The sequence below is a fragment of the Canis lupus genome, chromosome 21, assembly GCF_048164855.1.
Source record: "Canis lupus baileyi chromosome 21, mCanLup2.hap1, whole genome shotgun sequence".
NCBI lineage: Eukaryota > Metazoa > Chordata > Mammalia > Carnivora > Canidae > Canis > Canis lupus.
In genome coordinates this window covers 12,502,550-12,644,387 of record NC_132858.1, presented here as the reverse complement: position 1 = coordinate 12,644,387, position 141,838 = coordinate 12,502,550, and the positions used below count along the sequence as shown (strand labels likewise).

The window sequence follows — 141,838 nt, the reverse complement described above, 5'->3', positions numbered from 1 at the left end:
TTTCTTACTGTGGTTTTGAATTGCATTCCTCCATGGCAAGTGATATTTTCTTTTTATGTACCTATTTACGTACCACTCACATTCCATTTTTGGTGTCTGTTCTCATGTTTTGCTCATTTTTTAATTGGTTGCTTTGCATTACTGTGTTGTGAGAGTTCTTTATATTTCTGGATAAAAATCCCTTATCAGATATGTACATAACAAGTGTTTCCTCCGCATCTTAGACTTGTCTTTACATTCTCTTAAATTTGATGGTCCAACTGATTTTTTCTTTTGTGATTTGTGCTTTTGTATCCCATTAAATGTTTTTTTTTTTTTTGCCTTCTCCAAAATCACATGTATTCCGTCCCACGTTTTCTTTTAGAAGTTTCATGATTTAAAGTTTTCCATTTAGATCTATGACCCATTTTGACTTAATTTTGTATATGCGATGAGGTGTGAGTCAAGGTTCTTTTGGGTTTTTCTGTTTTCTGTTTTTTACATAGGTATGTTGAAATGTTTTAGTATCATTTATTGAAAATACATTCTTCTTTGAATTACATGTTTGTTGAAAATCAACTGACCATGTAAATGTGTGTGTATTTCTGAACTCTCTTCTGTTCCATTGATCTACATATCTATCCTTCCACCACAAATAATAATAATGTAATTATATTTATAATAAGTAATGTAAAGTTGATTTCTGTAGCTTTATATTAAATCTTGAAGTCAGGTACTGTGAACTTTCCAATTTTGTCTTTCTTTTAAATGATGCTTGACTAGCCTACATCCTTTATTTTCTCATATAAATTTTAGAATCAGCTTGCCAATTTTTATTAAAAAAATTTGCTGGGGCTCTATTCAGATTGTATTCAATACATAGATCAATTTGGGGTGAATTAACATCTTAACAGTTCTAAGTCTTTTAATCTACGAACATTCATATATCTTTTCATTTATTTACGTCTTGGTCTTATCAGTGTTTTATAGTTTTTAGCATAGAAGCCTTGCACATGTTTTGTTAAATTTATCTCTGATTGTTTCAGGTTTTCTGTTATTATTGTAAATGATACTTTAAAAAACTCCATTTTTGCTCATTTATTTCTATATATAGAATACAATTGATTTTTATGTATTGATCTTGTATTCTGCAACCTTGCTTAACTCCCTTATAAGTTTTAATAGCTTTTAAAAAAAGCTTTATTGAGATATAAATCACACACTATAACATTTACCTACTTAGAGAGTACAATTCAATGGTTTTTAATATATTCACAAAGTTGTGCAACTATCACCATGATCATTTTCAATGATTTTCATCACCCCAGCAAGAGCCCCTCACATCCCTTAACAGTCACTTCACATTTCCCCCAACCCCCTCAATCCTAAGTAGATAATAATCTACTTTCTGTCTGTATAGACTTGCTTATTCTGGGCATTTCATATAAATGGATTCATACACTATGTGGTCTTTTGTGATCGGCTCCCTTTATTGAACATAATGTTTTCAAAGTTTATTCAAGTTGTAGCATGTATCAGTACTTCATTTTCATTTTTTTATGGCTGTGTATTAGTCAGAGTTCTCCAGAGAAACAGAACCAATAGGATATATATATATGGAAGGAAACTTATTATGGGGAATTGGTTCATTGTGGAAGCTGAGAAGTCCCATGATTTGCCATCTGCAAGCTGGAGACCCAGGAAAACTGGTGGTGTAATTCAGTCTGAATGTGAAGGCCTGAGAATCAGAGAAGTTGATGGTGTAAATCCCAGTCTGAGGGCAGAAGATGACTGTGGAAATGTACAGTATGGAGGTTCCTCAAAAAATTAAAAATAAAAATACCATAAAATTCAGTAATTCTACTACTGGGTGTTTACCCAAAGAAAACAAAAATGCTAACAAAAAGATGTATGCACCCTTATGTTCAATGCAGCATTATTTACAGTAGCCAAGATACAGAAGCAACCTGGGTTTTCATCATAAATGGATGGATAAAAAAGATTTCTCACAGGGGAACATTACTTAGCCATAAAAAGTAATGAGATCTCTCCATTTATGACAATATGGATGGACCTAGAGGGTATTGTGCTAAGTGAAATAAGTCAGACAGAGAAAGACAGGTGTCATATGATTTTACCTATATGTGGAATTGAAAAAAACAAAACAAATGAACAAACAAACCAACAAACCAACAGATTCATAAATACAAAGAACAAGCTGGTGGTTGTCAGAGGTGGGCGTGGAGGGATGGGCAAAATAGATGAAGGGAATTACGATTATATATAAAATTATTAAGATTATATATAACTTCTAGTTATATAATAAATAAGTCAGAGACAGGAAAGTACAGCATAGAAACTATAGTCAATAATATTGTAATAATGTTATGGTGATGGATTACACTTTTCATAGCAAGTATTACATTATATATAGAATTTTCCAGTGACTATGTTGTGCAACTAGTAGAACAATTGTATGACACTATGCTTTAGTAACAAAAATTTTAAAAGGGGGACAAAGTCCTCCTTTCTCTATCTTTTGTTATATGCCCTCAATGGATTAGATGATGCCCATCCACACTGGAGAGAGCGATCTACTTTACTGAGTCTGCCAATTCAAATGCTAATCTCATTTGGAAACACCTTCAGAAACACACCTAGAAATAATGTCTAATTTGAACACCTTGTGGTTGGTCAAATTCATGTAGTTGGCCATCAGAAGCTGAATAATATTTCGATGTGTAGATATATCACATTTTATTTGTCCACTTACCAGTGAATGCACTTTGTATCGTTTCCACTTCTTGATATTATAAATAAGGTTGCTATGAATGTTTGTGTTCAAATTTTTGTGTGGACATATGCTTCAATTTCTGCAGTTGTTGGATAGAGTGTTCTACATAATTTGGTTTATATCTAGTTGGTATACAGTGTTGGGTAAGTATTGATTTCCTTATTGGCCTCTGTCCAGTTGCTCTATCCATTTTTGATAGTGGGATATTGAAGTCTTCAACTATTATTCTACATATTTAAAAAATATTTTATATATTTATTCATGAGAGACACAGAGAGAGAGAGGCAGAGACATAGGCAGAGGGAGAAGCAGGCTCCATGGAGGGAGCCCGATGTGGGGCTCCATCTTGGGACTCTGGAATCATGCCCTGAGCAGAAGGCAGACCCTCAACCACTGAGCCACCCAGGCATCCCCATCAACTACTATTCTAAAACTGATATTATGGACTGAATGTTTGTGTCCTCCCCACCAAATCCATATTTTGAAGTCCTCCACAGTATGAGTATATTTGAAGATGGGACACCAAAAGAAGTAATATAGGTTAAAGAAGGTGATAAGGTAGGGCTCTGATCTGGTAGGATTAGCGTCCTTTTAAGAAGGGACACCAGAGAGCTCTCTCTCTCTCTCTGAATGTACACAAATCATGGGAACGTATAATGAGAGCCTATGAGCCACAAGAAGAAGCCTCAGAATGAAACCTACTTTGCTGGCACCTTGATCTTAGACTTTCCAGCCTCCATTATTGTGAGAAATAAATTTCTGTGGTTTAAATCATGCAATCTGGGGCATTTTGTTCTAGTGGCCTCTGCGGACTTATACAAATGTTTCTCCCTTTAATCCACTAGGTTTTGCTTCATATATCTGGGGCCCTGTTGTTAGACACATATATGTTTATAATCACCATATCTTCATGATAGATTGACTCTTTTATCAACATATAAAGTCCTTCTCTGTCACTTGTAACAGTTTTTGTCTTAAAGTCTATTTTGTATAATAATATAGCCTCCTGAGTTGAATTTTAGTTACTATTTGCATGAGATTTCTTTTTCCAAATATTTTTTCCAATCTATTTGTGTCTTTGGATCCAAAGTGTCTTCTCTTAAATATAGGAAGGAAACTGAGGGTTGCTGGAGGTGAGGGGGGTGGAGGGATGGAGTAATTGGGGGGTGGGCATTAAGGAATACACTTGATGTAATGAGCACTACTATGCAACTAATGAATCACTAAATTCTATCCCTGAAACTAATAATACAGTATATGTTAACTAAATAGAATTTAAAAAAAATTTTTAAAAAGATTTTATTTATTCATTCATGACAGAGAGAGAGAGAGAAAGAGAGAGAGAGGGAAAGACACAGGCAGAGGGAGAAGCAGGCTCTGTGCAGGGAGCCTGATGTGGGACTCGATCCCAGGTCTTCAGGATCATATCCTGGGCTGAAGGCAGCGCCAAACTGCTGGGCCATCGGGGCTGCCCAACTAAATAGAATTTAAATAAAAAATGTAAAGTGAGTCTCTCACAGTCAGAATATAGTTGGATATTGTGTGTGTGTGTGTGCACGTGCACATCTGTTTTGCCAGTAGATTTCCATTTGATTTTCAATTGGAGAACTTAATCTATTTACGTTAAAGTTATTACTGGAAGGAAAGAATTGTCTCATTTTGCTGTTTTTTTTATATGTTTTATGTCATTTTTGTTTTTCAATTCTTCTACTATTGCCATCTTTTGTAATTAGTTTTTTGTTGTAGTGTGCTATTTTGCTTCCCTTCTCTTTTCTTTTTCTGTATATATTTTAGTTTTTTTCTTTAGTGATTACCCTCAGGATTACAATTAAAATTGTATTAAAGCTACACTAAATCTAAACATCTAAACTAAATACCAATTTGGTTTCAACAGTATAAAAAATTCTGCTCCTCTGTAGATCCATCCCCTTCTCTTTATGTTGTTATTGTCACTAGTTATATCTTTATATATTGAGTGCCCATTAATATAATTTATACTTATTGTTTTATCCATTTGTCTTTTGAATCTTTAGGAAAAGAGAAATTATGAATGAAAAATGGAGAAATACTGGCTTTCATATTTACTTTTGTAGCTATTTTTACTGTTGTTTTAAAGTTTCTTCAGACAGTGTTAAGTCTGATATCCTTTCATTTTAGCCTGAGTGACTTCCTTTAGCGTTTATTTCAGGACAGGCCTACTAGTGATTAACTGAAAAAACAAAAACGGAAAAGTTTTTGTTTATCTGGGAGTGCCTTAATTTCTTCTTCATTTTTTTGAGGGATAGGTTGGCTGGATAAAGAATTCTTGGTTGACACTTTTTTCTTTCAGCACTTCAAATGTCATCCTACTGCCTTCTGGCCATCATAGTTTCTCAAGAAAAACCAGCTGCTAATTTTATTGCAAATCCTTGTATGTAATGAGTCACTTCTCTTTTGCTGCTTTCAAGAGTCTCTTTGTCTTTGTTTTTTGACAACTTGACTATGGTGTATCTTGATGTGGATGTCTTTGATTTTTTGCTTGGAATTCATTGAGATTCTAGGGTTTGTAGATTCATGTACTTCATCAAATTTGGAAAGTTATCAGCCATTATTTCTTCAAATATTATCTCGGCTCCTTTCTGTCTCTCTTTTTCTTAGGACTTCCATTATGCATATATTGATATGCTTGATGGAGTCCCAAATGTCTTAGACTGTTCATTTCTCTTGATTCTTTTCTTTTTCTGCTTCTCAGACTGAATAGTTTCAATTGACCTATCTTCAAGCTCATTGATTCTCTTCTTCTGCCTTTTCAAATCTACTCTTGAATCTCTCTAATGGGTTCTTCATCTTAGTTATTGTATTTTTTCAGCCTCTCAATTGCTATTTGATTCCTTTTGTAATTTCTGCCTCTTTATTGGTATTATCTCTTTGGTGATGCATGATTCTGGTTTCCTTTTGTTCTTTGTCTATGGTTTCCATTAGCTGTTTGAGGATTTTTTAAAAGATTTTATTTATTTATTCATGAAAGACACACACACAGAGAGAGAGAGAGAGAGAGAGAGAGAGGCAGAGACACAGGCAGAGAGAGAAGCAGGCTCCATGCAGGGAGCCCGATGTGGGACTCAATCCCAGGACTCCAGGATCATGCCCTGGGACAAAGGCAGGCGCTAAACTACTGAGCCACCCAGGGTCCTATCTGAGGATGTTTAAGACAATTGATTGAAAGTCTTTTTCTATTGGTTGGATTTTCTCAGGAATAGTTTCTATTAATTTCTTAGTTTCCTATGAATGGGTCATAGTTTCTTGTTTCTCTGCATGTTTCACACTTTTTTTTTGTTGTTGTTGAAAGTAGATATTTTGAATAGTATATAATGTGGCAACTCTGGATGTCACATTCTTGCTCTCCCTGGAGTTCATTGTTTCTGCTTGTTGTAATTGTGGTATCTCATTGTTGTTTCAATTTGCAGTTCCCTAATGACATATGATGCTGAGTATTTTTTTTTCATATGCTTAGTTGCCATCTGTCTTTGGTGGAGTATCTGTTTAAATGTTTTACTCATTTTTAGGTTGGGTTGCTTGTTCTTTATTGACTTTTAATAATTCTTTGTATATTTTGGGCAGAAGTCTTTTATCAGATGGGTGTTTTGCAAATATTTCCTTACAGTCTACGGCTTATCATTTTATTCTCTTAACATCTATTTGGCAGAGCAGAAGTTTTAAGTTTCAGTGAAGTTCAAGTTATCAATCTTTCTTTCATGGGTTGTGCTTTTGGATATTCTGGTTTTGGTGAGCAGGGATTACTGTCCACATTTGATTGTTGAAAAAAAAAAAAAAACAGGTTTCAGGTACCTGCACAGGATCAGTCAGTGCCTGTGCAGGAGCCAAACTCCACCCCAGTTTCCTCATTCATGGCATTCTTCACACCAGAGATGGCAGGAGTGGTGCACACATGCATGTGTGTGCTTGCAAATATACAGGTGTGCACATATTTGTGGGCTGTTGGATAGACAGCAATTTAGTTGAACAATGATCTACAACTTCTTACCTCTCAGAATAATAAAAATTAAAAAGCTGACACTAGGAAATGTTTACCAGAAGGGGGAGCAATTGAGATTCTTATACACTGCTGGGAGAAAGTAAAATGACACAATTACTTTGGAAAATAGTTTGGAAATTTCTTATATAGTTAAACATACATTTCTCACATGATCCAGGAATTCATTGTTAGGTATTTACTTGAGAGAAATTAATAATTACATTTAGACTAAGACCTATGCAAAAATCTTCATAGAAGCTTTATTTGTAATAGCAAAAGATTGGAGATAGTCCAAATATCCATCAAGAGATGAATGATTGGGCGGCCCAGGTGGCTCTGTGGTTTAATGCCACCTTCAGCCCAGGGCGTGATCCTGGAGACCCAGGATCGAGTCCCACATCGGGCTCCCTGCATGGAGCCTGATTCTCCCTCTGCTTGTGTCTCTGCCTCTCTTTCTCTCTCTCTTTGTATCTCTCATGAATAAATAAATAAAATCTTTTTAAAAAAGAGAGATGAATGTATAAACACAGTGTGATAGTTTCATACAATGGAATACTATTCAGTAAAAATGAAAAAACTACTTACTTCAAGCAACAAAGTGGGTAACTCTCAAAAACATTTCACTGAGTGAAAGAAGATAGACACAGCAGGGTACATACCATAGAGTGCATTTATATGAAATTCCAGAATAGACACATATAAAACTCTGATTATAGAGAGCAGATCATTGGTTGACTGGGGGTGGGTGGATTGGTTATAAAGAGGCACAAGGGAACTTTCCAGGGTGATGGTATGTTCAGTCTCTTATCAATGTCAATATCAATCAATGCCTTGATTGTATGGTTGTTAAATGGGAATATATATTTGTCAGAACTTAAACTCTTGCACTTAAAAAACTTGTGCATTTTATTTTAAAAAAAAAATTAAAAATATTTTATTTATTTATTTGACACAGAGAGATAGATAGTGAGAGACAGCACAAGTAGGGAGGAGAGGGAGAGACCTAGCAGAGAGCTTGATGCAGGGCTCCATCCCAGGACCCTTGGATCATGATCTGAGCCAAACGCAGATGCTTAACCGACTGAGCCACCCTGGTGCCCCAAACTGTGCATTCTATTGTATGCAATTACACTTCAATAAAGCTGATACAAAAAAGGTTGGTTGAAACAGTATTATTTCAGGTCTGTTTTTTAGGTATTAATTTGTATGCACCATGGGGTGGCCCTGAAATTTTAAAAGTGTTTTTTGGCTTTTACTCATATCTCTTCATGCTCCATCTCCACCTCCAGACTTTTGGGCTTTTAATTTCTAAATAATTTTCCAGCTATTATGCATTTGTCTGACAAAGTTATAACAAATTGTAAAGTTTTCTCCCTAGGTTCGAGTGAATCAACTGAAAGGAATTTGGTTGGAAATGAATGTTTACAGCCATTAGATCATGTCTTGATAAGTTCGTTGCACCCTGGAGAGATTTTGCAATTTTCATATGCATTTTGAAAGCAATTCTATCTGCTTTCTAGGTTGTTTCGTTCAAAAAATTTATTTCCAGTCATCCATGTCCACTTTACCTATTTAGCTATGTTTTCCCAAATTCCACAGAATATTTCTCCTCTCTTTGAGAGGCAGACAGAATTGACAGTTCATAGAAACATTGCCAAACAAGCAGAGCAGTCATAATGAAGTGAAAGGAGATTAGGACATTAAATTAACAAACAAAAATCCAAGGTCTGAAAGAGAACTATAAAAAAATGTGAGAATATTGTGACACAAATGCATAAAAGATAATTTCATAAATTTCCCAAATTCTGTCCCTAGCTTGCTTTGTGACCTTGAGCAAGTTCAAACTCTTTCAGCTTCCTCTCCTAGCCTGAAGAGTGGAGGCCAATAATAGAGCCCGCCTCATGGGGATGCCTGGGTGGCTCAGTGGTTGAGCGTCTGCCTTCAGCTCAGGGCATGATCCCGGGGTCCTGGGATCGAGTTCCACACTGGGCTTCCTGCATGGAGCCTGCTTCTCCCTCTGCCTGTGTCTCTGCCTCTCTCTCTGTGTCTCTCATGAATAAATGAATAAAATCTAAAAAAGAAAAAAAAGAACCCATCTCATGGATTGTCACGAGGATAAAATGAGATCGTTTGTGGGAAAGCCTGGAGCCCAGTACCAGACAGAAGAGTCATTTAATAAGTATTTGCAATTATTATTATTGTTATTACCTCCATGGTGTCTGATTACATTGGGGGACAAAAGTGAGTGGACATATTATTAATCTTTTTTGTTTTTTCACCCAGGGTCATGCTGAGGGTGTGGCTGGCTGGCTGGTGGTGGCTTAGAAGGTGATTTTGTTACTGGCCTCATGAAGGAAGAGGAAAGGCAGTTGCAGCACAGAGGGAGTCAGAGGCTTAATGCTGAGAGTCATTTAGTCACTCAACAAATACACTGATTCCTGAGTGTCCCACAAATATAGGTCTGGGGTCTTGCTCATAGGCCAGCGAGGAGATGACACTCAGGGTGAGTTAGTGTTGTTGGCCTCTAAGCTCCTCTCCACCCCTCAAGTGAAGAGGAGGTCCCAAAGCTGAAAGTCACTTGAGAGACACTTGAGCAAAAGCAGGCTGGGAGCTGCCACTGACCCCAGGCTGACCCATGCCTCCCGTGATCGGAGTAGCTCACGGTAGAAAGTACTCAGGACAGTTCTGATAGGGAACAGACACTTTCACTGGGGAAGCAGTGACATTGAGACTTGGCAGTGATAGACAGGGAGCATTTGGACACATAGGAAGGAAGGACTTTTCAGCTGGCAGAGTACAGAGGCAGGAGAACAAAAGATGTATCTGGGAAACATCCAGTACTGTTTCTTGCATCATGGGACTTAACCACTCCCAGCCCAGAAGGGCTTCCTGCAGGAGGAGACATTTGGGGGCTGACACCAGGATCTGGGTTTAAGGAAATGACCACACTGCATCGTCACAGTCATCCCGCCTAGAAGTGGGTGATATTATTATTACTTTTTTAAAGATTTATTTATTTATTTATTTATTTATTTATTTATTTATTTATTTATTTATTTATGATAGACATAGAGAGAGAGAGAGGCAGAGACACAGGAGGAGGGAGAAGCAGGCTCCATGCTGGGAACCTGACATGGGACTCGATTCCGGGACTCCAGGATCGCGCCCTGGGCCAAAGGCAGGAGCTAAACAGCTGAGCCACCCAGGGATCCCTATTATTACTTTTTTAAAAAAAGATTTATTTATTTTGGAGTGAAGGGTGGAGGAGGGGCAGAGGGAAAAGGAGAGAGAGAATCTCAAGCCAACCCCATGTTGACGAATCCCTTGCAGGGCTTGATCCCATGACCCTGAGATCACAATCTGGTTGAAACCAAGAGTCTGACGGTCAACCAACTCTGCCACCCAGGAGCCTTGGGAGTGGGCAGTATTATCCCCAATGCAGAAAGTCTGACTGTCTTACAAATGCTTGAAACCGAGAACCAGCTCTTCTTTACCTCCCACCTAACAATGGATCTAAACCCCTTTAGGCTCCATGTAGGGGAGAGGTAGCTGGGCCAGAATGATGAACAACTTGGACCAAATGCTGATGGAAAGAGGGAGCAGGAGGAGACAGGAGGACTCCTCCGAGGGAACTCCCCCCTTTTCCAGACTTCAGGAGAAGTGGACACAGTGGGTGGGTGGGTGGGGGCACCCAACCAGGCCTCTGCTGTGGCTGCCTCCAAAGGGTCCCCACCTGCAGTGGCTGGAATTCTCCGAAGTCCACATCTGTGGATGGTTGGGTGGGGTCATTCATTTCCACCCTTCTGGGGTTCAGGACTTAGCCAGGGAGATCACGGAGGGTGAGGTCACAGTTATGAGGATTTTCACTATGTGGCTTGGGAGACATGCAACATAAAAATGCTAATACATGTTTGTGCAGTGAATTGGGAATCATGCGAAGCCCCTTTAAAACAGATTGTCAGAATTGCACCGTTTCCCGGAGTTGGAGGAGCTAAGTGAGTTGTTAAGTGGAAACTGTAAACCTGCCACACGGCAATGTTGGCTTTGGCTATGAAATGGAATCTATATGCATGCACTTTTGTTTGCATGCATCCGAATTTCTTCCACTTTCTGGCGGGGATTCTGGAGACAACCGTGCATTTCCCCAACATTCACAGTTATTACAACTTTAAATCTTTTATCTGTATCCTGTAACAATGTCACCCAAGCGTTCTTTAAGTGGTGGTGCTGAAAAATGCACCTGAGAATCAATAGCATTGGAGAGGAAGTGAGATGTGATAAAACGTTATGAAGAAGGCCAAACCACCGGCAGGAAATGCTGCGCTGTTAATTTAGCAGAGAGCGCTCTGTGAAATATTAGAGATAATGCCGGGAAAATAAAAAGCAGCATTAAAGCAAAAATATGCCACAATGGGGGTAGATTTATGCAACGCATCCTTTCTTACTTTGCATTCATTTCCACGGCAAAATTAGTCTGGAAAATATGCATGTTTTGAATTATGCAGGGTCTTCAGGAACACATGCTTTTGCACAAGGTAAAACCGCCCTGCTGCTTATCAGTGGGTGGTGTAATGGGCCAGTCGCTCTAGGGCTGTCTTAGGCCAGGCAGTCTTATCTTCCGGTCCTGGCTTGTGCCTCAGTGACTGCATCTTTAAAATGGAACAGTCGGACTGGCTTATCTGGCTCCATGAGGTGTGGTAGAGACAGACACCACCGTATGTCTGTCCTGGAGGTGTCTTTTCCAGGATGGAGTCCGCAGTCCACCCTGAGCTCATCTCTATTAATTACGAGGCTGGCTGGAGCCGAGCTCGCTTTACCTCCACTCCCCAGAGTTCAAAGACAGGGGTCCTGGTGAGGACGGGTGGAAGGGGGGAAGGCTCAGGGTCCTGGTGAGGATGGGTGGAAGGGGTGAAGGCTCAAGGCTCCTGGTGAGGACAGGTGGAAGGGGGGAAGGTTCAAGGGTCCTGGTGAGGACAGGTGGAAGGGGGGAAGGCTCAGGGTCCTGGGGAGGACGGGCGGAAGGGGGGAAGGCTCAGGGGCGAGCAGGAGCAAGCCGGGTGCGATGGGGACCAGCGCCACCGGAGGGCAGCACCAGCACACAGCTGAGGCCGACTCTTCCCCACTTGGTGTCCCGAGGGGATCGCCCCACTCGCTCGGTGCAGCCCGCCAGGTGCCAGGCTCCTTGCCGGGTGCCGGGTACGGGGGTGGGGGTTGGGGAACAGGACACCCCGGGTCCCTGTCTCTTCCTCCTCTTCGGAGGAGACCTAATGAACCCTTAACGCACAGTAATAAAGGAGGCAGTTTTAGGCAGCGATAGCAGCGGGGTCGTGGTGCAGACAACCCAGTGAGCGGCGGGCACCAGCGGGGAGGCCTGCTTGGGGAAGGGGCAGGTGGCAGGAGATCTGGATGGGCAGCAAGGGCAGAGACCTCGAGGTCTAGTGCAGGCGGGTACAGGAAGGGTCTGTCTGGGGTCTCCAGAGGGACTGGCGAAGCGTGGGTCCGGGAAGCAGCTTTCTCACCGAGGAGAAAAAGGAAGGACAGGGCGGCCAAGGCGCTTATTTGGGGGTCACAGAACACGAAGGACAGTGTCTGACAAAAGCGGGAGAGAACTTGCCTTCAACATCCCTAATTTTCCCGGACCCTTCCTCTCCAATCAGCTTGGTGACAACAGGTACCCCCCCATCCCCCCATTCCTGACCGTCCTCCCCACATCGCGACCGGGCAGGGCTCGTCGGCTGTGAGCGGCACAGGTCCTCTCCCACCCCGGCCTCCGCTCTCTCAGAAAATGCAGGGAGGGCAGCCCGGGGGCTAAGGTTTAGCACCGCCTTCGGCCCAGGGTGCGATCCTGGAGACCTGGGATCGAGTCCCACGTCGGGCTCCTGCGTGGAACCTGCTTCTCCCTCCGCCTGTGTCTCTGCTTCTCTCTCTCTCTCTCTGTGTGTGTGTCTCTCATGAATAAATAAATAAAATCTAAAAAAAAAAAAAGGAAAGAAAGAAAATGCAGGGTCGCTCAAAGCTCTGGATTCTAGGCAGCCTCCTGCCCGGGACGCCTGCAGTCTGGCTCCCGAGCGCCCTCCTGTGGACAGCCTTGGAAGCACTGCTCCGCCGGAGCGGGCGGTGGGGAACCCGTCAGGGCCAATTTCCCCCCAGGCGGGTGGATTCTAAGATACGGAGTCGCTGCGTGAGGCTGCGGAGGCCCGGGTCTTTCTACGTGTGTGCTGTGTTTGTGTGTGCACGCGCGCACGCATCTGTGCTCGCGTCTGTGTGTGCCGGTCGCGGAGGGTGTATATTTCACCAGCGGGGACCCAACGGGATGATGTGGAAAGTCCTCGGCCTTTCCCAGAAGCCCTAACCACTGTCCCTGCAGCCAGCTGCCTCCTCCCCCTGCTGCTGTCGGTCCCACCATCTGACTTCTCCGCTCTGGGCTCTTGGTCTCTCCTCCCGCACGTCCCCCCTGCACCATTTCAGTAAACGTCTTTGACCGGTTTTCTCTCCTTTGAGTCGCTTGAGGCTCATTTGACTGTCGCAGATCGCGGCTCAAGGACTGATCCTTCTCTGTCCTACCCGCTCGGAGCAGCAGATCTGCACCCCTTGAGTGGGGTCGGTCACCCACTGCCCCGTGGTGGGGTAGCAGACACGCGGGGACTTGTACACGGTGATGCCCCGGAGGGTTGAGCAGGAAGCCTGGGGCGTGCTGGCGAAGACACGGTGGCCTGTTAACAAAATGCTTTGGATTTCCGCACACGTGCATCATCTCATCTGAGTTCTAGGAGGATCCTCCAAGTCTAGGCCAGGCGGGACTTATCCCCATTTTACAGGATGTTGCGACCCAGACGCGGAGGTGATACAGAGAGCCCTGGAGTAACTCTCCAAGCAATAGGCAAACTCTTATCCGGTGTTCATCACCCTCTAGGAGGTGCTTATTACCAATTCCCTCCTTAGCGGGCAGGGAAATTGAGGCTCTATTTAGCATTAGCTGGGTGCCTGGCGGGAAGGCGGGTGGGTAGCAGAGGCAGGATGTGAACACCACCTGGAGGTTAAAGTCCAACCACTCAAGCACCAAGACCCTGGGGAGGCAGGGCGTCCCCCCAGTCCCTGGGCTCAAACTCTTTCCCCTGCACACTGTCCCCTCCCCATGCCTCCCTGGCTTCTTTTCTAAGAACCTTCTCTGGGGGGAGGGGGGGCCCAGGTGGGGGCAGCCTCTGTCTGGCCTCCCTCTGGCCTCCCTCCGTCCTCCCCCCCTCCTCCCCAGTGGAGGTAGGAGAGTTGGCTTACCTGCATTGCTTTCTGAAGCTGCTGGAGGGGGGCTGAGCATTAATTATGCACTAACCTCTCTGTGGTGTGCCTAATTGCCTGATAACCATAATTGAATCTTATGGATTACACCAACATTATTGCAGGAGGCTGTTAAGGCAGTTAATGGGAAGCTGTACCTGCATTGTGATATTTGCTTCTTATCTCCCAGCTGGCCCTATCGTGAGCCCTTTCATGGGGGCTGGGGGAAGCCTGGGGGTGAAAGGGCCATCAGAGGGTGAGAAATTGTGCAAATATCACATCTCCTTACTCCCAGAGGGCACCGTGTTCTTAGCCAAGAGAACTGGGCATGGCAGGTGGAATTGTCATTTTATCAATGAGGAGGCAGGCGTAGGGAGGTTGAGATTTTCCATTTCATTCTTGACATTACTACTGGGCCTTTCCAGCATCACCTGGAACCTTTTAGAAAGGTGAGCTCTCAGACCCCACCCTAGACCTCCCAAATCAGGATCCACATTTTAATAAGATTCCCAGGTGATTCATATGCACGTCCTAGTTTGGGAACAACCCAGGGTTGGTTTGTTTACTTATTTATTTCTTCTGCCTACAGGGGATCCATAGCTCCTTATTGTGGTAACAGTACCTTGATTTCTCTTCAGGAAAGAAGCACCACCCCCCTCCCCAGGCCACAGTAGTCGCTTCAGGGGAGTGCAGAGACCCCAAACCAGGCCAGTGAGTCAGTTCCAAGCTTTTTGAGACACTGTTGGGGAAGATATATCCAACCATCTTTCTTCCCTTCCTATGGCTCGCTGTGGGGGAGTTTCTTCCTATCCAGGGGATGGTGACCTCGGCCATCTGACTTGCTTTGGTTGATGGATGATGAGTAGAAGTGACGATGAAGCTACCTTGAAGAGGTAGCTCATGTTTCCAGTCGTTGCTCTTGAGCATCTGACCCTTCACCATGAGAAGACTTGACCTTCATCTGGAGTGCCATGGGGGAGAACGTGGAGCAAATGGAACCCAACCTGAGGACTTGAGTCCAGCCTAACCCGGCTGATACGAGCGACTTCCCTCCACCCCCCGGCCAACTAACCTATAGACTCGCCGGTTCGAAATGAATGATTGCTACTGTAAGCAATTGCGATTTTCAGGGCTGCTTGTTAGCATCATTGCAGCAGATGCTTGACTCATAGAAAGGAGATGCTTTCTTTCCAGAGTTGCTGAGCTGAATCTGGACCAGGAGGGCACAGCCTGACTGAGGGTGAAACCAGCACAGGGGGAAACAAAGCTAAACCAGAAAGAGAATCCTGATGGCGATGACTGTTTTTGTGGCTCTGGTCTTACTTGAGTTAGTCAAGACTTTTTAGTCTACTGGTCTAAACCAGAAAGGGAATTAGTGGCTCACATAACACAAAAGTTCAGATATGCTAGTTTCAGGTGAGGCTTGATCCAGTAGTCCACAGATGGACCCGTGCCTTTGTCTCTCCATTCTGCTTCCTGTTGTATTCCTTTCATCTGGATGCTGGTTCCCCTTGTTATGTAGCATGATGGCTTCCTCATTCAGGCCTAATAGGAGAGAGGGTTCCTTCTGGAAGCCAGGAAGCTTCTTTCCTAGAGACTGGACGCAAAGGTCTCCTCCAGTCTCCCCGCCTCACATTGGGTCACACACTCAACCCCTCAACTATTCTTAGAGGCTGGGGAGCCATATGCTCATGGGCCTGAGCCAACTGGGATGGGAACAAGTCAGCTTTATAGAACCACATGGATCCTTGAAAGAATGAAGACTTTTGGACCGCGGAGCAGGCGGGGAACACCAGTTAGGAAGAGGCATTAGTTTCCTAGGCTGCCGTTAAAAAATAACCACAAATGTGGGGGCTTAAAGCAACAGATATTTATTCCATCACAGTTTGGGAGTTTGGAAGTCTGAAATCAAGATGTCAGCAAGGTTGGTTTCTTCTGGAGCTTCTGAGGGACAATCTGTTGTATGCTTCTCTCTTAGCTTCTGGTGGTGGCTGGAAACGGCATGGCTCGTGGATGCATTAGTCCAATTGCTGCCCCTAGTCATCCCAGCGTCCACCTTGTGGTCCCTGCAGGGCCTTCTTATAAAGACGCTAACCTGTCACCGGACATTAACCACCCTAACTAATCCAGGACGCCCTCACTTAACTAACCACATTTGCAAAGAACCTATTTCCAAAGTCCCCTTCTGAGGTTCCAGATGGATATGAATTTTTGAGGAACACTATTCAGCTCAGTACAGAAGACAATCGGCAAATGCTCACAAGATTATAATTCTTTTATACAAAAATAGGATTTATAGGATCCATTCTGTTAAATTTTTTTTATTTTGAAATAATTATAGACTTACAGAAAAGTTGCAAAAATAGTACAGAGTATCCTTAATATCGTTTGCTTCGCTTTCCTTCATGTTAACATCTTGCATAACCGTAATGCAATTATCAAAACTAAGAAAGTAACATTGGTATAATACTATTAGGTAACCCATACTCTGGATTCAGATTTCACCGGTTTTTCTATTAATAACCTTTTTTTTTTTTTTTTTTCTGTTCCGGGACCCAATCCAGGTTTCACACCACATTTAGTCGTCAGGTATCCTTAGACTCCTCTGGTTGGTCTGGCAAGGTGTATCCTTAACACCTTTGAAGAGTACCCATCACTTGTTTTCTAGAACATTCCTCCATTTGGTTTTGTCTGCTGTTTTTTTTTTTTTCATGACAAGATCGAGATTGTGCCTTTTAGGCAAAAATAGAAATAATGTGGCCCTTCCGCAGGGTGGGGGTGGGGGACACGATATCCATGGGTTGTATCCCAGGTGTTGTTAACCTTGGTCACTTGGTTTCAGTGGCATCTGGTGGGTTTCTCTCCTGTGAACTTACTATCTTCCACTTTGTAATTAGTAAACAGCTTGGCAGTGGTTGGAATTCTTCTGTCATAAAAAAAGCTGTGTTTTCTCTTCCATTCATGCTGTTTTTACAACTTTATCCCCCCTTAATACTAACTCTTTGATCGCCTACATTTGCCCAGAATTCCATGTACGACTTTATCATGATTATTACTGAATCATTTCTCAATTGCTAGGCATTATTTACTCATTTTCTCTCAATTATTGTGAATAATGTTGCGGTGGATAAACTTGTATTTATTGTGCCCCCCCCTTCTGGGAGGATTTTTCGGAGGGGTCTCAAACCCCAAAATAGGAAGTATGAGGTCAGGGGTATGAGCATTTTTAGTTTTTAATAAATATTGCCAAATTGCCCCTCAAAGAGACTGTACCAGGTAATAATACCAGTCACAGTGTATGAACATCATTCATTCAATCAAGGGGCTTGCCACTGCTCAGACTCCCAGAAGGCACACAGCAGGTCCCTGAAGCCCCTCGGCAACTCCCAGACCTGTTACAATCTTAGCTCCCTCTTCTTGGGCTCTTTATTCCCTTTCCTGTCTCATCTTCTTTGGCATGAATAAATTCCATGTGTACAATGCTTAAGAAGAACATTTTTTTTTGAGATGGAAAGCATACAAAATTCACTCTTTTAAAGAGTACAGTTTAGCGTTTTTTTTGCTGTATTTACGAGGTTATGCAACCATCACCACTATTTAGTTCCAGAACATTTTCCCACTACCCAAAAAAGAAACACCATCCCCATTAGTAGTTACTCCCCATGACATCCTGCTTTGAGCCCATGGCCAACACTAAACTATTTTCTGCCTCTATGAATTTGCCTGTTCTCAACATGTAAATGGAGTCACAGAATATGTGGTTTCTTTTCATTTAGCAGAATATTTGGCAGGTTCACTCAGATTATAGCATGAATCAGAATCTCCTTCCTTTTAACGATAATATTCCCCGTCATGGCTATCCCACATTTTGTTTATCTCTTCATCAGTTGATGGGCATTGGATTATTTACACCTTTTGGCTGTTGTGAATAATGCTGCTATGAACATTCACATGTAAATGTCGCACAAAATGGTATTTTAAAAAAGTGTAGCTTTCTCCACTTCTAGACAACTAGGACTTCATATATTTTAATGTCTCATGGGTATACATACCGTGGAGAAAAAGTGCTGGGTCTTATGGTAATTTTGTTTAACTTTTTGAGGAACTGCCAAACTGTTTCCAAAGTGGCTGCACCATTTTCTTTTCCTTAAAAAAAAAAAAAAAAAAAAAAAAAAAAAAAAAAAAAAAAGACTTATTTATTTATTTGAGAGAGAGGTGGGGGTAGGACTGAGGGAGAGTCTTTTAAGAGAGTCTCCTAAGCAGACTTGGTGCTGAGGGCAGAGCCCGACGCAGGGCTCTATCTCCCTACCCTGAGAGACCCTGAGACCACGACCTGAGCAGAAACCAAGAGTCAGACGCCCCACTACCTGCACCACCCAGGAGCCCCTTGTTGTTTGCCTTTTTGATTATAGCCATCCTAGGGGGTGAGAAGTGATAGCTCACTGCGTTTTGATGTGCATTTCCCTGATGATGTTGAGCATCTTTTCATACGCTTGCTGGCCATTTGAATATCTTCTCTGGAGAAATGTCTGTACGAGACCTCTGCCCATTTTTAAATCGGGCTTTTTATTGTTGGGTTGTAACAACAGTTCCTTATATATTCGGGAAACTGGACTGTTGTCAGATGTAAGATTTGCAAATATTTTCTCCAGTTCTGGGGCTTGCCTTTTCACTTTCTTAATAATGCCCTTTGAAGCACAAATGTTTTAAAACTCGATGGAGTCCAGTTTATCTATTTTTTCTTTTGTTGCCTCTGCTTTCAGCGTCATAGCTAAGAAAATATTGCCTTATGCAAGGTCATGAAGATTTACAACTCTATCTAGAGCAGTGTACTTTCTTTTTAAAGTTTTTATTTAAATTCCAGTGTAGGGATCCCTGGGTGGCGCAGCGGTTTGGCGCCTGCCTTTGGCCCAGGGCCGATCCTGGAGACCCGGGATCGAATCCCACGTCGGGCTCCCGGTGCATGGAGCCTGCTTCTCCCTCTGCCTATGTCTTTGCCTCTCTCTCTCTCTCTCTGTGTGACTATCATAAATAAATAAAAATTAAAAAAAAAATTCCGGTGTGGTTAACATACAATGTAATGTTAGTTTCAGGTGTACGATGTAGTGATTCAACACTTGCATACAACACCTGGTGCTCATCACGACAGGTGCATTCCTTAATCCTCGTCACTTATTTCACCCATCCCCCTGCCCACCTCCTCTCTGGTCACCATCAGCGTGTTCTCTATAGTTAAGAGTCTGTTTCCTGGTTTGCCTCTTAGAGCAGTGTACTTTTTAATACAACTTTTTTTGACCACTACATATAGGAAGAAAACAGCATGTATTTTGATCCGAAATTCCCATAAGTGGATATATTCCCATACATGTATCTATATTTCATGTTTTATAAAAATTTCATAAAACAGTATTCTTCCTATTTTCTATCCCATTCTCTTTTGTTAAAAATAATACTGGTCAAGACCCACTAAATTGATCTTGCGACCCATTTATTAGCTGAGACCTGAAGTTTGAAACCCTACTGTTCAATAAGAGTTTACAAAGTGCTCTTGTGTACCTGACTTCATTTTCTCCTCAAGGCAGATGGATGAGGCGGGCGATATTGTGTCTGTTTTACAGATGAGGAAACTGAGGCTCGGAGGGGTTAAGTTCCTTCCAATCATGTCGCTGATCCAGGGCAGAGCTAGAATTCTAATGCATGCTTGCTCATGTCCATCTTTGCACTCAGTCTCCCCGGGCGGGGGTGGGGGTGAGGTTGCCACACATGAGTGTGCTTCAGAGTTCCCTGGGCTAAAAATGCAGATTGTTAAAAAATGCAGATTTCCAACTTCTAACACACAGAGATTCTGACTGTGTCTCCTGGAACAGAAGACGATGACCATAACTGGGAGTTTGTGGAAGGGACACTGAACTAGGACCCAGGACACCTGGTGCTCCCCTTGCTGGCACCGGTTTGGGTTTCCATGAATGTTCCCTACCACTGATTGAGCACTTCCTGTGCTGGCCTGGGGAGATGGCAAGGGACAAGAATGCAGCCAGTCCTGGAGCTCAGGAGCTCACACGCCAGTGAGCACATTTATGAGGCGATGGGATTGGATTTTTAGAGGTTGCTGACTACGGTCAGTGGGCTAGAGCCAAGAAGCAGTGATGTTTTGTTTGCCTGAATAGTGTTTGTTCATTCTCTTGAAAGTCGAGCCAACGTATACAAATAGGAAAATTTCCTGCGATCACTTGATTTCTGGCATTTCTTTGGAAAGTCAGATGATCCGGTGAGCCTGGACGGGTGCTGCTGCTTGCCCATGATGGGCCAGGGGAGCTGGGTCCACGGCTGTGCGGTCATCACGGGGGCCCCCCTCCACTGCCTACTGTTTCTTCCCCCCAACAACTTCATGGGCCCCTCCCTCCTCGGGGCATGTCCCTGAGTGCGGTTCCTGACCTGCACAGCGACCCTCCCTGCTCTCGCCCCGAGACAGTAGATTTTCTCCAGTTGCACTTGACCCACATTTGGACACCCTTCAGCTTTTCCTCTGTTCTCCTCCCCATGCTCGTTCTCCCTCTCTCTCTCCGTTCCCCTTTCCCTCAGCTGTGTGCTTTTCTCAAAGAGATGACTGTGGTGATGTAGAAAACCCACAGCCTCTGGCATCAGACAGCCCTGGGTTTCAGTGCCAACCCCACTGTTTCCTCATCAATTGACCTTGGGCGAGTCACAAAACCTCTCCGTTGAGTAACCTCTGTTTTCACATCTGTAAAATGGGGAGGACACTTCCTACCCACTCCTGATGTTTCTTTCCTTCCGTGTAGAGAAAGCATCCATTAGGGCAACATCCTGGGCTCCTCCCACCCCACCCCAGTCCTTCCCAGGAAGGAGGGGTGACATGTAATGGGTGCACTGGGGACCAAGTTGCTGCTGCGTGTAGCACCTCCTTCTCTCTTTGGGGGTCTGCCCATCTGCAGAAAAGCATGCTTTTTCTGTGCCTCAAGTATTATAGGGCTCTGTCCCCGCTAGGGGGAGGCTGGGTGGTGGGGTGTCCACAGTCCAGGAATGAGTATATTTATCTAATCCTTGAGTTCAGAATTAGGAAACCATAGACCTAAGACATATTATCCCAGATCAGCTTTGCTGGATAGTCAAGAGGCTGTTTGAAATTCATCTGCCTCTGTCCATCTTTTTGTTGGTTCTGAACACGGTCTGGGAAAGGGGGGGTCCTCTTCACTGAGTCCCCTCAGACCCCCTCACATAGTAGTTTCTGTGGAAGTTACTGGGAGGAGCCGGGCAGGGCACATAGAAGGTGCTCAGTAAATGGCAATTGTCATTTTAAAAAATATTAGTCATCCTGCTTTAGTCCCTACATTCAGAAATCGGAAAGCAGGGCCAGTGCCTGGGGGTGGGTTCAAAGGCAAGGGAAGAAACAGAGATAAGGAGAGGAAAGCTGGCTTGCTAATACCTCACTTGAAAACTGCCTTCCAGGTCCTTATAAGTGTATGCAAATTGCATGCAAATCGCACGCATATTTATTAGCAGTCCTCCTGGGGAAGTCTGACTGGATGTAGCTTTGGGGGAAATTTGGGTGGAGGTCACTGAATTCCAGGGAGTTTGTGGTCAGAGCCTGGGGAGCAGTTGCCTGGGAATGGTGTGGGAGGAGGGCAGGGGGGGAAGGGAAGGATGAGGAGGGTGGTGTGGGGAGCTCTGGAGTGGGGTGGGGGTGGAGGTGGGGGGCATGGGAAGAGGCCACTCACGATGGGGACAGAATCCTGTGGGAGGAGGAGACCTGAGTGAAGGCACCAGCCACTGCTGGTGGGGGCCTTGCAGTCTCGGATCCTGCACCCTCCATCGGCCAGCAGCGGTGGGACTACTCCTGGGTCCCAGGGCCCCTCCTTCGCTGTTTTCCTGAAGCTTGGAAAGACAGTGTGGGATACTGGGACAGCCCCGGAGCTGGCGTGGGACAAACCTGGTTTACTGCTGCGTGTCACTTCCAGCTGTGCGACGGTGGGCCAGTCACCCAGCCTCAGTTTCCTCTTCTGTAAGATGGGTTCCTAACAGTGTCTCCCAGAGAGCACTCACTCACAGGGGTTGCGTAAGATGAGGAGCAGTGAGGCCTGGGAGGGAAGGTAAGCAGCAAGCGCACCTCCTTACAGTTGCTCTAGAACCTTCACAGCTCAGCTTGGGAATCCATGCTTTGCCTGCTCTCTCCCCATTTCACCCCATGAACTCCCTGCAGGCAGACACCGCAGTGCTCCCATTGTACAGATGAGGGTGCCAGCGTCCTGTGAGGTTGAGAGCAAGGGCAGAGTCAGCTCTGCTCTCTCACAATGCTCTGTTGCCTCCTCCCCCAGGGCCAGATCTGGGGGGCATCGGAGTCGGGCAATGAAGAGATGTCAGCCCAGCCTGACAGTGTGGGGGGGCTCTGGTTCCTCTTCTCTGAGCACAAGAGGACTGGGGCACATGTTGTGGCACCAGGTACATGCGTGGATGCTGGGTGCCTCCGGGACCACAGTCTTGTCTCTCTGGGGAGTAGGGGGAGGGCAGATTGTGGGTCCTAATGGCCCAGCTGGGGGGCCCGGTGGAGGGCAGCTGGGAGCTTTTGGGGGCTTTCCACTCAACTTTCTCTTCCTCTCCCCCTGGGTCTCTCTGCCCCCACTCATCAGCTGTCCCTTCCCCTTTCCCAGCTCTGTGGCTGTCAGTGTTTGGGGGAGATTATGCAGTGTTGACATTGGAATATGAATTAGGCGGGAACGGCAGCCAAATATTGGAATTAGGGAAAGCAGGAGCCCAGGCTGGGATCCAAGAGTGGCTGGAACATCTGTGTCTTGGCTGTTCCAGATGCCTGACCCTGCCGCCCACCTAAAAACGGCTGGTCCCAGAGCTACAGACAAGCTCTGCTGCAGCCAAGGTTTGTCCCTCCAGTTACCAGCCAGGAGTCCCACAGACCTTGGCCTCATCAGCATTCTCTGTTCTGAGGCCCCGGAGGAGGCAGATGCTTCTGTTGTGGTTTGAGGGACAGACGGAAGCCTGCCCAAGGAAGTATCCTTCATTTAGGTGTCTGAAATCTCACCTTTAGCGTTATTTCTATTGGTCGGGTCAGTATTTGTCAAAGTGTGTTCCACGGACCCCAAGTTCTGCAGACTGTTAATAAGTTTTCCGTAAAAGGGGGTTTCATGGCCACGTTTAGGGAACTCTATATTAAACAGAATTACTGCAGGACTTCTCAGGGCCTTTGATAATTTAGGAAGCATTGTGATCTTTCAAAAAGAGGATAGAGTTTGTAGTATTTCCCAGACTTGTCTGACGTAACCCTTTCCTCATGCAGAAATGTCTGGGCTAGTGCTAAGAGATCTTACTCTAGCCCACAGCTGCTGGTACCACTATCCAGGGGCTGGTAGGAGGTAGGCGCTCAACGCATATGGGTTGAATTAGAATGTCTCTGAGGCTGTTCCTTGCATCTGTAAAATGGAATAGCTGCACCTGCCCTGGGTGTTTATTTTTTTTAGGTCAAGTGAGAGGACATCATGTGTAGAAGTGCGTTTTGAACTGCATACTTACACACATTTCAGGCAACGATCAAACAATGATCAGCACTGTTTCTTCTTTTAACTAATCTAATAAATGTAGACACACTGACAGTTTGGTGATAATCCTTCCCTGGGGGCTTCCACTTGCGTCTCCAGGAAGAGGGCCACGTTTAACGCAGCAGTTGTCAGTGTGAGTTCTGTGCCTGCATTAGCCTTCTCACATGGTTCAGTTCCACGATGGGCTCCAGCCAGCTTGCCGAGCGAGCGGCAGGACAGGAAGGCACTAGATTCCAGGGCTTGACTCTTGAGTCCAGAGCCCTGTTGGAGCCACTGTGATGATGCCTGGCTGCTGGAAGGGGGCAGGATGCCAGAGAGCCAGGTGACAGAGGCACTTCCTGGACCAGCTCTTGGGGTCACCATGCCCACTAACGACCCACCCTCCCCAGTGCCCCAGCACTGCCTAGGCCCCCCTGCAGGCCATCCATGCTTGAGTCTGTTGCCCTGAACACTCCCACTAAGGAGGCCCAGGTCTCTGAGGGTGACCCTTGCGGCCCAGAGATCAAAGGGGGTTGTCTTCTTCCTCCCTCTCTTCTTGCCCATCCCCCTCAATGGGTAGTATCTGAATCAGAAGCTAAAAAAAGGCCACCTTCTAGAAGGACTGAGCCATGTCATCCAAGAGGCTCAGAGGATACTCAAAGTCATAAAACCAGTGGCCTGGAATCCCTCATTTAGCCTATCCAGGCCTCAGTTTCCCCATCTGTAAATTGAGGAGTCCCATCTAGCTCTGACAGGATGTAGGTCTATGGATTGATAAACATCATAACCTCCTGCCCTCCTTACTTATGAAATGTCTCCTGTCATTCCCTTTCCTCCCGTCTGCCCTCTGCTGGGTCCTCATCATCTCTCCCCTGTGGGATTCCAGCAGCCTCACTGGGGTGTCTCCCTGCCTCTGGTGCTGGTCCACCCACCACGCTGGAGCCAGAGAGATCTGTCTGGGTGCTGTTCTCCTCATGTCCTTCTCCTGCTTTCAATATTGGGATGACTTCCTAGGGCCCCAGGGAAAAGTGGGTTGCCCCAACTCGTCTCTGCCACTTCTGCACGGAGACCACTCGGGATTACTCCAAGCCACCTGAACTCCCACACTTCCCAGGCTTTGCTCTGTCTGTCCCTTCTGCACCAGCTGCCTTCTTCCTTCCTTGCGATGAAATTGTAGGCGACCTCCAAGACCTCACTTCTTCCCACCCTCTTTTCCTTTCTCCATCTCCCTAGTACTCCTGCTGTAAATGCCTCTCTGGTGTGGTTGCACCATATTCTAACCAGCCACGTACATGCTTTTCTTTTTTCTTTCTTTTCTTTTTAATTTTTATTTATTTATGATAGTCACAGAGAGAGAGAGAGAGAGGCAGAGACACAGGCAGATGGAGAAGCAGGCTCCATGCACCGGGAGCCCGATGTGGGATTCGATCCTGGGTCTCCAGGATCGTGCCCTGGGCCAAAGGCAGGCGCCAAACCGCTGCGCCACCCAGGGATCCCAATGTACATGCTTTTCAACTCCATAAATCTCATTACAGAGGCAGCCATCCTATATAGTCCCCAGTAGTTAGAGGTTTTTTTTTTTTTTTTAAGTTATAAAGATAATACACGCTCATGGAACATACGCCAATGGTTCAGAAGCAAAAGTGACATTTCCCCCCTTTCTGTTCCTGTTGGTCAATCCTGCCACTATTGCCAACATTTCTTGTGGTTATTCCCCACACCTTCGTGTGTGTATTCAGCATATATGGATGCACCCAAATCTATTCAACTGCTACAAATATCACTGCAATGACCATCTTCAGATGCAAATATTTCTGAAGGAATAGTCTTAAAAATGAGATTGCTGGATCACAGAGTATGAATACTTGGAATTGTAATAGGTACTGCCAACTGTCTTCAGAACAGGTTGAGCTATTTACCCCTCCTGGCAACAGTCTTGCACTGATATTTCAATGTCTGTTTCCTTCACTTGAGAACAAAGCCTGGGTCTTATTTATTACAGTGTCCCTGGCACGTAGTAGGCCCAGTAAATTCTTGAGTCAGTTGATGGGTTGCCAAGCCCTGGCCCTCTTTTCAAAGAAAGGTGGATGCCCATCTATCTCTAAAAAGTCTATGAAGTCAACTGTTGGACCAGGAGACCTTGACCATTTCATACGGCTCTCTGGATGGCAAAGAATCCTAAGGAGTCCCGGGTACTTCTACCAAAGTGTGGAATGTGTGGTTTTTGTCTTCATAGCTGGCCTCAAGGATCTGGGTTGCTATGGCAACTCTGGAGCAGGGCCCCCTTTTCCTTTCCCTCCATCTTGGGAGCCCTGGTTGCCATAACAACCACTGGTTCAATCCTCTTCCCCCAACCCTGCCACAGGGCCTCCCTCTACCCTGTGTGGTTGCCACTGTTCATAGGTCTGGAGCAACCTCGAGGCCACTTGACCCATGCACATTGGGGCCTACTTGAGAGGAGATCTGAGGGGGATTCCTCCTTGGGGGGAGGGTGGCAGGCAGAAAGTAGCATGGCCACTGTGGAGGGGAGAGGGCCCAGGTGAGGCAAGAGTGAGGATCTTGCTCCTCCCAAGCCCAGTAGGGTCACTGTTGCCTGGTGACCAGAAGATGGGGTTCAGGGGTGATTTCAGGTATCAGCAAACTATAGGGGCTGTGCGGCTATATGTGGCAGAGCAGACAGAGTGATGCCACCAACTGGTCCCTCGGGAGGTCAGTCCTTAGCCTTGAAGGAAGCAGGAGGCCTGGGGCTTGGGGCCACTCACAGGCCCTGCCAAGAGCACCTTGCAGTTTTTTGGGGTCCTTTTTCGAATGCTTGGAATAGAGGCCTGAGGAAGTGAAATGTGGTGTATTTATTAACACGATGGAATACTTGACGTCCAAATTAAAGGACTTTTGAGGATTTCGTTGACACTTGGAAAGTACTGCTAAGAGAAGAAAAAGCAGGACCCAAATTGCTATGTGGATAGTGACTGCAACTACATAATACCAGTGTGGACTTCTCAGAGACTGGAATTTGTAGGAATGCAATATAAATGCAAATATAGTTTCCCCACACCTGCTTCTCCTCTAGCATTCCTCCCTGTCTGTGAACAGTCTTGCCACCTGCTCTTTGACCAAACTAGAAACTTGGGATTCAAACTAGGCTCCTCCCACTGCGCTCATGCCCAATTTCTGTTAGTCACAAGTCCTGGTGATTTTCTCTCTTTGCGTAGTTTTCATGTTTATTCCCCCTTACCTGGCAAATGCCTTGAGCTTACATCCTTGCCATTTCTCATGTGGAAACCATTGTCCTATTCCCCAGTGGGTCTCTCTCCTCTCAGATATGCCTGCCCTCTGGTCTCTCAGCACACCTACTTTGCTGCTCCGTGAATGGCAGATCTGGTCATGTGACTCCTCTCCCTTATGCTTCCCATTTGCTCCAGGATCAAAGACAAAATTCTTGGCACACAAGGCCCTTCACTTCCTTAGTGCCCACTGAGCCTCTTCTCCCCTGAACCTTGCTTCCAGCCAGCAATACTGTAGGCAGATCTCTTTATTCTTCTAGCCTGTGAACACACAATTCTCTCTGCCAGGAATACTTTTCCCTGCCTCATGTGCCTGGTCAGCTCCGACCCACTTTTGAGATTTAGCTCAAGACTTTTTCAAGATAATGCAACTAAGGTGTTTTCACTCCGTGTTCCTCCTAAAAACTACAGAAACCATCAGGAAAATAGGAACAGAAGGCTGAAATCTGTCTTTGATGGAACTATACTCCCAAATCTCAATACATGGAGGGGAAAAGCTGCTAGGGGAGGGATAAGTGACTAAGCAGAGAGGCAGAAGGTCAGACCTCTGGGTTTATGGGTAGGAAAAGCAAGTTGATTTCTTCTACAGTAACCCAAGAGGTCCAGAGATTAGAGGTACCAGGTACCACAGGAAGTGGAATAAAGGTATGGGCTGACCAACAGGGGGGCAGTTTGAAAGTCTGTTAAATCTTTTTTTTTTTTTTAAGTCTGTTAAGTCTTATAAAAAATATTTATAAGGCGAAGGGGTAAATAGTCCCTTCAAAAGCAAGGGGATTGAGTCTGCAGATAAACTGAGAGACTCCTAGTCCCCTCTCCCACCCAACCACAGAGTACCAGAATCAGGCTTATATTTGTATTTCACCCCCCACCCCATACAGAGAGAGAAAGATATTTTCTTGGAGGAACTAAACAGTCTCCAAGGTAATTTCCAGTAGGTGCTCACATTTAGGGCTCTATAACAGATAAGCTGGTGGGGGCAATTGAATGTCCTAGAGTAAAGTTTATTTAATCAACATGTCAAATTTAAGCACTTAAAGTCTCTGACTGACCTTTTGGTGGTGTGATTTTAACTGTGAACACACAGCCAAGGATCACTGACATCCAAAGGAAGCTTTCCCTCATTTTGCCTGAGGAAAACATGAACCAAGAAGAAATGGAGATTACACAGTGAGCAGAACATGAGGTCAAAAAATCATAATTAATATCTTTAGAGAGACAAAAGAATATACTACATTCATGGAAAAATAATGAAGTGGAATTAAAAGGAATAATGAGAGAGTAAGAAAGAACTCTTGGAAATAAAAACTCTGATAGCAAACTTTAAAAAAATATCAAGAGTTGGAAGATGAAGTAAAAATACTTTCTCTGGAAATATATAGATATGGGCTAGAGAGGAAGCATAAGAAATTAGGGGATCAATTCAGGGGGCTAACATTCAGTTAATGGGAGTTCTAGAAATAGAGAAAGGAGGGAATGAGCTTGTCAAAGAAATAACACAAAAAAAATTTCCAGAATTAAAGGACATGAATTTCCAAATGGTATGGTCTATTGAGTATCCAATTTTTTTTGAATGAAAAAAAAAAAAAAAACAACCCACATCCAGGCTCATTACATTGCAAATATAGAGATCAAGTGTAGGTATTCAAAGTTCCTGGAGAGGAAAATGGGATTAGGGTGAAGTAAGTGAGCTGCTTGCCTTGTGTGCAAAATTTAAGGGGCACCAAAAAGCTCAATGATCAAGATGAAAAAAAAAATGATGCACTACTTTAAAAAAAAGCAAAATAAATAATGGGAACAAAATTCACCATTTAAATAGCAAAATTTAAGCTAAAGTCAAGATCCAACAGGGTAGGGATTTGGGTGAGACAAGTGAGGTTTCTGTTTTTATTTCAATTGACATTTTGTTCATCATGATTTTTTGCATTAGTTTTGGTTTTTAAAAATATGCATATCTTGATCATCAAATTTTGGTGCTCCTAAAATATGATGTTCCCTTAAATTTTCCACTGGAGGTGAGTGCTTCTCAGCTCACCCTGGGCCCTGCCTTGCACAGGAAGTGTTTGGGAATAACAGTGGTATCAAACTTCTCAATAGCAACATTGAAAGTTTGAAGGCAATGGAACCAATGCCTTTAAAAATTCTGATTGAAATTATGCTGAGTGAAGTAAATCAATCAGAGAAGGATAATCATCATATAGTTTCACTCATATGGGGAATATAAGGAATATGAAAGGGATTATAAGGAGAAGGAGGGGAACTGAGTGGGAAATTAGAGAGGGAGACAAACCACGAGAGACTCCTAACTCTGGGAAGTGAACAAAGGGTTGTGGAAGGAGAGGTGGGCAGGGGGTTGGGGTGACTGGGTGATGGGCACTGAGGGGGGCACTTGATGGGATGAGCACTGGGTATTATACTATATGTTGGCAAATCGAACTTCAATAAAAACATGGAAAAAAAAAGAATGTTTTTTGACCTAGCATTTTATACCAACCCAACTCTCCATTAGATATGAATAAGATATGAAACAAAGACCTTTCTAGACATACAATGTCTTAAAAACTTGCCCTCTCATGTACCTTTTCTTACAAAACTACCAAAGGGTGAACTCAATTAAAACCAGGGAGTGAAGGAAGAAAGTGTAGGATCCAGGAATAGGGACCTGAGCACAGGAGACAGGAAGAAAGGGAATTGCTTAGGTAATGGCTAACAGAATGTCAGGAGGACAGCTGTGCCTTGGCCCAGAGAGCAGCCAGGACCGATCAGCAGGAAGTCAGAAGGCTTTAGGGGGTGAGGGAGTTTGTCCTCAGGAAAACAAATGAGACTGACAAATTATCCGACAGGTTTGGTCATGTGGAAAATTATACTGAAGGCATGGAAAGATTTAGTCAATTGTTTTTTTTTTTTAAAAACAAACCTAAGTTGATGAAAAATGAGGTAGTTATTAACAAGATAAACAAAAAAGAAAGGAAAAGGATCATAGTCTACTACTTGATCTAGGAATAAAATCTATGTTCGTGGTCATAATAGTGAAGACGTAGTACAAGAATTAAGTAAAATCAAGATGTAAGTATTCTGGGAGGGGAAGAAAACTTCTTGTCTACCACACTGAGACAATGTCGATTGGTGTTGAGGAGAACGATGACTCAAGCTATCTAAGAATACTCGTGTTGTTTACAAATAGGTAAAGACAAGAAGAAACAGCTTCAAGAGAAGGTGAGGAAGACAGTGTGGGGGGTGGAGAACAAGAAACTGCTATTTTACTTGCAAGTCGTTTACACTTATTTGGCTTTTCAAAAGGTTTACAAGTAATACTTTGAAACAAAAAATTTTTGAAAAGTAGATTTGGATCATGTTATTCCTCTGCGAGGCCTTCCTAACCTCTTCCTTCTGGGAGCTGCTGGAGCATTAGGGCTTGTGTCCCCGGCACTGAACACACAGCAGGGGCTTACAAAGGATTCCTGAAGGATAAGTGAATGAATTCCTTAAAATATATTGCTTAACTTCAGGGGAATTAACCAAAGAAAACCTTTAGAAGAGGTTGCACTGGGAAAGCCGCACTAACAGTAAGGGAGGTTTGTCTTTCGTTGGCTGTCACACATGGTAGTGACACATTTTTTTTTCCTTTCATTTCTATGGGTGGCGTGGGGTTGGTTGAAGTCATAGGCCAGATGGGAACAGATTGGGATTTAGAGATAGACACACCTGGGTCCCAACATTATCTCCACCATTCACTTGCTGTGAGGTCAAGGCAAGTTCCTTTATCTCCCTGAAACTCCGTTTTCATATCTGAACAGTGGAGAGAATAATGGAGAAGAAAACACTTGTTCTTGGGCTGTCTGGGTGGCTCAGTGGTTGAGCATCTGCTCAGATCCTGATCCCAGGGTCCTGGGATTGAGTCCCATACTGGGCTCCCCACAGGGAGCCTGCTTCTCCCTCTGCTTATGTCTCTGCCTCTTTCTCTCTGTGTCTTCATGAATAAATAAATAAAATCTTAAAAACATTATTCTTAAGGATGGGGGGAAGTATAGGTAAAGTGCCTAGCCTACCTTAGTTGCTGGCTGAATGGTGGAAAATTTTCTTAAGCTTCAGGAACAGTGGCTTTTCTCTTGACCCCACTTCCTGAGTTCCTGTCTGGATAGAACTTCCCGGAAACTCCAGCCTTGGCCTTACAGCCCTGCATGCTGGGCTGTGGGTGGGCAGACCATATACTAGCAGAGTGGTTAAGAGCATCTACACGTTTTTGGGGACATCTGAATCTTTCCATTTTGGGAGCTGTGCTGAGACGGTTTCAGTGGTTTTGTCTGGTTTCTAAACAAAAGTTATTTAGGTGGGAACAGATTCAATTTGAGGTTTCCATGATTTTCACATGACCTCCAAATACCCTGGCTTTGCAGTTTCCCTCTTTCTTTAATGAAAATCTGGATCATCTTGGAAAAAAAGAAACTGAATTCAATGCCGTTGCCCTGCATGCGTCCTAGCTTTCCTCTCTCCATTTCCTTGGCTCCAACGGTCTCCGGCCTCCCTCGCTGTTCCACCCACCCACTCACCAGGCCGTCAGCGTCCATCCCTCCCCCCTTCCCTCCGTGGGAACTGCTGGCTAAGAGTCCCCAAGCTCCTCCCACTGGCCACAGCGAGGGAGCTGGCGCAAGATCCTTCTTCATGCTGCCTTTAACCCCCTTCTCCAAACGCTCTCCTACGCGGGCTCAAGAATAGGGAAAGAGTCTCCTTCTTTATTTTTTTTAAAACATCTTTATCTTCACTCTTGATTCAGGGATCATTACCGAAGGTCTCATCCTGTCTCTTCTTTTACTTAATGGCCTTTATTCTTGAGGGGCTAATGATCACCTGTAAGCATGTGGATTGTTCCCTTAGCTTTCCCCTTTCCGTTCCAGTCCCTCCCTGGAATTGTACTCTTATATATATATATATATATATATATATATATATATATATATATATAAATTTATTTTTTATTGGTGTTCAATTTGACAACATATAGAATAACACCCAGTGCTCATCCCGTCAAGTGTCCCCTCAGTGCCCGTCACCCAGTCACCCCCCCCACCCCCCCCACCCCCCGGCCTCCCACCTCCCCTTCCACCACCCCTAGTTCGTTTCCCAGAGTTAGGAGTCTTTCATGTTCTGTCTCCCTTTCAGATATTTCCCACTCATTTTTTCTCCTTTCCCCTTTATTCCCTTTCACTATTTTTTATATTCCCCAAATGAATGAGACCATATAATGTTTGTCCTTCTCCGATTGACTTATTTCACTCAGCATAATACCCTCCAGTTCCATCCACGTGGAAGCAAATGGTGGTTATTTGTTGTTTCTAATGGCTGAGTAATTGGAATTGTACTCGTGAGTCTCCAGTGGCCTCATGGACATTTTCCCTCAGATGTCACCTCCTAGACAGACCCTCTCATCTGTCCCAACTTCTCACTTCCCTGTCAGAAGTTCTTGGAATCCTGGAGTCTTTCTCTGCTTCTCTCTCTTTCATTCTTCCCTGGCAACTGCCCCCTTCAGCTTAACTTCTTAAGCCAGCCCTCTGATCTAATCGGGGTGGCCTCTACACTGTCCCCAAATGTGTAGTCACTTCTCTGTTATGCCTGTGACATCTGGCAGGGTGCATCACCACAGCTGCATTTTTCTATTAGTCTTAATGTTAGCCGATTACACATTCCCTCAGAGTCCAAGGATGGTGCAAAGCATCTTGTCCCTATGACGGAGTACACTTCAGTGCCCCAAACCTAGCCACCGACAGAATGTGGCCTCACCGCTGTCCAGAGTCTCTATCCCCGAGGGGCAGGCTGGTGGCCTCTCTTTGGCATTTAGTGGACTAGGGATGTGTATGGGGGAAGCGGTTCTGTGAGGCTGGAGGTTAGAGGTTCAGAGTTCAGCTCTGTCTTCAGTCCTGGCTCCACCCACCCTGCAGGGGAGATGTTAGATATTTCAGAATTTAAATTCTCCAAATTCTTAGACCAAGTCTAAGGCAAATCGGTTATTCTCTCACTTCCCTGATGCATTATTATGCTAACAAAGTCTCTGCCTTTTTACTTAATCTTGCCAAGGAGACTCTCTCCTCAAGGATGGGGAGGGGATGCACATCCCAGCCTGCCTGGCAACCCAGATTCATCCCCACTCTATCTTTGTTTATGTGTTTCATTTGTTTGGGATAGCTGTCTACTTCTGTTACATTTATGTAGGCACAATCTACCTATTCTCCAAGGTAAGGAGGGGATCTTAGCTATTTTTGTGCCGTGGACCCCATCGGCGATCTTATGAATACAATAGACTCTCAAAAATGTGATTTAAAATTTTTTTAAAGATTTATTTATTTATTTTACAGAGAGAGGGAGAGAGAGAGAGCACAAGCACATGAGTGGGGGGGGGGCGAGGGGGAGGGAGAAGGAGAGAGAAAAATCTCAAGCAGATTCCCCCCTGAGCGTGGAGCCTGATTGGGGCTCCATTTCATGACCCTGAGATTATGACCTGAGCTGAAACCAAGAGTCAGATGCTTACCTGACTGAGCCACCCAGGCACCCCAAGAATTTGATTTTAAATACATAGAAAGGATTATAAAGGCAACTGATTATGATGTGGTCATGAAAATATTAAAACAAAATTGTGATATAGTAGTACTCTGATTTTTTACTAACATTAAATAACCATTATAATTTCAAAGTAGTGATAAAAATGGTATTTTGAGATGTCTGTAATATTAGATGTGATAGGAAAATATCTCTTATGTCTACTTCTGGTGGTTTGTAGCCTACATTTGTAATGTAAGGAAATGCTAAGTTTCAGTTAGAGATTAGTGAACACAAAGATTTAATTTTTCCTAATCCAAGTTCACAGGCCCCCTGTATTCTGTCCATGGATTCCATGAGTTCTTATTGTGAGTTCATATTTTGGGCCCCAGCTGAGAAGCTCAACTCTTATTTCCCTTATGAAACCCTCCTTGACTACCACACTGCCATTTGAGTTTTCCCTCACGTTGAAGTCTTTCAACATTTGTTCATTTAACTAACATTTATCAAGATTGCGCATATCCATGCAAGCCATGTAACTGGTGTTAGAGGTCTGTAGAAAGATAAGCAAGACCTAGCTTTACAATCAGTAGGAACAATGTACATATTCTCATCCAACTGTAACCCCAAATGTAAGACGAAAAGTGTCACGGGAGAGCTTTGAACAAAGGTCTGAAGTATCCCAGAAGAGACAGAAGTTAAAAGTTCAGTTTGGCAAGGAGGCGGGGAAGGAAATGTTACGGGAGGAAGACGGCATTTGAGCTTGGCCTTGTAGAGGGAATAGGATAGAAGCGATTTCCACATGGTTTTGTGGAGGCCGAGAAAAATTAAGGCCATCCCACCTAAAGTTTAGCATTAGCACAAGTACAGCCATCTTAGGTCCCTGTGAATAAGAGCTGAACTTTACAGGAAAAGCTGCAGAATGTCCTCGGCAGGTAATCCCATATCAGAAAGACAACAGAGCTCAGAATTGCCCTCGGCAGAGAATCCCATATCAGAAAGACAACAGAGCCCACCCCCGTGGTAGAAAGTCCCATCTTAGAATGAGAACAGAGCTCAATGCCCTTGAAAGCCCCATATCAAAATGTAAACAGAACTTGAGAAATTCTTCCATCCCTTCTGAAAATCTCCTAGACCAGCCTATAAAAAACCCAGCTGTAACCTGCTTCGGGGTCCAAGTCCCTGCTCCGCTCTGTATACTTGGGCCCAAGCTCGAGCTTGTAAATAAACCCACGTGTGTTTGCATCGGTGTCGGCTCCTTGGTGGTTTCTTGGATTCGCAATCTTGGGTACAATAGTTTAAGCAGATCTTGCTGGTATTTTTCCTTTATCTGTCTTTCACAAGTAAATATGAAGTTCCAAGCAGGTAGGTACTGTGTTTTATGTATTTTTTATATTTCTCAGAACCTAGGACAGGACTGAGAATGGGCACTCAATATATGCTTGTTGATTAATTAATGGTGTTTCTTTTTACTCTCCATATCAGTTAGTTACTGCTGTGTAACAAACTTCCCCAAACTCAATGGCTTTAAACAACAATCTGTTCTTTCTCATGGGTCTATGGGCCATTCTGCTGATCTGGACCAGAGCCAACTGTTCTCAGGTAGGCTCTGTGGTCACTTGCAAATCAGCGAGGGCTGGCTGGCCTAGAATGGCCTGGGCTGGGTGACTTGGCTCTCTTCTGCATGATTTTTAAGCTGTGCTTGCATTGAGTTTGCTGCTGTTCCATTGGCCAAAGCAAGTCATAGGGCCAAGCCCAGAGTCGATGTGGAGGATGCTACAAGAGGGGTAAGGATACAAGGAGGCATAAAAAAATCTTGGTCATTAATGTAATGAGGCTACCATAGTTTTCACAATTAAACAATCCATGTCACATCCTTTGTGGATTCACACGGATCTAAATCAATAGATAAATACATAAACAAAGACTAGAGCAGCAATTTATAAATTCAACTAGTGATGTGGTCTCTCCCATGGCTATATCTTAAGTGTTTGAAGAATGTTATCCACAGAGGCTGGCTGGGCTATCCTTTTATTAGTATTATTTTAACCGAGATGTAAACTCACTGAGTTGTCCTTTCATGTTGGATGTTCCATCAGTTAAGCATCCCACACAATTTTTCATAGAGATGTTTTCTTTCCCCCTGAGGACATCTGCAACAATCCAGAACACACTTTCCTTGGTACTTGACTCTGAGTTGCTATAAATATCAGACATTCTGTCGGCAGCTCAGGGTCACAGCTCAGGTCTTCTGGACCAATATCACTTGCCCCTCTGCCTTGAGTTGTGTCTGTAGAGGCAGCAGCTGGGTAGGCAAAGTGAAGTGGAAAATACAAGTCAGAAAATGTGTTCTCTGAATAACTGAGGCAAAAGTGTGTGCGTGTGTGTGTATGTGTGGGTAGGCAGGTTTATCCACACAACTGTTTTTGCTTCCCTAACCTTTAATGAGAGTGACAGCCCAATTTGGAAGAAAAACAAAAACAAAAAACAAGGGCAGTGTAGAACATGGTTGGGGGGTGGGCGTTGTACAGACCTGAGTGTGAATCATCTCACCACCTATGGGCTAGGTAGCCTCTGGCAAGTGGTCTCCATCTCTGAGCTCCAGATTATCTGTAAAATGGAACCCTTCACATTCTGACCTCTTGGTTTGTGGGGAGGAGGAAAGGAGCCGCCTTGCTTACAAGCACTCAATAAATATTCGATGTCGTTTCTTACAGATAAAACAAAACAAAACCTCTGAACTCAGGTCCCCGTAGGAGGAAGTCAGTTCTCTGTAAGTTGGGGAGCGAGCATGCAGGAGGCCTACACTCTGATCCTGGCCTTGTCACCAGCCAGAGGGCCACGCGACCCTCCGCCGCCTCATTTCTTGGGCAGAGCAGTTAGTCCTGTCTTGCACGGAACCCACAGCCTTGTTTTGGCAAGCAAAGGGCATATTGTACAGGGAGTTCTGCAAAAGTAATTTGAAATCCCCTTGAATACATTTGAAGTAATGCTGCAGCGATGGGTCCCTCCCATGTGGGATTTTATGGAGCGCCTATTCGGCGCCCAGCACTCAGCCTTGCCCCCGTCGTTTGCGGTGATGCTGAGGAGAAATTAAAATTACAAGCGTGTTCCCTTCCAGATGTTGCTACAGGCTCAAGGTGCTCTTTTAACTGGGACATCAGGCTTTCTGGAAATAGTCAAGAATTCTAGAAACATGACATTGGGCCTGATTCATCGCTTAAACTTGTCACTGACTCATTCCCTCCTTGATAGTTTTCTTCAACAGTAACTTTAATTACATCATTTACTTATTGTTTTTTTTTTTCCCCCTTGATTTATTCTCTTCCTCATGATTCTTGTTTATGGTCTCAGTGATTGGGCTGTCTCACCTCTGAGCCTTGTGGAAAACTTCCAAACTCTTGAAATGGGAATAGAGTTTCTCATGTCCCTCTTCTAAGGGGTACATGAACCCCCAGGCTGGTATCCTTGAAATGCATCAGGAGAAAGAACACTTTTGACTTTGTTAGTGTTTCATGGAAATTACTTACTGAATGCTCTTAGCTGTCCCACACAATAGATCTAATCCAGTTAAAAAAATATATAGGAACAGAGGTTCTAAGAGGGCACTGTAACTTGCCCAAGGTCAGTGTGGTAGATTGCAGAAGTGTGGTCACAGATCTTTGTCTTTCCCTGCACCCACACCCTTTACCATGTCATCTGCAGTGTCCTCCTCCTCTGACGCTGGGTTTGGCAATGTGACTCGCTCTGGCCCCTGGGGTAATGGCTAATGTGATGTAAGCAAAATCTGCTTAGTACTTGGGCCATCAATCTGGTTTGCCTTCTTGTACCTCTGCCGCTGCCATGAGTACATGCCTGGGCTGGCCTGAGGGAGAACGAGGGCCATGTGGAGCCAAGCTGAGTGGCCCCAACTGTCCCAAGCTCAGACAGCCGCCGTCACTCAATGGCCAGCCAAAGGGTAGGCATGTTAGTGAGCTTGGCAGTAATCAGCAGAACCACCTAGCTAACCATCCCAGATGCGTAAGCAACACATACTTATTATTGTGTATCGCTGAGGTTTTGTGGTTGTTTCACCGTGTTATCGTAGCGATATATAACTGATCGAATCAGTACAGGGGGAAAAAGCAGATCCTACGAATCGGGCAGGCCTATATGTGAATTCCAGCTCTGCTATTTGGAGTGAATTCCTTTTTGAAACTAAGTTTTCTTACCCTTAAAGTGAATTACTAGTCCTTCCCTCATAGGGTTACTGGAAGATTAAACACACGAAATGAAGGAAGCCCTTGGTTCCTCACTTGGGGTGGAACCTGCTTAAGATTCTCTCTGTCCCTCTCCCTTTGCCTCTAAAAAAATAAATAAATAAAGCCCGTGGGACACAGTGTGGATTGTAGATGATGGCCAAAAAATGGTGGCTTCTCACAGCAACGCTCCAAAGCAATCAACTCTGGGGCTCCCGAGCTCAGACCAAGCAATGTCCAAATGTGAAGCCAATACCTTTCACATCAGCTCCAAGGTAAAAGTGAAGGCCAGATGGCTTGGTTCCATCCTTATGATGATAGGCATCTTCCCTGAATCCTCCACTGCGGTTATATCAAGCAGGAAGGGCCTTAAAAATGTTGCTTAAATTGAGGGGACTGAAAATGAAAGATTTTCCTCTGGGGCTGTGGCTTAGCCAAATAGACAGAAGTGAAATGGGAAAGGGGTGTTGCTCTTTGCCCTGGGTATAGGTTTGGTTCAGATCAACCACACTCAAAGCACTACTGGGTGCAGAAGCCATTCTGGGAACGCTTGCTCCGATGCTCACCCGTGCCCTCCTGCCTGCACACGCAAGTTTTGATGACAGATCATTCAGGAAACGTGGATATTTCCCTAGGAGGTTTTGAGGTTTTGCTTTGTCACTTGGTCTTCTTTTCTGGGCCCTTTCCCTTCCTGTGAAGCCATTGTCTTCCTGACATGACAAATGTACTCAGGTAGGCTTATGACTAATTATCTAAAGGGGGAAGGAAAAAATAAAACAACCCAAGGCTGAAATTCAGGGCAATTAACTGTAAACTCTCAGAACATGTGAGATGCTCTTTGAAAACTACCCCCCCTCCCCCAACATACACATTCAAGGAATGTTTTTTTCCTAAACAGGATGTTTTATCCCTTAACTTGGGATGTTTTCTATAAAATTCAGCTTTTTCCCTTCCTCCCTCTTCAATCTTGCCCCAAAGAGTTCACTCCTCTTTATCTTCCCTGATGCTGGCGATAGGGTGGCAACAGTTAAATGCACCGGGCTCTGCCTCCTTGTGAGACCTTGGATACATTGCATGGAATTTCCGAGCTTCTGCTTCTCGCCCATAAGATGACATTTCTATATGATTTCTTTACAAAAAGTTGTTTTTTTGTTTTTGTTTTTTTTTAGAAATATGAAACAAGAATTTATTATTATTTCTTATGGTTCCTTGGGTGGATTGGGGCTGGGCTGGGAGATTCTTTCTTGGGATTTCTCATGTGGATGCATCAGATAGTGGTTGGGTCTGAAGTCACCTGCAGGCTCCCTGGAGCTCTCCAAGACAGCTCACTCTCAGGGCTGGCTGATTCTCACAGTGAGCTGGGGACTCAGCTGGGCCTGGCAGATGAAGAATCTAGACCTGGATTCTTCACGTGGCTTGGGCCTCGTGGTGTCTGAGTTCTGAGACGGAACATTCCACAGTGTGGTGTTCCAAGACACCCAAGTGGAAGCTGCAAGGCTTCTTAAGATTTAGACTTGGAGATGCCAGGATATCACTTTCGCTACATGATTCTGTTTCTTTTGATGCTAAAATCTTATAATTTCATGACCTCGATCCTCCATCCTCTGCCACTAAGTCAGATGTAAGCTCACAAAACTGAGCAGAGTGCCAAATTGGGCCTGCACATAGAGGGGGCCATGTCTCATGCTAAAAGATGTACAAATATAATGGCTGCATCATCCCAATTATCTGGGAAGGAAGCTCAGGGTAGATTGTCGTCTACCAGCACCTGCTGTGTTCTTTCTGTGCCCACCTCTGGGCTCTGAATCTCTGTCCCTCGCTCCACCTTGCCACTCCTCCCCTAGGTACAATTATAATGTTAGGCATGTGACAGGCATGTAAGGGTGAGAAAGAGAAGATCCAGTTCCTGCTCATTATTTAGATGAGAAGACAAACTACAAGAGGGAAAAAAATTGCTAAGCAGACAACGAGTGTTGCATGCCAAGTGGGTATCGAAGTTAGAAAGTGCTAAAGGCGTTCAGGGGAAGGAGATGTGGGGGATGAAGGAGGGAAGGCTTCCTGGAGAAGTTGACCCTTTAAGGTGCATCTTGAAAGGTGAGCTGGAATTACCAGGGGAAGAGATGGGAAGGGTATTCAGGAAGAGGGACCGCGTGAGGTGTGGTGTGTCAGGGAATAGCAAGCTTTGTGGGGTGAGTACAGTGTAAGACAGGGGTGGGAGGCAGTAGGAAATGGGGCAGGAGGTGAAGGCAGGACCGAGGGTCGTGCAGGGACTTGGAGGACAGGCACCAACAGCCCCCTTTTCTGGAATAGGATACAGAATCTCAGGAAGATAAAGGGACTTTATTAAGGGTGCACCACTTGCAAGTGACCCAGTCAGAATTTGAACCCAGGACTACCTGACTTCTCAGTCCAGTCCCTTCTCCGCCACAGCGACTATGAGCTACCTTCAGTTGCTGCTGCTGGGTTTCCCAGCATGCCCCCCCGCCCCACTTCTCTGAGCCTCCTGGCTGACTAAGGGTGTTGCTTTTCTGCACCATTTATTGTAATGACTTCAATTAAACCATCTTGTGCTGGATCAGTGAGCAGCTCTAGGGAATCGATGAGCAAGGCTGGCTACCACAGAAGCAGAGTCTCCTCCCCTTGTCCCTGCCAATCCCAGGGCTGTGCTTCTGTCCCCACACCTGGGGAGGACTCAAGAGAGGAAAATGAGGGCCAAGGGGCAGGTACAAATAGACAAGGAAGCAGGTGTCTATTACCTTCCAGACATGGAGGGTGCATGGCCAGCTCTCGGGTGCTCATCCTCCCTGGCACTGCCTGCCGCTGTCCTTCCTCTGGTTAATTTGGATTTGCGGCTGCAGCTCTGGGACGATGGGCTGTCCTCACTTGGCTGCCTTTGGTGCAGGCGCAGTAGGCAATGAACCCTGACTCCAAAGGAGAGGGGCTTTTCTGAACTTGCTACTTGACCTTGGCCAATTTGTCCCCTCTCTCTGAGACTTCTGGGAAAAACAGTGCAAATGGAGAGCCATCAGGCTGTTATCCTCTGTTTGTCTCTTGATTTAGGGTCTCCCCTTTTTTGACCTCCTCTGTGCCTCTGACTTCCATGAAACAAATTGATTGGTGCCCTTGCCAGTTGGCTCCACTTTGGTTTGGCCGTTGGCGGGAGATTGGAAGGTGGGAGGAGAGAGGGCGGAGTGCTTCTTCCCCATGAGCTCCTTCCTCTCTGGCTCTTCCTTTCTTCTCTGGCTCAGCCCTCGCAGGGTGCCAGCAGCATTCTTTCCTCTCTGATCCTTCCAGCGGTTTCCAGCTGCAGGAGTTCCTAGAGCCCCTTCCTGTTTCCCTTCATTCTGCCCATCTCTCTGTAAGTTGTCCCTCCTCGGTAGAGTCTCTTCAGGTGACCCAGCTGAGTGGAGCTCTGTTTCCTGGGGAGACACTGACGCAGCATCTGAAGTGCCCTTTCCACTCCAAGTCTGTCCGGCTCGCGAGGGAGAAGATGCAAGGAACTGCTGGCTCTCCGGGCCCCTCAGCTGGGGTCATCCTGTGATGGGAGAGTCCGGGCTGTGGCATCCCAGCTCCTCTCAAGCTTTTCCTTCTGTTCTCCAGTCCTCAGCTCCCAGGGCCTCAGCTCAGATCCCCAGCATTTGGTTTTTACCTTAAAACAGCTTTATTGTGGTGTAAGCTGCATGCAGCCTGCTGCATCCACTAGAAGCAGTTAGATGGGTGCCCATCCTTTTGGCTCAGGTCTGTTCTAACAGCTTTCTAACTGGCCTCCAGCCTTCATTCTCATCCCTGCAAAATCACAATCTTCAGATCACATATGTCACTCCCCGGCTCATGGACCTTGGTTGGTACTCCTGTGCCTTGAGGCCAAAGCCCAATCTCCTTTGAGTAATACACGAGGCCTTCATGCTCCAGGCTCGACCACCACCACTTCCCATGGATGTTCCAGCCACCATGAACTTCTTAAGTCACTCCTGCCAAGCTCTCCGCCTTTGCATGATCTGTTCCTGGACCCGAAGCACCTTGCATCCTTATATCATTGACCCTCAGCATCCCTCTGGGCCTCCCGAATCCCCTCTGCCCTCGAGCATCAAGTTGAAGCATGGTCCTCCCTTCCCCCAAGAGGTCTTCTTCCCTGATGGTGGCCACAGTGAGCAGGGCCCCTCTCCTGTGCTTCTAGCACATTGCAGCTATTTCTGCCATTATACTCATCCTGAACCATGAACGTTGTCTGTCTTCTTAGAGTGTGATCAGAGTCTGCCCTGCATCTCTGTACCCCTAGCTACTAACACTGTCCATGGGGCACCATCCATCATTTGTTCATTCATCTATTCAATAAATATTGAGTGCTGGCTATATGCCAAACACTCCTCCAGCGTACAGGAAAGGTGTTCCAGTCATTCGGCTGCTACCTCCCAGGTCCAAACCTGTTACACTCTGCTTGTGATGCTGGGTAGGGACACTACAGATGCTTTCTCCTTTGTCGTGGGACTTCTTGTGTCTGCCAGCGGTGGCACTAGAGGGAGGCTGGAGGCGGGAGGAGGAACCTTGCCTGCTAGCTGGGTCGCATCGATTCCAGCAGGTTCTGGCCTCCAGTACAGCCTCACCTGCCTCCTTAGAGGTGAGCAGCAGCTGGATGGTGCCTTGCTGGTGGGCCCCCACTCCGCCAGCTTCTCCTCCTCTGAGTCCCCAGAGTCCTACAATCCCACTGTTTCTCGTAGTTGTTACTTCTGTCTTCAGTGCTCCCTTTCAAATTTTCCTTTCCTTCTAATTTGTTGTAGATGGATTCCTTTCATTGAATTCTCACTGTTGAAATATCTAGTGCAATTCCTGTTTTCCTAACTGGATTTTGACTGATGCAATGAGAAAGGTCTCTGGTCTATAGGCCTCAAGTTCAAGTTGGGCAAGAGAGAGAGAGAATAAAGCAGTGAAAAGGTCAACAGTAAAAGGTATTCTGATGAAAAGCAAGGCAGGGTGATGCAGGAAGCCTGGGTTAAAACTGGATAGAGAAGTCAGGGAAGGTCTCTCCAAGGTGACATGCAAGCAGGGAGAGACGTATTTAAGTTTCCACCATGCAAAGACCTGGGGAAGAATGTTCCAGGGAAAGGTGCCAGTGGATACGAGGGCCTTATGCAGTGAGGGAAGGGTGCTACAGACGATGAGGTCAAGGCAGGCAGGAGCTAGATCCTATGGGCCTTCTTAGCCATCAGATTTTTTTTTTTTTAATTTCTGAATGTGTTGGAAAGCCTAATTTAGAGGGTTTTAAAGCATGAGAAATGACAAGATCTGACTTACATTTAAGAAAGATCTCTATGGCTGCTGAAGATGGGGGGGCAGTCTATAGGGTGCAAGAACAGAAGCTCAGTTCTCCCAGAGAAGAAGGTAGGAGCTTTTCAAGGATGAGGGGACTGGGAGATTGAGTTTACAAGCCTTGTCCTAGGTGGCCGGTTTTGGACTTTGGGGCCCCAGATCAGTGCTCTTCTGTGGCTATCCACTCTCTAAGTGAGGTGTACTGGCATCTTGGTCTCATCTGGGAAGAGAATGAAGCTCCTTGGGCAGCCAAACACATGCTTTTAACCATGTTTCTGCTTTACAAAAAGTCCAGTGGTGCCCAATGCATGGTTCATCATGGTGGTGCTATCCTGGTCAGTCATAAGAGGGGTGAGTAAGTCCTAAGGGACTCTTCTCCTTTCCTCTCCTGGCCCGTTGACAGACCCTTTTGACTCCCCCCCTTTTGACTCTGACCACTTTTCTCCAGGGCTGCCAGAATGCACACCTTCAGGAAACACCATCCCTGTCTCTACCCTAAACGGCACCATCTGCATAGACCGTAATGTGAACGATGCCCCCTGCAGCTGTACAGAGATCCTGCTTCTCTCCACCCCCACTGCTGTCCCTTGGTCTGGCCACCAGCCTCTCACCATATTATTACAGCCAAGACCTAGGTTGTATGCAAGGGAAGGTCCAGGCCAGAGGGACCTCACAGCAAGAGTGAAAGATGTCGGTGGGGCTTAGGGGTTCACCTTCCAACAGGCAGCAGGGGCATTTTGGGTAGAAGGGAGGGGTCTCTAAGAGGTGGAAGCAAGAGAAAAATATTTCTATATGCTTCAAGCCTATAGTAGGTCTGTGCTTTATTGAAAGAATCCTTCCTCCTGTGAATAATATAATCTGACATTTAGGGGGATGGGAGGACATGGCTGGATGGGTCCCAGGAGTGCTGCAGAGGTGATTACAGCTGTTAGCATTTTTTTCTTCACAGCTTGGACAAAAGAGGAGGAGGGAAGACTGGATGAGTCTTCACGAGAGGCTCTTCCATGCCCAGGAGCTGGAGAGGCATGAACTTTGGGAGGCCCAAACCAGCACCGTATTCTGACCGGTTGTCTCTGTCAGCCTCAGTTTACTCTTCCTACTGACTGGCCACGGCCTTCCACCCAGGTCAGGACCCTGTTCCAACCAGGCCAGTCCTTCCACCTGCCGCAGTGTCACCTGGGAAGGGCCAGCTCGCCTCTCGCCACCATCAGATTCTTCCTCATTAAACAAATGAATCACAATCCTAATTAATTTGAGCAACAGAATTTATGTAACTACTCCCAGCAGGACGTCTGCTCTCAGTAGGTAGCAAGATTAATTCCTCTCTCTGGGAAATTCCAGCCGTGCTGGTCAATAAACCTTAATGATGACTGAAATCTCCCATCTGTCTCTGCTCAGGGCAGGTAACCCCTGCTAACCAGACACCCGGTGCACTTGATGTGGCACCCCAGACTCCCAAGAGGACAAGGATGAGAATCTCTCAGCCTGGATGGGTTCTGAGCCACGGGGAGCACACACAGTAGGTGTTCAATTAAGGACAGGGACTGTCCATTCTAGGGATGTTCTGAATCTCTGAAAGCCCACAGGAGGTGTTCAATTTCTGTTTATGGAATGAACAAGAGAGACTCTGTGTTGCTCAGCTACTTATAAAGCAGTCTCAAGCTCCCGAATCCCAACCAGGACCCCTCTGGCTCTTTCCATTTACTCCCACTACTTCCCACGACTATACCCAATTCCGTCTTTTCATTATTTTGAACTTTCTGGACTCAGAGACTTGGCTCTTGATGTTCCCTGCCCTTGAACTGTGCCAACCCCCTCTTTCCAAAACAGCCCCCACGCTGGCTGCACGGGAGGGAAGGGCAGTGAAGTGGAAAGTCTTCTGGAATTAGTTCTAATTCTGGCTCTGCCACTTACTCATTGTACTTCACCTCTCTGTTCATCACCTTTCCCTCCTGTGTAAATGACACGAGGTACTTAGGAAGAATAACACAGTGAAAACGTATCGCCTGGTGCTTGACTCATGTAGTGATAGACAACATTTTAGGCAAATGTAATATAGCAGTGCTCGACAAAAGTCCTGCTCCCAAGGAATTTAATTTCTAGGAAATGATAAACAATAAAGCACAAATTTAAGTTTAATTAGGTGCTCAGAGAAAATAAATTAGAAAAAATGTTATAGAAAGTGACTGGAGGAAATCTTTGAGGAGACGCCGTTTTTTGGGGGGAAACCCAAATGCCAGGATGGAATGCACATGAAGATCTGGGGGCATGGCATTCCAGAAGCAGAGAAAAGCAACTGCAAAGGCTCTGAGGTGTAAGTGACCTTTGCTTTGCTTGATCAGTGGGCCGAGGCTCTGCAGGATTAAGTCATTTGCCCAGTTGCCCAGTTAGGACATGCTAGGGTTGGGATCTGAACCCACGTCTTTTGCCCTTAAGGATGGAGCACATATCATTCCAGCACTGAAAAAGGAACAGTAGTTGAAGATGAGATGAACGCCTCCTGTCTTGTCCTCCACCAGATCTAAATCCATCCGTGTCTTCCTGATAACTTGCAGAATTATAGATAGGATCCTGATTCCCATTAGGGCCTTTTCACCTCCACTGGCCCAAGCAGTCATGCAGGGACCACCAGCCCTAACAGCTCCCTGAATGGGCCAGCTCCAATTCCTTCTACATTTATGAACAGGAAGAACCAACTCCTTTTGCAATTTTTTTCTCCCTTGATGATAATACATGTTCATGGCTGAAAATCAGAAATGGCTAACAAAGTAAAAATCAGCCATAATTTCAACCTCTTTGGGAATGTTTGGTATGTATCTTTCTGGTCAATGCACACAGCTGCTTGACAAGGTTATGAACATTCTGCACATAGTTTTGGAATACCCTTTTTCCTCTTGTCATGAAAATAATGTTTTCAAATGTATTTCTAACAGCTGACTGCAAAGACCAATTCAAATGTAACTATGTTAGGGCTTTTATTATGATGAGTAACACAAAGATCCTTTTTTACCCATAAATCTTTGTTACATGATGTCCTACAAAGCAGGGGAAGTGTCGGCCTCCCCGCATGCTGCGTCCTGTGCTCACTGAAACCGTCTTCTATTGCGGAGGGAGCAGGGTCTTGTGCCCATGAGTGTGGAGCAGAGTTCATGATTGCTCTCTACTGAGAAATGGACCTGGTCACACCTTCCCTAACTTTCCCTTTCCTCTCAACCTCTCCCTATCATTTTGGTCCCAGGACAGATACAATGGGGAAGAGGAAGAGAAGGAAGGGAGAATGCAACTTGATGTTGTATTTTGAAATAGGAAATATCGTAAAGAAGATGTGGTTTATGTATACAATGGAATATTACTCAGCTATTAGAAATGACAAATACCCACCATTTGCTTCAACGTGGATGGAACTGGAGGGTATTATGCTGAGTGAAGTAAGTCAGTTGGAGAAGGACAAACATTATATGTTCTCATTCATTTGGGGAATATAAATAATAGTGAAAGGGAATATAAGGGAAGGGAGAAGAAATGTGTGGGAAATATCAGAAAGGGAGACAGAACGTAAAGACTGCTAACTCTGGGAAACGAACTAGGGGTGGTAGAAGGGGAGGAGGGCGGGGGGTGGGAGTGAATGGGTGACGGGCACTGGGTGTTATTCTGTATGTTAGTAAATTGAACACCAATAAAAAATAAATTAAAAAAAAATGAAATAGGAAATATCGAAATGGTACTTTAGACACAGGAATACTATTTAACAGTATTTTTATTGAGTGATCAACTGGCAGGAAGTTGAGGCTGATGGGATCAGGGGCTGCCTCAGTACGGCAGAGTCTATGGTGACTGTGTTTTGCTTCTGTGTGGGCCTGCCACGTGGGCAGGCACAGGAAACAGGAGTCCAGGGTTCTAGTCCCTGGGGATATTGGATTAGTGTGGGGGGTACCCGTCTGTGGTAGGTCTGGAGAACAAACCTGGTACCAAGGTGGTGCCTGAGAGAGCATCTGAGGACCCAGGTTGTGGGGGGCTTCTTCCCGCTATGGCAGGGAGGGAGGGTCTGCCTCCTCGGCAGGTGCTCAGGTTAAGGCTCCTCCTCTGGATGACCACCATCCCACATTTTCTCCAGGTTCCTGTGTGGCCTCAGACAACAAAAGTGAGAAAAAGACTGAACCAGAGAGAAAGACATGAGAGAAGAGACAGTAAAGGTAACAGAGTGAAATCGAGAAAAATGGGACAGAGGGAAAATGAGACACCCTCTGTGAGGAGGCTGATGGTTTGAAAAGTAGAAACCTTCTGGGTAGAAGTTTAAGCATCAAGAGTTACTTTGGGTCTGGACAGGCTCATTATACTTCCACAGCTGCCAGCTCCTAATTCACAAGGGCCAATGTCAAGTACTCCTACCCCATGGGTCAGAAATATTTCTTTGACAACTGTACTCACTACAGACCATCTCCCTAAACTCACCAGGGGTGCCCTCTTGCTGAAAAGCAATTTCTCAGACTTTCTGGAAGCTGACTACTTCTCGGTGGAGCAGACAATGGAGAGTCCGTGCCAGGGAACAGCCCTTCCTTGAACATGTCTGAAGACCTTCTGAGTTTCTTGGGGAGGGAGTAAAAAGTGGAAGCTGGAGTGGGCTAGAGTTCAGCAGGTGGGAGGAGTGAAGGGCTAGAGAGAAGGATACCAGGGGGAAGAGGAGGGGGGGAGGAGGGGGAGGAGAGGAGAGAGGAGGGTGGCTGGAGGAGGACTTCTACTTTCCTTGCTCACACTCACCTCTTGGTGCCCAACAAGGACTCTGTCTTCCTGCCAGGCTGCAGGAAATGGCTTTTTGGCATCTACTGGAAAGGCCCAACAGTCACTGTCAGCTTCTGCAGGTGGTGTTGGTTGAGAAAACAAGAGGAGACAGCAAATGAAGGGAGCTCACTCTAAGGGGGGGTACTGATGCTTGTTCACTTTGGCGCATGGGAACTTTTGAAAAGGCACCTCTTAGAGGAAACGGCAGGAAAAGAAACAAAACTACTCATAGGCGGGCTTAGAGGAGATCCTTCAAACTTCATTAGATTCATCACCAACCCTGCTGGAGACACTGGCCTCAAATGCATCCTTTCTTTTGAGTCCAAATTCAGAAGACCTTGTGTAAGCAACTGCCACTGACCCTGATCCTCCCCCCCCACCCCCCCCACACCTGCTGTGCTAGGGCCCAAAGTTGTCCCTGGCCCAGAGGGCATCCCTCCTTAGTTTGAGCATTCCCTTGGCTCGGGATGGTTGAACTGCTTCTTCATTTCTAGCCTGCTGCCTTCCCTTATGTTCAGTTAACTGGACTGTGGTTAAGATGGGCTCTCCCTCTCTGGAGGCAAGGTGTCTTCCAAAACATCAGAAAGAAAAAAAGGGATTTGAGAGATGATGCGGAATCAACCAACTCTACAAAATAGCAGCTGAGGCCCAGGATCGCACAAGGCGGTGGCGGGGGTGGAGCAAAATCCACCCAGTGCAGCCCCTCTATTGCTGTCACTGTTGCTAAACCCCAACTTTGGTGCGATGCTTTTCCCCCTTCTTCCCCCAAGGCCCTAACCTGCGTAGGTCTAGGCGGGCTTGACTGTCCCCTGTCTCCTCCCCACTGCCCGCTTGCCCCCGTCGCCCAGGTCCCAGCAGCAAGGGCAGCAGACACTAAAGGAGCTGGACTGTCGGCTGGTTCAAAGAGCCAGGGAAGGGGGATCCCTGGTTGGCTCAGCGGTTTAGCACCTGCCTTTGGCCCAGGGCCCAATCCTGGAGTCCCGGGATTGAGTCCCACGTCGGGCTCCCCGCACGGTGCCTGCTTCTCCCTCCTCCTGTGTCTCTGCCGCTCTCTATGTCTATCATCAATCAATCAATCAATCAATCAATCAATCAATCTTAAAAACAACAACAACAACAACAACAACAACAACAACAACAACAACAAACCCAAAGAGCCAGGGAAGGCATTCGCCTGTCCTCCGACTTCCGTTTCCTGGGAGGCCGTGCTGCTCATTGGCCCAGCAGAGGTGATTGACAGGTCAGTGACGCAATGAATGATGAGTCTGGGAAGGTTGGTGGCCGTTACCGGCCTGTTCTCTCATCGCGAGAATTTAGGGTAACGGTCACCACTATATCCCTTTGGCCGTTTCCCGCGCTCAAAACCCAGCGTCGTTTCAGTAGAGAGTGGAAGGCACTTTTCTCTCTCAAAAGGAGGAACACGTTGGTTTTTTTTTTTTTTTTTTTTTTTGTGGGGGCGGGGTCGGAGGGGATGGAGGTTGTCTAAAAGTACAAAATGAATCCTCAGAAAGAATACAGTTTTGTCGTTCTAAATGAGTCACTGTAATAAACGGGCTTGATTTGTAATGAAGTTGTGGGAACGTGAGAGGGCCCGAGGGAGGGAGGAGAGGTGGCTGGGAGAGGGGACTCAGGCAGCCCTCAGGAGGCCAGAGTTGCGTTTGTTTTCTGCAGTTGTTGAAGATCTTGTGAGGCTGTTCCTGAGGCCTGGATGTGTGACCTGGGTGGTGGTGGTGGGGAAATGATGGGCCCACTGTTAGGGACTCTATAAAAAAAGGCCCAGGGGGTGGGGGTGAGGGTGGGGGGCAGGCTGGCAGGCAGGCGAGGCAGTGTTTGCAGTGCTCTTGCACGTGGAAATTGGTCTCTCTGCAAAGGCCTCTCAAGTAAGAGCTGGCTTGGATGGTAGAAGGGAGGCCTGAGTTGTGCAGTGCTTCCTAAGGGATGGTTGGAGCGCAGAGCTGGAGGGCCCCCACCTCCGAGAGCATGACCACAGGAGACGTGGCCTCTGGAAGAATGGCGGTGGATCACCACATAGCTTTTTAGAAGGAGGGAGCCAGAGGTGGAGAGACCTGAGAGAGACAGGGAGTTAAAAGAGATGGGAAGGATGGCAAAGGAAAGAGAATCTGTCACGGGGACTTAGAGCTGGTGTCCCAGAAAAGCCAGGCAAATGCGTGCTTGCCGTATAGTTGTCACTCAGTAAGTGCTAGCTATTATTACTGCTCCTCTTGGAGGGGTGGGCGAGGGGCTGCTTGAGTCTGGTGGTTCACGTGGACTAGGTACTGAGTGCAGATAAAGAGAAGCCAGGACAACAGGCCATTATTCCAGCTGTTTTCTCTGTCTCCCCTGTAATTTTGAGAATCACAGAAGCTACCCCTCCGCTGGGGAATGGGGAGGGAGGATTGAACTAAAGAGTAAGGGTGTTGGTGAGTGCTGGAGCTGGGAGCCCAAAGGATGGGATGTAGGACTGAGGAGCCACTGTCCTTCCCAAATTGATTGTAGCTAAGGCCAGGTGGATGTGAGGTTGGGGGGGGTGGGGCGGGGAGCGGTGGTGTAGCTGAGGAGGAGAATGGGAAGTGGTGTGGGCAGGCACTGGGTGAACTATGTCATCTCATGCATTACAGCTGTCATGGTTGCTGGGGTGGGGCCGAGAGGGGAGCAGCCCACCTTGTCGTCTCCTGGGCAAAGGGGATGAATGGTGGTGAGATTCAAGACTCCATTGGAAGTTCCCATCAATCATTGGCAGAAGTGTTGACTTTCTCAGGGACCAGTGGCCTTTGAGGCCTGAGAGGGCAAGGCTCCCCCAGGAGGTCCTGAGACAAGAAAACCACTTTCCATTTGACAGGAAGGGTGTATCAATGGAGGCTCCTGAATACTCTGGAGAGTACATAGTACCATTCCTAAAGGTTCTGAACAAAGAAAAGGAAACTGCCCACATCCTATATTCCATTTCCCTTGGCTTTGCTTTCCCTATCTTCACAAGTTTCCATGTTCCCCTTTAGTGAGTCACTGAATCAGCGGCATTTGCTGGGGGGTGCATCATGGGCAGTGCTGAGCTAGCCAAGAGGAGGTGATGTTGAAAGAAGAGTGAAGAATGCTCCTGAGTCCCCAAATTACCCTTAGTGTGCCCAAGGTTGGGCAACCGGGTGGCCCACAACTGGTGCACAAAGCCACCTGGATGACTTACACAAGTGGAGGGGCTCTGGTCCCTAATGTCTGGGGAGAAAAAAGGGTCTCAGGGGGACCTAGAAGGCCAGAGAGATACAGGAGGCCATGTGAGGGGCTAGACAAAAGAAGACAAAGATGAGGATGGAAGGGACTGAGGCAAAATGGAGACCAGTGGCAATAGGTCCTGAGCCAGGACTGGGAGAGCTAAGTGAGGTAGCCCTGAAAAGAGCTAACTTAGCTGCCTAGTTAGTCTTCACAGTCTTTTCTATCTCTACTTCCACTGAAATGACTCTACTAAGTTTCAAAGAAAATTTAGAGTTCTCAGAGTCTTCCCAGATTCCAGGAAGCATTACATATACAGTTATGCTAACTTATACTCATTTTATAGAAACCCTTCGGAATCTTACTGGGGTGCATAGGCAGCTCCCAATGATCTTATCATGGGGTTCAAATCCGGGCAAATGAGCTAGGCAATGGGGTACTTGTAAGAGCCAAATCTAGGAAAGTCAGCTTCTGGAAGCTGCTTTTTTACCTTTCACCTCCATGGACCAAGGGTCGAAACAAGCAGTGGGAGAAAGGGCAAAATGAGCTGCTTTGGAGCAGCGGTGTTTATCATGCTGGGATGTGACAAGATAGTGGCATCACAGTTGGGGCACTGTCGCAGTGGTCTAGCACCCATTGTGAGAGGGCCAGTTAGCCTGGGCGTGGAGCCGTGGAGGTGATGGCCCTTGGTCAAGCGTGGTCACTGCTGATCTTGGGAGGTTTGCCCGCTGTCAGTGACTAGAAATGCCTCTGATGAACTGAGTTGGGACCCAGGCAGGAGGCTAGGCTGGAAGCAGGGCCGGGGCAAGGAGGACACAACACAGCTACTAATAAATGGCCTGGAAGCCGGCCACTGGTGGTGGGGGAGAGTACTCACCCCTCCCCTCCGAGGGAAACCAGATAGGCAGAAAGGGTCATGAATGGATCAGGGGTAAAGAAGAGGACATAAACAGAGGTGAGACAGGCAAACGAATGTGCTAGAGAATCCCGAGAGGGATGGAATCCAGTCGGGCTGATTCTTCTTTGGGTCATCAAAGGAGGCTTCTCTTGGCTCCTTTTCCTTAGATGATGCTAATGCAACACCAAGGATGTTTAGAATGGGCCCAGGTTTCCAGAAAATGACCTTCATCCTCTATAGTACTACTGTCAGCTAACCCCTCTCAATGTGTGGGAAGTATGTCCATAAAGGAAATGGGGTTTTCTGTGTGGGGATGGGGGGCGAATGCCTTCCCTGGGCAGTGGCCTGGTGTGTTCCCAAATGTGGCAAATGCTCAGGAGGAAGGGGGCTGCTTGGCTGGCTGGGAGCTCAGCATCCCTGATCTCACGTATCTTATAACCAAGGCCTTTCCTCCTGCTACCAGAAGGAGCAGTCAGGTCTGATGGGCACGAGGGGGGTGTGAGGAGCTGAGAAGGAATGTCAAGTAGGCAGAACTTCTGAAGGGAGAAACACAGTCTGTGGGGAAGGGCAGGCAGACACACAAATCCCCTCCCTTCCCCAGGTTGCGACCTGCCGCTGGCCTGTCCAGGAGACCTGATTTCCTATCCTTCTCAGCCTCTGCCTATCATCCTGTGTCTTACAGTAAAATGAGGAGCAGGGAGGGAGGGCAGGGAGGAAAGAACAGGGGAGACAGGGCTAGAGGGAGCCCGAGCCACGATAATACCATACATAGAGATGGAAAGACAGATACACTGAAACAGTAACAGAGCCTCTGCATCTCTGCGGCTGCTTTTCATCATAGTGATTATGCTCGTTCTCAAGGGATATTTACCTCCTCAATCAAGAATTTAGAGCCCTGTGCTCCGACCATAATACTCCCTGAGCGAAATTTGCAGTGGATGCCTCTACTTGCTAAATATAATGGCTCCTCCACTTAATGAGGAGTTGAAGTGATTCAGAGACAGTGGCTGGTACTAGCTTCCTGGCAATGAAGAGCATTTCTGGGGAACAAATCATGCCAACTGCCCCCTTTCCCCTCCACATGGGCAACTATGGAGAAAGACACAATGGGGGCTAAAATGCAGAGTAAGGAGCGGGAAGGGGTTGCGAGTCCTTATCCCTTAAATCAGCTGAAATAATCTGGTTGGGAGAGGAGGGGAGTGTTGAGGGGTGGACAGGTTGGATATAAGAGGTGATCAAAAGCAGCTGGGAATGCAAACAGGGTAAGGGCAAAGAGCTGTCTCAGGGTCCTTCCACTCTTTTCTTTGGGTGGTTGTGCTAAAAAAAATCGAGAAATCGAGTCTGCCCAGAGGCCACAGACACGGAGATGGGTACTGGATGCTTTTAGCAGCCAGGAAAATTGTTTTCCTGTTTGAAGATGGGAGGAATACCATGTAATGTGGTTTAAGTCTCAAAGGAAATAAAAACTCCCCATCCTCGGGGTGCACTTTCTTACTATTGTCCTTCTCTGTCCAGCTCTCCTTTCCTCCTTCAAAGCCCCTCTTCTGAGAAGTGCAGGCCAGGCAGGAGAAGGGGGTGTGGGACTCCCTATGATGCCAATTTGGCTGCCGTGTTATTGTTGCCACGGGAGTGAGTAGAGCTCTTTCTTTCACCATAGCAGCCTATGAAAGGACTGGGCTTTTTCAAAGGAACTTTATCAGGGAAATATAAAGTAAAACAACCAGTTCAACTAAGAAAATGTGAAAGATGGAAGCCAAGAGATCTTTTTGACTGGTTTGTAACCCGCCGTGATCCTACACTTTGCTATTAGCTGTTTGGCTCTATTGGATTCCAAACCTGTTCTCAGTTTGGTTTTTGTGGGAAATGGATTCTTTCCAGACTCTGGGGCTTATCTATCTCCCCCACTGTAGCGTCTTCTTTGCCCTTCTTGGGTGGGGCCAGCCTTTCCCATTCTGCCCCGGAAAGCTCATCTTTTTAGTTTTTTTACTTCCGGTCTCCTTCATCCTCTAGATGGCTTCTCTGCTTTTCAGGGTTTCGTGCTTTAGCTTAGACTTCTTTTTGTCAGCTAGTTGGGGTGCAGAGCCCTGTGACCCTTCCATTCTAACCTGTGGAGGGGCTGTTTTGGGGGTGGGGAGGAGAGTTCGACTTGTCACTGTGGTGGGCAGAGAGCTCAGATGTCCGGTCATTAGCAAAGAAAAGGCAAATGCTGTCCAAAGTTCACATGTCCATCTTTGTTCCCTTTTTGAAGACTGCTAGGCCCCCTCGCCCCCCAACACGCATTCCCAGCCTCTCAGTCTCCACAGTTTTCCAAAATTAATACTGAAAATACAAGTACAGTCGAAGGAATTTTTTCTCAAAGGAAAAGAATGGTCATTTCTTCCCAAGGAAGATGGGTTTGGAGTCTAATAACACAAACTAAATCTCAAAGAAAACATGAACATACTCCATATTTAATCTAAAAGCATACAGTATTTGTTAATAGTATATACAAATGAAAGAACAGCTAAAATGGTAGGCAAGCAGCGGGGGGAAGAGAAGGGTGTGGGCAGGGCAGGGGCTGCCTTCAGCAAGAACTGAAGTCTAGTGGTCTGTTCAGGAGTCTTCCTGGATGTTGGAAGGCTTATGGGCGTGTGGCCAGCGCCTCAGGGCATCATCCTTCCAGGGCAGTGAGTGCAGAATGTGGGTAGCAGAGCCCAAGTTCTGAGTGTCTCCAAGGTAACTAAGATACTCTGACTGAGGTGACTCATGAGGATCAGTTGGCTGGAGGAGTCTTCAGCAAAAGGGTCTCAGTTGGTGTGAGCAAATGGGCTTCCAAGGAACCTTCTGGCCGGGGAGAGGAGAAAGCTCTCCAGAGAACGGCATATCTCTTGAAGTAGCTTGAGTGTGTCCTGGGCCCCAGTGACAGGCCACGGGTCCCCCAGTTACAGCACTGTGGGACAGAAACTTCTAGGCCAAGACAGTTTCTTGTCAAGTCACTACACCATGACAGTCATGATTGCAGTTTGGGGTAATTTACTGAAGAACTCTATCACATTTCTAGATACAAGGTACCTTTTTAGGGAGGACGAGCAAGCAAGGGGACTAGCGTCTTTGTTCCCTTGACATGCTTGAGGAAGTGGGTGCTTTCTGCTTCTCATCTTCTCGATTTCTCTAGACTCCAGAGTTTCCAGTTCCTCCCTTCCATACCCTGGCTTCTCCATTATTGGGCGAGGTGAGGTCAAGTGGCCAGCAAGGGAATTGGTGAGGAAAGGGACAGCTTCACTGACGGATGATAGAAGAAGGTTTCTAGTCTAGAATTGTAAATGGAACCAATGATAATGTCAACAGACTAGATAACAGTAAGGCAGCAGGAAGGGCAGGATCATGGTGCCTTCAGCAGGCTGGAGTCGAACGTGCCTGTGGCTGGTTGGCTGCCGCAATGGGCCTGATAGGCTCCTAGAGTTTGTTAAGAGAGTGTTGGAAGGGCCCACCGGAGAAGGCCTCTGGCCAGGGTGGAGGCGGCTCTTGAGTGCTGTGACTGGTCTCCGTTTGGATAACAGGGAAGTGGATGAGGTGGAGCAACGCAATGGTAGGAAATGCTAGGGATCATCTCTTTGCTGCACCTCCCATGGGCCACACCATGCATGGACTCCAGAGGTTCAGGGATTTGGTAAAGCTCTTCTGAATCCCTACTGCCATCCGCAATCCCAGCTACTATTGCCTACTGCAATCCCGGCTCTCATGAGGGGGGAAAATGCCAGATGGGAGATAAAGAGTAGGGAAAGAAAAACAGTGAGACCAGAGGAGAGAGACAGAAGCACAGCATGAAGTTAACATAGGTAAAGAGAGAGGCAGACAGTCTAGAAAAAAGTACCCACCACATTTTTGTGTTCCACCAACAATAGTTCAGCTAATTGGCAGAGCACAGGTTAGAGCCTTCCCAGAGTGTCACGGGTTTCAGGAAGAACTGTTTATTTACACTGTGCATCTCGGGTAAATCTTTCCAGCTCAGAGGCCTTCACTTTCACAGAAACAGACCTGAACTTGGTCAGGATTCATTACTCGTGATTTCCAGTCTGTTGGGGGGACGTGGAAGGGGCAATGGGGCATGTAGTGGATGGAGGTAGAGCTCTCCCACCAGCTGCCTCCTTTGTCTCTCTTCCTCGGGTCTAACGTAACAAAGACAGTGCTTTTTGTGGATAGCCCAGAAGAGAAGGATGTGAAGGGCAAAGCGCTTGAGTGTGTGTGGGGAGGGCTGGCTTAGGAGTTGAGTGAGGAGAGAGGAAGTAAGGGAATCATAGTACCCTTCTGAGTCAGCCCTAGTCAGACTATGGGTGTAGGGGAGGACGTTGGTTCGGAGCGGGGAGGACAAGGGTTGGGAGATGAGCAGAGGGAGGGGGAGCGTTAGATTCCTCCCATGCCACTTAGAACTCATTCTTGATTTGAGTTTTCTCCACTGTGCCTTAATCCCAATGGGAACGTCGGGCTGCAGTGTCTGGGGACATGGTGGACACAATCACAAGGGAGTTGCCCATGACAGGTGCTCAGGTATAGTGTGCCTGGTCCCTTTTCTTAGTTCTAAGAGATACTCACTCCTTCCTGGTCTCTTTGCTATCCCAGCTCTGCTTTTCTCTCTTTAGCCCTCTCTTTAGATCAGTGTGGTGTTGGAAGAATGGTAGGTTTAATTTAGCAAAACAAATGCAGATGACAGCAAAGGGCAGAGGTGGCTTTTATTGGGAGAGGAGAGCTTTGGGGTATGAAGCTTCTAATTTGACCTGAGTTTGTATCTCCTGACTACATTGGTGAAAAAATATGCCAGAGAGGGGCTGGAGGAAGAATGGCAAATACTGACCTTGGGCAGGTCAGAATCTCGGGTGAACGTACTAGGAAATGGTAGGTCCTTGGCTTAGTTAAGTGAGGTCATGGGTGAGGACATTATGAAGATTGCGTGACATGAGTGGGCCTGGGTCCCTCCTCCAGAGATGCTACGTGGGAAGTTTCTAATGAATGGGAAAAGTCTCTTCTGAAAGGTATAGATTCAGAAGCAGGGTCTCCACCTGAAGCATGACACGGTCAGGGTGGCTCCTCCTGCTTTCTCAAGCTTGCTCTTACAGCTGAGTGGTGGCAGAGGCCTGTGTGTTTTGGAGCTTTTCTATCTTGAAGGGGAAGAAATCAGGTGAGCTGAAGGAGGGACACAGAGAAAACCAGATGATGACTGAAAAGCAGAAACCCAGAAAAGACTATATCTACTGAGCTGTCAAGTCCTCCAAGTTACCCCTCCTATACCAGCTGCCAATCAAAAGGATTCTGCTGATCCAAAGTTATATTTACCATGTCTTCAGAGCTTTTAAAAGGTGGGAAGGGGGAAAAACAACTAGAACCATATAAATCCCCTTCTGCTAAACTTTCTAAGCTTGCAGAAGGCACCATCTTGGTGAAAATCTATTCCTCATCCTGTCAATTACCCATGGGGACTCAGCTTTATGCACAGGGAGAGAGGTGGAGAATGGAGAGAATTTGAGTCAGAGCCAAGCAGAAGACTGCTTCTTCCCTTGCCTGCCTCCCTGAGAGCAGAGAGCAGACTCTTTTTATCTCTGTATCCTGAATGTCCAGCATATTGCAAGAGCTCAATAAATAGGTATTTATTGAATTGAAATAAATCGTTTGTTGAATTACCATGTGGGTAAATACACAAAGTTAGGTCCTACTGCGGAACAAGGACCACAGAGGTAGAGGGTAGAGTATAAGATGGTCTGAATTTGTGGAGATTTAAAGGAGAGAAGCAGAATATATCCCAAATTACCACTATGTAGAATAGGGATAGGATAGGTATTGAAAAGGGAAAGGGAAAGGAGGCAGAAGAAAGAAGAAAAGTGAAGGGTATAGCCGAGGTAGCCTAGTGCAAGGGCTGTGTTGCTTTGGAACCCATGTGTACTTCTTCCTCAGAAAGTCCTTAAGTCTTGAGTCTTTAAGTTGTAGTTCTGGCAAGTAGGATCCCTGACCCCTCGCTAGAGAACACAGCATAGTTAGAGACTACCATTCCATTGCACTTGGAAGGGAGAGGGAGAGGACGACTTCCCAGGGTTGGGGGAGAATTGAGGTGGGTGTAGTGGTGGGCCCGGGAAGAGTGTTAAAGTTAGGGGCGCAACAGAGGAGAGTTAGAACCTAAATGAAGGAAAACTAGCACTCCTGGCAGCAGATGAGATTCGCCATCTGTAAAATCTCTTCTGATTGACCTCTTTGCTCTGAGCTGATTTGTTACATGTTGTAAGTGTCATGAAGAGGCCTCTTGAGTTCAGCAGGGACCCAACAGCCTCCAAGTTACTCCACAGCAATCTGTCATCTGGGATGTGCCGCGGATTGGTGGGAGGAGGTTGAACTCAGGCAGAAGAAGGTTGAACTCCGTTCAGAAGGTTTCCTGAACTTGGCCAGGAAACCCTGCATCTGACCCATGAAGGAGGGGACTGGGAGTCTGGAATGCAGGTCCCGGTTCTTGGAAACGTAGGTGTTGGAAAGTACCTCAAAGGCTTTCACTCTTGGTGGTTCCTGGGCTTGGATTCACAAATAGCAAAATTTCCCCTCTATAATTTGGGGGACTAACAATTTCTTAGGTCAGAATATTAAAAATCTAAACATGATCTATTATAAGTCATTTTGCAAAAGGCTTTTTAAAAAGGCTCTTTTAACTCCACAAAAATGGAAAGAATATAATCTCAGAACAAACCCTGTTCCTCAGATGCATTTCTAGGGGCAGACTGGCCACCACTGGTGCTGAGGAGTCTTGAGCCATTTAACTTCTCCACTGTGTTGCTCTTCTTTCTGACAGGGTGGGCCAACTTGAACGGCTTTGTACCTGGGACAAAATGGGCTCCTGGAGGCTGGGCAGCTGCTAGAGACACCAGCCACAGCCACTGTTGCTCTAATCACTGTGGACTACTTAGTCCCAACTTCCTGATTATGTCGGGGAGTTTTATGCCTCCGGCTGTGTTTCAAGCTCTTTTGTCAGCAGGGAATGCAGTACCTTCCTCTCCTTCACATTTTCCAAGTGGCAAAATTTGACTCCTCCTTCAAAACTAGCTCAAGAGCCATATCCTCTGAAGTCTGTCCTGAGAGCCTTCTCTACTGCCACATCAGGAAGGAATTTTTGATGACTTCTATTTCGGTAGTACTGTGTATTCTAATTTTTCATTCATATGCCTCTATTCATGGCATGAACAGTGTGCTAAGATGATGATTTCCTTGCTAGATTGGGTTTTTTTTGGGGGGTGGGGCTAGGACTGTTTATTTTTTGTATAGTGGGTGACTTGAAGTCCAATTCATCAGGAGCTAACGATAGGAAGTTTCGTTAGTCGCCCTAAAATTGATGGCCAGGCCTGGTATCAAGTCTCTTGGCAGTGGATAACAGGCATTCATGCAGGCCGGCAGCTGTTTGATTTGATACCTTGGAGGTTTGGACAGCCTTACCCTTGAGAGTGGTCTTGGAAACCTACTTATAGACACTGAGGTTCACAGATAAGATTCCAGCTTAAGAAATATAGTGGACAGAATGAAAACCAAGATACCAGCTTGCTCTTGAGGACCACCAAGAAAAAGTGGCTTTAGCTATTGACACTAGTGTTTGTGGAAATGACCTGTTTATCAGAAAGAGTGTCAAAGGCCCAGATGCAAGAACCCAGGTTCCCAGGGCAGAGCAGGACCACCAGCAATTTGACTTAGTTACACCACTGGGTGGTTCTTAATAGATTTGTTACAAAGCTGGTCCCTTGGTCTCTGAATTGAGATGGGGGACTGGTGTGCTTCTTGGCAGGTGTTAACAGTCATTCAACCTGTATTTCAAAGTCTTGTGATGGAGAACTCTCAGCTTCACAGGGTAGTTTATTTTGTTGCATGACAATTGCAATTATTTTAACAGTTATTTGTACTGAACTGAAATCTGCTTTGCTTAGAACGAGGACCCACTGGTTTTGGTTCAGTGGTTCAGTACCCTGTGAAAGTCCAAAATCTCATGTTCACATAAATAGATGAAGAAAGCAAGCAAATGTCCCCACTGTTTATTATAAACCTTATTGGCTACTTCATTCTCTCCCCTCCCCCCAGCCTCCCTACAGTTCTTCCTAGAATATATTTTTAAGTCCTGCTCATCCTTCTCTGGATTTGCTCTTGGTCATCAATGTCCCTCATAAGTGTGGGGCAGGGGCAGCCCAGGTGGCTCAGCGGTTTAGCGCTGCCTTTGGCCCAGGGTGTGATCCTGGAGACCCAGGATTGAGTCCCATATTGGGCCCCCTGCATGGAATGGAGCCTGTTTCTCCCTCTGCCTGTATCTCTGCCTCTCTCTCTCTCTCTCTCTCTCTCTGTGTGTCTCTCATGAATGAATAAATCTTTATATATATATATATATAAAAACAACCAACTGCACAAATTCCACCCCACCCCACTACTATTATTAATGTTCAGTAGTGACCACCTGAATCTAAGCCCAGTGAGCCTCAAGGATTCCTTCTTTGGTACTACCATTTGTCTTCAGAGTTGTTCATGTCATTATTGACAGGATTTACCCTGCACACTCGTGTTGAGGGATAATAGGGAAATATCAGGTGCGATCCCCTTCTTTCTCTACCATCAACATCCAGAGTGTTTTGCTGGGGACACTAAATGCCATTGGGCAGCTGACAGTCTTGTAAGTCTTACTTGCAAGACTAAAGCCTCTTAAAAGTTGAATAGAATACAAGTTCAATAACTCTTAGGTTGTGTCACAGCCTATGTTTAAAGATTTGCTGATTTTCACAGAAAACAGAAGGATTCCAACTATTGTCTTGTAGCTTTAACTTTCTTTTTCAATTGGTCTGTGTTCTGGTTTTTTTTCTGGTGTTTCCATAGTTGGATCAGAAGCTGTACTGCCAAGAAATGAAATTTAAATTTCCCATTCTCTGGGCGTCACGACACCCTGAGTCCACTAGAGTTCCTTGCCATGTCTTGTCCATCACTATGATCCCAGTGCCTGGCCCAGGACTTTCAGCACTGATGGTGTGGAGGGCTGGATGGTCATTAAACATGAGTTGGCACCTCCTCCTTTTTGCCTTCGTTGGCACTACCCTCTTCTGTTTTCTTTCTGGCCCACTAGCCACTTCTCAGTGACCACTATGGGCTGAGGCTAGGTCCTGGGTTATTTTTTTTTTTTCCTTTCTATACTCTTCTAACCTCAACCAGACTTATGATTTTAGATTATATGTCAATGACTCCCCAAGTTTATATCTCATAAAGTCCAGACTGAATTTTAGACTGCTTGAGTATCTAGCAGGAATTTCATATATGTCATTGCTAGAACAAAACCCTTGATTTTCCTTTCGAATTCCACCCTTGAAATGTTCCTACTGGATGTCCTCTGTAGTAATAATGGGACCTATGTTTCTTCAGAGCCCTAAAACTGGGCTTGATTTGTCTACTTTCTTTACACTTCCACACCCAAGTCATTATCAAGGAAGTTCATGCTTCTTCCCAAATACATTCCCAGATTGTCTGCTTCTTCATCAGCTCCACTATTACTACCCTCAGGCAAGGCCACCATCATGGCCAGCCTAGATGATTGATCAGAATAGCCTCCTCGCTGCTTTTGCTCTTGCTTCTATATCTACACTATACATAACAGCTGAGTGATCGTTTGCAAATGTAAATCCAATTCTGCCTTGCTTAAAACCCTTCTCTGGTTGTCCTTTGAGCCTGGAATAAAATCCAACCTCTTTGCCATTGCCTACAAGATGCAGAGTTGACTCATCCCAGCTTACCTCTTTGGCGTCACCCATCTGTCTGCACACTCTGCTCCATGCATTCTAGTCTCTAAATACTCCAAATGTATTGTTCTCAGAATCTGCCTAGCTGTTGCTTCTGTCTGGAACATTCTTTCCTCTGATCTTTGACCTGAGTTTTCTCAACATTAAGGTTAGTTTCAAATGTTTGCATTTTCAGAGAAACTTTCCCTGTGTCCTCTACTTAATACTGCCTCTGCTGTAGGAGTCATGCCTTCCACCTTGTTTTCATAGCACACATCACTATCTGAAATTATTTATTTCCTTGATTACTGTCCACCTTCCCACTGATGAACAGGCTCCATGAAAGCAGGAACATGGTCTTTCAAATATTCCATTGTATCTCCGCATCTGGCACCTAGTAAGTGCTCAGTCAATAGCTGGATGAATTCACTGAATGTGGAGCGTTGGATGACTGACCATTGAATGCTTTGGCAACGCCTATGCAAACAATGCCTTTGTAGAGGTCCCCTTATCTTCTTTCACAACTCAAGGTCATGAGACATCGACATTTTCTCAGTAACAAAGTCTCCATCAAGGAGACCACCATCTCTACTTTTCGGGGTATGGGGGGAGAATTAATTCATACTCATTTAAATGATAAGGATGAACTGACCCTCACTCATGAGCTGAACATGCTAAGTTGTTAATAGCCTCCCTGGGGTTTTACTTCTTACTCCGATGCCTTTAATTATTTTTACATGTTAACCATATCATAACAGTCTAAGGATACAGAAAAGCTAAAAATTAGGCATCCTTAGTTTTGTTGTGCCTGGGTCTGGTTTGATAGGGGTGAAAAATGTGTGGAAAGATATTCAGATCAATGTCATCAGTGTTGCTGTAAAGATCATAGGGCTTAAAATGTGCTAATAGCATAATGAATGATACTGACTGGGATTTATTAGGCAGTTTATGTCACTGTGGCTCTTGGGGGTGGTTCCCGACTTCATTCAAACTGCCTCACTTCAGCTCAAAGTTCTTTGAGAACCTAAATTTTTCCCATCGGCTATGGAGTCTTCCTCACTCATGCATGTCACTTCATTCACGTGTGTCCTTATCTGTATCCTTACCTTTCCAGGCGGGCCTCTGTACCCAGACCTGCCTGCATTTGCACGGATGGGAAAGAACTTAAATATCTACGGAAAACTTTGTTTAAACTGTGTTTTGTATGTTCTATAAGAAGAAAAAAGATTTATTAAGTACGCTTTATACCTTAGCAATGTTTTCACATGATGTTATCTCACATAAGAGCTCTAGGACCGTTAATAAAATAATTCTAAAAAACTCTTGCTCTCCCCAATGTTGTGTTCCCTGATAGGATTCCTGGTAGTAACAGGCTATCAGAGAAGTAGACTGGCATTGCAGATAACGTTGCTTCTGGTTGCATAGCAGATTAAAAGGGGCTGGTTATTCTAATCAGCGAAAAGTCTTTTTTTAAAAAAAATATTAGAGAGGGAGGGAGGGAGAGAAACATGAGCAGAAGGGAGGGGCAGAGGGAGAGGGAGAAGCAGACTCCCCACTGAGTAGGGAGCCTGATGCAGGGCTTGATCCCAGGACCCTGAGATCATGACCTGAACTGAAGGCAGATGCTAAACCAAGCTGCCAAGGCACCCTGAAAAAAGCATCTTATCAGAAATCTGCTGCTAGTCATGGGGATGGGAGTATGAGATCCTAGAAGATTAGCCCTGACACAGGTTGAGGGTGATGAATCATTTTAGGAAATCCTGATCTGGAGACATCATTTATGAAACATACTTACTGAGAGCCTCTCTGAAGAAGACTCTCTGCCAGTGGCTGGAGATGTCTGTGAATAAAACACAATGGTCCTTGTCCTCATGAGGTTTACTCTCAGAGAAGAATCCTTCTTAGGGGGATGCTCAACGCTGAATATGGGAAATCTGTAAAAGATACAAGGCTGCCTTGTTAAGACTGAGCCTAGAGGGACACTGGGGTGGCTCACTCAGTTAAGCATCTGCCTTCGGCTCAGGGCATGAGCCCAGGGGTCCTGGGATAGAGCCCTGCATTGGGCTATCTGCTCAGTGGGGAGCCTGCCTCTCCTCCCTCTGCCGCTCCCCTTGCTTGTGCTCTCTCGCTCTCTGTCAGATTAAAAAAAAAATCTTAAAAAAAAAAAAAAAAAAAAGACTGAACCTGGAGAGCACATCTGACGTTCTTCCAGGATAGACTTAGGTCTTGCCCTTAAAGAGTTTGCAGTCTGGGAGAAAGGACAGACAATGTCCATACTGTAGGGCAAAAGTGCTAATAGGCTCTGCTAATGCCACAGTAATTCAGGGAAAACAGTTTCTTCAGATTTGGGATTGAGGCAGTGGGAAGATCCAAGAAGACATTTTGGACAAGGTGGCATTTAGTTAAGCTTGGTCCTGTGCAAGGGACAATGTTTGGGGGTGTGGAGATTGTGGAGGGGGGTGGCCCTGCCTGGCATAGGCAAAGACTAGTAAGTGAGGAGAAGGATTGTCTCTAAACAGCTAAATGGAGACAGCCTGGTAGGTGAACTTTCATGGTTGGAGGGTCATATCCAGACTGCTCCCATGCTTGTTACTGTCTCCTGCTCTTCAAGGGGAAAGAATTCAGGGGTTCTGAAAATCTGAAGGTTTAAGGGCACATTAAAACTTCCCCTCTGCCTGACTTGAACGGCCTCTGCAGGGGGTACTAAATGGTTGAAGTCAGAGAAGGGTTGTGGGGAATAGCTGCCACTGAGAGAGAAGGAGCCTGGAGGAGGGTGCGGTGGGTGGCTTTTTTGAAGGTCAAGGTCAAGACAATGGCACCAGCTTATGTCTCCACAAACAAAAATTCAGGGTGGAGCTGATGAAAAATTTAGGGTTCTTGAGAAACGTACTGAATTTTGTAACCTAGGCATTTAAACACGTAAAACATGTGTTTATATAGTTTTTAAAAAAAGGGTTATGGGCAGCCCTGGTGGCTCAGCGGTTTAGTGCCACCTTCAGCCCAGGGCCTGACCCTGGAGACCCAGGATTGAGTCCCACTCGGGCTCACTGCATGGAGCCTGCTTCTCCCTCTGCATGTGTCTCTGCCTCTCTCTCTCTCTCTCTCTCTCTCTCTCAGGAATAAATAAATAAATAAAAGTAAATAAAAATAAAAACAAAAAAGGGTTATGTGATATCTACTCTTGCATTTAAGTATTTTGATAACATGTTTTTGTTTTTTTTGTTTAAACAAGAAGTGGGAAACCCATGGATAAGAGCAAAGGGCTAAAGAAGAGAGAACCAGTATCAAACAGAAGGGGAAAAGTCTCCATGCTGGGTCACATAGCTGTGCAATTCTTCTTTACCAAGTGTTGGAGTATTGGAATAGCAAAATTGGGGTTGTTGCCTTGTTTAAAAGCTAATGGAGAAAAAAAAGGTTAATGGAGCAAGTAATGCAATGGCTCAAATCTCCTGATCCTCATCCGTGAAATGGTGAGATGGTGACAAAAGTTCTGGCCCTGACAAGGACAGTGTGAAGTTAAGATGAAATAATATCTGTAAAGCACCTAGTACAGCACCCAGCATAAAGCAAGTGCTTAAGAAATGTTATTGCCCTTCTTTTCTGGTCTGCCTTTATGCATGCAATCAGGAACAGCTACCTTTCAGTTTTGACTCCCACTGGATTTTTTCCTTTTACTGTCCCTCTTTCCTCTGGGCTTCCCCATCTGCTAAAAGTGTTGTCAATCTATTCCAGGCTGTTCCCCCTTCTCATCCTTCCTCCCTTCCTCTCCTCGTCAAGTTCTGCCTTGAGATCCCTGAGGCTATGACTGCTACTCCCCAACTGTCCCACTGAGGTGAACGCCCCGAATCATGGTGACCATCTTTTAGGATTACTGGAGTCAACAATTTTCATTCCTGAGAATTGGAATGAGAATTTCCAGGAATCCAATTTCATTGGAACCTGGAAATCCCAGATTGTGACGCTTCTAGTTTTGGAAATGGCCGAGCCTGAGTTTCTTGAGCATTTCATCCTGGGCTGGAAAGGAGTGTTCAGAGGGCTTACAGAACTTGCCTGTAGGGACATAGCCAGTTGGCTTTTTGGGCCTGAGCATTAGCTTTCCTGCTATCCTTCCTCTCTCCACCTGTTTTTCTGACCTGCCATCCCCACAGCAACAAGGGAGACCTTTCTTTCCTAGTTAGAGCCTCATTAGCATTCAACTGGACACATAAATATTCTTGCTCAATTTCATGCTTAGTGAGCTTGTTGAGGGCCCACTGGCTGCCTATTGTAAGGTGGATTGTGGATTTCTCATTAATAGCCATTCAGTGCTGCCTCCTCCCTCACCTTTAGGGATGAGGCAGCAGCAAAGGGGGAATTATTATTAACTACCATTTCTGCCAAGCACTTTACATACGTTATCTAACATAATCCTTACAAATTTGCCATAACTCTATAAATTAGGTATCTTGTCCCCATTTTCTATACAAGAAAATAGAGGCTCTACAAAGTCAAAAAGCTAAGGAAGTGGCATAAGACCTTAAGTATTTGTCTTCAGAGCTCATGCATTTTCAAGGCCTACCGCTTATTCTTCTGGTAGTACTGATGGGTGGGCTGGCCCTATTTGCATATAACCTCACCAGTGTCGAAGCATGCAATTTGGAATATCACTTCCCCCTACACTGGCACCTCTGCCCTCAGGCACAGTCAGTAGCCTATACATTTTCAGAATGAATACTACCTGGCAAGATTGGAGGGGCACCACATGGTCTTGCCTGGGGTCAAATATGACCTCTATTGATTTATATATCCTGCCGCTTTCCTCCTCTCCATCTTCCTCTCCCAACATGCAAAGCATTTTTGTGTCTAAGATCTCACTGGATCCTCAAAATAACCCTGTAAGGTAGGCCGGGCTGAGATTATTATTTTGAGTGTATGTATGAGGAATTTAAGGCTCAGTCGACCTAAATGGCTGCCCCATTTTACATAGCAGCATTTTGGAGATAGTGCCTCTTTCTGGTTGCCAAGCCAAGTCATTCATTCTCTAAGGGGGCTGACTTGCTTGGGGCTTTCGACTGGGGGACAGTTTTCTATGGGAAAAGTTATTGTGTAATTAACTGGCTCAGCAGGTCCTGGGGAAAGGGCTCCTGAGGATTTGGGGGGACTTCTAGACCAGTGAAACCTCTGGGCTTCCCTCTCTTGGTCACTCCATCTATAGATTTCTTTTGTGTGTGTGTGTGTGTGTGTTTGTGTGTGTGTGTGAGAGAGAGAGTCTGTGCATATGTGATTTCCTTTTGTCTTGTGCCACTGGGTGATGGTCTTCCTCTCCATTGCTAGGGTAACGAATAGGGTTAATTCATAATAGAAAACTGTAGATGGGAGAACAAACCAGGATCTCTTGTAGGAATACTGGTGTGAAAGGAGATCAGTGTCCTGCCAGGGTTCGTTGTGTAGCTCAGCTTGGGCTTGGAACAGAGGCTGCTGTGGGAGCAGATGGAGTCATTGTTTTCTTTGTAGTTGGAGGTGCAGCTGGGAGTGGCAGGTGGGGAGGTGGTTCTCAGGGACAGCTCCAGATTGGTCTGGTTGAAGGAACAGAGCCGATCTGAGAAAACAGACTTTTAAGAGTCTGCAGGGGAAGGTGCGGGGAGGATGGACTTGGGTCCAAAATTGGGCAGAACTCAAAGGCTGGGCAGAGGCATTCAGAATGAAGAGCTCTAACATAAAACTAAGCACACAGAAAGGCTAGGACAATGTTTTGGCATGAGGGAGTAACTCAAGAAATGTTAATTTCCTTTTTTCCTTTTTGGTGGAGCAGTACCATACAGTGAATTCAAAATCGACTATACTTCTCATCCAGAATAGAGTTTGCACCATCGCTGTGCCTTAACGTCCCAACTAAGGTAGACATTCAGACAAAGGCATCTGGTGTCTGACCTTAGAGTCACTCCAATTGGGGCTGGAGCCCTTTGTGCTGCTATGTGACACTGGCCAAAGTCATTTCACTTCTCTGAGCCTGCTTCTTCATTTGAAAAATGGGGATCATACTTTCCTTGCAGGGTTAGAGCTACATTAGCTGTGAAATAAGGTCTTGGATGCTTAGTAATGGGGTGATAAAGCAGTTAAGCTGCACTCAAATGGACTGGCCTAAATTGCTGTTGAGACTGGAGGAAGACTGGTTTTTGAGCAGCTACAACCCTGACTCCAGGGCCTTATGTTGAAGGCTGCGTCTCAGCCTGGATATCCTGGGGTAGGGTCAAGAATCCTTAAAATCAAAGTCTAGCATCAGTTCTTAAAGGATGCTAGACTTCCACCGTGGGGAATATTTCCGAGTCCATAGTCCTGAATCCCTAGAACATGATGACCCTCCAAGCCGGGAGGAGGCTGTTCAGACCCGGAGAGTTTTGGCTGCCAAGACATCAGAATCTCCCACACTAGCTACTTTGGAGGAGACCTCCTAGATGTTATGTCTGCAGGCTTCTGGGGCATCTGCCCCATCAACTGTAGTCCTTAGGCTGTCTTGCTACCCTCCATGCTTCTCAGACACTTCATCCTCAAGATACTTCTTCACCCAAGTCCAGGTGCCTGAGACCAGCCTGCTGGATTATGCTTCTTTAATCTGTCATGATTGGGATTAGGGGGTTCGAGAAACTTCGTTCTCCCTTGGAAGGTGATTATTATGGTGGCCCTTGGGGAAGCAACTCTCCTATTTGTACTTTTCTGAGACAAAGCAACAGCGGACGAGGACTCTGGATATTTGGGGGCTTTGTAGTTTGTTTTATGGGGGTTTTCTACTGGTCCTTTTTTCCAGATTCTTCCCCAAATCTTTTCCTCCCCAGGAATGATCCCGGCATCCTCCCTGTAACCAGGGTCAGGGATCTCTGCTTGGGTTTTCCCCCCTCTGTCTTGTCTGCCTGCAGAAATATTGCGATAGCTTCCTCAATGGCCCACCCTGCCCTAGTCCATCTGCTGCAATCCATTGTCCACACTGCTACTGGAATTTGTTTATCCCAGCAAATATCCATCATCAAATAACCATTGAGTGCACACACAGTCTGCCAGCCCTGGTCTCCTGGAGCTTACAGCCTCCCTCATTTCTGATTCTGCTTTTCTTCTTGCCCTCAAGCTAAATATCTCCAACCATTGCTCCTGTGGTCAGAAGCCTAGTGGGTGCCCTCGAGCCTCCAGGAGCAGGAGTATATATAGCAGGAGGAACCACTGCTCTACCCACTGCCACTTCAGACCTGAGCTTCTCAGCACATCCCACCCTTACTCCCCCCTACAGTTCATGCTCTTGGACTTGTCTTCACCTTTCCTGATCCCCAGACATTTGCTGGGGCTCATCTCCTGGGACTTCCCAGGAATATGTTCATCTCACTGCCCTTCCCCCTTTCCACTATTTGCTCTTTGGCCATTTTCTCTTGTGTCTTAGAGCTGCTTCTGGAATGCCTTTCTCCGGCTTGCTCACCTTGAAAGCAGCTGCCCCTCCTTCCACGCCCAGCTCAAATGCTACCTCCTCTGGAAGCCTTCCTTGCTTGGCTCTCTCAGGCAGAGCTCTGAGCTCCTTCTTAGGGGCTGCCTGCTGCCGTAGCTTCTGTTAACTCCCATCGTTGCTACTGCCTAAGCCTTGTGCTTTCTGCTAGATTATAAGCTCCCTGAGCACAGGAACTGGGGGATCCATGCCTTCCTATTACCTAACTCAGGGCCTAGAAGCTAGGTGTTAACCACACACTTGGAGAGCGAGTTCTTCCTCTCTTCCACCTGGGTCTGGGAAACCAGAAGGAGCAGGAGATGTGGGAGGTAGGGAGGGGGAGCCGAGCAGAAAATGAAAATAAATAGCTAATTCCTCCTAATAATGCCTGATTTCCTGATTTGATATTCTGCATTAATTATAATTACTTGCTAGGAGATAGGGTATTAATCACTGTGTGTGGCACTTCTCCAGAGTCGCAACACAGTGCCGGGCTGTCTGGCAGCTAGTATGCTCAGAAAACCCCAATGAAGATGGAGCAAGGGCTGGTCAGAATTCCTAGGCAGTCCCCTTCGCTTAAGCTAGGTTCTGTGAGCTACCCAGACTGGTGGGGAACGAGCCTCCCTGGGGAGCTGACTTGCATGTATTCTGAATAAGAAGAACAAGGCTGGTTATAAAGCCTCACCAGGAATCCAGAGGACAGGTTCTTGTTCTGACTTCACCACTAACTGATGGTGCGACTTTAGCCCTTCTGTGGGCTTCAGGTTTCCTTTCTCATGAACTCAAGGGCAAGGAGAAGCCCTCTGCCTGGAGACCCCCTTCCCCCATCTGCACCTGTCAAAATACTACCCATTCTTGAAAGTCAATCTCTAGGCCTTGGTCTCCGTGAACCTCTGGTTGTCCTCTCTGATGGATAAGGGTGCTCCTTCTTAACTCATTCCATCAGTAGTTGGTGTCTGCTTCCCTCACCTGGACATGCTACCGCCCCCAGGCCTTTGTGCTCACTGTTTTCTCTATGGGATGCTCTTCTTCCAGATAATCACACAACTGGCTGCTTCACTTCTTCAGATGCCTGTGTCTCAGTGGAATGTGTCAGAGATGCTGAGATGCCTGCTTTGACCATTCTATGTAAAACAGCCATTCTTTCTCTGCACACCATGCTTTATTTATTTTTAATAGCACTTATACCTGCTTGGCGTTTTGTATATTCACCGGTTTGTTTTCTCTCCTCCACAGTTAGAATGGGGGCAGCTACCTTGTTTTGTTCCACGGCATGCTCTATAGGGGGCACTCAATGAAGAGTGGTTGAGGAAATGACTTACTGAATGAGTGAGTGAATTAACTGTCCTCATAACCCCTTTGTCTGTTGGGAACATTTTGTTTTAATTAAAGGGAAGCCAGATCCATGGCCCGAGAAGATCCTGTATTTTATGTGATTTAAGGAGAACCCACTACTTTGAATTGGACATTTGTGCCAGGCCAGGAAGTATTTCAGGGTTTGACTTACATTTTCTCTCTTTTGGCTTTCATAAAACACTTGGAGGTGTCCGTCCCTCCTCTTGATAGATGCAAAACTGATGAGGCTCAGAAAACTGAAGTAATTTGCAAAAGATCACACAGCTAGGAAGAAATGGAGTTGGGATGGGAGCCCAGGTCCATCTGGATCTAAAGCTCTTTCCGTTTTCCATGCTGCTGCCTCCCTGAGGGTGGGGGGAGAGGGAGCTTCCCTTGGGAGCCTCGGGCTGATACGGCCATCGTGCCATCACATGTGACGTGACAAATGGCAAACTCGCTCTGGGAATGGCCCAGTCCTATTTTCCATCTTGCTCATCTTCCTTCTCTTCCTGATTTTTACCTTGTCTTCAAGCCTGGAGGGACTTCAAACTCCCTCCTGTTTTTCTAGGATAGGTATTTCAAATTCCCAGCAATCCATTGGAGTCCTGTAGGCCTGTTTTTCTCAGTCATCAATGTTGAACTGCTGGGTTGCCAGTGAGGGATGGTAGGACCTGGGTTTAACTATAGCGACAGCCTGTCTCAGTGATGCCAGGATTGCCCTTCCTTACAGCCACACACAGGCTGGAGAGCCAAGAAAACATGACCAAGTCTTCTCGTTAGGTTCATTGGGCCACTTAAACTGAGGTCCCATCAGTGGCGATGCTCCTCAGGACAAAGCAGAGGAAGGGTGGGGAGGAGCTAGACGTCCTTGTGGGGGTGGAGAGATGGAAGAGGCAGTACTAGGAAGACACTCTTGAGCCCCTGTCCTCTCTAAGACCTGTCTCCTTCCTTGGGATTCCTACTCCTTTACTGGGATTCTAGGTGGTCTGCTGAGCAGGAAGATATAAGAGGCAAGCAGCAGTAACCTTGCCTAAAAGTAGGTTTGGTCATATCACTTGTGATCATCTTGAGTTTGAGGATTTTCTAGGACCCTCAAACATTTGTAGTGCAACTGTCCTTTAGAGAGTCAGCTAAGGAGTTAGCTTAGAGTCTGAGTTAAGCTTTCTTAGTTCTTTGGGAGGGGTGATGGGCTTCAAAGGGGAGTAATGGGAGAGGATAAGAGCTTCAGGTGGGCTCTGATGACTCGGGGTTGAAGACCTGTCTGCAGGGAGGTGGGGGGTGGCTTATGGGTCAAGCTGACAACTTGAGTCTTGTCCTGGGCTCTAGGACAGGTATAACCCTCTGTGGCAATCCTTGTGACTTATCTGTGCAGAGTGGATGGTCCTGTCTGCCCTCCCAGCACACCCTGGACTTTTTAGATCTTGTATACAGAGATTGGTTTGGATCCTGTGGGGGCAGGAGGAGGGCTATGGTTGCTGTCTCTGCCCCAGGGTCTTGGTGGAACAGGACTGGGGGGGGGGGCAGGCCAAGGGGGCTGGCCTACATGTCTACTGGGGTCTCTTCTGGCTGTAACATTTTCGGGGTTTATAGAAAGAGGCTGGAGAGAAGGGCAAAGTCTACACCCTCTGTCTCTTCAGTTCCTGCTTTCCAAAGACAGGCACTGGACGGACACAGTGTGATAAGAAGCCTGGGCCCCGGAGACTTCAAGAAATTGAAAGGGGACATTGGTGGAAGCCAGAATGGGCAGCAGGTGGTGCTGAGAGATAGCAGATCCACTAGACTGGGAATGGCCTGCTGGGAACTGGGAAAAAAAAGAAAAAAAAAGAAACCAGACCCAACAACCTGAGGATAGAGATACAGGCAGAGGAGGAGGAAGAGGGGAGAGGGAGTGGCGAGGTTGGGAGCTTCCTGGACCAGAGGCTGTTTACAGATAGCAAGCTGTCTTAACTGCCTAGCCAGTCTCCCCTTTTGCTGCCTGTGAGGGAGGACCTTGAGATGAGACCACCGGGCTGCAAGATGAGTGTGTGTGTGTGTGTGTGTGTGTGTGTGCATGAGAGAGAGAGAGAGAGAGAGAGAGAGAGAGAGAGAGAGAGAGAGAGAAGAGCCAGGACTTCTTAGAGATGTGCTCTGCACAGCTGGGCACTGGCTCCCGGGGATGGATGGCATTCTGTCCCAGCATGCGGCATGCTGCACTAGTGGGGTCCAATCTCCTGTTGCTCCCTTCAGCTCCCCTCAAGACTTGAGCATAGGCCCTAGCTTCTGTCTCTCACCCCCCACCTATGATCCAGCATGTCCCTGTTCCCAGCTAGGTATTCCAGTCTCCAGTCCCCCACCCCCTGAGCTGAGCGGGGCCATGAAGGTGTCTGTTCTTCCTCGGCCTGGCACTGTACTTCCTGTTGCCCATTCTTCCCTTCTAACAATGACCCTCTCCTCCCTACTTTTCTCCTTTGCTCCCTTTTTCTATGATTCCTATGTTATAAAAGGAATATATATTCTTATAGGAAGCTTGGAAAAGCGTTCACAGAAAAGTGCATAAGAGAATAAACTCAGAGCCTCACTGTGCAGAGATAACACAGCACTTTGATCTGGCTTCTTTTTCCCCATCTGGTGCTTCACACAGTTAAGCCTGTACCTACTATACATATGGTAGTATGTCAAGTTTTTTTCTTTATAGCATATGTATTTCCCTGTGCCATTAAAGATTCTCCAAATATTATCAATAATAATCTATGCTAAGGAGTTGCCACTAATTGATTTGATCATTCAACTTTTATCAGAGAGTTACTACACTTTTACAGTTTTTTTTTAATCGTGGTAAATTATGTTGTAATGAACCTCATAGTACACAACTCTCTGTATTTTGGATAATTATTTCCTCCCATTCGTTTCTGCCTGGGAAGTGCTTCTACCTAACTGATGGTAAAGTCTAATCCAGACCCCACATACAAGGCTAGCTCTGGACAAAACTGTAACAAATCTGCACATTCCCTTTTGTGCCTGAAGGACCCAGTGCTTTCTTGGGACTTGTTCTTCCTTTAGCAAGGAGCCAAGGAGACTCCTTTGAGAGGAGGTCTGTAAAAGCTGTAAAAGCACCCATTATTGCCCCCCTCCCACCAAAAAAAACCCCAACAACACCTCAACTCAACAAACTCGAAAGCTATCTGAGTTTTGGTTGAGATAGATTCTCTTAGATTCTGTTCAAGGTGCGTTGGTTAATATTCTCTATTACCCATCTGCCTCAGGCCTGACAGGCACAAAACTCTCCTATCTATTGGAACAGATGAACCAAAGGCCACATTCTTCACTCCCATCCCATGCCACAGTTTGAGGCTATTTCCTTGTTCTCCCGAGGAGCTGCTGATGGAGTAAAGCCCCATACTTATCTCAAGCCGACCTGGTTACAGGTCAATAGGGAGGGGCCTGTTGGGGCGAGACATGTACATTGGGAACTAGAGGCTTGGGATCCAGATCAAAGAACAGGATAAACACAGCCCTGTCCTGTGTTTGCAGAAAGGTCCAGGAGTCGTTGGTTCAGAGAAATACCTGGTCCAGGTTCACCAGGGAAAGAAGCCTTTGCCCTTTGCTATTTCTGTGTTGCTTGACTAGAGCACATCAGTGTGCTTGTTCTTTTGTTGTTTCTCATTTATCAAACATATATTGAGTGACTACTGTGTGTCCAGGCCCAGGGATAAATTATGAGCAGGTTTAGGAAAAGAATAGGACATGGTTTCTCTTGAAGAAGCAGATAATTTGAGGGGAGGGGGGACTAGTAGGCATGCAGATTCTTCAGATAGAACCATGAGATAATCATGGGAGTTTACAGGAGCAGGTGTTCTTTCCAGTTGTGGGGTGGAAGTTCTTTCCATGAGGAAGCATGATTCCACCAGGGTCTGGAAGTAGGAGCAGGGGTTTGAGTTGAAGAGGTATGAGAATAGGCATTTTGGGGTGGTATGGGCCAAGGTGGGAGTAGAGAGGATGGCAGGGTGCTGTGGGAGGAGAGGGACCCCGGGGCCTTTCTGGAGTTTGTGTCCTTGGTTATTAGCTTCTCTGAAAGCTCCACTTTCTCATAGTACAGGAGTCTGCTATCATAAGGTTGAGGGAGGAAGAGGCCAGAAGGAGATGTGGGAAATGGATTTAAGCCTTAGCGAGTAAATCCCTGGCAGCTGGCAGCTTACGAAGCACTTTCTCCGGCTGAGGCCCCTTTGACGTCTGGCACCAAGTCCCACCTTGGGAGGAGGAGGTTTCATCCATAAACAGCAAGCACTCAAATAGTGTGCCGACTCTGGTGCCAGGCTCTGTACCAGAAGCTTTGCGGGTGTCACCCTGGGTCCTCCCGACAACCCACCTGAGCTGCTACTTCATGTGTGGGGAAGCCACCAGGGCTTGAGTGTCTGACACAGTCTCACAGAAGGACCCAGGTGGCGGCTCAGGCTCAAGACCTAGTCATTTGGCTAGAATGCCTCTTGATACAGATGTGAAAAACTGATGCTCAGAGAAGCTAGGAGAATTAAAGTCATAGGAGATGACTTCTGTCTCTGAATCCAGTGCTTTTTACACCCAGGGCGGGTGGAGGTGGGTGGGAGTGAGAGGTGAGAGCAGGGTGCCAGGAAGAAAGGGGAAGCGAGAGAAGGGAAAGGACAGCAGAACGCTTTTTCTGGGCATGACAATGTTGCCAAGGGCTAAGGCCCTATGGTATATTCGTTCTCGAAATATGTGCGATTCAACATTCAGTCTCATCAAACGAAGGCCATTTGATTCTGGATCTCAAAGTCATGACAGTCTTATTGTGCTTTCCCATGGAAATAGGATCATTTGCCTCTAGTCCCCTGTGGGGAAAGCAGGGCAGGGCGGGTGGCACTGTCTGGGAGGGTGTCTCTGCTGGGGTGACAGGGTTGAACAATGGCGGCTGAGGGCATGGATTCATGCACTTGGCTTGGGTTCGAATCCTGGCTCGGCCACCCGCCAGCTCTGTGACTGTGGGCAAATTATTTCACCTCCCAGCACCTATTTCCTCATCTGTAAAATGGGGAGAATAATGCCTGTCAGATGTGTTGCAAAGATTAAATGAGTTAATGTGTGTAAAGTGCTCAGAATGCTGTGAGCGGCTGCCCTGGAGAAAACGCAGTGTGAGTGTTGCTATGATTTCTCCACTCTGGTTGAGTGCTTGCTTCTCGTGGAAATACCCTCAGGTTTTTCCAGCCGTCTGTGAAGCTGAGATCTGATAGCCACCATCAAGGTGACTCCTCTGAGCTTTGGGGACCCTGCCCTTGTTGCTGGAGCCCTTCTCACCCTGCAGCCCTCTGCTTTGAACTAATATATCACAGAGTGTTAAAGTACTCTTAATCCTAGACTCTTCGATCCAAAGGGTTCTCTGAGATCGTCTGTCCAAATCTTTTGTTCTTCAGAGACCGGGAGATGGGGAGGGAACATGACTTCCCTGGACATGCCTAATCAGCTCTAGGGCTTTTGCTGCTCTAAGCCTTTGGGTTCTTAGCCCTGTAATGGTGTCCCCACAACAACCACAGTCACTGGGCTTCAGAGGTTCTCTGGAGTCCCAAGGGTCAGAAGCCTCAGGATGGAGGGGAGGCTGCCTGGGTAAGCAGCAGAGGTTTAATTAGGTAAAACATGCCTGAAAGTGTTCCTCACGTTGATTTTATAAAACACATTAGCATGCTGGTGGGCAGGGCAAAGAGGAGGAAGAGAGTCCCTTCTTTCTTTGTCTGGGGAGGAAGAAGCTGTTTAAGTCAGTGGAAGAAGAGATATGGCACCTTAGGGAGGAAGGGAGAGGCTGACTGCTGGGCCGGCTGGGTGGGAGAAGGGGCAAAAAGGTGTGCCAGGTGGTGGGCGCCAGGATGGGACAGGGAGGAGAGCGGCTGGCTCCTCTGACATCGTGATGTGTTTATAAGAATATGAAGATGAGTGCCAGGGACTGGCAGGGATGGTCAGCAGGTACTGTTAACAGTCCCCCCACCCCCGCCTGTCTCCACCCCAGGCTGCTTAAGGAAGCACCCGAAATACTCTTGTGGCAAAAGGGCCCTCTGCTCCAGAGTCTGTCGAACTCAGAGCTCCGGCCAGGACGTGGGAGGCCCCTGGGATTAGAAGCAACCAGAGGTTTGATTCCATAGGTCTGGGGTGGAGTCTGGAAACCTGCATCTTTAACAAGCTTGCTGGGTGTTTCTGCTGCCAGTGGGTCCATGGACCACATTTGAGAAGCCTGCTTCTAGAATCGGTAGTGTGGAACAGACTGTCGGTTGGGGGGTGGGTGGGTAGGGCAGCAGGCAGCCACTTGGAAGGAATGACGGGTGCTTATTTGACATCTCATTGATGATCTAACATTTGTTGACCTGTGTTTCATGCCCTGTGCCAGGCCCGCTAGGAGCTGTGGAGGTGCTTGCCCCCAAAGAGTTTGGATATAAGCTGGGAGGACAGACCAGGACCAAATTACCCGAGTGTGACCCGGAATGGGACGAGTGCTGTAAGAGATGGCTCACAACCTCTGGGTTCAGGGCTAAGTGTCACGGAGGGCAGGCTGGAAGGCCTGGTGGCATTGGCTTGGGGGCGGCCCTGGCTGCTGGGCTGAGGAATTTAGGCGTCGTTCTGCAGGAGGCTCTGAGAGGTCAGACTAAGCCCCATGGAGGTCAAGTGATTTGCCCAAGGTCACATAGCTAGTTAGCAGCAGCAAGACCAGACTCCAAGCCCACTCATGAGAAATCTCTCAAGGAATTTTGGTAGGGAGGGAGATGACATGATTAAAAGTGCTTTGGGGACCTTTGTCTTCATGTAAGATGGATCAGGTGTGAGGGTTTGTTTTATCATGAAGGATGGGCTAGGGTGGGGGTTGGTGACTACTTTAGGGAACAATTATAAGTGCCCATGTTCTAGGGCCTTCGGCTGCAGTGGAGGAATTCCAGTGGTGGTCTACTTCTTTGAACCTCCCACAGCACTCATCCTAATGAGTGCCACCAGGCCTTTGCCGAATGACTTTTTAGTAGAATCTGAAGAGAGATCTTGGTCTCCCTTGTTTATTGGTGGTGAGGAGAACAGGTGGCCTGGGACAGGCGAGGCCCTCGAGCCGCTTGTGACTCCGAGGTCAAAAGTAGCTTTCAGCTCTGCCTGGGACATCCATCCCTCCTGCACCTGCTCTCTCCTTAATTCATCCTCAGGGATTCACTAGGAGCTCTAGAAAACTCATGCCTCACGGTTCACCCCCGGGAATCCACAGTCTGTGAGTGGAATCTGCGTGAGAGACGGAGAGTAAGAGTGAGAGCCAGCGATGAAAAACTGGACTGCTAACTCTCCCTCCTTTCCATAGTCTGGGACAGCTCTGTGGGTGTATGTAGGGGAGGGGATGATGAAGTTCTCCTCTTGGGTATCCGGAGCCTCTTGCTCACTTTCCAGAAGAGCCTTGGTCATTCAGTCAGTACCTTATTAGGATAAGGGAAATAACGAACATTTTGCACCTATCATCCCTAGAGGCAGGTGAACCCGTTAGGGGTGGTTGGGGCAAGGCAGGCAGGAGCCTGGGCACGGGGCAGACCCCACAGCAACCAGAGAAATCATCTCTTCCTCCAGTCCTGAGCTGAGTATAGAGTAAGAGCCCTAATAGATGATTTGGGTTTGAAGTTTGATCTGGGCTGCTAACTAGCAGTGTAACCTTGGGCAAGTCATTTGACCTCTATGGGACTTAGTTTCTTTAACTGAAGTATTTGAACAAAATGTAGGGAAGCTTGGTCTCATTTTCTTCTTTCTGAAGAGGATGGGCCCCACACATGAGCTTCGAGATGTGCTTAGGAAGCTTGGTTGTGAGGGGCTCTGTCCATTGGCTTGGGAGGGTTGGAAAGGTGGGTCGGTTTCTCCCAGGAGTCTCACCTCCTGATCAGGGACCTAAAGAGGAAAAAGAAAAGGAAAAAAAGAACTTGCAGAGTTTACTTCTGACATGCCCAACCTGGAGCAAGGGCTTACCCACCCCAGCCTTGTGCTACATGCTCCCTGCCCCGGAGGCTTCTTTCTGGCTTGGAGCTCTGGTGGGGGTGCTCACGAGGAGATAATGGGAAGAAGGAAGGTCAAGGTATGGAGTGGGGGTGGGGTCAGGAGTAGAGTGGCCTGCAACCTTCTCAAAAGCATAAAGAATACTTTTTTTTCTTACCCAAGACGTGTTGGTGCAACACCTAACCTTCCAGCTGCTTCCTAAATTTCCTCTTCAAGTCCATCCCTTGTACCACTTCCAGATTAATCTCAAAGCACTGCTTTTATGGTGGACCTCCCCCTCTCCGCCATGTAAGCCAAAACATTTTCGATTCCTTATAAAAGCAAAACAAAAATAACCTGTTCTGGTTCATAGTGCCTGACACTGAACTTCTAAAACACTTATCATCTGTCTCACTGGTTTGGCACCTTTCTACTCTGTAATCTATAATTGTCTCTTCAAGTTTTCCAAGTAAGCTGTAAACCCATTGATTCATTTTCTTATTCATTGCCTTGATGAACATGTATCGAGTCTTTATTGAGTGCCAGGCAGTGTGTTCTGAGAAAAATGCCTCCTAGTGTGCAAGGAGTATGTTTCATCTAGAAACAATGACAGATACACAGGGACTTACAAAGTAGGGTGATTAACAAATGCTCTGCTAAGGGGTGCACAGGATGGGAGTAGAGCCAGGGGCCGAGGTATGAGATGTTGGAGCAGGGCTCACCTTGAAAAATGCTTGGGGATTGACCAGGTGGGGCAGCAAGCGCGGGGGGGGGGGGGGTGTCTTGGGGACCAAATTGAATATTTAAAGGCATGGGGGAGGGGGTGAGAGAGAGGGAGGGCATCAAAAGGGAATGGCACATATCTGGAGCATGACATCTTAAGTGAGCGCAGCAAGCTATGAACGTGGGGTGACAAGGGGGCCATATCCTTAATGGTGTATCTTCCTTTCCTAGAGCTCAGGTTCTCAAGGCAGTGGGAGCTCCTGAAGGCGCCCTCAGTTGGGTGTTGGGGTGGGGGTGGGGATGGTGGAGGTTCATATGGTACAGGCTTCTTAGGGGGCCACTTTAGCCATCTAGGCCAGATATGATGAAGGTTTGAACTACCTTCAGCTGTGAGCAGAGAGGGGTCAGGGGGGGCCTAAATGGGTGGAGTCTATCTGACAGAAAGGCTCTCCAGCAGCTTTTCCTCTCTTGAGCTTCTCATCCTGCCTCTTAATCCAAGTCATAGTATTATAGAGACAGAAGAGAACCTGGAGATCCTGTGGATCAATTCCTCTTCCATTACACAGTCGGGACATGCTTTGGCCAAGGTAAAGAAGAGAAATGGCTGCCGCGTGGGGCCCGTGATGATGCGCTGGTTCAGTCTGAAGGTTGAATCTGCCTGCTGGTGACTTTGCATCTGACGGCTGTCTCCTCTCCAGTTCCTGAAAAAGAGTGAGGTTCCATCCTATTAAGTGGAAAGAGTCCAAGTTTGGCCTGGTTAACGGGTAGCAGGGGAGTTAGATAATGCTGAAGCGGTTCACCTTGAGATGTTATGAAGGCGCCATCTTGCTTCACTAAGAGTGAGGCCGAAACTCAATTTTAAAAGGTACCTGTAACAGAAAGTCCCTATAGCCCTTTAGCTCTGTCTAATACGAGGAAGAGCAATAAAAAAGTCCAAGTGTGAGCTTTTGAAACTACCATCTAGAATTGCAATCTGAGGTCTGTTGGATACTTCCTGAAAAACAATAAGGGAATGAAACCAAGATGGTTCTCCAACTATCCTCTTCTTCCTAGAAGAGTCAGGAATTTCTGCTATAGTCAGAGTGCGCTTTGGAAGATACACTTTGAAAGCTAGGTGGTCCATTGCTATCGAAGACTGCTGAAATAGAGCTGTGGTGTGAGAAAAATCCAGGCTGGTGTGTAGCTTATGAGGGTTTTTAGTGCCTGTAAGGCATGAATGAACAGAACTCTCAGAATCCCTAGAGAAGGGCTCTGGCCCACCCAATGATTTAGTTTCTTGATTACCGTAATTACGTATCCATAATGCATGTTATAGGAAGGGGAAATGGCAGTCGGGTCCTGGACTATAATAGTCTAGGTCGGGGTAAGCCGTGTGCAGCTTCTGACATGTTTCTTAATAGCAAAGGCGTTGGGCACCCTGTAGACTGCTTACCTAGGCTGTCACATATGGTGTTTTTTGTTGTTGTTGTTGTTGTTGTTGTTTTACCCAGCATTTTCCAACCATGCTATCACATGGTTGAGCATAAGGGGAGCACGTCCCAATCTAGGCCATCCAGGCTTTGGAAGCCATAGCAGAGTCAATGTGATTGAAACAAACACATAAACGATGGATTTGGAGTTAAATATCCCAGACTGGATATTCCTTCCAGTTGTGGTCAGCTGGGTCTCAGCACTCGGCCTCAGTTTCCTCATTTGTAAAATAAGTCTTTGTAAGATGAGTGCTCCTTCTGCTTCAAGGTCATTGGACAATTAAGTGCAAGAGCGCTTTGGTACAGTGCTGGTATTTGGTGTTTGGCAGGGTGAAGGTGAAGGCCAGAAGGAATGTTAGGGAGGATGTCTCAGCAAATGAGTCTGATTAGACCTTGTGGTCCTCTGTGTTCAATGAGTGGTGGTGTTTGTGTCTTTCTGAAGGGGACAGTTTTTTGTCTGGTTGATTTTGATTTGTTCTCTGGGCACCACGGAAGGCATTATTTCCCCTAAACTGTGTTCTGCCATTTTCTCAATGTTCCCCCTTCTCTTCAATATGCCCCTGCATGCTTTTGGTAACCTGTTACTTACTGCTTAGGGAGCATGGAGCCCTGCAGCCTTATTCCCCATCACACCCTGTGCCGGGTTGGAGGGTGGGGTGCAGTGTCCTTTCTCTGGCGGCATCAAGGGGCAGAGGAACAATCAAAAAGGCAGATGGGGTGCTACACCCATTTGCAAGATGAGCTAGCTGATACAAGGGGACGGATCAGACCACTGAGGGTGTAGAAGGGCAATCCTGCTTGGGACCGAGCTTCCTGAGCTCTGAAGCTCAACACGCTCTTTCTTATCTGTATGACCCAAACCCCTCCCCACCAAGGGATCCCAGGCTTTGCCCTCTGCCCAGACTCCTTCCAAACACTGTCACCGGCTCCTTCTCACTCTGTGGCCAGTCCAGGAATGCCCACACTAACAATGTCTTCCTCTTCCTCCTGCCTGGGTCCCTAATTATCTTGCTGAACAAGAGATGTTTCCTTGGCGGTCTGAATCGTGCTCAGGTAGTGCAGTCTGGTCTTCTGCTTCTAAAAAACAAAACAAAACAAAACAAAACAGAAAGCAGCCTCCTCCTGCCCTGACACGAGTGATCATATCCAGAGACGCCTACAAGACAGCTTTCTCATGCACAGCACTTAATGATTCCTCTCTATTTTACTAACACTTCCCCTCCAGCGAAGCTGTGTCTCATAGCATGTCTCACCTCCTCCTGCCTCTTGTCGAGTCGCTTATATATGTGTCAATGCGTAAACGCACCTCTGGTTACACAAACTTGGTTTATCGACTCACTGCAACAAAGGAGAAAGGCACCTTATCATGCAGAGTAAGGGCAGTTTCAGTAGGATGTTAGAAAGGACTTCTTATGGGACTTGGGCTCATTTAAGTGATTTGGGGAGGAGGGTTCAAAGAAGTGGGGCTTCGCTTTGGACTTGATGCCATCAGAAGAAATGTTAATTCTATGATTGGTATCTTAATGGATCTTCTCAAAGGCAAGGGGAATGAAGTGAGACTCCGCTTATGATTGGCAAAGAAGCAGCAGTCGCTCCGATTAATATTAGCCAGAATAGGATGGCTGGTCAAGGCTGTGGTTTGGAGAATACGAAGGGCCAATTGAGAGTGCCAAGTCAGGACCTGTCAGGGGCTGCTTTTCCCTTCCTTAGTCCTTCCTGTCTTTTGGCCAAGGGCAAAGTAAGTCTGCGAGACATTCATCTATGATATTCAGGTCTTCACCACTGCCTCAATTCTGCTGATTAGGAGGCTGCTTAGAGAATGTAGTCTGTAGTAGGACCAGAGTTAGTCTCTCCTGCTCCTTTGTGGCAGGGAGAGTTTCTTAATCTTCTGATGTGACATGGGCTACACAGTAGCTTTTAAGATTCCAAACAGAATACACCAGGCAGCTGTAACACAGACAGTGACCAGAAACAAAACTTGTTGCTGGTTCTTGTAATTGCCCCTGAGGACAGGCGCCCGGATTATCCAATCCAGGCAACGAAAATGTGTCCCAAACCCCATCTAGAGATGTGGGTGACTTTTCCCGTTCAGCCTACTTATAGATTTTTCTACTTGAGCCTGTAGCATTTTTATAGGTGCAGCCAGAGGGTTTGCTGTAGTGTAGATTCCCCTGGGCTATCTAAGAAGAAATTAAGGGCTATGTGATCATCCGTGACAACTCTGGCTAATACATTTCCATTTAAAATGGTTGGTTTGGCTTCCAGAGCAGCAATTGTATCACTGATGACATCTTACTAGGGTCGGGGGAGGCTTTGGACCATCTTTTCCAGCTGAACTATCCCTTCTGTGGGAATTGCAGTTTGCATAGTATGCATGAAGAGTGAGTCCGCTGTCCCCTCTGGCAGGTCTCCCAGGTGGTTTGTGTTTGTCTCTTTTTGGAAGTTTCTGGTCATTCTTTTCAGGGAAACATGATCCACTGGAAGGCTGGTAATTTTTAGCATCTGAAAAATCTCTAAAATTTGTCCGCAAACAGGATAACTTAGCGTGTGGCAGGTGGTATAAGCCTGATGTCCACATAAAAAGTAATATCCCAGTGGGGCACAGACCATATTGGCAATGCCATTTATCCCAACAGGAGAGAACCAGAGTTCCACCCCCCCCTCAGAGTGGGAAGCTTCCTTGAGTGGAATTAAACAGCATTTGCAAAGCAGAATGGAGAGTCTCTGGAGAGAACGAATGATTGCAGCAAGAATATGCTCAATATTAGCTTCCATTTCTAATGGGCTAAATTTTGCTGATAGGGTTATAACGACCTAAACAGATGTGTATTCCCGACCGAGGTCCAGGTCCACTTTTTTTTTTTGTTTTGTTTTACACATTTAAGTTTGGGATTAATTATATGAGGATCACAAGGACTTGGAGGAGGAGATCTACCTTCTGTAGCACTGAGAGGAACAGTTGTTAAATGGCTGTTGCTTCCAGGCCGCAGTAGTTCTGGGCTGAGGAAAACACGAGTTTTATTTTTTTTCTTCAGGGCCAGAAGACCTCAGGAGGTCAAAAAGAACAGGATTTAGATCGGGGAGGTCATGTTGAGAAGTCTTTTAGTTACTTAATAGTGTCGGAGTACAGTCCTTTACGAGATTAGAGGGAGAGGGAAAGAAAAATGGCACCGAAGAATCAGAATTAATCTTGTTTGGTGTCTCAGGTGGCAGTTATCCACTTCTCTGGTCAGCAGCCTGGCTGTCGTCTCAGGCAGAAGCTCTCCTTCTCCACAGGCAGCTTTGTCTTGAGGTTTCATAAGAACCCTCCATGTGGCGTTCTCCAGTGGAATGGCTGTCTAGTGGTTTGGGGATGTCTGTCTTTGTGGTGGGGGAAACCCAAGGATTTGGGGATGTCTGTCTCTGTGGTTGGGAAACCCAAAGCCAGTGGCCCACAGCTTGGCACTTTCTTGCTGTGTTAGTTGTTAACAGTACTTGATAAGGTCTCTCAAGGCTCCAAGGCTGTTTTTGTCCAGCTTCTTCAGAATACCAGCACCCCGGACCTGCTTTCAGGTCACACACAGCTTTCTTCAGGGGGGGATGCTCACTGAGGGGGAGACCCAGGAGTCCTCGGTGTGTGCCCCATTATGGAGTCCAGGGTCCAGGGTCCTGGGCCAAGGCAGTGGGAGCTTGAGCTGAATCTCATTAGAACCTCCATTTCTGTCAATACCCCGTTGCCAACATACAAAGTTGGGCTTATTGACTCATGGCAGTGAAAGAGAACACACATCATGGACTGTGGTGGCGCCTCTCAGCTTTTTAAAAATTTTCTTTCCCGTAAGTCCTCCTTGATTGCTCTGGAAACTTCGGGAGGACAGAACGTGTGTGTGCTGTTCCTCAGCGTGTCTACTCCATGTATGCTCGCAGGTGCGATTTAAATTAGCAGCTGGGGAAGAAAATGAAGAGACTTAAGCCTCTTAAAGAGAGGCCTGTCACCCGGCAGAGCCGAAAAATGACAGTCACTCCTCTTTCTCTGAGGCCAAAGGGGCCGAAAGGAAGACAACAGAATCATCTGCGAGGAGGATGAAGCTAGCACTCCAGAGACAGCAAATTCCAAACTAGGACTCTCCTTCCGGTTGTCTTCTAAGAATGGAAAGTTGAACTTCTACTCCTGGACTGAACTGGGACCATGGAGACTGTGCAGGGTGTGGGACTCTTACGGGACAAGACTGGCAGTGCCCAAGAAGGAAGGGAACTCACAGAGCTGCCTTTCTGGAAGAATTGATGTGTTAACAACAGCAAGCATAATTACAATATTTCTCACCTGTTTGTCTTGCTTTTGTTTGCTCCTCCTTCCTTTCCCTCTTCTGCTCTTGAAAGTCAAGAGGGCTGTAAAACACTTGTGCCACTTATGTGCCAGGCACTGGGCTTGGGTTATAAAGATGAGCAAGGCATGATGCCCAAGCCTCACTCGTCAGTGATTTATGGGGCTGGGGGCAATGGCAGAGAAGTGGTAACCAAATTATAACTTCCTGTTCCAGATCCTCTGAGCTCCAGATGACTTTTGGCTTCTTCTTCTTTGGTTCTATGCAAGTACACAGAGAAAGAGGCATCATTTAGGTCCTTGAAAGCCAAGGTAAGAGGATCCTGATGGTTACTTGTGGCCATATGGAGGAAGAGGAGGGGTTAACATACTGGAGGTGTGGCCTCAGTTGGCAATTTCTAATGGTCCAGCACCCAGGGTTCTGGAGGAAGGAGGATGGAGACAGGGTTGGAACAAGGAGTAGAGTGGCTCAGTGGTGGTTCAGGTGGAGTCAAAGCCAAGGTAATTAGGCTGGGAGTGAAAAATGGGGCAGTGAGAGTGGTCTGGCAGCTAATGGAACAGGGCCCTGTCCCCCAACAACCTTCAGGACCCCTGAGCCTGTCCTGATCCTCCCCCATCCTGAAATCTGGAGAAGTAGAGCCTGGGTGCAAGGGGAGGGAGGCACACTCCCATGGACTGAGATGACTACTCTTCTGCCTGCCCTGCAAGACCCTCACGAGGCCCCAGGGCATCACTTTTCTCCCAGGGCAGTCATGTCCCTCCTCTCCACCTTCTCCCCCTCCAAATCCATCTTCATTAGTAACTATAAACGTCAGAGTCAGAGCCGTTAGAAGGCTGTTCCTAGATAAATAATGCTTTTCATATTTAATTTACGAGTAGTTCTGCAGCCTCTTTGGGGTGCTCTGGGTTAATTAAGAGCTGAATTAGATGGAGCTGCATCTCCCTAAGGAGACTCAATTAAACTCTTTCTGACCAAAGAAAGAGAGGGAGAAAGGGAGAGAGAAAGAGAGAGAAAGGTAGTTGAAGAGAAGAGTCCCTTGGAGGATACCACCTTCATCATGGCCTCAACAGAGGGCTGGTTGGAGGGGAGCTCAGGATGCTCTAAGTTCAGCCTTTTATAGTGCGGAGCCACCTTCACCCCCCAAGGCAGGTGGTCCAGTGTGTGGGTGGTGCAGGGAACTCAGCATGGTGAGCCAGGTCAGCTTTTCTGGCTGCCATGGGGTTAATGCCCTGTAGCCGGGAAACCAGCTTGGAACTGGGCCAGTTGCCTACTGGACGCTGCCAGGAGCTGGATGGATGTGGTGCAGGGGAAGCTGATCCCAGGTCTTGGGCCAGGATTGTGGTTCTGAAATTTCAACCCCCCTTCTCAGCCCTTCCACCCTGGACCACAGTCTCCTTTGCTGGACCTGAGCACATGAGGGCCATGTATGGCCAGTTGACGGAATCTCACAGCTCCACCCTCCACTGGGAGGGCTGGGGGTCTCACCACTGGGGGAGGCTGCTGTGGCAGGGGGTGGGTGTCAAAGTGTTTATCTGGTGGCTCTGCATTCTCCACCTCCAGCCCTACCTGCATCGTGGGATCAGACCGCAGAGCTCCAGCAGTTTTGTCCACCCCTCCCAAGTAAGAGAAAGCAATAAGACCATACTCTTGGAGTGAGTTGGTACAGAGTTGGACTCAGAATCCTAGGCTGCTGCCACCAACATACATATGTGTGTGCATGTGTATATGCACATTCACATGCACATACTCCCCTTTCGTGGGCTCATAGAGCCATGGAGGGCTCTTACACACCACCAGCCTGGTAGCCCTCAGGTACTTGGAGGTCTGTGTCAGACAGAGGTACACCCTGGGATCACAAGCAGACCCTCCCAGTCTCCTGTTCACACTTGCCGTACAGAGAAGAGTGTCCCCACACTCCTGGAGACCCTGTCATGTAGCATGTGGTCAGAGAGTTTGCACACTTTCAGAGTGATAGACACTGCCAGCACCTCCTGTGTCTGCACACGTGATCACTAAGTGTCAGACAATCACAGCCTGTCTTCTGAACTCCCTTGCCCCATGCTCACATTCCTGGTATAAGCCTCAGGCCGCAGAATCAGTCTCTCTACCACACACGCTTGTACATGCGTGTGCATAGGTGTGCATGCATGCACGTGCACACACATTTTAGCACAGGGCTCAAGTCCAGACTGCTGCTTTGTTATGTAAAACAGATGGAGCGCTCTTTATGACCATCCCTCAGCCTCCTGAGCAGTTCATTGTAGGATTTGCAGCAAATGGAAAATGAACCTTCTCGTGAAGAATAGAAAAAGCAGAACGAGCGGGGCTGAAGGGAGCCCCCTGTGCAAGCAGGCGTGCAACATCCCTCTACCCTGCAGACTCTGAGAGCACGCCATTTGCTCCCCCATCCATCACACCTGGTGCTACGACATCTTGTACTCTTAAGGACCTGTTTCCCTCAAAGGGTGGCTTCAGCAAACCGGGCTAAAACCTGCCCCATATCTTTGCCAGACCTCCATCCTGTGGGAAGATGCTAACGCTTGAACAGGGTGGGAATTGCAGAGATGGGCAGAGGGGCTGCTCTGGCTCTCCCCGCACTTATCTGGTTTCTGATTTGTAGCTTCCCTTCCAGCTTCACGGCCAGGTTCATACCTGGGGACAGATTTGGGCTTCTCTGGCTAGTCCTGTGGGGCTTCTGCTTGGGCACAGTTTTGTCCTCCCTCCACCCCCTGCCATGCCTTGCTGGGGCTTCCCTGGAGATGGACTCCCCAAAGCAGCATTGAGGACTTCAGTTCTGCCCTGAGGGCGGGGAGGGCCTCAGAGATCGTCTCTCTCCACCCCCCCACCCCCGTGTACAGAGGAAGAGGAGGGACCTGACCGTGGCCGCACAGCCCGTCTGGGGCAGACCGACTCCAGACCCAGGGCTCCTGGCTCTTGTCAGCCTTCTTCCCTGTCCTGGCAGCACACGCCACAGCCTTTTTTCACTTTTGCTTTTCTTTTGTCTCATGTTTATCTTATACAGATATATCCTGCTTTATTCAACAGATAAGTTCTTTTAAATGTTGTCTGTGAAGAGGGATTTCCACATCAAATCACACTGTAAAGTGCATCTTTCCTCCCTGGGGGAGTTTTGTCTTTAGGTCCCTAAGTTAATAGAGCTGTAGTTGAAAAGGGGCTTTTACGTGTTACCTTTGATCCTCACAAGAGCCCTGGTGATGGCCCGGTGGGCTGAGAAGCCACCCCAGAGAGGGTGGCGGAGCTAACGTCTTCCGCCTCTTGTCAGCCTTTTGGCTGGAAGTCTCTGCCTGTCTCACCTGATTGCTGGATTCCTTGTGAGCTGAAACACTCAGCTTGGAAACTGGGTTGCTCAGTTCCATCCTGTGTTTCCCAAAGCACTTTCCATGCAACACCGGTCCTGAGAAATCTCTGTGATGAAAGGGTTCCTCGGCCAACACAGTTTGAGAAATGCTGCAGACTATCTCTCCCTCTGGGGAGCCTCACCATGCATAGGAGCCCCTTAAAGGCTCTGAGAAGTCCCGCCAGAAAAACCTGCTTAATTCTGCCTTTCTGAAACTTCTTTGGCCACGGGATCCTTTATTTCTGCTAGTAATGTGTGTGGAGTGCACGGTGGGAAACACTGGTCTAGTTTATTTTCTGTGTTATTCTGGATTTTTCCTCTCAAGTTTAAATGAGGCCTCTTGCTGGACTCCTCTCCCTCTCTCCCTCAGGCATCCACATCTACCTCAGGGCAGAAGCTGTAGCTGTTTCCTCTGACTCCTTTAGAGGGGACAAGAGGAGAGAGGGCTCACGGTGGGGCTGGGCTGTGTGACCTGGAAAAGCTCGGGAGACCTAAGACAATCTGCAGGCCGATGGAGGTGAGATCAAGCCATCCTAGGGCAGTGGAGGTCACTGGCCTGTCTGTGGAGCGCACACTGTCATCATCCATCATTCTCTCAGGAGCTGTGAGATGTGTCCTCTCCTCCTTTCCTTGTCTTTATCACTCCAGCCATAGCTTGGATTTCTTTTCTTTCACCTCCTACCGGGACCCTTGGCTGGCGGGCTGTGAGAAGTCAGGCTTTCCTGTCACCAACTTTCCCTTGATCATACTGTCTGGCCCCTGCCCCACAACGACCCACCCACCATGTCTTGTCCTTCTAGCGCCTGACCCAGGCACCTGTTGGATGACAGGCCCCGTGAGTGAATCCAGTGCTGGCGATGCGATCTGCCCCTAGAGAGAAGAAGGGGATGGTCTCTCATCTTTCCTGATGCATGCTCTTTGAGTGCCCCTTATCGACCCATCAGCACTTAAAGCCAACCCGGGCACAAGGGTAATGTCTGCTGGCCTTCCCCAGGGCGCCTGAGGTTGGCTTTTTGAATGCAAGGGCAGGAGCCCACTCTCCCCCGGTACTGTTTCTTCCCCACCTGGCACCTGCACCACCTGGCCATTCGTCACAGCGTACAGAGGGCAGCAAAGCGTCCGGGATCTGACACCAGACAGTTTGGTCTTGGGGGAGCTGCATTAGTCTTCACAGAGCCCCAGTTTATAAATCCTGAAAATAAGGGAGCTGGGGCCTTCCTCACAGAGATCTAGTGAGAGTGAGTGTGGTGTTAGGTACGAATAGCTCCTTACAAACTTTTGATAAAGGAAGCTTGGGAACAGAGGGTTTCCATGCAGATGAACTGCGGATGCTTGGCCATTATAGGTGTTTGGGAAAAGTGAACTTCTTTCTATTGCTCTTATGGAACCTTCCTCCTGCTTGACGTCAGTCCCTGGAAAACCCCGGTCTCAGCCTCTGCCCGGAGTCAACCTTCAGTGTCTGTCTTTGCCAAACGCATAGCAAGATGCCTGTCCCCGCTTCTGCTCTCCTGCAACACAGGCTGGTTACCTCTAGGACAGTGCCTTCCCCTTGGACGATTACCCTCCCCCTGCCCCACCCCGCCCGGGGCTGGGGTTGGGACCCCTCCCTAGGCATCTCCTCTGTGTCCAATATGTGAATGATCCATCTGGAAAAAGACAGTGCCCACTTCCTGCCTGAACACCAGGTCCTTCTCACTTTTTCGCCCCTGGGAATCCCAGAGCCTCAGCTGAGGCTCTTCTCGGGGAAGCCATCTGTGAATGTGTGGGGCATGCTTGGGTTTTCTGTTGGGTTTTACCCTAGCTAGCCTCCTTCCCACATCTTGCACTTGGAAACCCCCCCTCCTCGGAGGAGTCTTGTCCTCTCTCCCTTCCTGCCTTTTCCTGCTGGTTTCTGTTTCTGGGCAGAGCATACCGCGCCAGGGCAGCACAGGGCAGCTCAGAGGCCAGCCCAGCAGGCCCAGCCCTGGGGGGTGGGGGGCAGTGTGGGTGAGTGAGTGCCGTTTGGAGAACTGTAGTCTTGTGGGTGCAGCTGGAGCCCGGGAGGACAGTAACACAAATGCTAGCATTTGGGGCTGAGTCTTTCCTCTCTCCCTGAAGTGGAGGGGGCAGTGGTTGTCTGGGTGACCAATCAGACCGACTCGTCTGTAGTTCTGTGTGCAGGGTCTGCTCCCAGGACTGGAGGCTTTCTCCCCCTCCAAGGGTCATGGTTGGGATTATCCGTACACCAAAGGCTGGACAGATGGGAGGCTGTGCTGGTTCAGACCAGGGTTTGAGTCCCATCGACTGGCCCTAAGGTCCCAGTGCTGTCCCAGAGCCCCAGAATGAGGGCCAGCCAGACAGCAGGCAGCTTGCCCTGCCTTAAGGAGTGTGCCCTGAGAGCTCACCCCCACCCCTGCCTCCTGCAGGAAGGGTCTGGAATGGAAAGGCCAGAGGCTGTTGGCAGCAGGATGAGAGCTGGAATCGGCCAAGAGGCTCCAGGAAGGTCCTTCCAGGTTGCACTTTTTTCACGAGGCCCCCTGTTCTCTGGCCCCACGCAGAAGGTGCTCACGATTCTCTCTGCATGACCTCAACATTTTCCCTGCTAGTCATGGTTCACTTCCTCTCATTTCCCCTCCCCGTAGGACAGCCTCGGACCGACGGCCTCCATCTGCGGTGCCTTAGCTGCCTTCATGCACACCTCCCTCCAACCTGGCCTTGACTCTCTCTCTCTCTCCACAGACTCTCTTGCAGACACCTGTCCGAGCCCCGCACTGCTGGCTCAGCTCCGCTGCGCCTGACTCTGGCCCTTATCTGCTGCCTGCAGCCGTCCCTGGGGACCCAGGCTCCGCTCCCTCTGTCCTCACCCCCTTCTTCTCGAACCCTCTCCACTTCTGGCTCTAATGGCTTTGCACATCTCCAAGCAAGGCCGGAAGTCCCCATTCCAGAAGCCCAGAATGTCTGCTTGTTTGTTTGTTTTCCAAGGTTGAGCGGACATGTCCTTGGTCGGGGAGCCAATCGTTGGGGGGGAAGAGAGGAAGGAGATGGCAGAGGGACATTTTTCAGGCAGCCTTCAAGTCAAATAGGAACACTAATAAGGATAATAACTGGCATTTATTGAGTATCTGCTATGTGCTTGCTACTTTGTGACATGCTTTAACACTTATTTCCCTTACTCCTCTCAACAACCCAAGTAAATAAACCCAGTAAATAGTATTTACTATTACTCTCCCCATTTAAAATGGAGGCCGGACAGGGGGTGAGAAGAACCAGCTGTTGACCTGCTTCTCTGTGGGGAGGGCTTCCTTGCCAGAGGGACCACTCTCTAAAGGCCAGCTAGGGCATCCCTCTGCCTCCAGCCGGGATGGCCTCGGAACACCTGCCGAGGAGAGGGTGCTGGACCAGGCCGAGGGCTCTCGGGGGTGGGGGGGGAGGGAAAGTCACTTCTTCACTACTTCTTGGTGTCTCCTTCTGGGTCTCAGTCAGACAGTTGTTCCCGTGGCCTCACGGGCACCCTTCCCACCCCGCAGCACATCCCCGTACTCTGGACTATAGGGAGTGTCAACAGGGGCCTGCTCTCCTAACGTTGCCCAGTGGAAGAAGGGACAACACTTTTTCTGTTAGTAGGTCCTTGACTTAGGTTCCCACCTGCTCAGTGGGGTGAAGCAGGCGTCAGCACCTCAGGCACCTTTCCCAGGGACCCTCTTTCAATGTTCTTTCTGTGGGTCTCCCCTTTGCCTCAATATGCCTTTCCTCTGTGGCAGGGGCTGGATCCCTGGCCTGGGGCGCACCCCCGTCCCCCCCCCCCCACACACACACACTCATGTGCCACCCAGGAGGCCAGTAGGAACCGCTTTCTGACAGCCCTTGCTTATCCTCTGACCCTAGGATCTGGGTGGGGAGCTGCTGGAGTGCTCTGTACCTCACAGCATATGTCTTTGCTGTTTCCACAGCCCAGCTCCAGGCCCTGCAGGCTGCGGGTGGAAGATTTTGCCCTTTAAAAAGATGTCTTTCTTTGAGAGGATGAGGAGCTAATCATTAATGTGAAGAGACCCTTCTAGGACAGATGTATTCTGGGCTTGCTTGGAGAATGGCTGAGCAATACCAGTTGATCCACTTCAGAGAGAGACAGAGATAACTCACCACCAGGAGGAGATTTTTTTTTTTTTTTCCTCTAGAATGCCCAGGAAACCAGATGGGCTGGTTGCAATAACTCTGGGTGTTCCCCTAACTGCCTCTTGGGCTCAAGGGGGATGCTTAGGTCTAGTGAGAGCCTCCCAGGGGTTAGGAGCCCTGAGTCTGGAGCCCAAGTAGTGATGCTTGATGATAATCATACCACAGGGCTGGTATGTGGAGATAGCACTGCTGATGTGGATTTGAGCAGGGGTGTGGGTGAGGGTGAGAAGTAGTGCTGTTTTAGGTTCTAGGGAGCCTCTCTCACCCCAGAGAAGGGACTGCCTCCAGCTCTCACCTACCAAGGAATGACCTCTGGTCATGGAAGGTTTCTTACCCATACAAAGGAGGCAGGGCCTGCCTAGCAACAGGGGAGCTGGGTGTACTGAGTGGCCACAGTAGTGTTGGGGAGCAGCCTGCCCTGGGAGCGGGGGCTCTGGGCACCCATCTCTGTGATGAGCTGACTGTCCTCTAGGAGCCACAGCATGCTTACCTACAAAACAGAGGGGTCACTATTTGTCCCATCCTTTTGGCTCCACCAAGGATGATGTGAGCCATTGATGTGGTGCTCAGAGCAGAGGTGCCCCAGGGAACCGGGGACCCCCTTTTGAGGCACCATGAACCCTTCCTCTATGTTCCAGGGTATTTAGTCAATCCCCCTCCCCTTATTATTTTCACCCTTTATCATATTATTTTCACCCTAGTGCTTCCCTTTCCGGCTCGTCTCTGCCCCACCTCCACCACACTGGACTGCGAGCTCCGTCAGGACGGGGCTGCTGCCTGTCGCTACTGCTCCTGCGCCTAGCAGAAGGCCTGGACCTGGTGGTGGTCCCTAAATGCTGCCAAGCGGAGGCTGCAGAGGCCGTGGACTCTGCTGCTTACACGTATGAGACCAAGGAGACAGGGAGGCAGGGCATCTGTGTGATCCTCACCGGTAAGAAAAATGGGGCTCCGCGATCCAATGCAGTGACTTGCCCAGAGCCCCTCAACACTCAGGCTACACCTGCCCAGGTCAGTCCCAGCCTCAGGGGTCCAATATGGGGTGGCGGGTGTGTGTGGGTCCTGGAGGCCCAGAATGCAAAGCACCTGCTAAGATAGAGAAAACCAGGCAGGTGACCCTGCTGAGACACTGGTCCCGACACATGTCCTGCCCAGACTTGCACTATTTTGTCTGTTTTCTTTCCTGTGGTAACTCTCAGAGACCTGAAGATGGCCCCAGTGGCCCATGAGCCTTCCTGCCTCTCGGCCCAAGATCTAGAAAGCAGGTTTCTAAGCCCCATGACATCCTGGGGCACCCCCCTGACCATCCCTTTCCACTTCTCAGACAACCCTGTGTGCAGGGAGGAACCCTGGGAGGGACCCAGAGCCCCAGCAGGGAGGGGTAGGTGTTCCCTCTTGGCCACCCCCTCTGGGGAGCACTTTCTCAATTTTTATATGGCTCTGCTCAGAGGATGCTTCTCAGTGGGAGTGAGCAGTTCTTTTTAAGACACACCTACCTTGCCCCAGGCTCAGGGCTTAGGCTCCTCAGCATCTTATTCTTCTAGAGTCATCCTGACGGGCCAGATGCATCATTGTTTTTCATTTTGTAGATGAGGAAACTGAGGCACAAAGGGATGAAGTGACTGGCCTGGGAGCCCCTGGCCAGGAGATGGTGAAGCTGGGATTTGAACCCAGGTACCTTTTGAGAAGCACATGCTCCACTGCAGTGACCTACAGCCTTGTATTTCCCTGAGGACGGCTGCCTCTCGCTGCCCTCCCCCAGCCCTGCCAGGCAGGCATTCTGGCTGCACCTGTCGGCCTCCTTGGGGCCTGGGCCTTCCTGGAGACGCCGTTTAGGGGAGCCCACGAGGCCGTGACAGCAGAGTGAGGGGAAAGGGTTGTGTGGGGACTTGGACAGTTGCCCTCAGCTGGAGGGAGAGCCTGCAGCACCCAGCTTCCTTCAGGGGCCAGTGGGGGGCTGGGCTCTGTGACATCAGCTGCTCCTCCGCAGCCCCAGCTTGGCCGCCCTCCTGACTCTCAAGCCACCGTTCTGGATGGTTCATGGTGGAGCCCAGCCACGAGCTTTTCCTAGCCAGCCAGCCACAGCCAGATGCAGTCTGGCAGGGTTTGAGGAGGGGAGACAGGCTGGACACGAGAGGGAGAAGTGGAGGGGAGCTGTTGGACTTTGGAATTAAATGCACTGAAGCAATGGCCATAGTGGCTTGGGAATCGGCAACTCTGGAGCTCTTACACCGTTTGCTTTAATTGCACTCAGTGTTTGAATTTGAATAAGTAATACACTCCCACGGGTTAAGGAAAGGATTTATTGTGGAAGGTCCTCCTCCAGCCTGTGTGTCCAGCAGCGTGGCTCCTCTTCCCAGAGGCAATCATGGTTTCTGTGTGTCTCTCCAGAGATGATCTGAGCACACATGAGCAGATATGTATAGAGAGTATTTATTTATTTTATTTATTTTTATTTTTATTTTTATTTTTTTATTTTATTATTTTTTTAGAGGGTATTTTAAAACATTTGCATACTATGCAGAAAATAATGTTTTGCGCATTGCTCTTTTTCATTTAACAGTGTATCTTGGGGGCAGCTCAGGTGGCTCAGCGGGTTAGTGCTGCCTTCAGCCCAGGGTGTGATTCTGGAGACCCGGGATTGAGTCCCGCGTCCGGCTCCCTGCATGGAGCCTGCTTCTCCCTCTGCCTGTGTCTCTGCCTCTCTCTGTGTGTGTCTCTCATTAATAAATAAATAAAATCTTTAAAAAAAAACTGTATCTCTGCAATCTCTATTTGTCTACAAAGAGCTTCCTTCGTCTTTCATTATGGCTGGGTAATACTCCATTCTGTGGATGTACTATCACTTAAAAAAAGCGAAATATAATTTCCATACAGCAAACTGCATAAATCTTCGGTGGAGTATAATGAATGTTTGCGTAAGTGTATACCCAGGTGACCGCCACCCAGAGTACCTTCTATTATCCGCAAAAGTTCCTTTGTGTCGCTTCCCAGGCAATACTACTGCCTAGAAGTTCTCATTATTCTATTTAACTTCTCAACCTCACTTCAGCTTCCTTGTCTCTAAAATGGGTGCAGTGTTGGAACTGACTCACTTGCCGGGCACGTAGTAATCATCCAACAAAGGATGGATGTCAGGTTTATTTAAGTCTCTAGCTGGTATTCTTTCTCCTACCTCTGTCTGGGCCCTCCAGGTACCTTTGGATTCTCTCTACCTCTGCCTCCCCACCACACTCACACACTCACACTCACTCATACACCCTCCTCCTCACTCACACACCGTCTAGCCTCGGAGATAGACCAAGAGGATCATTGTGCAAAGCCTGGGCTGTATGAATGGCTCCATTGTTCCAGGGCTGAGTCCCCAGAGCCAGCCGGTACGGCACTGACCAGGGCTGGGCTGTCCAGTGGGAGGTGCCCATGGGCCCCTGACCAAGGGCTGACCACACCTGGCAGGATACCCACTTCCCCTCCTTCCCCAGAGGGAGGAGGGAAAGAGCCTCGGTTTGACCCAGGCCTGAGCAGAGGGGAGCCTGGAGGATGCCTCCCACTCTCCAGTTGGCCTCCTGGCTCTGGAATGCTCTGGAATGCCAGGGCCTGGGGCACCTGCAGATGTACACTGTGAGCTGGCGCTTTGGCTCCGAGAGGCTGGGGTTCAGATGAGGAGTGGTGGCAAAGTGAGAAAAGGGAAGTAGACACATCAAATGCTTACTTATCCCTTCCCCACCTCCTGGTGTGCACAAATGTGGGTAGCCCGAGGGTCTGGGGGATGCACTGGGCCATACGGAACCACCTAGAAGCAGGCCTCCCCTGCCAAGTGGCTCACACCCCAGGAACAGGTCCAGGAAGCAGGACTTGCGGTTGCCTTTGGGCCGGATTCCCCAGTGCGTGACTTCTGTGTGCTGGCACGCGAGATGAATCTGTACACCTACCTGCCCAGCTTCTCTGGGACTCCTCAGAAGTGACAGTCTTGCCTTAGAGATAGTCTTGGCACCTCTCTCTTGACCTTATGCCCTTTAATGCTGCCTGTGAGATCCGGTGCAGGGCCCACTCTCTTCCTGCTCATCACCATCTGCCAGCAGGGAATGTGCCAGAAGGGCTTCCTACTTTCTCAGCACCAGCCAGAGCTGGGGAAGGGGTTGCCCTGGGGGCCAAATGAGATAAGCCCCCATGAGTGAGAGGTAATGAGGGGTGCAGGACGAGTGCAGGTGAGGGGTAAAAGGACAGGAGGCAGAACAGGGAGGGACTGGCCTGGAGGAAAGTGAGGGGATGAGGGGAAGCGAGTGTTTACCAGACAAGGATCCAGAGGCTTCTCTGGGGCTTGATTTCCTCCTGTCTCAGTTAAAAGAGACCAATCTGGGGTTCCTGGCTGTTCTAGGCAGCCCATCTCCCTAGAGTCTGAGCCAGGTTCCTGACAGCCTCCCAAAGTCCCAGCACACACCATTAGTTGTTCCCTGGGCCTAGATGCCGCCCCTCCTTCCTGTCCCTGCCACCTTGGTCTCTACCTGGGCCTTGCCAGTGCTCAGCTGGACTATGCACCCTGGTCTGAACCATCCGATCCAGGGGCCGAGGCTTCTGTGGGCAGGAGCAGAGGAGGGAGCCCAGCCCTCCCAGGATCCTGTCTTCTCTTGGCCACCCTCCCTTGCCATGGAAACAGCCCAACAGAGGCCTGGGAATTTTAATTGCAGCCCACAATCCTGTTCTATCTGCCCCCAATTCCAACCACCTTCCCAGTCCTGGTGCCTGTAAGAGATTACCTGTACCCTATTTTTAGATCAGAGGTCTTTAGCCCTCCTCAGGCCTTGTTTGCCTTTGGTCAATCTGTCCATCTCCTCAAAGCTCTGTGGCTGGGTGTCCCAGGTGGGATGCCCTGTGGGGGTAGGGGTAGCCTGAAGCAGAAGTTTCCAGATGAACACAGGCCCTGTGGCCATGTCTCTGCTCCCACAGCAGGCAGGTTCTGGGAAGCACTGGGGCAAGCACTGGATCCTGAGAGCACCACCTGATTCTTCTCAGCCTGGGTCTCTGGGGTCAGTGTGGTAATGACCAGCAGAGCGGCATGAGGAAGGTCAACATCTATGCTGGACCTCTTCCTCGGAGGGCAGCTCGGGAGTAGGCTCCTCCCTCAGGAGGAAGTGGACATCTGGATTTCTCTGACTTCTTCCTCCCAGAAACTTTGGGGGACTTGGATAAGACCGGCCCTGCAAGACCTGAGCTGGACCACTCGAGGCCAGAGGAAGGATGATGGAGCCCGAGGGATTGGCTGAGGACCAACGCAGACTGCTCCTGCTTCCCAACCACGAGGCCCAGGAGGGCCAGAGCCCTGTGCTGGCCAGGGTGGTCTGGGCAGCAGGTGTGTTGTGGCTTGGCTACTTACCAGAAGCAAATCACTTGGTTGCTTTGTTTCCTCCCCTCCACCAAGATTTGTTGACATCCTCTAATTTACTTGGGGCATTTTGTTCTGTAACTGGAGAAGGAGAGGGACTGTCTGTTGGGAGTGGTGCCAAGAAGAGGACTAAGGAGGGAATGGTGTCCTCCTCTTTGGCTCTTTGGCCTGCACTCAAGGCCCGTGGTTAGATGGTGCAGCCACCAGCAGGACAGCATCTTTGTCCAGAGGTCCTGGGGCCTAAGTAGCTGTGCTTCACAGCCCTGGGGACCTTGGACCCTTGTGTTGGGAAGATGCTGCTCTCTTAGCCTCTGGCAGCCCATGGTCTGAGGCTCTGGGGGCATCAGGAGTCACCCCTTTGCCTGGACGTTAGCCTCCCCACCAGGGTTCTAATCAGGCATAGCAGGGGCATAGCAGGAGGTGGGAGTCCTCCTTCAAGTAGCCTCATGGCCTTAAGCAAGTTCTAGAGCAAGAGCAGACAAATATGACAAGAGACAGCCTGCAGCACATGGGCTGGCCTGGGAGCAACACAAATTCCCTCGGAGGGATTCACAGAAACCCCGGAAGGTGGGGCAGTGGGGTGACTTTTCAAGGGGCTTTGGCTGAGGACTGGACTAGGCCAGAAAGGGCAAGAACGGGAATTGTGAACTTTTGCCAAAATGATACAGTTTTCTGACTCCAGGAGCTAGCAGGGCCTGGTGACGTCTGCGCCCAGTGACGCACGGCAGTCTTCTGAAGAAGACCTGGAATTGTATACATCTGAGGGAAGAGTGCAGCGTCTGGCCCGAGGTAAGGCCCTCAAATATTTGTTTTATTTCAACCACAAACAAGTTCAGGTCCCTCGATTTATCTGGAAGAGGAATTCATCCAGAATGTTGGGGAGAAGTGGCAGACAAGAGGTATGGAAGAGACCTTTCCTTCAAAAAGTAGGAGACCGGGCTGAAAGCTCAACTCACTTCCTGAGTGGCCATCCGAAGTTAGGGTAAGTCACTTACCTGCTCTGGGTCTCGCTTTGCTCACCTGTGAAACGAGGGAGTGGGGTCGGCAGGCCTCTGGCGGCTCCTCCAGCCCTCTCGTGCACGGGCCTGGGCAGCAGCAGGCTTTCCACTTCATCTGTGGGAAACCAGGCTCTAGAGGACGGGTCTACTCGGCCTGCCTGCCTCTACCCAGATTTTCTGATCAGAACTTTCTCCACAGGTGCTGCGGGCCCGCAGGCCTGCAGTCTGGGAAGAGCCAGGAGCCACCCTCCCAGGGGTTCGCTGCCTTGTCAGCATCCCCAGTGAGACAGGGGAAATTGAGGACCGCGACGGCACATCTTAAATCAGAGCCTGGGCCATCCATCTCCCAGAATAGACTGAAATCACAAGGTGGGTGGCACACACTGCCACTGGATGGACAGGCAAGAGATATTAAAAAACTGAAGTCTGGAGCCCCCAAGTCCCTTAACCAATTTCCAAGCACCCAGGGGCCTGCGTGCCGGGGAGAGGGAAGGGCATGCTTCATATTAGAGTCCTCCAGGAGGGCCTGGGGGCTCTATTTCAGGAAAGCCCTTGGGCGTCTGGGGCCCTACCCCTGGCATCGTGCTCCCCGGCCCACTGGACCTCCTGCTCTCCCCCGCAGGCACCCCAACTGGCCAGGCTGACTGAATGTGGCCCGGCAGAGCTGTGAGGGTGTGCGGCCAGGCTGCTGGCTCCAGTACTGGCTCCGTGGCTGAGCAGCTCTGTGAACCTGGGCGAGCTGCTTCAAGTCTTTGGCCCTCAGTTTCCTCATCTGTAAAATGGGAATGGGAACACCTCCTTCCTAGGGTTGTTTTGGAGGAGAAACAAAATGATCCGCACAAAGCAAATAGCACAGTGCCTGGCACGAGGTAAGACCGCAAACATTAGCCACGAATATGAACCTTTTTAATATCCCACAAATAAGCCCAATCTGACTACTGTTGCTTCTCCCAGGCTTCTCTGCTCTTTTGCCTTTTTTTTTTTTATTTTTTTTTATTTATTTATGATAGTCACAGAGAGAGAGAGAGGCAGAGACACAGGCAGAGGGAGAAGCAGGCTCCATGCACCGAGAGCCCGACGTGGGATTCGATCCCGGGTCTCCAGGATCGCGCCCTGGGCCAAAGGCAGGCGCCAAACCGCTGCGCCACCCAGGGATCCCTCTTTTGCCTTTTTATATCTTGCCCATCCCTCAAGCCTCGGTTGAACTGCTGCCTCCTCCAGGAAGCCCTCCTTGAACAACTCTCCAAGGCTGCATCTTCCTGACTTTCAAGGCTACCTGTTTTGCACTTGATCACATTTGTGGCAATGGCTCTTTCCCACTTCACTGCCTGGGATCCAAATTCCCCAAGCAAAGCCCTGTACCTTTGTTTTCTGCTTCTTCTCTTTCCCTCCAAGTCACTTGCACAGTAGGTGCTCATGAACCACTCATGCTTTTTATCAATTGGGAGATTTCTGGAAACCAGAACCAGAATCCTGGTGTTCCTGAGACCAGGGCCTATGTCTATTTTTAGACTTTAAATATTCTTTTTTTTTTTAAATCCAAATTCCACTCTGTCTTTACATTACAACCACACCAATCTTTTCATGTCAGCCAGATGTACATTTCCCTCTTTTCCACCCCGAAATACACCAGAATTTGAAAAATGAGGTGCTGGATCTGAGAGTGTGAGATAGAGAAGGTGTTCTCTAAACCCTGAGTATTCTTGTCAGGCCAAAGTCTCAGGGAGGGATTAGCTCTGGGTGAAAGAGAAGGTTCTGATGGTTCAGCTCTGGGCTGTTAGAGGTTGGTTTTCTACGGAGGGACAAATGGAATTTTGAAACATGAAGTCCTTGCTTCTGGAAGGTCAGCACTCTTGTTAGCCATCCCAGAGCACTGCCACTCTGCGGGGGGCAGGCTGGGAAACGGATCTAGTCACCTTGAGATCAGGTTGGAGGACCGGCACTGCCATCTGCGGTGGGTGGAGGGCAGGCAGGGCCGCACACTAGAGGTGATCTTGGATCACACTGGGTCACACTGGGTCCTGCTTGATGGGGATCCACTGCCAGGCTTGAGGTGGGTGGGTGGGGGGATTGGGGGGAGTTCACAATTAAGATTTTGCAATTGTGACCAAGACAAATGATCACTGGTCTGGTGGGACCTTGGGAGCAGGGGCCTCCCTACCATCTAGTTCTAGGCGGAGAGAGTTTTTTGATGGTCTGAGTCCTGAGTCCCCTGGAGAAGTACAGGGCCCACGTTATCCTCTGGGGGAGTGAGGGACGGCTACCCTGGACACCCACCAGCCGATGGCAGCACCACCACGGTGGGATTATTAAGCACTTGCCATGTGCCAGACATTGTGCTGAGGGCTTACATGCATCTTATCATCTGGTGTTTCAGAGCAGCCCCATGAGGTGAGGACCGGTATCTCCATCTTCTGGCCGAGGAAACAGGCACAAAGGCTTTCCCAGGGTCCCTGGAGTTTTCAAGCCCTCCATGCCTGGGGCCAGTCTGGGAGTGATGGAGAGGCCACAACTGGAAGTCAGAGATTCAGATATGGGTGCAGATGGAAGCTGGCTGCCTTTCCCTGCCTGAGAAGAGAATTGTTTGGTCAGAGCTGAGGAGCAGCAGGGCTTCAGGCCGCCACGCAACCACCCAGCCTTCTGCAGACGAGGAAAAAGGCCTCCGCGGTGGCCAGCCCTGGCACGGGCAGACCCGGTGGCGGAGCTGGGATTCTCTGCCACGCTCGCCAGCTCGGGGGCCGCTGATCACATGGCACTCTGCCTGCTTCTCCATTCCACTCTTGAGAGGTCCAGGGGTCCGTTTGTCTTGTCACCAATGAGTCCCTGGTGCCCATGTAGGCCTGGCCTGCGGGAGATGCTCAGTCAATATTTGTGCAAAGAATGAAGAACTGAGGTGCTCAGCCTACTGGCTCTGGCTGTGATGGCAGATCTGCCCTCCAGAAGGGCAGCAGTGGCTGCACATTTCCACCTAGGAGTGCCAGGGGCAGTCTGGTGGGAAGGGGTGGGGCTGGCCTGGAGACTGTCCCCAGCAAATCCACCTAGGGGTGCCCCCACCCCAAGGCAGCCCCAGACCCTGCCCAGGAGGCACAACTGGAGCAGGGCAAATGATTCAGGTGCGCATCTGAGAGATAAAGGTTGGGGGTTGGGGGGGTAACAGGCTAGGGGTGTGTGTTGGGGTACTGGCACCAAGAGGTGGATGGCTCCCGTTCTGGGTTCTGGAGGCCCTCGGTGGTGCTGGCCTGGGGCGGGGTAGAGGACATCAGGGCCGGGGGCCCGGTTGGGGCTCCAGCTGCACTTCTTGGGGGACGCTCGGTGAGTGCCCTCGCTGGGAGGGCCCGGAGGGTATGGGAAGAGGTGCCAGGGGGTAGCCCGTGCCCTCGCCAGCCGGCGAGCCCCCAAGCCGGGGGTGTGGGTGTGGGTGTGGCCCCCTCCGGGCAGCTGGGGGCAGGGTGCGGGGAGGGGAGGGCCGGCGCGGGAGCCCGCCTGCGGTGGGGGCATCCGGAGCTGGAGGCCGGGGCGCGGGGCGGCGCGGGGCGCGGGAGGGCGCGCGGGAGGGGCGGGACGAGGAGGGGGCGGGCGGCTCGGGGGTGGAGCCGGGGCCGCAGCGCCCGCCGCTCGCTCGGCGCTATAGCGGCCGCGGTAGCCAGCGCCGCCGCTCGGGGCTCGGGGCTCGGGGCTCGGGGCTCGGGGCTCGGGTCGCAGGCGGGCGGGCGGGCGCTCGGCGAGGCTCCGGCGGCTGCGGCGGCTGCTCTCCTCCGGCCCCGGGGCTGCGGCGCGCTGGGTCCCGGCCCCGGCCCGCGCCCCTCGGGCCCTCGCGCCCCGGTCCCCGGCCCCGCGCCCCGCCCGGGGAACGCTGTGCGCCGCCGGGCCGCCCCGGGCTCGCGCCCCCGGGCCATGAAGAGGGGCCCGTGAGGGGCGCGCGGAGGCGGTGGGAGAGGAGGGAGCGGGGAGGCCGAGCAGGAGGGCGCGGAAGGCGGAGGATGCCGCCGCCGATGCCGCCGCCGCCGCCCGCCGGCCCCGGGCGAGCCTGACTCCGGACCCGAGGATGGAGCCGGCGCTGGGCGCTGCCGCGGCTCCCGGGGCGCCCCCCACCAGGTACCGGCCGGGCCGGGCGGGCGGGAGCGGAGCGCGGCCGCAGCGGCGGGGGGCGCGGGCGGGGGAGACGCCCCTCCGCCCGAGGACGGTCGGCGGCGGCGCGGGCCGGGGTGCGGGGGTTCCCGGGCCGGGGCCGGGGCGGGGGCCGGGGCGGGGGCCGGGGCCGGGGGCGGGGGCGGGGGCGCGGCGACCGCCCCAGCCTCCCCGCCCCCACTCGGCGGGGGCAGCAAACTTGAGAGCGCGGCGGCCCCGAGGCGCCCGGCTCCCCGCGGCCACGGCGCGCACTCGGGGGCCGCTCGGGGCTCTCGCCGCCCCACAGCCCGCCCGGCTCGGGGCTGCCGAGGCGCCTCGCGACCCTGAGCTCCTACGCCTGCACCAACTTTCCAAACCGGGGCTGCGCCGGGAGGCCGGGGGGCCGCCCCCGGCTTCCTGTCCCCCCGGCCGGGCTCCGAACCCGCACCAATCACTCTGCGACGAGCCGGGTCTCCCGGGGGGCGCGGGCCGCCGGAGGGATGGTGCAGAGCCCCCCTCGGGAAGGCAGAACCCCCCCACCCTCTTCCCAGGGTAGGACCCCGGGAGCAGCCCCTCCCGGGCTCCGGGAACCCAGTGCTTGCTTTCACAGTAACAGCCCAGAGTGGCCCGGCTGGGATGCTAGGGGTTAAAAGGTAAGACCTGAGGATCGTCCTACGGTGGCACCTTGGCCTGATGTGCTGTGCCACAGGGTGCCCCCCACCCAGGCTGGCCGTTTCCCAGGATTAGGTTCCTCACCTCGGGTGCAGGTTTCTTTCCCATGACTTAAAACACTGCTCCTAAGCAGGAGGCTCCTGAGAAGGACAGCCTGGAGCCCAGCGTCTTTTGGAGGACTGGTAGGGCAGGGAGCAGAGGGGATTTAGGAGTAGGGGCCGGAGGCAGGCACCGAGGCTGGCAAAGTGCCAGCTGTGGCAAGCCAAAGGAACTGTAGGTATTAAGAGGTGAGCAGGTGGGGGCTAAGGGCCCACGTACCCACCTTCAGGGCTTTCTCATTTCCTTCCGAAGGGGCTGGCTGTCTTAGGCAGAGACCTTACCTGGGCAGGCAGTTCCAAGGCTCCAGTCCTCAGCAACTGGGGACACTCACAGGCATCACCATGACCCTGTTTCTTTTTCCAAGTGTTCTCACCGTCATGACTCACACATTGGATTCACCAGGGAGGTATCAAGCCTCCAGCCTACCTGTTCTCTACTCCTCCCCTCTGAGTCTTCAGGGAGCTAGTGGGGGAAAGGAGGGGGTGGATTTGCCCTTGGGCCTGAGCCCCCTGTGGGAGGCCTGGAGCCTGGCACTGCAAACTTTCATTTCCCTGCTAGGTCTCCACTGGGGCAGGTGAGCTGCCCTAGGCCAGGCCAGGGTAGGGGCAACTGGGAGGAAGTCTCTACTAATGATCCCCCCCCAAGCCTGCTGGGGCTTTGAAATCACAGTCACGCCCCCCCCTCCTGGCACACCTACTCAACACAACCTCCTCATCTCAAAGCAGAAACAGATTTCCCCCTCCCCCCTAAAATCCAAATTTCCCTCTTTGCTAAATATTGCAGTGCTTTTGGCCAGAGGTTCCCTCCTCGGCATCAGAAGTCGAGCTCCTCTCCCAGACAGCTTTCCTCCTCCCTTGCCTCTTGGCCACCTCTGCCATGTTCAGGCCCCAAGTAGGAAGGATGCAGATCCCCTTACCTCCCTGCCCCCCACCCACAGGAGGGTCCTAGTTCCAGAGGAAGGGTGGTGCTCATGGAGCTGATATAGGCGTTGTGTGTGTGCAGGCTTCAGACACAGAGGTGTGCATCTGTGCTCCCCTGAGGCTGCAGGGGGGGCCAGAAGCCAGGCTCTCATGGCATGGGGCGGGGGCGGGGGGAGGGCGGTGGTGGCCGCTGTACCCCTCGAGGATCCCTTTGCCCACGCCCCTATCTCCTTTCCTTGCCCACTGTGGCTCTCTCTTTACTTTTCTAACTCACTCTGCATTGGTGTGGGGAGGGAGCATTTGATATTCATAATCTGGTTCAGAGAAGGTCCCGAAGCCCTGAGTCACTGTATGGTTTCCATGGAAACAGACTTGTTCTGAGGACTCAGTGTAGCGCGGCAGCGGTGGGGGAGAAGGGAAACATATAGTAAAATCGCTCCACAAGTGTGGCAGGAGTTGGGCTGACTCCCTTTGATGGGGGCAGGGAGAGGCTGGGCAAGGCTCTGGGGTCCTTGCAGGAGGGGCTGCCTCTCCCACCCACTGGGGTCCCCCTGATCCGGAGCTGTTGAGCTTTACTTGTGGCTCTTGGCCGACTGCTACTTCTCCCATGGGCCTCCTGGCTAGGTGTCCAGGTGCATCTCTGCTGCCCTATGCCTCAATTTCTTCATCTGTGAAATGGGGAGGAAAGGGCACCTAACCTCTTGGGTGGCTATGAAGGTCAAATATGTTAATATGAGGAATGCACTCATAATGGAGCCATAGTAAACGTTCAGTAAGTGTTATGATTATTAATTCAGGGGGTTGGAAGGAGCCCGCCACCCCCACCCTGTGCTGTCACCTGGGCAGCCTCCGTGCAGGTGGTCCTGACATCGGGCAGGGCTGGCCTCTTGCTTTGGGAGAGCTTCTCCCAGCTCCCCCAGCTGGGAACCAGCCATCCATTTCTTCCTCCCACAAAGCATTTATTTAGGTTGCGGAGGGCCCGTCACGGTGCTAGGGAGCCCTGGCTCCTGTTCAAACCCCACCTGTCTAGGAGCCTTGTGGGAACAAATCCTCCAAGTCCAGATGGATGGGCAGCTTTCTGCCTCAGCCTCCTTGGGATCGGGCCAGAGGGAGAGGGACAGGACAGGTCCAGGCTCTGAGGATAGAGAGAAGGCATTGGGGTGGGGCAGCTCTTGCTGATCCTGGAGAGGCCTCTCCTTCCTGATGAAAGAGAGAACAGGAACTCTCCAGAAAGAAAACAGACCCTGCCCTCCCCTTGCCACCCCCCCAGGTTAGAACTTCTGTTGCTGAAGTGTTCCCAGCACAGCCTACCAGTCTGGACAGCTCGGGGCTCCAGCCAACTGGGAGAGGGGCCTGCCCCCTTACCCCACAGCACCTGCCTCGGCAGGGTCACAGCGGTGCCCTGGGGACTCTGTGTGCACTGGGGATGGCTCAGCCAGTCTCCCTCGCCCCCTCGCCCTTCTGGGGCCTCCAGACGACCCCTCCTCCCCTCCTGTAGGGTGGCTTTTCAGCTCCACACTCGGTCCCTCACCCCCCCCATCACTACCAGCGCTCCACAGCTACCAGCCTTTCCTTCTATTTTACAGGTGAGAAAACTGAGATTCTGGTTTGCTCGTGCAGGGAACCGGGCTGTGGCTGCTCCCAGCTCCGCCCAAGCCCTGGGGATGCCCTTCCCACTTCCCTGGCTCTCCAGGTAGCCCCAGGTGCTGCCCGGACACTCCCCCCACCCCTCCCCAATAGCAATCTCCTGCCAAGGTTCTCCACCCCCCCCCTCCCCCGGGTCTCTCTGGACCGCTTTGCTGTCCTCATTGGTGTTCACAACACCTTCCAATTTAATATCCTCTGCAAATTTCATTAACGGACTGTTTACTCCCTCTCTCAGGATCATTAATGAAGATGTCAGATAAGATCTGACCCCCTGCTGGGGCTGGGCAGCCCTGCCCCCACTCCCGGACTCTGCCCCTCAGCCCCTTCCCCCTGGACTCTGCTCCCCAACTCAGGACCCTTGGGACCTGCTCCCTCCTGCCTTTGGCCCCATGACAAGTGCTGAGGGCCAAGTCTGTTTGAATTAATTTCGTAAGATTACTTGAGGCGCTGTATCAAATGCTTTGCTAAAAATCAAGATATATTACCCTGCCTGCATTTCCTTCATCTACCGGTCTTGTAATTCTATCAAGAAAGCTATCAAGTTTGTCAGGCATGATTTGTTCTTTATAAATCCCCACGGTGCCACGTGGGGCACAGAGTTCCCGCGTTTTCTAAATGTTTAGAGATTCCCTTTTCGTGTTTGCTCCTTGATTAGAGCTGGAAGGCTGTGGGCTGAGAATTGTGGGGAGAGCTCATCTCCTCCTCTGGGATGGGGAGTGGGGCCCGGCTCTCCCCTTCTCTGGGTCTCCGTTTTTGGGCAGTGAGTTTAGTGGCCATCGTGTCCTGGCAGCGTGCTGCAGGCCCCAGGCTGGGTACCCAGGCATGGGGGGTGTGGATGAGGGCCTGTTGTTCTCTCTTGGGGTTCGGCAGGCAGATGAGGAAGACAGGCAGGTGTGAAGCCAGCATTCTGAAAGTATCATCATTTGAGTGATTGCCTCCAACCAGGCACGATGCTCAGATCATTTAAGCCCCTCCACTGCCCTGGGAGGGGGGTGCGGGTGGGCTCCCTCACCTGGGAGAGGTGAGGACCTCACACTCAATGCCCTATAGCCTGAGTCCAGTTCCCCGCCCCTGCTACTTCTGAGCTGTAGGAGCAAGTCATTTCTGTGAGCCTCTGTCGGTCGCCTGTGTCGAGTCTGGCTGTAGTCCTTCCTCCCAAGCTTGGAGAGAGGCTCCAAGAAAGTGGTGCATGAAAGGCTCTTAAGATGGTGCTAGGCCCTCAGCGAGCAGCCATTATGTCATATCGAGGTCCCTGTTGGTGTGGGGGCAGAGGTACTCATCTGAGTTCCTGTTCGCAGTGGGTGGCTCTCCCTGACAGGTTGCACCACACCAGCATCCTGGCACAGGGGCAACCAGCTGTGGGCTGGTGGCAAGTTCCAGGCTTGGGAAGCAGGGAGACCTTATCCTGGTCTTGAGCCCAAACCTTAAACCCCATTCCAGACCATGTCAGGCCAGGTGGTAATAAAGACATTCTTGGGTATCCTCTTGGCTGAATAGGATTTGGACATTCCTGAGCTTTTTTGGCCAAGAAAATACACTTCCCTCTCCTTGCCTAGCCAGAGGGTTTTGACTGCTGTCTGTCAGGTGTGATGCTGCACCAGGCATGTCCACACCCATCACCTCTTCCAGTCTTCATGATAATCTTCCTTTTTGGCATTCAGCTGGGGAGGGAGAGCCCCCTGGGAAGTGGTGAAGTGGCATAGACCTGCTTGGTGTGCCAGGGAGTCAGTCAGGCCACAGGCAGCCCCCCATCCCTCCAGCTGACACCCCGGGGACCTGATCCTTAGAGATGGTCAACTGGTGTTGGATGAGCCCATGTGTAGGTCAGGGTGGATGCCTGGGACCCCGGTGGCCAGCTTGGCCCCAGCACACCCTGTCCCTGCCCTGGTCTCTGGGTTGCAGGGTGATGCTCTTACTCTCGGGCATGGCCTGGGGGCTTATGTTTTGCAGTTAGGGCCAGGGATCGGGGGTCCTCAGAGCTGAGCTCGAATCCTGACCTCACCACAGACCAGCTGCACACACCTGGATAACCCCCCCTCATTGGTTTCTGCCTCACTGCTCATCTGTGAAGGATGGCAGTGGTACCTGCGGGTAGCACCCACTTGCTGTGAGCCAGGACTGGGGTCATCTCTGGGTATCAGGTCCCGCAGCCCCCTCCGTCCAGTGTGAGAGGCTCAGGTGAGCCTCTCCCATGCCCAGGCCTCATCCCCAGGGGCCAGCCTGGGTAGAGGCTGGAGACTCCAGCATCTGGGGACAGATGGCCCCCCTCCCAGCCCCCCCAGCAACGGCTGCTGGTGCTTCAGCTCCTGTTGGAGCTTTTCCATCCTTGAAGCTGGGAGGATGGGCCGAAGCCCGGGTATCCAGGGGGTGGAGCCTGGGTGCTATTCCGACTCTGGCTGTGGCTGCTGGGGAGGGCTGGGATGGGGGGGGGCGGACAGGAAACCGGGGCCTTTCCGCCCAGTGTCGGGGCAGAAGGGTCCGCCTACCACAGGCCAGGCTGTGGTAGGACCGGCCTGAGGGAACCGGGCCCTTCTGACTCATCCCTCCTCCGTGAGGCGCCGGGCACACTGGGGCCTTGTGCCAGGAGGTCAGTCACTCTCCCCACTGCTGGAGAAAACTTTCCTCGGGCCGGGCCAGGACCCCGCCATCTGTTGGGCCCACAGCAGGATCGCGGGGCAGTCTCTGCCGCCCTGACAGCAAGTGCCTCCAACCACACAGGCTGTGGGAGCTTCGGGGGAGGGGGCTGTGGCATCTGTTTTAACTTCTTAAACATCTTCAGGCCATTACAGCTGGTCTGTGGGTTTGAGGAGCCCCTGAAAATCACACTCTTTGTCCTTACTTAGTGAGGACTTGCTCGGTGGCCGGCACTGGGCTGGGCTCTTGATGTTTATTGGCTTTCTGCCTCACAACCCCAATATTTGGAAGGTCCTGTGAGTGTCTTTCCCATTTCACAGACGAGGACAACCGAGGTCTGCAGGGGGTTAGGTGCCTTGCTCAAAGTCTCCCAGCTATAAAGCCATAGCAGTGGGGTTCAGACCCAGGCCTGTCTGGCCCCACAGCCAGGATGCCCAACTACCACCCAGTTACACCTGTGGGTAACTTTTCAGGCCCCCCTGGGTGTCTCCAATGTCATGATGTGTGGACATCGGAGTGACCTGCTCTGGAGCTACCAGAGCTCCTGAGGCAGCTGAGTGTCTCTACTGAGGGTGAAAAGTTGGTGGACAGTCACTCTCTGGAACCATGACTGTGTGAACTTGCCCTGCCCCAGGTGCCTGGAGGAGGTACTGGTTCTGCCCTTGGGGTCCGTGGATGGATACGGGGCCTGGGGACTCTAAAGGCTGTGTTGGTGCAGATCCTGGGGAGAAGGTCCACAGTCCTCACAGTGTTTCAACTTGTAAGGGTATCACCCCAAAGGGAAGTATTACTGCCTCCCATCTCCCCTGAGCTGACCCAGACCACAGAGGCTGATTCTGGACCCCATGGGTTCCCTGGAAGCTTGCACTGGCTGAATTATGTGTTGGCATACTGCTCACCTTGAAGGAGTTCTGGAACAGGACCCCATGAAACTTGTCTTCAGGCTTCTTAGATATGAGGTCTTGAGAATGGCAGGCTGTGCTCAGGGCTCTCTAGGGGACCCCTCGGGGGAAATCTGGTGCTGGATTCGATACCAGGAATAGTCAGGCATCTCTGGAGCAGATGTAATTCTCACCTCATGGATCCTCTGAAGCGTGAAATATTTCCCTTTTCCCATTGGCTGCTGGGTAGCTCTGATCCATATGCAAAGCCCAGAAGTATCTTGGCTTCTTGTCTGCTAACCTGGCTTCTAGTTCTTTCGGACTTTCATACCCTTGTTTTTCATTTGCCTCAGTTCATGACCTCACTTGAAGGAAAAAAAAAAAAAAAACCAATCTCACTTTAAGGAAGAAAAAAAAAAAAACACCCAACCTTGCTGTTTTATGTTTTAGCCTTAACTAAACAAACATCTCTGGTGGGTCAGGCCTGGCTACCTCCCCTACCCAGGGATTAAGCACTTCCTTTCTTCAGTCTCAGAGGCCTGTTTGCCAGCTCCTTCCTCCCTGCCTGTTCCCCCCTGCCCCTTGCTCCAGATCTTGGGGCTCTGTACTGGCTCCTGAGGCTGGTCAGAATTATAGTGTTCGGGATGTTTGTTCTATACCCCCCCCCCCCCCCCCGCCCATCTCCTCAGGGCTTCACAAACTTTTTAGGAAGAAAAAGTGTGGAGGGGAGTCACTTCCGCAACTCAGGCTTCGCTGCTCCCCACAGCCCCACGTCCCCTGAGGGTCTCCCTCTGTTTCAGCTCCTGCCTCCCCTCTCTGACTGCTGTCCTTAGTGCCCTGCCTGAGCCCACAGAGTCCAGTTCTGGCGGCAAGGTAGTGACTTTGACCCTGGTGCCTTGGAAGTGGAGGAGGGGAGAGCTGGCTGGCAGTTCTTGCATGGGGTGGGGTGGCTTTGCTCTATCCCAGAAAATTAATCAACTCAAATGGGACTGAGGCTCAGTGTAGAAACACCCCCCACCCCACCCTCTCAGCCCTCCCACTGGGGCAGCTGGGGTTACCAGTTCAGTGCGAGTTCTCTCTGTGGTTGTGTATGCATGTGTATAAATACTACCCCCCCATGCATCCCCTTTTTAAAAACAAGAAGTAGTAATACACTATTGCACATGTGTTTTCTGGCTCTAATTTTTTCATTCTTGGGTGATGGCTCCACATCACTGACCACAGTTGAAAAGAAAGTCCTCGGGCCGGAGAGAATACTTGGAAAGTAGAGGTGAAGCCTCTAAAGTGCCCATGGATGGGCTTTGGGGGGGGTCCAGGGGCCTTCTGATTGTGTGTATAAAGTTGTGGATACAGATGAAGCTTTCTGGAAAGAGGGACCGTGTGTCTCCAAGGGGCCTGTGGCCCAGAAAAGGCCAACGGCACAGCTCCGGGGTTGAATGGGATTTCATAGAGCAGGAGGTGGGGGGCGGGGGGCTAACTCAGCAGGAGGCGGAGCCCCTTGGGGGCTGCCATGGACTATGGTGGCTGTAGGGATGCGGCCCAGCTGCCAGCCTGATATCTTCTTGGAAGATGACTGGGGCTTTCCCACTCCCAAAGGAGCATGCCCCTGCCAGCAACGAGGGTGGCCCTGACGCTGAAAATGGAGCATGAGGCCTTTCTGGGATCAGGACTCCAGTGGTTGGAGCTTGGAGGCCCTTAGAGTCACTGGATCTATGGAGAAGTCGAGGCACAGAGAGGCCAGGGGATGTGTCCAAGGCAGCCAGAGAAAGCAGAGGCTGTTCCTGCCTGTGACATTAAATTCAGTGTTCCTTCCCCTGCCAGAGAGGAATGAGACTGGGAGGAGGGGCCCTGTGGATGAGCCGAGGCTGCCCCTTGCTGCTTGCCTCTGTGTGTGGGTGAGGAAGGGAGGGTGCACAGAGCAGAGGCCACAGCCCGGGTCGGGGTGTCATCATCACACCTCAGGGCAGCCTGCAACGTCACCTCCCTCTGGCTGGATCCTCACCCGAGGAGGATCGAGGATCGAGGATCCTCAGCGGAGGCCGCAGCCAGCCGGCCAGGAATTCTGAACGCAGCAAAGCCGCGGGGCGAGAGGCCGCACTGCAGGACGCGGCCACGAGGGGGCAGCACGCAAGCCGCTGCGGTGCCCCCGCCGGCTGGGAGAGGAGCCCAAGGAAGAAGGGGCAGTGGGCAGAGGCCTGCCTGGCAGAAGTGTGGGCACCGCAGCCGCGGAGAGGGTCTGCCTCGCCGTCAGAGGCAGTGAGAGCTGTCCTCGGCTGCTTACCCGAGGGACAAAGCACACAAGACATTTAATGATGCTAATAGTCACACACATTTATCGAGCGCTTCCTTTCTGCCAGGCACCGTGTTAACGGATTAGTCCTCGCAACAGCCTTGTTAAAATGATCCCCATTTTCCAGGTGAGAAAACAGAGGCCCAGGGAGATTAAGACACCTGGCCATCAGTGGGGCTCGTCCCAGAGCCGGTGTCCCTAGCACGAAGGCTGTGCCATATTCTGTGCCTGACATCGACTAAATGCTTTAATTCTTTCAATTCTTGCAAATGCTACTGTGGTTTTACCCCCTTTATGGGTAGGGAAGCCGAGGCTCAGAGACAGCAAGTGAATCCAGGTCTACACAGCTGCTGAGTGGTATCCAGGTGGGTCTGGTTCCATGGCTTGAGCTCTGAGCTCTGAATTCCAGTTCTCCGGCGTAGAGGTGTTTTTCACTCCCACCCTGTGCCCTAATCTGAAGGCGGCTGACACTGACACCTGAGCTTTCTGCTGGGGGTTCACCAACTCCACTGCCTTCCCACAGAAGTTCCAGATCCTGGGCTCCTGTGTCTAAGGCTTGTCTGGATTTTGGCTGCCCAGGGGTGGAGAAAGGTCATGCCAAAGGCTGCTCAGAGCCCAGGGAGGGGCCGCGGGGCTCACAGTCTGGCTTGGAGGACACGGGGATTGAACAGTTCCTTGCAGTGGCCAGAGCTCCCCTGGGAACAGCAGGACCTGGCCCCGGGGCCTCTGGTTTCCAGGGCAGATGCCTCCAGCATACCAAGGAAGCTTGGCCAGTCCCAAGCCCGGCTCTGCCAGGCTGGCAGGAGAGCAGGGGCATTTCTAGGAGGGTCTGACTCTCTTCATCTTCCTGTTCCCATGCCCTAGCTTTGCCCTCCTGGGAGGTAGCGGGATGGCCTGTGGCTGGGCCTTTGAACACACTCCCCTTGTTGGGGCTCAGGCTATAACTTGTGAACCTGAGTCCCACTTTCCTAGGGATTCATAACATCGACATCCTTCAGTTACTTCTGATTTATTAGCCAAGGCAGCAGTTTCTAATCCTGGCCTTGAGTTTCTCTGGGTTGGGGTGGGGAGAGGTGGTAGAGAGAGAACCTTCAATGCTCCCCTCTATGGGTGAATCTTTGAGTTCAGTGAAAGCTCTTCCAGCCTTCTGTTTCCTGTCTTGGTGGGGACCCCAGGGGGTTAAATGTAGGGGGTCAAGGAGAAGGATTGGAGCACACTGCCTGGGCTGGAATCCTGGCCCTACCCCTTACTAGGATTGTGAGCTGGGGAAATTCATCTAACCTTGCAGAGCCTCAGCTTCCTCATCTGTAAAATGAGGGTATGACGACATCAACCACACAGGGTTAGTGTGAGGGCGAGAGGTGTTTTTCACTCCTCCCCCGTGCCCTGATCTGTGACCCCCCCTGGGATAAGCATCATGAATGCCCAGTAAGTGCTCACCTTCCTTCATGCTTCCCCCCACTCCCCATAATTCCTAGAACAGTGCCTGGGTCATGCTGGCTGTCTGACAGATCTTTCTGAATAACTACCCAATGAAACGGCATTGCAACTGGAGACTCTTCCTTAAATAACTTAAAAATATTACCTGGCACTGTTATTAGTGGTATTCCCTACCTGTTCTTTAGAGGCATCTGTCTTCGGGCACTTAGGCAGGATGGGCCTGCATTTTGCAGGAAAATCTAATTTAGTGCACAGAGGTGGTTCTCTGCGGGCACCTCATCCAACCCTGTTGATGGAGTCAGTGTTGTCTGCTGCCCTGGGTGAGACAGGGGTGGGATGCGGTGTGGTCAAGTTGTGGTTTTCTCTGATCACGTTGGATGTTCCTAAGAATTAGACTGCATCCTTCCCGTATTTACTGCCACTTGGTGACATGGTACTCTTCCCTGTAGGTACTAAATGGAGTTTCAAACTTAAAATAGGACTCCGAGGGACGCCTGGGTGGCTCAGTGGTTGAGCAGTCTGCCTTTTTGACTCAGGGCATGATCCCGGGATCAGGTCCCACATTGGGCTCCTGCGGAGGAGGGCCTGCTTCTCCCTTTGCCTGTGTCTCTGCCTCTTTCTCTCTGTTTCTCATGAATAAATAAATAAAATCTTAAAAAAAAAAATAGGACTCTGAGGCCCCAGCTGGCCCCAGAGCCCCAGCTGGCCCATTGTCATCTCAGCCCAGCTTCTGTACCCCTCCCCAAGGGAACCAGACTGCTTCAACTCTGTGTTTTCTCCACTAAGCTAATTGTAAAGGGGCCAGAGCACTGGCCTCAGAGTCCGACGCAGAGGGAGTTGAGGCTCTGCTGCTCCTTATTTGCTTATGCATGTCTGCTTAGTCTTTGAGCCTCAATTTCCCCACCTGAACAATGAGATGAGGCCTCTGACTTCCCAGAGGGGGCTGTAAGGAATAGATAGTGTGACGTTCTGACTTGGCCAAGCCAGGCAGCACTGCAGGTTTGGGAAGTGAGAATCCACTAACCCCTCCCCCAAAAGAGTCACACCAAATAGCGGGATATGGGAAGACTATTCACAAACCACAAGTTCACCCCCTTAGTCATGGGCCTTGATCAACAAGACCGGACAGCAAAGGGAAGGAATATAAGTCTTGCATTGCAGATCGTCTCTACCCTTGTAATGCCGGGTCTCTCTGTTGCCAGTTAACAAATGGGCTGGGGACAATCGGATGCAGGTATGGGGGCCAAGTACGTGTAAGCTGGAGGAGCAAGGCCAGGTCTCCTCAGAGGGAAAGAGTGTGGGCTCTGGGGAACCTGCTAGACTAGTGCGGTAAGCCAGGCATATGAACTCAGGCTGCTCACTCCACCTCTCCGTGCCTCAGCTTTCTCGCCTGTGAAATGGAGCTCATCCTGGCTTCCCGTGAAGAATAAATGAGTGAATGCAGGTAAAGGGCTTAGGAAGGACTTGCCAGACGCTAACCGAAATAATGCCACAGTCTTGGTGTTTTAACTTAGAATCCGCGGACAGCATCAAGGTCAGGAACGCTCCCTGGTCCACTTTTGCTTGGAGTTTTAGGTAGCTGGTCTCCTCTCCCGTGCGGTTGAAGAAGAGCCTCCCTCCCCGCCTGTCCCTTCCGTGCGGGTGTCAGCGTCCAGGCTGTGTAGACGGAGCTGCCATTGCCACCTGGAGGTCTGGGGTGAGCTCCCCTGCCTTGTTGACTTCCACTAAACCCCTCTTGAGGAGTCACTGAAAAAGTCCAATTTTGAAGGGTCAGCCTGTTCTGTTGATTTAAAATGCAGAACCAGTCAGGGCTGTGCTCTGGCCTAATTTTCTAGAATAGCTTTGACTCTGATACTGTTCCATTGTTGGGGGCTGAGCACGGTGTCTGGTCGGGTCGGTCTGGTCACCAGAACTGAACGGAGCTAGCTAGGGCTCGGGGAACTTGTGGCCAGTGGATTACTTTGCAGCTCCTTTGGATGGTGGGGGTGTGTGTGGGTCCTCCCTGGGGTGGCTGCTGTGTGGGGTGCCAACTCTTGGTCAGGTGTGGGTGCAGGCTTGCTAGCATCCTGCCCACTGGGTCCTGGTGTGAGGGACTCTGACTTGCGATGGGGGGATAGGTAAGGGGTGGGGGAAGTGGGTGGAGGGCTCAGGAGTCAGGGGGCCAGATCAGGGGATAAAAGGTGGCACTGGGGTCCTTGTCACCTGGCCCTGGGGGCAGTCTGTGGGGCACAGGACACAGGACAGAAGGGGTGGGAAGGGCGGTGTTGACAGGCCAACACCCCCTCAGAACCCCTCCCTTCCCTCTCTCTCTGCAGTCTGTTGGCCACAGGGCAGCTGCACACGCTGGGACTGCCGGCTAGGCCAGGACGCCTGGCAGCTGCGGACTCCCTAGCTCGGAGCAGCCCCTCTTTGGTGAGTGGTGGGGTCCTTCCCGCATTGGCTCTTGGAGCAGCCCCAGCCCTCCCCCAGGTAGCTGAGCCGGCCTCTCTTGGGGGCGACTTCCCGATGCTCGGGCTGGCACCTTGCTCTGGACCTTTGGCACACCCTTCATTTCCCTGCTCTCCTGCCCCCACCCCCTCCCCCGCCCATGCTTTCTCCATTCCTTGAGATGCCATTTCTGGCCCACTCGCTCCTCTTCTCTCCATCCTGCCTGGTTCCCTGGGGCCATTGCTGGGTCACAGTGGGGTCTCCGTGGGGTCTCTGAGCACTCCCTGTTGGCAGAGAGCTGAGAGCCTCATGGGGGAGGCCCTTGAGGACTGGCTGGGATGGGGGTCCGGAGGAGGCAGTCCCTCTGCTGTCTGTGGGGGTCATCTGCCCCACACCTAGACCTCTGACCCCAGTGGCCAGGAGTGAACTTGGAGGGTGCTAGAGCCTGGGAAAGGATGCTATTCAGCAGCCTCTGGATCTGTCTCTGCTCTGGGCCAATTGACCCTCATTGACCCTGGGAGCCCAGGAGTCCTCCTCTGGAGTAAACTGGTCACCTGCATCCCAAAGTTGGGGGCTTGACACAGTTGTCCCCATCTCCTGGCCCAGTGGGCATCGGTAAGCTGGTACTCAGTGTGTGCAGGGGTCCTTCCTGCAGGGGGCTATGGTAGGAAGGTGGCATCTGACATGAGCTCTTTTTTCCTCTAGGGGTGGGCAGGAGATGGAGGAAATATGACCACATGGGGAACTGGGTGGCTGTTGTGGGGATAGAAGATGCAGGCGGGCCCAGAGATGCTGGCAGGGGTGACAGACAGTGGCAGGGCAGTGTCTTGGGACAGGAACTGGTGGGCCTCTGAGTGTGTGAACTGGGGAAGTTAGCTCCTTGCCCAGTGGGGCCACACTGAGGAACTCGAGGTTCATGATGGGAGTCCCCTGCAGCATTTGTGAAACTGCATGTGGGGAGTCCATTTGTTCGGTCCCCAGAAGCTCCCAGGAGTCCCCCGAGGATGTAAAGTGTAGCCTAGAAGCTGCTCAGTCCTTGGGTGCATGTGTGAGCATCGTGCAGGGAAGTGGGTATGTCCCTGGCCCCCCTGGAGGCCAGGCCTTCTAAGGGAGCAGGCTGGGGCCCCCAGCCCCCACCCCACAGCCGCGGAGGGCAGGCTGCGCCTGACGGCCGCCCGCCTTTGCCCACAGACCTCGCATGGTGGAGAAGCAGCCCCATGAAGGTGCCCAGCCATGCAATGTTCCTGGAAGGCCGTCCTCCTCCTCGCCCTGGCCTCAATCGCCATACAGTACACGGCCATCCGCACCTTCACCGCCAAGTCCTTCCACACCTGCCCGGGGCTGGCGGAGGCGGGGCTGGCCGAGCGGCTGTGCGAGGAGGGCCCCACCTTCGCCTACAACCTCTCGCGCAAGACCCACATCCTCATCCTGGCCACCACGCGCAGCGGCTCCTCCTTCGTGGGCCAGCTCTTCAACCAGCACCTGGACGTCTTCTACCTGTTCGAGCCCCTCTACCACGTCCAGAACACGCTCATCCCCCGCTTCACCCAGGGCAAGAGCCCCGCGGACCGGCGGGTCATGCTGGGCGCCAGCCGCGACCTCCTGAGGAGCCTCTATGACTGTGACCTCTACTTCCTGGAGAACTACATCAAACCGCCGCCCGTCAACCACACCACCGACAGGATCTTCCGCCGCGGGGCCAGCAGGGTGCTGTGCTCTCGCCCCGTGTGCGACCCCCCGGGCTCCGCCGACCTGGTGCTGGAGGAGGGGGACTGCGTGCGCAAGTGCGGCCTGCTGAACCTGACCGTGGCCGCCGAGGCCTGTCGGGAGCGCAGCCACGTGGCCATCAAGACGGTGCGGGTGCCCGAGGTCAACGACCTCCGGGCCCTGGTTGAAGACCCAAGGTTAAACCTCAAGGTCATCCAGCTGGTCCGAGACCCGCGGGGCATCCTGGCCTCCCGCAGCGAGACCTTCCGCGACACGTACCGGCTCTGGCGGCTCTGGTACGGCACCGGGCGGAAGCCCTACAACCTGGACGTGACGCAGCTGACCACGGTGTGCGAGGACTTCTCCAACTCGGTGTCCACCGGGCTCACGCGGCCGCCGTGGCTCAAGGGCAAGTACATGCTGGTGCGCTACGAGGACCTGGCCAGGAACCCCATGAAGAAGACCGAGGAGATCTACGGCTTCCTGGGCATCCCCCTGGACAGCCACGTGGCCCGCTGGATCCAGAACAACACGCGGGGCGACCCCACCCTGGGCAAGCACAAGTACGGCACCGTGCGCAACTCGGCGGCCACGGCCGAGAAGTGGCGCTTCCGCCTCTCCTACGACATCGTGGCCTTCGCCCAGAACGCCTGCCAGCGGGTGCTGGCGCAGCTGGGCTACAAGCTGGCCACGTCGGAGGAGGAGCTCAAGAACCCCTCCATCAGCCTGGTGGAGGAGCGGGACTTCCGCCCTTTCTCGTGACCAGGGCTCCGCGGGTGGGGGTGAGGGGCACATGGTGTCGGTTTTGATAAAATGGACCGTTTTTAACTGTTGCCTTATCTCCCCCTCCCTCTCCGACCCTGTCTTTGTGTCCTTCTGGCCCCTCCCAGCCCCCACCCCCGGCCCACCCTCCACTTCCTTCTGCCTCTATTTTGTCTCTGAAATTTGCACTATGTCTTGGACAGGAATCACTGGGGCAGAGGGGGCGAGAAGCGGGGTACAGCCCCCAGCCCACCCCATTCAGACACACGGATGTTGGGTCTCTGCGTGGATGGTGACAATGTTTACAAGCACCACACTCACACATTCACATACGCACACATGCACACACCCGGGCGCCCGTGAGGAGAGATACCCCAAACCATGGAACTTCTGCAGCTTTTCCAGTGGCCCAGTGGTCAGGGTATGGTAGTTTTTGCACTGTCTTACTTCCACAAGGTAAGAGGTTAAAAGCAAAAAGGCCACCCCTCTCTAATTTATGAATGGTGTCTAAGCCCTCCCCATCCTGCTACCTGCCCTCAATGCCCATCGCCCCCCCCCCCCTTGGAGCAGAGAACCTGCCCCCTCTCCGCCCCCTGCCCCTGCCTGCCAGTGAGCAGGTTTTTACTGTGAGGTGAATGTGGACCTTGTTTATTTTTTCCAGTCTGTGGCGATGCTGTCTGTCTGTCTGTCTGTCTGTGTCTTGTGGCTGCCCCTGGACCAGTGATGGCTGATAAATCTTATGGGTTTCTGATTGATCTTGGGGTCCATCTGTGATATTTCTTTGTGCCAAAAAGAAAAAAAAAAAGAGTGGATCAGTTTGCTAAATGAACATTGAAATGCTTTATCTGTGTTTTCTGTAAATAAAAGAGTGCAATAATATCTGAGTGTGATTGTGGGACGTTCTGAACAGGCAAGGGCAGGCATCGGTGGGGCCCACCGTTTCTGCTTTTGGGGATGAGAGAGAGAGAAGGAGGTGGAGGTGGGGATTCGGTGGCCAGTCTGGCTTTCAGAACACATGTCACCCTATCACTGTCGACACCAAGTTCAGTGATTCATTTCCTTTTTTTTTTTTTAATATTTTATTTATTTATTCATAAGAGACACACAGAGAGAAGCAGAGACATAGGCAGAGGGAGAAGTGGGCTCCCGTGGGGGGCCCGATGTGGGACTCGATCCGAGCCAAGGGCAGACCCTCAACCACTGAGCCACCCAGGTGCCCCTCAGTGATTCATTTCCATTCAGTTGGTGGAGACCAGGCACCTTAGAGCCAAGGATGATGTTCAAAACATTTAACAAGTGCTATGGCTGGCTGAATCAGTGTCCAGAGGTCAGGCTGAGATCTAGGTGTTGCCCCTTTATTTGCTGGGAGGGGGACTGTTCCCAGGGTGGGGTGGCTCAGGGCCATGGCTGGTGTCAACTGGCCTGGAAGTATTTCTGCATCATGACAAGTGGTGCAGGTGTACCGGTATCTACCCTGCTGGAGTATCAGCTGTGCTTACTTCCCTTCCCATCCTTGGCAGTCTAGCAGCTTCCTCCAAGCATGCAACTTCCCCAGCTATTTCAAGAGAACAGCTGGGCCCTGGGGTGGAGGTCACAGCTCTGTTGTCCTGGGACAATGAGCACCCCTGGGATCAAGCCGTCCCAGTGGTCCGGGGCTTCCTGAGGAAACTCACTGCTGGGCTATATGAGTTGGGAGGATATGGATTCAGCAGCCATAGCAAGTAGCTCAGATAAAAGTAGGGTCATCAAGATAGGCTATTTTGTTTCCTCCTCCCTTAACAGCGTGTGCTGGCTTAAACCCGTCAGGGCTGATACGGTGGCCCTGAATGGTGTGCCCGGATATGAGGGGTCCAGGCTCTTTCCGTCTCGTTGCTGCTCCATTATTCTGAGGTGTTGCCCTTGGCTATGTTGTCCAAGATGGCGCACCAGGCAGTGGGGAGGAGAAGAACAAGAAAGGAGGGCATAGCCCTTCCATTTGTGAGCAAATCCCCAGAGTTATGCACCTCACTTCCACTCATGTCTCATTGGCTAGAACCTGGTCAGCTGGGCCACATGTAATCACAAGGGAGGCTGGGAAATGTAGTGCGCTTTCTGGGTGGCCATGACATCTGAAGGGGCCCCGAAGAGTCAAAGGCTTATCTCTCTGGGCTTCTGGGTTTCTCTCAGTGAGAGGGAGACAGTGTAGTTTATACCTTTGTGCTTCAAGAACTATAGGCTGGCTTGGAAAAGTCTGTCAAGACTGGTAGGTAGGGCCTGGAGCTGCTGGGGCCCTCTTCTCAGCCCCTGGTTCATGGGCTCTGCTCCTCCAACCTATGAATTGGCTTCCTGGCATCAGTGCTCAGGTGATCAGTGGCTCCCTCAGTGCCCCTGGCCAGCTGTTTGAGCACCTGGGGAAGGCCTGCTCCAACGGAGGCCACGGCTGCTCGGTTCTTTCCCTGTCATAGTAAATGGTGCTGTGGCACTTGCCTTGTAAAGAGGTCCCTTCTCTTCCCTTGGATTGTCCTGGAGCTGGGAGGCTCCTCTCCTCTGGGTGAGTGGCTCCATGGTGGAACTGGGAGACACTGGAACTGCTGGCCTAGTCGGAGAACCTCTCCCCTCAACTGCCATGACAGAAGACATTAATAACATTGACTGAGGCTCTAGAGGAGAGTCCTGTTGAGGGATAGAATCACTCATTCATTTACTGTTTCTGATTCTTCTGTGTACTGGCCCTGGGGTTATGGATCCTCGTTCAAGAAAGTCTAGTGGGAAGCAAACATATAAAAAAGATGGTTGCAGCATTGGTGAAGCACTGTGCCCACAGGTGTGTGCCACACGGGCAGGGCTGGGCCCCATACAAACCTGGTACTAGAAAGCATAAGGCCATTGTAATAAGTCACAGGCTTTTCCACTAGGCCTCACCGTGTTGTTTAATGTGTCTTCTCTGGTCTCGGGGGCCTAGAGAAGTCAGGGAGGGCTTCTTTGAGGTGGTGCTACCTGAAATGAGTCTTGGAGAGGCAGGCACTGACTCTCCACGGGGTGTGAGAAGATTGTCACCCGCTGAGGGGGGAACAGGTGTAAAGGCACAGAGGTGAGAAGGTATGAGGCCTTTATAGTAGTGTAGGCTACAGGGAGGATCGTGGGGGTAGACCATGCTCCCCATCCTGTCCTCAGCTTGGAAATCCAGGGTAAGTCAGTCTTCGAGGGATTTATTTATGAGGATCAACTACACATGATAGAGATCAGAAGCCAGAGGGCTTGCCTGCTTTCAGGGTAAAGACCAAATTCCTACAGGGCTCTTGGAGGCCCACCGTGTCCTGGCTCCCCCGCCCCCAGCTTCACCCACACCATGCTCTCTCTCCTCACTCTTCACTCTCTGGTCTTTCTTTCTTTCAATTCCTTGAGCACACTGAGGTAGATCTTTGCAGTTATAACCCCTAATTTGTTCACACCTGACTCTAGGCTTAGCCCCCATTGCCTTGCTTTGGCCAATGAGACGACACCAAGTGTGATGGGTACGGAGACACAAAACATACCTTTAGAGGTTGTTCTTTTTGGCTACCTGGTGGAAGCCTTTCCCTGAATGTGAAGGAAGCCCAGCCTAGCTTGCTGGGGAATGCAGACCCGAAAGTGAAGAACTGAAGCTCCCCGGGCAAGGTCAGCCAGTTCTTGCCTGACTTGGCAACTAACTGGGATGCAGGAGTGAGTCCCAGCCAAGATGAGCCACAGTATGACCTGAATTGTTGGAAGTACTCGGCTGAACTCGGCCCGAATTTCTCTTTCTTCCTTCCTCCCTCCCTCCCTCCCTCCCTCCCTCCCTCCCTCCCTCCCTCCTTCCCTCCTTCCTTCCTTTCTTTCTTTCTTTCTTTCTTTCTTTCTTTCTTTCTTTCTTTCTTTCTTTCTTTCTTTTTTCTTTCTTTCTTTCTTTCTTTCTTTCTTTCTTTCTTTCTCTTTCTTTCTTTCTTTTTCTTTCCTTTTCTTTCTTTCCTTCTTTCTTTCTTTAATTTTATTCATTTCTTTGAGAGAGACAGCACAAGCAGGGGGAGCGAAGAGGGAGACGGAAAAGCAGACTCCCCAAGGAGCAGGGAGCCCAATGTGGGACTCAATGCCAGGACCTTGAGATCATGACCTGAGCTGAAGGCAGGTGCTTAACCAACTGAGCCACCCAGGCGCCCCTCAGCCCAAATTTCTGACCCACAAAATAGTGGGTTCAAAAAAAGTGGTTGTGGGGCACCTGGGTGGTTCAGTGGTTGAGTGTCTGCCTTCAGCTCAGGGTGTGATGCTGGGGTTCTGGGATTGAGTCTGGCATTAGGCTCCCCTCAGGGAGCCTACTTCTCCCTCTACCTGTGTCTCTGCCTCTCTCTGCATCTCTCATGAATAAACGAATAAAATCTTTTAAAAAATAAATGGTTGTTGCTTTAAGCCACTGAGTTTTGGAGTGACTTGTTCTATAACCAAAGCCAATGCCATTCTCTGTCCCACTGTGGCATTAGCACAGACCGTTCTTTGTGCTTGGGTCAGTCCTACTCCCCTCTTTACCTAATTAATACCCGCTGATCGTTTGGACCTCAGCTTCATTATCAACACTTCCTTGGTTTTACCAGATTAGTTCTGTTGTCCTGAGAATAGGCCCGCATGTAACTGATTATATATCTCATATTTGTATATCCTGATTATAGCCTTGATGGCACTGTATACATCTCCTTTACAGTGCTCACCACAGTTGTACCTACACCTTCTTTTACAAGACCTGGCACATGATAAGGTGTTGAATAAAACACTGGTTGAATGGATAAAAGAGTGAATGAAATAGGTACTGCCCACTTACTGGCTGGCCTGGGACCTTCATCGAGAAGTGGGCAAAGCCTATTAGGGAATGAGACCTGAGGCAGCTCATGCCCTCCCAGGCTGTTCTGAAAAGTTATAGGGAGTTGAGAGGTGCCTGGGTGAATCAGTTGCTTGGGCGTCCGACTTGGGCGTCTTGATTTTAGCTCAGGGGGCATGAGATTGAGGCCCACATTGGGGCTCAACATGGAGGCTGCTTAAGATTCTCTCTCTATCCCTCTCTCTGCCTCACCACACTCTCCCCCTAGCCAAAAAAAAAAAAAAAAAAAAAAAAGAAAAAAAAGAAAAGAAAAGAAAAGAAAAGAAAAGAAAAGAAAAGAAAAGAAAAATCTATGGGTGGTTGAGCTGAATTTTGTTCCAAGAGTCCATGTCCACCATTTCTCCCCCACCCCCCAACCATAGTCAAAAACTCTAACTCCACAGTGACTTTCCTGTTTCCTTATTGCGATGCCTCACCTGCCTGGCCACTTGTTACAATTTCCAAGGTAAAGGCTCCGAAGGAGAATAACAGTGAACAGACATGTGTACAGAATTTTACAGTTTACAAAGCACGCTTCCCTTCCTATTAGTCACCCCTCTCCAGCGGCTGTTTCCTGCTGACACAGACGCACCTTTCCCCAGCCAGGAAATGGTGATCAGAGTACCACGTAGGCAAGACCTGCCCTGCCCCACTTCTTCTGTGTGTAGCACTTTGATGACTTAGATCCTGAGGAGTTACTTCCTAGTTACTTCCTAGTCTTGTCTCCATGCTCAGGGCCCCTCTCCCCTGGGGCTCTAGGGGCCCTGTCCTGTCAATGCTTTTCATCACAGGTTTCCTCTGTTTGTGTGTTCTCACCTGCTCACTCGTTTCTCTTCTTGCCAACAGCACTCCAGGCTCCATCCCCCACCCCATCTCACTTCCCTGGTACTCTTGGGAGCTCCCTGGGCTCCACTTCTTATCATTCCAGAGAGTACTGTCTGGGACAAACCTGGATCCTTCCCTGGGGAAGAATTTTTCCCTGCTGAATGCATCTCCTTCTTGGGAAGGAAAAGATGGGGGAGAAGCATCTTCACAGACATATTGAGAAGACACATGCATTCCTGTTTCCTGACAGCTGGAAAACAACTTGAATCAGATCCTCACAGGCAGGTGGTCAAGGTTGGGACCCATCAGGGAATCTGGCTGAAGCCATGGGCTAAGAGGTCACTGGGGACTGCTTCCTGTGTGTATGTGTGTGTGTGTACTAATAATGCCCAAGCTGAGGACCTGGCTGGGCTGGGGCCAGCAGCCTGCCTGCTCAGGGCACACATGGACAACCAGCAAGCCTTCACAGAGCCCCCAGGTGTGCCATCGAAACCTCAGATCTGCCCCCCAGCCCGTCTCCCCCCCTACTTGTGCTGTTCACGTCCAGGAGTTGACACTTGCAGATGACTTGTATTTACAGTTGGGTCATATGCATCTTGGGAACCATTGTGATAAAAAGCGTGGTTCTAGGTTCCAGGTCCGTCTTTGCCCCTGCTTGCTGTGTGATCTTGTGCACATCACTTAACCTTTTGGAGCCTTCATGTCCTTATCTATATAGAGATCATTATTATAATGCCCACCTCAGAAGGCTGCTCTAAAGACTGCATAAGGTAAGACATTTATGTGCATAGCATGGTGCCTGACACACAGCGAGTGCTCAAGAAATGCTGGCTGTTATGGCTTTGAGTCATCATCATCATCGCTGTTATCATCATTACCATTTTACCCCCAGTTTCCAGCGAGGAACTGAGATATGCCTGGAATATGATAGCTGCTCAATGAACATTTGATTTGTTGAACAAATCCTTTTTTTGGGTAAGCTGTTCTAATTTGAACTGCTACCAATGCACAAAGTTACCCCTGAATGACATGGCACAGCAGCCAATGCTGTCCTCTTATTAACCAAGGCCCACTGAGAGCTAATTAGAGGAAGGCAAGTGGGGGACCATCAGAAATGCCCACGGAATGGCCAGAAGCATAGGGACAACTGGCCATCCCATAGGACGGTACCTGTTGGTGACTCCAGGTACCCTTAGAGAAGTAACTCTCAGGAGTAGAAGTTGGATGAGTTGTTGACCTGCTATCTTGGGCCCTTTTCCCAAGATCATCTCACTTCCTGAGGAAATGGCTTCCTGGGGTGGCCCCAAGCCAGCTGCTCAGCCACTACCTCTAGGTAGACGGACTTGGCCTTTCTACTCCCTTTAAGATACCCACATTCATGCTCTTTTTCTATTCACAAAAGATCATTTTTAGCATGCGGGTCCAGAACATCTTCTTCCTCTTGAAGAGGAAGCCCACTGTCTCCAGTGATAAAAGTTACAGAGTTTTCTTAAGTCTGAATTTTCGGGCTTCCTGGAGTGTATCTGGGGAACAGCCAGCCGAACCCCACCCAACCAACTGTTGAAGGCTTCCTCCTTTGGCAAACTTTAGCATCACAGCCGCAGGCAACAATGCCTTCTTCCGGCATTGCTTCCTGCTTTCTTCCTTCTTTGGTAACACCTCAGCCTTCAGTAATGTTACCCTGGCCTTGAGCTGGCTTTGGGAAGCCGGATATGGCTTTGGGACAAGGCCCTCGCTCCGAGGGAGCAGGAGGCATTTAGAACCATCCAGGAAAAGCAGAAAATTAGGGATTTAGGTGACAGGAGACTCAACTGGAGACCTTGTTCCATTGCATCTTCCTGGACAAATCAGAAATTTACCCCGAGCCTCAGTGTCCCAGCTATTGTCTGGGGGCAATGATCCCAGAGAATGTGTCTTCTTCAGTAATTGACAACGTGGGTTACATATGCTCATCCAGTCAAGTTAAACAGATGGGCCAAATACTTTTCTTGATTAAAAAAAAAATTCTGTTTATTCTAGTGATTACTGAGAAAGGTTTGTTAATGATTTCACTCTGTGGATTTGTCTATTTCCACATAAGTTCTGTCATTTTTTCTTTATGATTTCAAGACTTTATTTTTAAAAGCATACAATTCTAAGATTTTATTTATTTACTTATTTAGAGCAAGCATGTGCACAGGCAGGGGGAGGGGCAGAGAATCTCAAGCTGGCTCTTCACTGAATGCAGAGCCCCGAGCAGGGCTCAATCTCATGACACTGAGATCATGACCCGAGCCAAAATCAAGAGTTGGATACTTAACTGACTGAGCTACCCAGGCATCCTTAAATGCATACAATTCTAAAATTGTTATGCGTTTTTGGTGATCTGGATCCTTTACCATCATAAAGTGTTCCTGTTTACCAGGTAATGTTTTTACCTTAAAGTCCATTTTGTCTGATGTCAATATAGCAACACCCACCTTCTTTGGCTAGAATTTGTTTATCATTCCAGCTTTTAGCCCACATATATGTCTTGTAATTGGCGATATTTGAATTTATAGCTACCGCTGTATTTCATGCTTCCTGTTTATCTTACCCATTATGTGCTTTTTACCCCTATTTTTAAGTAGTATAAATATATATAAATATAAACAAAATATATTATTGTGATGCATTTTGAAAACAAAGCACTATATATGGTCTTCAGTAGTTTTTTTTCTAAATAATCAACTTCTGGGGTGCCTGGGTGGCCCAGTGGTGGAGCGCCTGCCTTTGGCTCAGGGTGTGATCCCAGGGTCCTGGGATCGAGTCCCACATCGGGCTTCCTGCAAGGAGCCTGCTTCTCCCTCTGCCTATGTCTCTGCCTCTTTCTCTCTGTGTCTCTCATGAGTAAATAAAATCTTTAAAAAAAATAATCAACTTAAAAAATAATGATAATAAATAATCAACTTTATTAGGTTATCATTTACACACAATAAACCTCACTCATTTTAAGTATACTGTTTGATAAGTTTTTTTTAATTAGGAAAGATTTTATTTCATTAAACTAGTGTGCATGACAGTCCATACATTCATTCCAGTGGAAAAACCATTTGATAAGTTTTGACAAACGTGTAGTTAGGTAACCACTATCACACTCAAGATAGAAAACCTCTCTATCAACCCAAAAGTTCCCTTGTGCCCTCTTGTAGCCAATCTACTTTCTCTGTTCCAAGCCCTTGGCAACCATTGAACTATTGCTGTCATTATACTTTTACCTTTTATTGCATTTTGTGTAAATGGGATCATATAATATGTAGCCTTTTGTGTCTAGCTTCTTTCACTTAGGAGATGGTTGAGATTCATTCATGGTAAATGTACCAGTAGTCTGTTTCTCTTTATTGTTGAAGGTTCTTCTTTTCCTTGTACAAATCCAGATTTCCATGTGGTAGCATTTTCCTTGGGCCTGAAGAACTATTTATTTATTTATTTATTTATTTATTTATTTATTTATAAAGATTTTATTTATATATTTGAAAGAGAGAGAGAGTACTAGCAGGGGGAGAGGCAGGGGGAGAAAGAGAAGCAGACTTGCCGCTGAACAGGGAGCCAAAACAGGGCTCAATCCCAGGACCCTGAGATCATGGCCTGAGCCAAATGCAGACACTTAACCAACTGAGCCACCCAATTGCCCCAGTGAAAAGCTTTTTATGTAATATTTTTCTTTCTTTCTTTCTTTCTTTCTTTCTTTCTTTCTTTCTTTTTTTCTTTCTCTTTCTTTCTTTCTTTCTTTCTTTCTTTTTTTTTTTTTTGCAGTGGAGGCTGACTGAGGGCAAATTCTCCCAGATTGTGTCTGAAAGTCTTTATTTTTGCCTTCATTTTTGAGAGATTTCCACTGGCTTTAGAATGCTAAATGGGTAGTTTTCAAAGGTTTTGATTGATTGTCTTTGGCCTTGCATTGCTTCTGTGAGAAGTCTTCCATAATTCTTAATTTTTTCCCCTTTGTATTCAATTATCTCTTTTCTGTGGTCACTTTTATGATTTTCTCTTTATCACTTCTTTTATTGTTTTTTAAGATTTTATTTATTTATTCATGAGAGACACAGAGAAAGAGGTAGAGAAACAGCCAGAAGGAGAAGCAGCCTCCCTTTGGGGAGTCTGAAGAGAAGTTGATCTTAGGACCCTGGGATCATGACTTGAGCCAAAGGCAGATGCTCGACCACTGAGCCACCCAGGTGCCCCTATCACTTCTTTCCAGCAGCCTTGATCATGATGTGCTTTGGTATGTTTTTCTTCATCTTTATTCTGCTTGGGATTCATGGAGCTTCTTGATTTGTGGCTGTATAATTTTCATCAAACCGGGAAAAGTTTCAGCCACTTTTTTTCTTCAAATATTTTTTTTTTGTCTTCTCCTTTCCAAGACTCTGATGATACATATGTCAGATACCCTGATATTGTCCCCAGGATGGCTGATATTTTGTCATTTCTTTCCCCTGGACTTTTCCCTCTCTGTGCCTAATTTGGATGGTTTCTAATGCTACATCCTCAAGCTGTCTAATCTTGTTTCCTGCAGTATCTAATTTACTGTTAATCCCATCCAGCATATTTTTTTTTTGATTTAAGATTTGTCTTTTTCATCTCTATATGGCCCTTGGGTCCTTTTATTTATAAATTCCATTCTATATCCTCATTTTATCCATGTTCTCCTTTAAATCTTTGAACATTTGTATAAGATGTATAATATTCTAAAGTCCTTGATGACTAATTCTACACTCTCAGCCATTTCTACATTGTTTTTATTAATAAATTTCTTTTTCTTCTGGTTATGATCATATTTACTCAATGCTAGCTTTTCTATTTCTATGCTCAGTAATTTTTGATTGGATACTGGATGTATCAGTCAAGGGCCGGGTAAAGACAGAAATCTCATCAGTAATTTGAACAGGGACAATTTAATATAAGTGATTAGTAACTAGCTCAATGTGGTTAATTACTAAAAGGGGTAAAAGAAGACTCTAAGGAATACAGAAATAACGAATGCAGGAAGCCCTTCTTTTAGGGCTGAGGGGGAGTAGACAGGAAGAAATTAAGAATTTGAGAGATATCCCCACCCCTGCCTCTTTGGTCAGACCTTGTTGGAGAGGGTGTCACTGCCATATGAACACACAGCCTGCTGGTGAAGAAGAAACTTGCTAGACGGTTGTTCCAAAGATATCCATTTTAGCAATCTACTCGATGGCTGAAACACTTATTAGAGGATGTGATGGGTTCTAACTGGTCTGTAGGATCTACCTGTCAGGGAGTCAGTAGGCCAGGGTCCCTGTGGGTCAATGCTGGTTCAGGAATTGGTCTTTTGGGTTTTTGGAAAACTTGTTGAAGAACGAGTGCCACTAGGCCTCTTAAACAGCATTGAGAGCTGTGGAGATAAAATATACTAGAACTAGGAAGAGAAACTTCTTCCTCAGTGGTGATCTTGTAGTGATACCTTCCCTCCTGCCTCAACATCTTTTAAAGACAAAATCTAACACAGCACCAAGCTTTCGGGGTCCAGCTCCAGTATCACAAAGCAAGGCAAAGAAGGGTGCATTTAGAGGTGAGCAATAAACTGGCAAATGGACATAATGCATTTTCTGTTGTCAAATGCTGGATTTTGGTGGATTCCTTTACAGAGTATTGAATTTTGTTCTGGCACACAGTTAAGTTACTGGGGATCCTTCTGAACCCTTCAAAATGTAATTTTAAGCTTTGTTATGGTGGCTCCAAAGCAGAACTACTTTAGTGCCATTACTAACTTGTGACCCTTATAGGGACCCTATCCAATGTTCCATGTACTGTGAGGTGTCCCCATTCTGCATAGTGGGGACATGAACTACTTTCTGTGTGGGATCCTGGACTTTTTAGGTCTGCTACCTTCCAGTGGTTCATTCTTGACCTCATCGAGTTTCAGTCTACGCATTTGCAGATCAATACTCATTCAAAGATTGAAAGAGACCCCCTCTGCAGCTCTCTGGGTCTCTTTTTCTCTCTTTCTTTCTCTCTCTGTGAATGTCCCTTTTCTTTGGCAGCCTGCTTCACAAATTTTAGCACACTGATCTCTTTAAAGCCTGATATCCATCTATTCAACTCCGTGAGACCACTGAGCTTTGTTTGCATGACCTGTCCCTGAGCTACAGTCTGGAAACTGTCTCTAGGCAGTTTGCTGGGACAATCATAGGGCACATCTCATTTTTTTTCTTTTCTTTCAGGGCAGTTTTGTGCTGTTTGTTTTCCAATGTCTGAAAACATTTGTTTTTCTCTCTCCCCACCCCCACCTCCCACCTTTTGGTATAATTTCCTAATTGTTTAAGGTGATAGGGAAAATCCTGAAGCAGTTTCATCCCTCATGAGCAGAAACCCGTGTCATGTATTTTAATTCTTTTTTTTTTTTAAACTGTTGGTATATATGTCTTTTAAAAAAAATTTTTTTTTCATTTATTTATGATAGTCACACACAGAGAGAGAGAGAGGCAGAGACGTAGGCAGAGGGAGAAGCAGGCTCCATGCACCGGGAGCCTGATGTGGGATTCGATCCTGGGTCTCCAGGATCGCGCCCTGGGCCAAAGGCAGGCGCTAAACTGCTGCGCCACCCAGGGATCCCTGTATTTTAATTCTATATTTAAAGAATTCTCTTAGCACATTACTTTTTATATCATTTAAGCTAGTCCATATTTTATTATATTTATCTATCCCATTTCTTCTTTCCTCTCAGAACTTCTTTCTGGAATTTCTTTTTTTTTTTCCCCTGTTATACAACTTTCATTGAGGATCTCTTAGTGACAAACTCAATTTTGGTAATTTGATAACATCTTTATCTAACACTTGATCTTTCAAGATATCTTCTTGGGGTATGGAATTTCAAGTTGACATTTATTTATTTCCTCAGCATGTTACAAAAAAATAACATTCCATTTTCTTCTGGTTTCCTTGGCTGCAGATGAGAACCATCCACCATTTAGTGGTGCTCCTCTTAAGGACAATCAGTATTTTTTTTTCTGGCTTAAAAAAAAAAAAACAACTTTCTCATTAACTTTGGAGTTTGAATCTAAGTGTAGGCTTCTTTCGATTTAATCAGCTTGGATTCATTGGGCCTTTGAACCTGATGTCTTTCATCAAGTCTGAAAAGTTTTCAGCTATTAGTTTTAAAAATATTGCCTCTGCTTTGTTTTTTTCTTGCATTCCTCCTTCTGGAAGTCTAATTATCCATATATTACATGTACTTACTCTATCCTTCATTCTTTTCTTCTCCCCTTTAATGCTTTCCGTCTTTTTGCATTTTGTGCTTAATCGTGGGTAGTTTTTTAAATAATTATTTTCCAGTTCACCAATTCCCTCTTCAGCTGTGTCTAATTTGTAGTTAAGTGTGCACACCCAGTGTTTGATTTCAGTTGTAGTACTTTTCATTTCTAGATGTCAGTTTTGTTTCTTCTTTAAATCTGCTTAGTTATTCCTTACTGTTTCTTGGTCCCTACACACATTTTCAAGATTATTTTTTATTTCTTTAAAAAATAACACACATAATTATTTTACAAGTTGCATGATAAGTCCAGTACTTGAAACCCTTGCAGTTTTGTTCTGTTGCGAGTTGTTTCTATTGGTTCTCAGTCAGAACCTTGTATATTTGGTTAGTTTTGTACTGTGGTCTGCTCATTTTCCTTGGATTTCTATTTATGGAAATTTGTGAGACCTGGGATTGCAGAGCATTAGTCCAAAGAATATTTGTTTTCCTTTTTTTCTTGCATCTGCCAGGCCACTGGGGGCACCTACTGGCAACAACCATGATAAATAAAATTCTTGGCTTGTGGAGTTTGGGGACCACCCAGGTTGTGTGAATTCAGGTTACAAACTTGTGTAAGGCATGCCTGCGGCTTCCAAATTCTCAGTAGTACTTTTTCTACTTGCTACTTGGTGCTCAGTTTTAAGACAATCCATTCTTCTCCCAGTCCCCATGAAGGAGAGGATTGTTGGTATTTCTAGTTTGACCTTAACCTGAGAGGGTAGCCCTTGGAAGTGTCAAATATTGGAGTGAAGAAACTTCTATCAGACTCCCCACCTTGGCAGACTCTGGGCTGTCCCTCAGCTTAGGCCCAGGACACCAGAGAAACAAAAGTCCTGTTTCTCAGGGTTCAGTGAATGCCCTCTGGACAAACACAGCTGTCACTCTCCTTACCTTTTTGGTTCTTGCCTTCACTCCATGCATCTTTTGCCTTGTGCACTGTTTACTTTCTTGCCAGCTTATTTTACATTGAAGATTTTTCCTATCTTATAATGGATATTTTAGTTGTTTTCAATGGGAGGGTCATCCCATGTATCTAGTGCTTTGTATTATACCAAACAGCAGTACTAGGATCACATTTAGCATACTTCTTAAGTACCTAGAAATAGGTTTCTCAGGCATTATTTGGCAAATAAATGAGTGAAGATGGGAATGAATGAAGACATGTGCACACAGCTTTGGTTGCACAAACTGTTCATTAGCCAGTTTGGAAACACCATGAGGTCAGGGATCTTGCCTGATGAGTTCACCATTGCCTGAAACTCTCTGCAATGACCCATGCCAGGGTCTGGCTGATGTCAACTGATCTTGCTCAGGGAGGCTTGGGGTAATGGGAAATCTGTCCTTAAAAGTGACACTTGTCTAATGCAGAGAGCAATTTTCTGAATCTGTGGGTCTTTGGGAATGGTTGGTTTTCAAATGGTGGGGAAGGGTTTCAGTGGCCCTTTTCTACACTCTGACTTGTTCTTCTGGGGTTACAGGCTGCAAATATCCTCTCACAATGATGAAGTTTTATCATTGATTTTAGTGTTGTGATCTAAGCCCTTGCAGCTCAAAGTATGGTCCATGCACCAGGGCATTTACAACATTTGGCTACTTGTTTGAAATCAGACCTTGGGCTCCTGGCTGGCTTAGTTGGTGAAGTATGCAACTCTTGGTCTTGGAGTTATGAGTTTGGGCCCCACATGGGTATAGAGATTACTTAAAAATAAAATCTTAAAAAAAAAGGAAACATAGATCTTGGGCCACACCCAGACCACTGATTCAGGATCTTTATTTTTAATAAGATTCCTAAGTTATTCATATGCACTTGAATGTCTGAGAAATACTGCTCTAACCCAGAGCTCTCAAATGTGCATGTGTGTGTGGGCGTGTGTGTATGTGTGCTATAGGTTTGCAGTGAGAATCTGATTTTTACAGCCTTCAGGTGGCCCTGCAGGATGACCAACTCATTTCAGTTTGCTTGGGGCTTTTTCAACTTTTGCACTGAAAAAAACAAACAAACAAACCACATCCCTGGAAACCTCTCAGTCCTAGGTAAACCAGGATGGTTGGTCCCCTTACCAGATGAAGCCCAGGCATCCTGGTCTCCCAGAGGGAAGCAGAGCAGGCACTGTGGTTCTAGTAGGCTTCATACCAAGGAACAACATCTGGCACCATGTTGGGCTGGGCATAACTAAGGAGGTGTTTTGTCAGGTGGACACCCATGTCGGCAGCCAGCTGCAAAGCACTGATCCCCACTATGGACGAGAGGTCCTCAGACTTACAAGAGAAGTTCACATTGCTGGTGTCCTGGAAGCCCAGTGCCCAGTTCAATGTGGGCCATGTTACAAAGGGGATGATAAAGAAGTTGGGCAGGATCTCCAGAGTAGAGCCGCTCTAGGAGAAGGCTCCAACCTCCTGTCTTTGTGGAAGGCAGTGACTTAAACCCCTTTGCAGGTGATCTGCCCTTTTAGTGGCATCCATGTTAGCTGTGAGGAGAGAGTTCTAACAATGCATGCACACTCTGCAAATTAAAACATCATTATTTTGAAATACTTGGTATGAAATGTTTGATTGTATTCACAATCTATTCATATTATCACAAGAAATTTCAACATTACATTTGTCAAAGAAAGAAAAAGAAGAGCTCTTAGATTCTTTTAATATAATTTCAAGTGTTGTACATTTTTGAATGGTTCTAAAATGCTTTTACACTTTTTATCATGTACTGTGTGAACAAAAGTTTCCTGTCAATAGCGACTTCCAAGAATTTCAAGAGATCCTCATTAAAAAGCCCCATCAAGAATTACATATGGCCATTTCACGCCTAAAGCCCGATATTAAAAAACAAAACAAAACAAAACTATGTTCATGGAAGAAAACTCAAGGTTCTCATTAAATTTTTTGAAAAGAAGATTTTATTGGAAAGTTTTATACATATTCAATATTTAATGTTCTCCCTATCCCATCATACTTTGATCAAAATTATATTATATAAAGAAAACGGAATAGTTTTTCCACCTAGTTCCCTATAGATGCTCCCAAGTTATCTCCAGTTCACCCCAATGCACTGTGCAAATTTGACCGCTTTCTCCGTGTGCCGAAGTGTGAGGTACCTGGGAAGTCTTGTGGTAACCCTCCGTGCTCTTAATTCTCTGAACTGACTGTGGGGAGAGAACAGGGCAAATTACAACACCCTCCAAGACTTTCCTTCCTCCCCTCCCCCTCCTTCCATCTTCCTCCCCCTTCTTTAGTGAAAATCCAGCTGCCTCAAAAGGTTGCTATGGCAACCCTAGTGCTGGCAGGAGCAGGGCTGTCCTGACTTGGGGATGGGCTTCCATGACAGAGCTGCGCCTCATTTGGGGGCAAAATTATGATGGTGGGCAGATGGGATTGGGACAACTCAGGGGCTGACCCAGACTTCTGGATCATGGGACCTCTGCACTCAGAGCAGCTGGGGACACATCTTTACCCTGGGGTCCCTCAGACACCTGGCTCCCAAGCTTCACAAGAAGCCTTGGGGTCTCTCCAAAGGTGAATTCATCAGAAGACCACACTCTCTGATCACAGTTGGTTTCAACTGGCCTTTCTTCAAGGCCCCCAGGTTACATCATCTTACCTCATCTCTTGCACAATTAGCAGCTAGAACCTGAGTTGGGCCTCCAGAGTTTTGTAGTCTAACTTGACAGGTGCGAGTGGTCTGGACCTTATGTCTGGGCTTTGGAGTCAGAAGGATTTGGGTTCAAGTCTTGGTCCTGCCACTTTCTGGCTGGCAGCTTGGGCAAGTCATTTAACTATACTGAGCCTCAGTCTTGCATGCATACGGTGGGATTATTAAAGACCCATCTTATAGGATTGCCACTTGTGGCTTCCAGGAATCAGGAATGGGAATTTCTCTTGTAAGTCCAAGGACCCCTTGTCCGCAGTGGGAGTCACAGTGCTCTGCAACTGGCTGCCAACACAGATGTCCATGTGACAAAACATCTCCTTAGCCCTGTCCGGCCCAACATGGTGCCAGATGTCGTTCCTCAACATCTGGATATTATAGTGGCTCCTCAGGTGCATCCATGGAACCTCACAATGTGGCAACTCCTCCCTCCCCCACTCCCCACCAGTTTAGAGCTCAATCTTCTCCTTCCATCTAATGGTAATAGGTGGAGGTATTTATGAACTCCTACTTTGTCAAGCTCTCAGCAACTCCTGGCATGCAGTAAGTGCTCAATTAGTAAGGATTGATGCTACTATTTCCCCTCACTTTCCTGACTTGTTTCCCTTCTTTTCCTTTTTTCTTTCTTTTATTTATTTCTTTTTTGCAACAAATCCTGGCAGGCACTGGGGGTTCAGGGACCATGACCTCTTTAGTTTTTTTGTGTAAACCTGACTCTCATAGAAAACAATATCCCGAAGCAGAAAAAAATCAAACTGTGCACATAAATCAATAATTCTGCACCAAGTGAGAGTAATTAAGAAATGAAACCACTAGGAAATACCCAAGAGAGCTTATTATAGAAAATAACACTAAGACTATTATCTAGTGTTCAGAAACACCTACTCCGGGTGGTACTCAGCTCAGCGTTTTGCAACTGTGGCCCTCTTGGGCAGGGGCATGTGATGATAGACTTCCTGGCTGTTCTCACTGACCATGGTGGCTGGGGTGGGGGGTGGTTGTCTACTGGTTCTGATGTTTGTTATTTTTTTGGCAGTGGACTAATAATACCTGACTGATAACAAATGACATTGATATTATTGTTTTTGGTACTTTCCCAGTAGATTTTAATACATCAAATAGCGCTGCAGGGTGGCTTCTCCAGGAAGCAGGCTCTGAGACAAGTTTAGTGTGTGGGGTGTTTATTGGGGAAGACCTGTGGGATGAGAACCATTTGGAAGGGAGGCAGGAAGCAGGATGGGGCAGAGGGAGAAGTCAGGCTGGGACAGCTCAGGCTCACCCCAAGGGGCTCTGCAGCTGATGGTGGTCCAGCAGAGCTCTCTGAAGGGGCCAGGTCAGCTGAGCCTTTTCTCCACCAGCCTCCTTGGAGGCGGGGAGGCCCTGCTGGAGGGGAGCCATCCTGGGAAGGGCGAAGGGTGTGTCCTCTGATGAAGGCTCTTTGCAACTGAGGTAGATGCTGAAGGGGCATTGTTGGCAGCAGGGGCACCACACTTTCCTTGAAGGGGAACCTGGACCGCACATGTCTGTGATCATCACAAAAAGTAAACTGAGCCTGGGATGGGGGCCTGGAGCCTTGCTGGGTCACACTAGATATTAATTATAGTGGCTCCTCAGGTACCTCCATGGAACCCCACAATTTAGCACCCCCAGCCCCCACCAATTTTGAGCTCAACCTTCTTCTTGCATTGATTAGCAGACGAGCTCAGATTGGGAAGGGGCCTGCCAAAAGTCCCTCGGAGCAAGTCACAGAATTGCTCAGCCGGCCTACATCCTTCATTCAGGTCTGCTGGGATGTCGCCTCCCCCAGCCAGCCTTGCTGACTCTCTGGGCTGTGTTAGATGCTCTTGAACGTACACCCCAAAGCCTGGTCACTTTCAAGACTCCCCATCAGGCCATGAGCTTGCCAAAAGCAGGGACGATGAATAAGACAGCTGTGAGGTGAATCCTGTCCTTAGGAGGGAGGGAAGGAACAGACCCAAGGAAGGTCCTCAACAGCATCGTTGGCCCCTCCTGTGGAGGAGTATTAAGGCCTTTCCTCTTTCACTCTTTAGTTCTCCTACCCTGGCCCCTAAGTCATGAACCTCCGGGCTTAATGGGGTTCAATCTCAGGAAACTCAGCAGTGATTTAAACTCATTTCTCAGTTCCTGACCTGCATCTTTGGCCCATGCGGAGAGATCTGAGTGGATTTCTCTATTACTTCCCTGCTCCACTGCTGGCTCCTTCCTCTGCACTGGATATGCTTGATATCCTTGCTTTTATTTTTATGATTTTATGAAACCTATATTATTTTATATGCTTGGATTTTAATTTATGTAGATAGTATTGTGCTAAAAACCTAATTCTATTTTTCCTCCCCTGTCAGCATTTTATGTTCTTAGAGATCTATCCAGGCTACTGTGTACACCTCAAGACTGTTGCCTCTAATGGCTGTGTCTACCACATTTATTCATCCCTAGTTTGTTACAAACCTCCCCTCTCTCCCCGTCCCCTGCCTCAAACAGCCCCAGAGCAGAGATCCTCATCCTCTCCTTCCAGATCTGCGTGACAATTTCTCTTGAATCTCTGTCCAGGAGAGAGTTTCTGGTCAAGGTGTATATGCATGCTTACATTGCCTAAGTAGACTCACACTTCTCACTCCTAGAGAACCAAGTACTCATCAAGCCCCAAGGCTGGCTAGACCTTGAGATCTCTTAATTAGAAGATGCTAGAAAATAATTTAAAGACATTTTTTTTCGGAGGGGGGAAGCACTTTGCCAGCCAAACAAAGCACAGAAGATGGATCAAGCCCACAGTCTCCAGTTTACAAACCTGAAAGAGCTTTAACCTTGGCCTTTGCATACGGGGGGCACACACTCCTGACACCATCTTTGTGTCTCTCCAGGGCTCAGTCTATGTTCACACTAACAAGCCTTGAGCAAGGCTTCGCCCTCTCCTCAAACAGTCCCTGTATGAGAGATCCCAACACGGGTTCTGCATGTCATGAGAAGAACATTCGCAGCCTCGCTGGCCTTACATGTCTCTCCAGCCCCATCTCCTGGGATCACCACCTGTCAGAACAGATGAGATTTGTCTAGTGAGAGGCGCTCCCTACCTGTGTCAACCTTTCTGCTGCTACAGCGTCCTGCCAGCAGCCCTCCCTGGAAGATGAAGGTCATGGAGAGAAGGCCTGGGGATAGGGGGGCTATCTTAGTTTGAGCTGCTGTAACAAAATGTCATAAATGCTTATAAATAACAGAAATGTGTTCCTTGTGGCTCTGAGTTCAGGGTGCCAGCATGGTGAGGTTCTGGTGAGACTACCCTCTTCTGAGTGCATTTTCCATGGGACAGAGAAAGTGGTGAGCTAGCTCTCTGGTCTCTTCTTACAAGGGCACTCATCCCGTTCATGATGGCTTCACTCTCATGACTTAATCACCCCCAAAGATCCAACCTCCACATACCACCACACTGGGGATTCCATTTCAATCTACGCAGTTTTGTGGGACACAGTCAGTCCATAATGGGGACCAGTGGTGCCGGCTCCAGCTCCTCCAGCAAAAACATAGATTGCCGTTGCTGCTCTGAGCCTCTTGAGTTTGAGAGAGCCCTCGATGGTAGGGAATGTCTAAACCATTGTGTGGCCTCAGACAGGAGCCGCAGGTGGTCGGAAGTTCTTTATAACATTTGCTTTTAAGAGAGAAAAGAACATTAGCTTTAAGTCTTCCTGTTTTAAATCAGAGCATCTGGGGCTCCGGCCTGTGCAGCTGTTAATCCTCATAATCACCAGTCGGGCTTACAGGAGTTGGCCATGTTCCCCTGCTGGCACCTGGACTTCCCAAGGCCGGATGCCCACCCCTCCCCTCAGCCACCCTTGGCACGCAGAGTGGAGTGGGTAGCATGTTCAAGTTCTGGAGTCAGACAGTCTTGGATACAAGCCTGACCCTGCTGCTTCAGACTGTGACCTTGGATAAGCCGCTTCCCATCACCAAGCCTCAGTTTATTCATCTGCAAGATGCTAACTAATGATATTACCTACCTTACAAGGCAGGCTCTGAAGATTAGATGAGCTGAAGGTTCTAAAGCCCTCTAGCAGAGCCTGGCACATGAAAAGAATTCAATGGATGGGAATTTTGAAAAAGCAGCTCAAGGGATCCTGGGTTACAAGAGAGTAGGAGCAATATGACAATCAATAGCGATTTCCTTGGGCCTAACATGTGCCAGGCACCATGCCAGTGCCACAGTGCCATGGGCTGTGTCCTGCTTGCGGCAGTGCAGGCGCCGAGGGCCCTGGGCATCTAGCAAGGAGGCAGACTCTGAGACTCCTCTGAGAGGAGGAAGGGCAACCCACTGTGCAGAGCAGAGGAGCCTCCTCTCTAGCCTCTAGTGTGAGGGGTGGTTTTTATATAATTTTTATTTTTTATTAAAGATACTTATTAATTGATTTGGGAGAGAGAGCAGAGGGAGAGGGAGAAGCAGACTCCCACTGAGCAGGGAGCAACATGCGGGGCTCGATCCCAGGACCCGGGAATCATGAGCAAGGCAGATGCTCAACCAACTGAGCCACCCAGGCTCCCAGAGGAGTGGTTTTTAAATGCTTCTTTGCCTCTTTGCCAAGCAATTACTGAGTTGCAGATGTTGGAACCCACTAGGGCTGGTTGAAGCAGAAGAGGGATTTACAAAACGGTGTGGGATCCTGCACAGAGTCACTGGGCGGGCAGGAGCGCGAGGCTTGAGGTAAGGCTACCAGAGAGACTCAGGCCTGTGCTCCCCAACAGGCTCCACGGGAAATGAGGGCAGCCACAGGCCAGAGCCGATTTCACTGCAACCACGGTCCCTTCGGCCACCGGAAGCTGGCCTTGTAACTGAGGCCACCCAGAAAGCCGGACCACAGCACAGAATCTGTGCCTGCTGCTGCCCGGGCTTCAGTTCTGAACTGGGGACTATCAGGGCAGAGCTGAGGCCCCGCAACTGCACCCCTGCCGCAAGGGAGCCTGGGAACTGAGTTCTGAAGTAGACTCAGGATGGCAAAACTGACAGGGAATTCCTCTAAGTGAGAAGCTTTTCCCAGGATGGACCTTGCTCCGTCATAAATATGTCCCTACTGGAAGCCCCGTGTAGGGAATGTGAGGGCATATGACAAGAGGGGGGCAGACCCGGCTCCTAGAGGTGCTCACTGTCTAGTGGGGCAGACCGACATCTACACAGGTGACACTGCAGGTGAACGGAGGGGCTTATGGGGCATGACCATCCGCCCATCCACCGCCTGTCTGTGCCTGGCTCCAGTGGCCTAGTCACCATGTGAGTACATTTGGGATCTCTCCAGTGGACCAGTGGAAAGGGAAGGGTCGGCCAATCTGGAACCAAGTCCCGACTTTCCTATTGACCATCCATATGCTTTTGAATCTCTTAATTTCCCTGAGCCTCGGTTTCTTCATATGTAAAGTGAGGGCAGTCCCACCCACCACTGCCTGGTATGAGAGATGCCCAACAGAAGGTGGTAGTTTTATGGTTCTTGGCATGAGTGTGACAAGAGAGGCTTCTTTTGGTGGGGGCCTGGATGCAGTGTTTCAGGAGGTCGAGGAGAGGTTGGGACAGACAGGAGGGTCCAGGGCCCTTCTGCCTTGGGCTTTCTGGGATGTGTTGCCCTTGGCTGACAAAGGCATCCTTGGGACTAACGGAACAAATGTTCATTGTCAAGCTTCAACTTTGTCATTAAAGAAAACAAGCAGCCCTGTCACTCTAACAAGTGAACACTCCCCTCCGCACAAAGGAGGAGGGGAGGGGAGTCTCAGAGTCTCTATTTGAACAGGGCAGTGAAGAGCCAGACTCTGGGTTCTGGGCCACTGGCTGGAAGGTGATTTCTGTCCTGCATCTGGGGATGCCCAGCTGAGGGCTTTGGCTCTCTGGTGGGAAAGGAAGTAAGGGAGTGATATTCACCCAGGGTGGGCAGTTTGTCACATGGTCAGGTCCCAGGTGTGGAGACAGATAGGCGTGGGGGTAAAGCAGGCAGCAGCCACATTTGACCCCCTTTCTCTGGTCTCCTCCACATTCCTGTATGGTACCAGTCATAGGCTCTGCGTCCTTCACCTTGTCCGACACTGACAGCTGTCTGGAGGATGCCACAGAGGCAGGGCAGGGACAGTGCACGTACCCAGAGGTGTACGTCCAGGGCATCTGGATCCCAAATTATTTGCTTCTTCCCTGGAGAAACTGAGTCAATGCATCCTACCCTTTCCTCAAGCTTCCACCTGCTTACATGGACTGCTTCTCAGAACTTGACCCTGAGAGGTGCCCCAGAGAGTCTTCCTGAGGAACTAGCCCAGAGGGGGCAGTTTGGGGTGGTGGAAAGAATGGAAAGGCTCTGGAGTCAGGCAGACTTGCTTTTGACCTCTGGCTTCCTCTCTTACCTTTGGAGTGATCTTGGGGAAGTGACTTGCTGTGTTAACCTGTAAGACGAACATTTAAGTATTTCTCTGATGGAGTTATTGTAAGGTCAAGTGTGATGACATATGTACCCAGCAGAATTTCCTGCCTCAGAAAAGGTTGGAAAACTATTTGTATTCTGATCTATTCTCTGTCTGTCTGTCTCGCAGAGCAACTGAACAGCTGCAGAAGAGTCCACCAGAGTCAATTTACAGGTGAAAAGCACTGACTTAGAGATTCTTTAAATGTCCTAAAAAAGATGGGAATTATATACAAATTTGGTGAATGATACAAATGTTTCATGGTATAAGACTCTAAAGGGGAAGACTGCTTTTAAAAAGGTTAGGAAGTTCAAAAACTAAACAAAACACAGTTTAGACCGTTCAATTTTGCATACTTCAATGAATATTAAAATAACGATACTTAAAGACATCAGGCTTAAAAGGTCAGGTTCAAAGAAGGAAGAGAAGACAAAAACAGAAAATCCTATTCAAGCTGATTGAAACTAAAAGGGACCTTTTCAACCCATGTAGGGATATGCT

General features: G+C 48.8%; 1 protein-coding gene and 3 long non-coding RNA genes across 29 annotated transcripts; 2 read left to right on the top strand and 2 right to left on the bottom strand.

Moving 5' to 3' along the window:
• Positions 1-46,704: 46,704 nt before the first annotated feature.
• On the bottom strand, positions 46,705-49,123 carry LOC140612681 (uncharacterized). 3 transcript variants are annotated; one of them, XR_012013846.1, is made up of 4 exons: positions 48,894-49,123; positions 47,724-47,818; positions 47,418-47,551; positions 46,705-47,092 (listed from the first exon to the last, which is right to left on the bottom strand). It is a non-coding gene; the product is annotated as an uncharacterized lncRNA (long non-coding RNA). The 3 variants fall into 3 exon arrangements; XR_012013849.1 differs by having other exon boundaries at positions 46,705-47,083; positions 48,894-49,122; XR_012013848.1 differs by lacking the exon at positions 48,894-49,123 and adding an exon at positions 48,697-48,853.
• Positions 49,124-49,172: 49 nt separating this feature from the next.
• On the top strand, positions 49,173-95,090 carry LOC140612680 (uncharacterized). Of its 20 annotated transcripts, none has more exons than XR_012013830.1 (5): positions 74,302-75,966; positions 76,739-76,846; positions 79,562-79,773; positions 85,052-85,146; positions 93,047-94,899. It is a non-coding gene; the product is annotated as an uncharacterized lncRNA (long non-coding RNA). The 20 variants fall into 20 exon arrangements; XR_012013840.1 differs by lacking the exon at positions 79,562-79,773 and adding an exon at positions 88,564-89,431 and having other exon boundaries at positions 74,302-76,600; XR_012013825.1 differs by having other exon boundaries at positions 74,302-76,600.
• Positions 94,908-104,233, bottom strand: LOC140612682 (uncharacterized). Of its 3 annotated transcripts, XR_012013851.1 has the most exons (5): positions 103,587-104,233; positions 101,075-101,568; positions 98,746-98,838; positions 97,717-97,806; positions 94,908-97,212 (listed from the first exon to the last, which is right to left on the bottom strand). It is a non-coding gene; the product is annotated as an uncharacterized lncRNA (long non-coding RNA). The 3 variants fall into 3 exon arrangements; XR_012013850.1 differs by having other exon boundaries at positions 98,746-101,568; XR_012013852.1 differs by having other exon boundaries at positions 98,746-101,568; positions 103,883-104,233.
• Positions 102,597-119,188, top strand: CHST1 (carbohydrate sulfotransferase 1). Of its 3 annotated transcripts, none has more exons than XM_072790536.1 (4): positions 102,597-102,818; positions 114,989-115,109; positions 115,729-115,825; positions 117,032-119,188. In XM_072790536.1, the coding sequence occupies exon 4, from the start codon at positions 117,074-117,076 to the stop codon at positions 118,307-118,309; it is 1,236 nt and encodes a 411-aa protein (XP_072646637.1). In that variant the 5' UTR covers positions 102,597-102,818; positions 114,989-115,109; positions 115,729-115,825; positions 117,032-117,073; the 3' UTR covers positions 118,310-119,188. The 3 variants fall into 3 exon arrangements, with proteins under 3 accessions (XP_072646637.1, XP_072646635.1, XP_072646636.1); XM_072790534.1 differs by having other exon boundaries at positions 114,928-115,109; XM_072790535.1 differs by having other exon boundaries at positions 114,909-115,109.
• Positions 119,189-141,838: the final 22,650 nt, after the last annotated feature.

Bases quoted from the DNA above. Each gene is read 5' to 3' on its own strand.
- CHST1 (XM_072790536.1), top strand. From the start codon at position 117,074: ATGCAATGTTCCTGGAAGGCCGTCCTCCTCCTCGCCCTGGCCTCAATC.